At 39.1% G+C, this 111,794-nt stretch overlaps 2 protein-coding genes across 3 annotated transcripts; one reads left to right on the top strand and one right to left on the bottom strand.

The window, feature by feature from the left end:
* Window positions 1–20,367: 20,367 nt before the first annotated feature.
* fn3krp (fructosamine 3 kinase related protein) lies at window positions 20,368–49,117 on the bottom strand. Of its 2 annotated transcripts, none has more exons than XM_073025890.1 (6): window positions 48,951–49,117; window positions 33,813–33,964; window positions 29,099–29,190; window positions 25,357–25,439; window positions 21,551–21,673; window positions 20,368–21,168 (listed from the first exon to the last, which is right to left on the bottom strand). In XM_073025890.1, the coding sequence occupies exons 1-6, from the start codon at window positions 49,089–49,091 to the stop codon at window positions 20,830–20,832; spliced, it is 930 nt and encodes a 309-aa protein (XP_072881991.1). In that variant the 5' UTR covers window positions 49,092–49,117; the 3' UTR covers window positions 20,368–20,829. The 2 variants fall into 2 exon arrangements, with proteins under 2 accessions (XP_072881991.1, XP_072881992.1); XM_073025891.1 differs by having other exon boundaries at window positions 49,028–49,103.
* A 353-nt stretch (window positions 49,118–49,470) lies between these two features.
* LOC140714577 (ras-related protein Rab-40B) lies at window positions 49,471–110,379 on the top strand. The gene is made up of 6 exons (XM_073025889.1): window positions 49,471–49,986; window positions 81,217–81,277; window positions 96,333–96,393; window positions 96,834–96,911; window positions 100,812–101,034; window positions 107,650–110,379. The coding sequence occupies exons 1-6, from the start codon at window positions 49,773–49,775 to the stop codon at window positions 107,916–107,918; spliced, it is 906 nt and encodes a 301-aa protein (XP_072881990.1). The 5' UTR covers window positions 49,471–49,772; the 3' UTR covers window positions 107,919–110,379.
* Window positions 110,380–111,794: the final 1,415 nt, after the last annotated feature.

Genomic DNA, 111,794 nt, shown 5'->3' with positions numbered 1-111,794 from the left:
GTGGATGGAGACGACCCCTGCTGTCTCTGTGACCACGACCATATGGTAATGACATTCAGTATTTGATGTATTATGAACATAGTGTTTAAGAGCACACAGTGTTAATTCCGTCTCTTCCACCTTCCGCCTATTCTGACCTAATCAAGCCTCCCATCTAAATGGAAATCACAACAATTGACTACGGAAACCTCGAACATATAGATGGATATAATTTTTCATTCCACTCTATGGGGTAACACAAATATCATGTATACAGACAAGCATGGGAAACTTTCATAGCATACGTAATACTGTAGTGTAATCAATATTCCAGTAATATTTGAGTAATATTGTAAATACATTATTTGATTAAACATTCTTATTTACATATTTCATTATGGGTTATATGTAAGAAGTACATGAATGATATACATCGTTATGTCACCATTACTACGAGCACCTTACTACGAAAAGAAAGGATAAGTAAAGCAAAATAAACAAGTTCAACCTGGCTCCTGTGTTTTTCTTTCGATTAGTTTCTGGTGTAACAAAACATGAGAATGGTGATGAGGAAGTTTTAAAATGAACCTGAGACAACTACCTAACTGTTGAAACACAGCATTATTTTCTTCTAATGGGGAGAGAGACATTCAAGTAAAAAACATGTACAGCATGTTTTACTTCGGAAGGGGAGAGAGACATTCAAAAGAAAAGGTCAAAATTTATAATCAAGTATTGCCACAGGTACCAGGTGATAGTAATTTAAAAGCAGAAATGGTTGGCTATGTTGGAAAGACAGATGCATTCAATTGCCCAACAGATAACTGGATGATGTATACTGAACAAATTGAGCGGTATTTCGAAGCAAATGTAATAGCTGATGAAAAATGAGTGCCAGTATTGCTGAGTGCAATAAATGTAAAATCATACAGTTGTCCTATAAGTCTATTGCTCCAAAACGATTTTGCTGATATGATGAATGTAGTGTAGGAATATTTAGAAACAAAACCGTAATTGATTGCAATACACTTTAGGTTTCATGAGCTGAACCAAAATGAAGAGGAGTCCATTTCAGCTTATGAGGCTAAATAGAAGAAATTGTCCAAGCATTCTCAGTTCAGTCATGGGTTTAATAATACACTGAAAGATCATTTAGTTTGTGGAACCTTACAAGAAAGCATTCAAAAACGTCACCTAACTGAAGCTCACATTTATAAGACCAGTTGAAATTGCCATATCAATGGAAACAGCAGCCAGAGATGCAAGTGAGTTGCAGTCAGGAATAAAAGTTAAGATAAAGAAAATTGCAATGCCTAAACAGGAATCTGCCTGACTGAACAAATTCTTGATCTGGCAGGGTCTTACCTACACCACAAAAATTCAGGTTTAAAGGTGAAACTTCAGAAAATGCAACAAAGTAAAACACATACAAAGTGAATGTTTGGCAGACAGAAAATTTATGCATTGCACAGGGAAGAGAGAGAGAATTAAAAAGTCAATTTGCGGTTTCAAAGGGAGCACTAATATGCATGCATGCAGTTGATTAAAAAATCTGATAATGGTAAGTGGGACACAGGACTGGATAGCCTTGAGATTTATATGGTGAAAACTGACAAAAGGCAAGTAATATGGCTTACAGCAGAAGTTAATCAATTCAAATGAAATTGAGCACTGGCTCGGTTGTTTCAGTCATTCCACAACTGAGTTTCCATGTGTTTCAAAGATACTGATCTGGAGATATCCACTGGAGAAAATAACTCCTGTGGGATGACGTTCATAGCAGTGAAATATAGCATCCAACAAGCCACACTAAGCTTGTATGTGCTAAAAACAGGAGGGTCAGCATTGTCAGGCAGTGATTTGTTGAGAGAACTACAATTTGATTGGTGATCCATCCACCAATTGCATACCTACAATGGAATCAAATGAAACTGAATTTTAAAAAGTACTGGATGAGGCCACAGCAGTTTTCAAGGATGGCATTGGAAAACTCAAACGTATCCAGGGTAAAATAGTAAACACAAGAAGATCTGCAGATGCTGGAAATCCAAAGCAACACACAATATGCTGGTGGAACTCAGTAGGTCAGGCAGTATCTATGGAAATGAATAAATTGTCTAAATATTGGGCCAATATTTTTTTCAGGACTGATAAGAAAGGGGGAAGACACCAGAATAAAAAGATAGAGGAGGGAAAGGAGGCTAGCTAGAAGGTGATGGTTGTAGCCAGGTGGGCAGAAAAGAAGGAATCTGATAGGAGAAGAGAGTGGACCACAGAAGAAAGGGAAGGGGGAGGGGACCCAGAGGGAAGTGACAGACAGGTGAGAAGAGGTAAAAGGTCAGAGTGTGGAATAGAAGATGAGGGGAGGGGTAGGAAAAAATTACCAGAAGAAGAAATAGACATTCATGCCATCAGATTGGAGGCCACCCAGACAGAATATAAGGGGTTGCTCCTCTACCCTGAAGATGGACTCATCTTCTCACAAGAGGAGGCAAGCCAGACAAGCCAGACTGACAAGCCAGAAGAGAAATAAGAGTCAGAATTAAAATGTTTGGCCACGGGGAAGTTCTGCTTTTGGCAGATGGTGCAGGGGTGCACAGAGAAGCGGGCCCCCAGTTTATGATGGTCTCACCAATACAGAGGAGCCACATTAGGAGCACCGTACACATATTACAATGCAGCATGCTCCATAACTAACAACTCACCAGCTATGTGGTCTCCGGGTTGACCCCTCTACTCAGACTTGGATCTCCTCAAACACAGTCTCAGAATATGCATAACAACCAGCTGAGACAAACTGGGAGCTCCTCAGACAAGGAGGTTTGTTGTGTCACTAGCAGATGAGTGACTACAGGGATGATCAGAAGTGGGTACTTAGAAAGATTAAGGACAGAAACGGACCACTCTCTTACATGGTGGAGATTGAGTCTGTTGGCCTCTACAGATGAAACTCAATCAGTTGAGGAGAGCAGTTAATTGTTAGAGAGGAAATATGATCAGACCTGCCAAAACCACTTCTTGTAGTCCCAGAGTCAACTTCTAGGGCCACCATGGGGGCGTCCCCAGAACTGAAATTGTTTCATAGCCACAAATCTCGTAAGATGATTAGAGAGCAACACATTATCCCACAAGAGTAAGAAATCCTCCACAACAGTTAAATCTTTCGGCCCAAATGGGACAATTTAAAATTTACTATACTATAGATGTCTAGACAATATTTCTATAATATAGTATACTGTGTATATGGTTGAGATGCATTCTGTTTTGAGTTGGATTCTATAGCTAAGCAGGGAGGAATGTAATATATTCAATATTTAAGTAATATTTGATGAATATTGTAAATATATTGTTTGATTAAGTATTCTTTGTTTGTTTACGTGATTCATTATGGGTTATATGTACAGTACTGTGCAAAAGTCCTGGGCACCCTAGATTTTTTATAAGGTTTCAGATAGTACCTAGGTCTCATCATCATTAAGGCTGTCTGGGATTACCTGGACAGACAGAAGCAAGCGTGACAGCCAAAGTCTGCAGAAAAACTGTAGCTAATTCTCCAAGGTGTTGTGGATAGTGTGGAGGGCTGTCAGAGATTACAGTGGGACATCGATAGGATGCAAAACTGGGCTGTGAAGTGGCAGATGGAGTTCAACCCAGATAAGTGTCAAGTGGTTCATTTTGATAGGTCAAATATGATGGCAGAATATAGTATTAATGGTAAGACTCTTGGCAGTGTGGAGGATCAGAGGGATCTTGGGGTCTGAGTCCATAGGATGCTCAAAGCAGCGGCGCAGGTTGACTCTGTGGTTAAGAAGGCATACGGTGTATTGACCTTCATCAATCATGGAATTGAATTTAGGAGCCGAGAGGTAATGTTGCAGCTATATAGGACCCTGGTCAGACCCCACTTGGAATACTGTGCTCAGTTCTGGTTGCCTCACTACAGGAAGGATGTGGAAGCCATAGAAAGGGTGCAAAGGAGACCTACAATGATGTTGCCTGGATTGGGGAGCATGCCTTATGAGAATAGGTTGAGTGAACTCGGCCTTTTCTCCTTGGAGCGACAGTGTATAAGATAATGAGAGGCATTGGTGGTGTGGACAGTCAGAGGCTATTTCCCAGGGCTGAAATGGTTGCCACAAGAGTACACAGGTTTAAGGTGCTGGAGAGTAGGTACAGATGAGATGTCAGGGGTAAGTTTTTTTACTCAGAGTGGTGAGTGCGTAGAATGGGCTTCCGGCAATGGTGGTGGAAGCGGATACGATAGGGTCTTTTAAGAGACTTTTGGATAGGTACATGGAGCTGAGAAAAATAGAGGGTTATGGGTAAGCCTGGTAATTTCCAAGGTAGGGACATGTTTGGCACAGCTTTGTGGGCTGAAGGGCCTGTATTGTGCTGCAGGTTTTCTATGTTTCTATGTTTAAGATGTTTGGAACAACCTACCAACCAGTTTTCATACAAAACTGCATGACGGTATATCAAAGAAATTCGATACAGTTTTAAAGGCAAAGGTGGTCACACCAACTATTAATTTGATTTAGCTTTTTTGCTGTTCACTGCTCTTTATAGTTAATTTTTTGATATTTAGTAACTTTTTTACTTGATTATTTATGAAAGCATCTTTGCTTCAAATACGAGGAAATCTGCAGATGCTGGAAATTCAAGCAACACACACAAAATGCTGTTGGAACACAGCAGGCCAGGCAGCATCTATAGGGAGAAGCGCTGTTGACGTTTCGGGCCGAGACCCTTCGTCAGGACTAACTGAAAGGAAAGATAGTAAGAGAATTGAAAGTAGGAGGGGGAGGGGGAAATGTGAAATGATAGGAGAAGACCGGAGGGGTTGGGGTGAAGCTGAGAGCTGGAAAGGTGATTGGCAAAAGGGATGCAGAGCTAGAGACGGGAAAGGATCATGGGACGGGAGGCCTAGGGAGAAAGAAAGGGGGAGGGGAGCATCAGAGGGAGATGGAGAACAGGCAGAGTGATGGGCAGAGAGAGAGAAAAAAACTAAATATATAAATATATCAGGGATGGGGTAAGAAGGGGAGGGGCATTAACAGAAGTTAGAGAAGTCAATGTTAATGCCATCAGGTTGGAGGCTACCCAGCTGGTATATAAGGTGTTGTTCCTCCAACCTGAGTGTGGCTTCACCTTGACAGTAGAGGAGGCCATGGATAGACATATCAGAATGGTAATGGGACGTGGAATTAAAATGTGTGGCCACTGGGAGATCCTGCTTTCTCTGGCGGACAGAGTGTAGGTGTTCAGCGAAACGGTCTCTCAGGCTGCGTTGGGTCTCACCAATATATAAAAGGCCACACCGGGAGCACCGGACGCAGTATACCACACAAGCCGACTCACAGGTGAAGTGTCGCCTCACCTGGAAGGACTGTCTGGGGCCCTGAATGGTGGTGAGGGAGGAAGTGTAAGGGCAGGTGTAGCACTTGTTCCGCTTGCAAGGATAAGTGCCAGGAGGGAGATCGGTGGGAAGGGATGGGGGGGAATGAATGGACAAGGGAGTCGCGTAGGGAGTGATTCCTGTGGAAAGCAGAAGGGGGGGGGGGGGAGGGAAAGATATGCTTGGTAGTGGGATCCCGTTGGAGGTGGCAGAAGTTACGGAGAATTATACGTTGGATCCGGAGGCTGGTGGGGTGGTAGGTGAGGACAAGGGAAATCCTATCCCGAGTGGGGTGGGGGGCCGATGGGGTGAGGGCAGATGTGTGGGAAATGGGGGAGATGTGTTTGAGAGCAGAGTTGATGGTGGAAGAAGGGAAGCCCCTTTGTTTAAAAAAGGAAGACATCTCCTTCATCCTGGAATGAAAAGCCTCATTCTGAGAGCAGATGCGGCAGAGATGGAGGAATTGTGAGAAGGGGATAGCATTTTTGCAAGAGACAGGGTAGGAAAAGGAATAGTCCAGGTAGCTGTGAGAGTCTGTAGGCTTATAGGAGATATCAGTAGATAGGCCGTCTCCAGAGATGGAGACAGAAAGATCAAGAAAGGGGAGGGAGGTGTCAGAAATAGACCAGGTAAATTTGAGGGCAGGGTGAAAGTTGGAGGTAAAGTTAATGAAGTCAACGAGCTCAGCATGCGTGTAAGAGGCCGCGCCAATGCAGTCGTCGATGTAGCGAAGGAAAAGTGGGGGACGGGTACCCGTATAGGCTTGGAACATGGACTGTTCCACAAAGCCAACAAAAAGGCAGGCATAACTGGGACCCATGTGGGTGCCCATGGCTACACCTTTGGTTTGGAGGAAGTGGGAAGAGCCAAAGGAGAAATTATTGAGAGTAAGAACTAATTCTGCTAGACGGAGGAGAGTGGTGGTAGAGTGGAATTGGTTAGGTCTGGAATCCAAAAAGAAGCAGAGGGCTTTGAGACCTTCCTGGAGGGGTTGGAGGTATATAGGGACTGGACATCCATGGTGAAAATAAGGTGGTGGGGGCCAGGGAACTTAAAATTATTGAAAAAATTCAAAGCGTGATAAGTGTCACGAACATAGGTGGGGATTGAACAAGGGGGGATAAAACAGTGTCAAGGTATGCAGAAATGAGTTCAGTGGGGCAGGAGCAAGCTGAGACATTGGGTCTACCTGGACAGTCAGGTTTGTGGATCTTGGGTAGGAGGTAGCAAGTTCATTAAGGGCAAGTTCATCCCAGCACTGGTGAAAATGGAGAAATTGAGATTTCTGCTGCACATTCCAGCCATTTTGGGTTGCTATGTAGACTTGAAACAGTGTGGGGTCTTTTCTGGTTTCCCTTTGGATCATCTCTGCAGCAAAGGGAGACAGTCAAGCCTCAGTTAAGTTCACTTTGCTTAAGTGTTTTCCTCCTGAAAGGTCTGCAAAGATATCCTCTATCCTGGGCAGAGGGTATTGATCTACTTTCAGTACTTGGTTGATGGTGACTTTAAAATTACCAAAGATCCTGACAGACCCATTCATCTGAGCTACTGGGACCACTGGCATTGCCCATGGATTCCACTCAACTTTGGAACAAATTCCTTCAGCCTCCATGTGATCTAGCTCACTGACTACTTTATCACAGATGGTGTAAGAAATCAGATGGGCATTGTAAAACTTGGGTGTGGGATTTTTCAGTTAATTCAATTGTACGCTTCATACGTTTGAATTTTACAATCCCATCCTTGAACACTGCCTTGGCATCATCCAGTACCTTTCTAAATTTGCACTCAATTGACTCTATTGTAGGGGATGTGGCATGCAAATATTGGATGGATCTCCAATCAAGTTGTAGTTTTTTCAGCCAATCACAACATCACAATGCTGGCCCTTCTATTTTTACCAGATACAAGCCCAATGTGGCTTGCTGGTTGGTGTACTTCACTGTTACGAATATCATTCCCACCGGAGTTATCTTTGCTCCAGTATATGTTTAGTTGGGTATCTTTGAAATGCTGTTCAAAATCATTTTGTGGTATGACTGAAGGAGCTGAGCCAGCGTTCCATTTTATTTTCATTAAGTTGTCGTTCACTTCTAGTATAAGCCATATCACTAGTCTCTTGTTATTTTTCACATTGTAAATTTCAAGACTACCCATTCCTGTACCACCCTCATCATTTTTCATCAACATCTTGCAGATTACTGACCTTTTTGAAACTGCAAATTGACTTGTCATCTTTATCTCTTCCCTCTGCTGTCCATTTATTTTTGTCTGCCTGACATGCTCTTTGTATGTGCCCTACTTTGTTGCATTTTCTGCAAGTCTGGTGTACTGTATGTGAACCCCTGCCACAACAGTAACACAATTTATTTGGGCAGGCAGGTTTCTGTTCAGATGTTGCAATTTTGTTCACATTCACTTTCATTCTTGACTATAACTCAGTTTCATCTCTGGCTGTTGTTTCCATTGATACAGCAATTTCAACTGTGCTTTTAAGTGTGAGCTGTGCTTCAGTTAGGAGCTGTTTTTGAATGTTTTCTTGTAAGATTCCACAAATGAAACAATCTCTCAGCATATCATTAAGACCATCACTAAACTAGCAATATTCAGACAATTTCTTCAGTTTAACCTTGTACACTGAAATGGATTCACTGTCCTTTTGATTATGCTTATGAAACCTAAAGTGTTCCGCAATCAGCAGTGATTTTGGTTTTAAATGTTCCTGCATAACTTTAACGATATCAGCAAAGCTCATTATGGCTGGTTTGGTTGGAGCAGTCAAACACCTAAGCAAACTGGATGCTTTCCACCTAATGCATTCGGCATAACTTGCACACACTTTTCATTGGCTATCTCATTTACTTCAAAATACTGCTAATTCTTCAGTATATAAGATCCAGTTACATGTTGTGCAATTAAATGTCTGTCTTTCCAATGTAGCCAGCCATTTCTGCTTCTATTATTTATTATTGCTACTCAGTACCCACTGTTTATAAATCTATGAATTTTGCCTGTTTTCTGCCTCACTGCGGTTCTGAAGGAAAAAAACGCACTTCTTTTAACTGAAACATCTCCCCCCCCCCCCACAAGAAGAAAGAACGTGCTGTGCTTCAACCAGTAGGTAGTACTCTCAGATTTGTTGTAAAACTTACTCATTGCCACAGTTATGTTTTGTAACTCCAGAAATTAAAACATGGGAAACTGGGATAAACGTGTGTAGCTTAATCTTTAGTAAGGCGTGCACTTATGATGTACTGGCACAATGACACGTCATTCATGTACTTTTACATTTAACCATAATGAACGATGTAAACAAAAAAGAATGCTTAATCAAACAACATATTTACAATGTTAATCAAATATTATTGGAATGTTAATACACAACACTTTGTATTTTGTTTGTACTGATGCCCATTCCAAATAATGACAAAACATTGGTCAATAAGAGGAAAAACAAGATATTACCAAATTTGTTACAGTACATAGGTTTTGACCAAGGAAAAAAATGACTGGAATCATTATTCAGTGCAAACTTACGAAACGAGCAAAAAGAAAACTGCCAATATTTGCAAAAAGGTATCTACCAGAAAACACAATTATAGCTCCATACTATTTTGTCCAGTGTGAACCCTGGCAGCTGATCTCTCTCCCTCTGCTACCGAGAGCGATCAGCACTGTTTATTAGGTACCAGGACAGACCATCTCCAATTACCTTCAAAATTAACTTAAGACACAAGTGAATCAAGAATTCGATACACTTCACAACATAGTTACAATCATTTTACAAAATAAACAGAAATATCTGTCTTAAAAACAGGATAGAAACAAAACAAGCACATTTACACATCCCCATTGCTAACAAAATGGAATATTCCAAAGTTTATGGCAAAAAAGATAACACAAAGCTAGGCACTTAGGACCCATTATTAGAATGTACATGGGGGCGGTGGGGAAGACAATGAAGTGTGCAAACTCAGTGCAACAACAGCACAATAACAAGGCAATGTTTATGTGTGCTGTTACGCAACCAGCAGCGATAGATATGAAATTGAGTCAGGTTTTTATAAATAAACAACAAAATTTATTAACCTACTCAAAAACATCAAAAAGTAAACAAACAATTAACTTAAACAGAAGTTAATAGTGTTATGCATCTATAGTTATCTAACGGTTGAACTTAGAGTTAACTCTTAACAGAGCTTATTCAAGCACAGTCTTAAAGTGGTAGTTTAAGAAGTCCAAATGATTTATGAAATAAGTGAGAGGAAAGACTTCCCAAACCAGCGATGAGCCAAGCCTTGAAGAAAAGGCGAAACTACTGATGCAGATCCCAGCCGATAAATGCCTTTTCCGATGATCCTGAAGAATAAGATTTCTCAAAGTAACTGACCTTTTGCCGGAGGTGGTCAACACAGCCCAGGACCTAGCAGGGGTTAACCAAAAATGCGTGCCACACTTCTCGTTGATTTCTACCCAATTCTTTGGGTTTGCACGAAGCTGGTGTTTCTTCACTTTCTCTCTCCTTCTACGATTACGTAACCACTGACTGTGACTCCCAACAAAACAACTATGCAACAAATTATTGTCTCCCCTTTTATACCGGCAGGACATGCCATCACATCACTCCACTATCAGAAGACAATTACATCATACCAATATCACAAGACAATTGCATCATTCTCATGAGAAACTCGTGGGACAGGTAACACCCTCTCCCCCCCCAAAAGAAAAGAAAATTTTGATCTATTAAGAGCAAAATTTTTTAACTACAATATACAAAATATACAAATGTATAAAATTTACAAAATGCACAATATACATACAATTATCATACAGCACTCTACAAACTAATACAACATATGGCAGGAGTGTACATAAATATCAAAATTCCACTCCACAAATAATAATTACATTGCAAGTTCAACATCTGGACAGACAGTCGGCAATTACATTATCTTTGCCCTTAATATGAGTTATTAAGAGATTATATTCTTGTAAAATCAAACGTTGTTGTTTAATTGGAGTTTAATTTGTCTTTTTAACCATTTTCCTTAACCAAGCCCGGACCTACTATGTGATCAAGATATGTCACAGTGGCATGGCCAAATTCACTTTTAGCTAAATTAACAGTTAAATTTGCTTCTGAAAGCCTTTCAAACAGCTTTTCCACTGCAGAGATATGTGCCTCCCAAGTGTCATTCCCTGTGACTAAATCATCAATATAGGCATCTGTATGTGTTAACCCTTGAATAACAGAATTAATCATTCTCTGTAAAGTTACTGGAGCATTCTTCCTTCCAAATGGCAAAACATTGTATTCATATAACCCAGATGGCATTACAAATGCAGAAATTTATCCATCAGTGGAACACACCAATACGCTTTTAATAGATCGATCTTTGTAAGAAACCTACAAGCTTTTCCAACCTTGTCCACACAATCATCTACCCTAGGGATTGGATATGCATCAGTTTTCGTTACAGCATTCACGTTTCTGTAACCAGTACAAAATTGAATACTACCATCTGGTTTAGGCACCATGACACAAGGTGAAATCCAATCTGAATAAGAGGGTCTAATTATATCATTTTCCAACATATATTCTATCTCTTGTTCAGTGATTCTACATTTTTCCATGTCCATTCGATATGAATGTTGTTTTATGGGTTTGGCATTTCCAACATCTACATCAAGGCTACTGTGGTTCTTTTTGGAATGTCTGGAAATAAATCCCTAAATTTCATAATTAACTGTTCCATTTGTTGTTGCTGCTGTGGTTGTCGATGAGCCAATTTCTCATCAATATTTTCCAAAATTGTTGAATTTGTAAGTATGGCTAAATGATGTTCGGTTTAAAATACAGTAAGCTTCAGATGGATCAGCTACCAAGTTCCCAGGGAGATCAGATTCATTATTATTAACAACAGTCATAGTGGCAGACTGTTCTTCATAATACGGTTTTAGCATGTGTTGGCCTTCGCGATCTGGTGTTTTTACCACATAGTCCACATTAACTTTAGATATAATCTCATAAGGACCATGAAATTTGGCTTGTAAGGGGTTCATTTGCACAGGGAAAAGAACCAACACCTTATATCCGAGCTTAAATGACCTCATTCTAGCCTCCTTGTCATACCAAGTTTTCATCTTTTAATAGACTTTAAATTTTCCCTTGCTAAATTGCAAGCTTTTTGTAATTTTTCCTTAAATTTTAAGACACAATCCAACAAATTAGTATGTAGTTCTTTGTTAACCTACTGTTCTTTTAACAATGCCAAAGGTTCTCTAACTCTGTGCCCAAACACAAGTTCAAAGGGACTAAAGCCTAGGGACTCCTGCACTGACTCCCTTACTGCAAACAAAAGCAAATGAATTCCCTCATCCCAATCCTTCTCATTTTCAACACAAAACGTCTTAATCATAGTTTTGAGGGTAGAATGTAACCTTTCTAAGGCCTCTTGTGATTCTGGATGGTACGCAGATGATGTAATCTGTTTGGCTCCCAGTTTATGCGCTACCTGCTAGAATAATCCAGACATAAAATTACTTCCTTAATCAGACTGGATTTCTTAAGGCAACCCAAATAAAGTAAAGAATTTTATGAGCGCCTTCATCACAATTTTAGCTTTTATATTCCTGAGAGGGATTGCTTCTGGAAACCTAGATGCTGTACACATGATGGTCAGCAAATACTGATAGCCAGCTTTAGTTTTTAGCAATAGGCCAACACAACCTACAATAACTTTAGAAAACAGTTCACCAAATGCAGGAACAGGTTGCAAAGGGGCCACTAGGGTGACTTGATTAGGTTTTCCCACAACCTGACAAGTGTGACAAGTTCGGCAAAATGCAGCCACATCTTTTCTCAAAACAGGCCAGTAGAAGCGTTTATAAACCTTGTTCACTGTTTTCTTCACACCGAGATGACCACCCAAGGGCTGCCCATTTCTCACTTGCTGGAATCTCAGGTGGTCTCCACTTCCTCATTAACACCCCACTATTGAAATAATACCCTACAGGTACTTCCTCAATTTCACTATCTGGAAGAGCATTCTCTCTCAAGGTGGCAATTTCAGGATCTCTGCTCTGTTCCGCTATCTCCTTCCTAGACAGAGACAAGTCATTATGGTCAGATTTACTAATAGGATCTTAGTCAAAAAAGGAAGGTAGGAAAGTTCCTGACAAATCATCAAAATCTGAATCCTGATTTGAGCTGTCATGGGTATTAGACCCATGCTGCAGAGAACCATCTGCCTTGGCAGACTGTTTGGTCCTGGCTTGGGTTACTGCACAGGAGGGATACATGTTAGAATCCATCTTTGGAACATCAGTGATTGGCTTAGTTGCCAGCTGCACTACAGGAACAACTTTTTCACCTGCTAGGACATTCCCTAACAGTAAAGAAACACCATCCACAGGTAAACTGGGTCTTAGTCCGATTTCAACAGGTCCTGAAACTAACCGACTGTAAAACTACTTTGCGCAGAGGTACAGACATAAGGTTACCCTCAATACCTCGTATAGGATTTACTTCACACCAGGTCAGTCTCATCACTAAACTCTAGAACACTGTCTAACAAGGATGACTGAGAAGCCCCAGTATCCCTAAGAATTTTTACTGGTACTTGAGTGGACTCTTCCTTCATGGAAACAAATCCCTCTGACATAAAAGGATTGAATCCCTTCCTAACTCGGTCAGATCTTGACAGTACTTCCTTTGTACGTCCCAAACCCTGCGGGTTTCTAGGTTTTTCAAAGTGTTGCACACAGGCATCTGGAACTGCCTCCTTTTCTCTCTTCTTCAAACGGAAGCAGTTAGCCATCACATGACCAGATTTCCCACAATAGTGACAAGTAGGACCAAAATGTTTTTCCTTCAGTGGCTTCCCTTCATCCTTACTTTTATCACTAGCTTCCGATTTAGTTTCTGGTGTACCCTGACTATCCATGCTACTCCTTCGGAAAGTTTTACTCGGAGTAAACTTACTCTTCTGGGTTAGCGCATACTCATCTGCAAATTTAGCAGACTCTCGCAACGTGGCAGTGTTACATCCAAATATGCCTTTATATGATCAGGGATGCACCTTTTAAATTCCTCAATCAAAACCAACTCTTTCAAGTTGTCATAACCTTCATTCACATTGTTAGATGCACACCATCGCTCAAAACACACAGATTTGACATAGGCAAATTCCACATAAGTCTGGTTCACAGATTTCTAAATCCTTGTCTATAAGCTTCTGGAACCAATTCATAAGCTTTAAGTATAGCTTGCTTCATAATTAGCTGCCTGTTCACTGGTTAAGGCCATATAAACCTGTTGTGCTTTACCTCCAAAGACACTTTGTAAAAGGACAAGCCAGCCCTCTATCCGCCAATCTGAACTCAGAGCAACTTTTTCAGAATGCTGGAAGTATTTATCCAATTCTGTCTCATTAAATGGAGGGACCGGTTCAACTTCCTGGCTAGCAATAAACGGTACAACCAGTTTCCTAGAACTGTAAGCCGGATTCTTGAGCCTCATCTTCTGCATTTGTAACTCAAACTGCCTCTGTTTAGCTGCCTCTCTGGCATCAAACCGCCTCTGTCTTTCGTTATCCTCTAACCTCATTTGTTCCAGTCATAACTGGATCTCCTCTTTATTCACAGGAAACTCCTTTAACACCTTCTTATCAAAGTCCCCCTTAGATACATAGTACTCACCTATTTTCCTCTGAATCACTGGCTTTGACATAGCCGGCTTTATCTCCGTAAGCTCCAGCTCTCTAGCAATTTCCAGCGCCTCACCCTTTTTCGCTTTTGCAAATACCTCAGGAGTTGGCAATACCAGAAATTCCCCAATATCCATTGCTGCTGATATTTACTCACAAACCAATCACACAAAAGGAATCAGCTATTTCCCCCTTCCCAATCAGATCGATAATTAAACAATCAATTAAGCTCCAAATTTGTTCGTATCTGGAAGAGCCCCCAAATTTTGTCACACAACCAACAGCGATAGATATGAAATTGAGTCGGGTTTTTATAAATAAACAAAATTTATTAACCTCTACTCAAAAACTTTAAAAAATAAACAAACAACTTAAATGGAGGTTAACAGTGTTTTACGCCTAGTTATCAAACAGTCGAACTTATAGAGATAATTCTTAACAGAGCTTATTCAAGCAGTCTTAAAGTGGTAGCTTAAGAAGTCCAAATGATTTATGAAATAAGTGAGAGGAAAGACTTCCTGAACCAGCGATGAGCCAAGCCGTGAAGAAAAGACGAAACTGCTGATGCAGATCCCAGCTGATAAATGCCTTTTCCGAAGATCCTGAAGAATTAGATTTCTCTAAGTAACTGACCTTTTGCCAGAGGTGGTCAACACACACCCAAGACCTTGCAGGGGTTAACCAAAAGTGCATGACATACTTCATGTCAATCACTTCGATACACACAGAATGCCATTGGTTTCTACCCAATTCTTTGAGTTCGCACGAAGCTGGTATTTCTTCACTCTCTCTCTCCTTCTACGATTACGTAACCACCGACTGTGACTCCCAACAAAACTATGCAACAAATTATTGTCTCCCTTCATTTAGAAATTAATGACGCATTTAAAAATTTTTATTCTCGGCTTTATTCCTCTGAATCCCTGAATGACAATATCTCTGTGGATCAATTTTTACAGAATCTGAATATCCCCTCACTTTCATCTGATTTCAAAGCCAAACTTAATGCGCCTATATCACTAGAAGAAATATCTTTTGCAATTTCTGCACTGTCCTCAGGGAAATCTCCTGGACCTGATGGGTTCCCTGTGGAATTTTATAAATCATTCTCCTCACTTCTTTCTCCTCAGTTACTTTCAGTACTATCTGATTCGTTTAACTACGGCAAATTGCCACCCTCTTTCAATGAGGCATCTATTATTCTTCTTTTAAAAAAGGGCAAAGACCCAACAGAGTGTTCTTCGTACAGGCCGATCTCTCTGCTCGATGTTGATGTAAAGATCTTAGCTAAAGTGTTGGCTCATAGATTAGAAACCGTTATTCCCTCCATTATTTCTGATGACCAAACAGGCTTTATTAAAAACTGTCTCCCTTTTTTTAACATTCGGCGTCTATTTAATATTTTATACTCAGTTCCAACTGGGACTCCAGAATGTGTTATCTCCCTTGATGCGGAGAAAGCATTTGATCGTACAGAGTGGAACTACCTTTTTGCAGTCTTAGAAAAATTTGACCTCGGCCAAAGTTTCATCTCTTGGATCCAATTGCTGTACCTGTGTCCTACTGCTTCTGTTCTAACTAACTTTCAGCAATCCCAAGTATTCAATCTCAAACGTGGCACCCGTCAGGGATGCCCCTTAAGTCCCTTTCTCTTTGATTTGGCTATAGAACCTCTGGCGATAGCATTTCAAAACTGTCCTGAACTGACCGGGATTTGGAGAGGGGGTGTTGAACATAAAGTCTCTCTCTATGCTGATGACTTACTACTCTTTCTCTCATATCCGTCTACATCCTTACCTCTAATGTTTTCACTTCTTGACCAGTTTAGCCAGATCTCTGGCTATAAACTCAACTTTTCCCAATTAAGAAAGAAGCACAAGAACTAATATTTCGAGATCTCCCTTTTAAAGTAGTCCATAATCAATTTACTTATCTTGGAATTACAGTCACAAGGAAGTTTAAAGATCTCTTTCGTGAAAACTTTGTCAACCTTTCATATGCTACAAAACAGAGTCTGGTACAATGGTCACCTCTATCTATGTCCTTGGTAGGTCGTATCAATGTTGTCAAAATGTATGTTCTCCCCAAATTCTTATACTTATTTCAATCTATCCCAATTTTTATTCCTAAATCTTTTTTTGATTCCTTAGACTCTATTATTTTGTCATATCTGTGGCAGAATAAGCGCTCTAGAATTAATAAAATCCACCTCCAAAAATCTAAAAAAGAGGGTGGCATGGCTTTACCTAACTTTCGCTTATATTACTGGGCAGCTAATATACGTTGTGCTGCCTTCTGGTCTTTCTTCCACGGTCAACCTGAGTGCCCTAACTGGGTGGCAATGGAGTTGAGCTCCACTAAAGAATTATCTATATCTGCACTTCTTGGCTCTGCACTCCCTAGCAGTCTACCCAGATCAATAGCTAATCCTCTGGTTAGACACACTTTGCGTATATGGGCTCAGTTCAGGAAATGCTATGGTTTCCAGGGGTTTTCCATTTCTAGCCCTGTCGCAAATAATCACCTTTTTTTACCTACCACGTTCGATTCAGCATTCCATGTTTGGTACAGGAAGGGCATTAGACATTTTGAAGATCTCTTCATTGATAACCGCTTCGCTTCTTTTCATCAGCTCTCTGTTAAGTTCAACCTGCCTAACGCTCACTTTTTCAGATATCTCCAAATCCGACACTTTACTGCTCCTTTAATTCCTAACTTTCCTGAAATGCCTGCGAAAAATGCTATGGACCTATTTCTCTCCATTAATCCACTAGGTAAAGGTTTAATTTCAATTATCCAAGATAAACTAGCAGCCTTACGACGGGCCCCTGTGGATAAAATTAAAATGGCCTGGGAGCAGGATTTAAATATCTCCTTATCCGAGGAGAGCTGGGACTCAGTTCTCAAATCGGTTAACTCAACCTCTCTTTGTGCTCGCCATTGTCTCTTACAGTTTAAGATCGTTCATAGAGCCCATATGTCTAAATCTAAACTATCTCGATTCTACCCTGGCATTAGTCCGCTCTGTGATAAATGCAAGAGGGGCGTGGCCTCTCTCATCCATATGTACTGGCTCTGTCCTAGCTTGGAGAAATTCTGGAAAGATGTCTTCACTACACTATCGGGTATTCTGAATCAGCGCCTAGAACCTAACCCCTTAATTGCTCTGTTTGGTTTTTGGGGCGAGACAGATTTATGTCTGGGTCCGACCAAAGGCCGAATACTATCCTTTGCCTCTCTCCTGGCGAGACGCTTGATCCTCCTTAGATGGAGAGATGTTGCCCCGCCCACTCATGCACAATGGCTTAACGACATTATGGCCTGCTTGGACCTCGAAAAAATTCATTATTCAGTTCTCAATTCGGATTTAAAGTTCCATAAGATCTGGGGGCCTTTTATCGAGTACTTTCATAACCTTCCTCTTGACTAGGGTTTTTTTTTCTTTTCAGTCCCTTGCTTTCAGCTCCCTTTTTTTTTCTGGTAGTAGGCATTATTATCCTCTGTTGCTAAGTGTATTTACAGTCTGGGAGTTTGACTGTCCGGACTTATACTCTCTATATTGTGTGGTGGTTGGTCTGGAATTGTTTTTTTTTCTTGTGTTGTGGGGTTTGGGGAGGACACTAAGCTCACTTGTCTTTAATTTAGGTGCTTTTTTGTTAAATTCTCTTCCTGTGTAGCATATTGTTATTGTATGCTTAACCTTGCTCTGTATTAATGCTCCTCATTGGGATTTGGGGTTTTTAATTTTGTAAAATGTTTTGAAAAACTAATAAAAAAATTTAAAAAAAAATTATTGTCTCCCCTTTTATACCAGTGGGACATACCATCACGTGACATCATATCACCCCACTATCAGAAGACAATTACATCATACCAATATCACAAGACAATTGCATCATGCTCACGAGAAACTCATGGAACAGTTAACAGTGTGCATGTGTATGGAGTGTTTTTACAAAGTGCTCTCTGTCACAACATTCCATGCTGGCTCCATTTTGTCTTGAAACTTCCATTTTATTTTGGCATGTACCAAGAAGGAATCACAATTATCTCTTTCCTTACAGCAGTGCAGGGCCAAAATACGGAGTACACAGGCAAAATGTATTCAGAGAAAAGTAGATTTGAAGTAAATGCAGGAAAATGATTTTCATGACTATCAGAAATCATAAGAAACAATGTCAAAAATTTGTCATCTGAATCAGAGGAGTTGATTTCCATTTTATTCACTCTTTCATTCCCATTTACACAAAGGAATGAATCTGCTTTCGATTCTACCTGTTCAGCACTGACAGTGTGATAATGAGCCAATAATTTAGATAGCATTGCCTATTATTCCATTTCTGCTAGGGCTCCAGGTTCTGTTCACTGAGGAATATTTCGAAAACCCAGAACAAGCACCTGTTTGGGCTTTTTTAATATGCAAAACAGATAGAATATGCTGCTCATCCTTTTGCTGCAGGAAAACACAAAACTACATATAATTTTAACATGAACTTGCACATACCTGGAAAGCCTATTCTGTCCATTCACCAATCTCAAGTACAACCACAACAGAAAGATTGTTGTTTACAGTAAACAGAAAACAGTGAACAAAATAATATCAGTGGCTAAAAAAACAATCTCACTCTCGTGTCTCTGGCAAATAATCCAAACTGGAACTAAATATTTGGCTATTCAATGAAGTCTATGTGTTTATTCATTGAGATACAGCACAGAATAGGCCCTTCAAGCCACAGTTCTCAGCAATCCCCAATTTTACCCTAGCCTATTCAAAGGAAAGTTTACAATGACCAATTAACCTACCAACTTTTTGACTGTGGGAAGAAATTGGATCACCCAGAGGAAACCCATGTGTTCACAGTGAGAATGTACAAACTCTTTACAGATAGTGGTGATCTGATAGCAATACCCACATAACATATTGACACGAGTCTCTATGGGCTTAGAAACAAGGAACAGTCACCTAGGTAACATCACCCAGCCTTGAGTGGACATAAAACTGTAGCTCACCATGATAAATAATTTGAAGTATATTAGAAAAGTATTACAAATATGTTCCCTGGTTTAACTTTAAAAGTATAACATACACAATAATGAGAGAAATTATTTACTTTTTCTAATTTAACAGTCAAATTAAGCCAGAAAGTTATGCTCAGCCTATTGAAATTTGAATGTTGCAACACTTGCTCAAAGCAGACTAGAGAAATAATTTCAATTAGAAACATGCTGTGCACTTCAATTAGTTTGCATAAAAGGGCTACTTCTTTACAATAATACATTCAAAATTCATTAGTGCTTTATCACTTTACTCCAGGATATAAAAACATGTCTAAATTAAGAATAACTAATGAAGGAAGTGCTGTTTGAAATCCTGAAAACAGAGAAATCACAGTTAAATGGCTAAAAATAAAAACTTTGTTTCCTATAGCGGTAAGCAGATCACAGAAGAAAAACACAATTAATCGCAAAGAATGTATTTTGTCCAATCAGCCAAAAAGATTGAATGGCCAGGACTTGCAACTCTGAGACTAAAGATCAGGCTTTGAGTTACTTGCCAGAACATAGGGCATAACAACTCAGGCAGATGCTCCAGTAAAATAGGTACTGTCATATTCTATACAATACTCCAAATTGAGACCCTCATAAACTGCATCCTTATAATTTCTCTATTACCTTTTATTACTTAGATTAATTAAAGTCTAATTTCCTTTTCTGCTTAAATTTCCAATTTCTTTTATATTTGTTTTCTAATTTAAAGGTCTTACAGTTTTATAAATTTAATAACATAAGGTATTAAACACCGACACCAATCATCAAAAGTGGGAAAAAAAGCCAATTCAGGAAGATTGACAGGCAAACCAGTATTTGATCAGTGCTTGGGCCCCAGCTACTAACAATAACCATCAAATAACTTGTACAAGGGAACTGAAGCTTGCTGATAGCACAAGGAATTATGAGGACAATGCAAAGAGCCATTAAGGCAATTTGGGTAGTTGCATAAGTGGGCAAATACATACCTGATACAGAATAGCAATACAGAGGCAAAGTATAATTTAGTTTCTCATATGAGATTCCATAGTTTCATGCATTCCACTTTTTCCCCTCTGGAAGGTTATAAACTTAGAAAAACTATCTGAAAGCACTTGGAAATCAGGAGAAAACAATTCTCTTAATGAAAAGCTGAAGTGCGACTAAAATGCTGTTTTTGAAGTCTGTAAACAATATTTTAAAGTGTGCCACAGTGAAGCAGTTTAAGATACATTATACATAGAAAAAGAACTATTTGCATACAATTTTTGCTGTTTAATTGAGTCAACACCTGTTTTTTTTACAATAGAGTAAATTTTCTAACAGAAGTCCTCTAGATACACATATTTAATAGTATTTTGAATGCGAGTTCTCACATTTTGAATCTTTCAGTCATGTGTTTCATCTACTTTTGTTCATTGATTCAAACAATGTTAATGACTTAGTCTTTTTCTAAAATCTACAAGATGTCATTCATTTATCAGGGTATACAGGATAATACGGAAGATATTAAGACAAAAATGCAATAAATTACTGAAATTATCATCAATTGTTATGTTCTAATATCTGATGCAATAGCGGACAGTCAATTTTTAAATATTCAATATCTTCAAATATTAGTTTCTTCAAAGGTAGGCATTTAAAGATATTTTCAAGCAAAGATAATAGATTAATTCACTACCATTTGACACAACACTGGTATTGTCATTAATATCACTACTTAAGCAAAGCTTTCATCGTACTAATTGAAGACCCTCGATACCCTGTCCCAAAATGATTCCAATGATTCAGGTAATTGAAGAGCTGGTAAAGTTTATGTCGCTTCTCAAACCCAGGGGCTTTGGGAATTTTATTATGATATTCTTTATAGAAGGAAGAGTTAAACCCTCCAAATATTCCAGATATTCCAAGTTCATACTCAGAGTGGCCATAGAAAGATGAAGGATCAAAAATGACTGGCCCATCGTCTACTTGTCCAACATTTCCTCCCCAAAGGTCTCCATGAAGGAGAGCTGGTGTAATTTCTATGTCATGAAATAGAGCAGGTATCTTCAACTAGAAAGCAAAATGACAACAGTTAATGTAATACAAGAGGTATGAACTTTGTTCTGGCAATTGCAGATATTATGGTAAATTTGGCCATGCATTCTCTCAGCAAGTCCTCAACCAGAGTTGGAGAAAGGGAGTATAAGGGAAGGTATTGGATATGATTCTATCATATACTGGATTCACCAATATCTAATCCAGCTGATGTCCAACTGGGTTGGGTGAATGATGCAGTCAAACACCCAAGGAATTAATTAAATTTTGGAAATCAAAATTAGGCAGTATATATCAAAAATATAATCAGCTAAAAGTAATCCATTTATGTTTTTTATTTATCGTATTGTAAATGTTTGCTTTGAATTTAGTGTTAAAAGTTTTTGGAGAAATGTACCTGGAGCTTTGACCAGAGCTCCCTGGCTTCACGGTCTCCATATTCTTTTTCAATTAAATCCATCTGGAGCTGAAGACGTTGCTGAGTAAAGAAATTTACCCAGTCATTCTGCCAGTCATTATTCTGAGGGGGAAAAGAACAGAGAATTGCAAATGAGATGTCCAAATTATTTATTTCAGTTTTATACAAGTCTTATAAAAAGCTAATATACAGTATTGCAAATATTTGCAAGGAAAAGAAAAAATGCTCAATTCCATCTATAACCTCAGTGAATGAAACAGTCCATGCTTGTTTTCAACAAGACAAAGTCAGCATTCACTCATGCAATAAAATAGCAAACAACATTCAGACCGAAGTACTACACAGTAAGAGTCTGATGACCTATGCTCAACCTTCAATGGCATAACCATTGTCAATGTACTGGGAATCACCATTAGCAAAAATACAACAGGACCAACTATTATCTTGTGGCTCCCAAAAGTTGGTCAGAGACTCAGTATGTGCCAACATATGAAACCCAAAAGTCCTAATCTACAAAGAATGACTCAGGAGTGTATGTAGAGTGTAATCTCCACTTGCTCGGATGAGTGCAGCCTCAAGGATTCTTGAGAAGCTCAAGGCTATCCAGGGTAAAGTAGCATGCTCGATTGGTCCAAATATAAAAAAAGGTGTACAATACCATTCTGTAAACCCCTCCCAAACACATAACATCTATAATAGTGGTCGCCAACTCATCGATCATGATCGACTGATCGATCTTTGAGACTTTCCCAGTAGATCCCGAAAAAAAAAGAAAAATAAATACACAAATACTGTTGAGAGATTGTTTCCGGGTTGCGGGGTTTTTGTTCCGTTCTTTCTGCCCAATGCCCATGCGCATAGCTCCCCCGCACTACACAGTGTACTTCAGTGGTCTCCAAGGAAACAATATGAGTCAGTTGCACCTTTCCTCAGTCCCTGCCACGGCCACTGTTGAACTTGAACCCACGCAAAGTCATCAGTCGCCTAAACGCTGTGACACCCTCGCGCCAGTGTTCACATCGCATGGCTGGCGAGAACCGCTGATGCTACTGGCCCGGAGCTCGGCCAGCGGGAACCGCCGATGCTACTGGCCTGGAGTGCAGCTGGCGAGAAGTGCCAATGCTACTAGCCTGGAGCTCGACCGGCAAGAAGTGCCGATGCTAGTGGCCCAGAGCGTGGCCGGCGGGAACCGCTGATGGTACTGGCCCAGAGTGCGACTGGCAGGAAGTGCCAATGCTACTGGCCCGGTGCACGGACAGACGGGTGCCGCCTCTAAACCTGTTTACCACACCGAATGTTCATGGGGAACCCGGTGCTAAATTATTCGCAGACAACCTAATTCGGGCTCAAGGTTTTGTAAGTATCAGAGCAGCTACCTTGCTGCGATCTGCTGAAACAAACTTTTGTCCGCCGATAGATCCTGCGGGGGGGGGGGCGGGCGCAGGCCTGTCGCTCTCCTTGCTCGGTAACTCGCTCTCTCCGGACTGCGACCGCCGCGGCCCCGGTATGGCGACCTCCAGCCTTGACCTTGTCCTCTCACCCCATCCACGACCAGCCACACCTAGCCAGGGCATCTGGCGGCGGGTGGCCAGAGGATGGAGTTCAGGCCAGAGGCTGTCTAATGAGGCAATGAACCCTCAAAACTGCTTTGGTACCCTGAGTCCAAGCACGCTGCACTTAAAGACGAATCCGCTGAGTTTTTTCAGCGGAAAAAACATGAGCAGCACGGGACAGCAGCTAAGTGCCGAGAGTCATGAAAACTAAATTGCGGAATAGACTGGACATAAGGAACCTGCTTCAAGTATCGCTGTATTCCCGTCATATTTAACACCCCCACCCTCCCCATCGGCCAGTCTGCAAGAATATTGTCAATATTAAACCGGTCCGCGGTACAAAAAAGGGTGGGTACCCCCAGTGTTTATGCATTCTTTCTACTTCCGGGTTGCAGGGTTTTACTTCCGGTCTTTTCTGCCCCAGTGTGCATGCGTATAACTAATAAATTTGGAGTCAATCTCCCCTTTCACTAAGGCCGAGGTAGGGGATCTTGGGTTTAAAAAGGTTGGTGACCACTAATCTATAACAATAATGATCAAGGGTGACAGGAGACATAACTCCATTTAGAATTGCAATCTATCATGAATAGCATAAATTTGTATTCAATAGCCTCAGGTAATCCGTTTTCTCTATTTGTGTAAGAAAAAGCCAGTTAACCACTTATAATATTGGTTCAGTCATTTCTCTTAGGCTACGTCCACACTACACTGGATAAATCTGTAACTGAAGCTTTTTCTCTTCGTTTTGACCCTCCGTCCACATTAAAATGGCGTTTTAGTCCACCGAATACGGAGCTTTTCTAAAACGCTCTCCAGGGTGTGTAATTTTAAAAACGGCAGAGTGGCTGGAGCAGTGTGGATGGGGTAACCAGAGAAATCTAAAATCGCTGTCATGACGTGCCAGAACAGATGCTGGCGGCAGCGTGCCATTTCATTGTTTTCTTGAATGCAACCTAAAAATTTCAGAATAGACGGCAACAAGACTGAAGCCAGAAGAGTTAGAAATGTACTCACCAAATACTTTGACCCATAACTTACTGAATAAATAAGTATACTCACTTTGCCCTGTTTTCTGTCCTTGCTCGTATGAAAGTGGTTTACCTATTTATGCAAGTACTTCTCTGACAATAGATGTGTAACAGCCTAATGTAACATCGTATGGAAATACAAGATAATACTGATGCAGACATGTTTTATACATTTAACAAGGGGCTTTATTAATGCAACAGAGTTAGTCAGTTTTTCAATGTTCATCGTCAGCCGGGTCATACTGTCCTTGAACTCCCTGTCGATTGCCTCCATACGCTCTAGTATTTGTTTCTTTTTAGTTTTAATCCTTCCTGCGCCGAGAGCCAACAGCTGCAGTTTTTCTAGTCTGTAACTGAACCAGTTCTTTTGTTTTTATGCGAAACCGGGCGTTTTCAAAATTATCCGGTCTAGTGTGGGCGTAGCCTTAATTGATGCAGCCAAAACTGCGTTTCACACCTCTTACTATGTTGGTGACCTGCCTTTCACTCATTGGTTAATGAACAAAGACAGTAAAACTAAGAACTTTTACAGCTCATCACTAAAACCAGCAGAGCCTCCCCTTTTCTTTATCACTCCCTCGTCCTCTTTGCAATTTGAAGACAACTTGTTTTCTCTCTCTCTCTCCCCAGTTTCAAAAGAGGTCCTTGACCCAAAAAGTTAACTCTGTTTCTCTTTCCACAGATCTACATTTCTTTTATTTCTATGATCTGGCCCAACTCCATTTTGTTTATTTTCTGCCCACTGATGGAGAAGATAGCATGTGCAGGAATCCAGAAATATCAATAATTCTCCCTTCTGTTCAATAATTATTATAAGATAAAATTGAAGTCCCATACACACTGTCCGTTGGCTACAAAGGGTTCCACAGCAACGATGGAGCATGAGTAAGTTCCATCAAGATCCCAACCAACATTTATCTCACATGTAAATACGTCTCATTACCTAGCCATTGTTCTTGCTATCATTGTGGGGCCATATTGTACACAAATTATCTGCCACATTTTCCTACAAAGAAATACTGGAATGTCTCATCACCTTGTAGCCTACAAAGCTGCAAAAGGCACTATATAATTTAAAGTTCTTTGATATAATTTACATTTCCCATTTGTACATGCAAACCATTAGACAGCAATGCCAAAAAAATGACCTTAGCACACCAAAGTTCAAAATGTGTACAAGGAGAAAAAGAAAAGATCAGCTTACCTGTGGAATGTAACCACAACAAGTTACAGTATGAAATCCAAACTTGTCCATATACTGGATATCAGACTGACTTGGCCCCTTGCCTAGCTCAGATACAAATAATAAATATTTAAACCAATAGACATAGCACTTAAAAAAGTAAGAAAATATAATTCTGCACTAATACATTATCTTCTTAAATGTAACTATGCATCCTCTACCTCCAATGAACTGCTATAAGTCAACTGTTAACTGTGTTCCCTTAAATAGATTATATTCATTAAACTACTACAAATACAAAGTTAAGTGTCTTTCTTAACATATGTATCATGATAGCTCAAGCAATAAAGTTAAAACCTGCTCCTCCACGTTATTAAGAAATGGATGCAGTTCAGAATCAGATTTAATATCATCAGGATATCCTGGACTTTTTTTTTACAGCAGCAACATAAATATAAGTTAATCAAAAAGAGAGCCAAAAAATAGTGAGGCAATGTTCATGGGTTGGTTCATTGTGTGTTCAGAAATCTGGTGGGGGAACAGAGGATGTTGTTCTTAAGACGCTGCATGTGTGCCTTCAGGATCCTGTACCTACTCCCGGATGATAGCAATGTCCTGTATGATGGGGGGACCTTAAGGGAGAAGAGGTCCTGCACAATGAGTCTACAGAATCAGGAAAGAGGTTGAAGAGCAGGGCCTCCAAATATGTAATCCCTGGATCACTACTGGTGCCACATGCTAGTCAGGACAGCAATAGGATGACAGCATTGATGAATGAGTGGCTGAGGGACTGGTGCAGGGAGCAATGTTTCAGATTCTTGGACCAGTGCAACTTTTTCTGGAGTAGGGGGTGACCCGTAGAAGGGGGATGGTTTGCACCTAAACTAGAGAGGAACCAATATCCTGGCCAGAAGGTTGACTTGTGCTACTCAGGAAGGCTTAAACTAGTTTGATAGGGGGATGAGAACCAGAGCATCAGGTCAGAAAGTGGAGGGATGGAGAGGAAGGTAGATGTCAGGGCTAGTAAGAATAGGCAGGAGCAAAGTAATAGATATGATAAGGTGGATAGTTCGAAGTGTGTCTATTTTAATGCTAGGAGTTTTATGGATAAAGGTGATAAACTTCGAGCATGGATCAGTACATGGAATTACGATGTCGTAGCAGTAAGGGACATGAATGGGTGCTTAATGTATCAGGGTTTCGATGTTTTAAAAAAAATAGAAAGTAAAGGGGGGGGGGGGGCAGATCAAGCTGCACCACAAAGCAGGTACAACATCACTGCTTACTCAGTAGAGACATAATGGAGGGCTCAGCCACTGACTCCACATAGGTAAAATTCAAATATAAAAAAGGGTACAATCACTTTGATGGGATTGTACTACAAACCCCCTCCCCCAATAGCCACTGGGAGATTGAGGAACTGACATGCAAATAGATTAAGGAACTGTGTAAAAACAGTAACATAGTTGTTATTGGGGACTTCAACTTTTTGGCAAGGAGATGTGAGAGGCTTATTTTTTTTACACATACTGGTTGGCTCACGCAATGAACTGTCTGGGGTGGTAGTAGAGGCAGATACATTTAGGACTTCTACAAGATATTTAAATAGGTGTATGAATGAGATGAAATTCAAAGGAGATGAACATTGTGTAGGCAGAAGGGATCAGTTTAGTTGGCCATTTGATAACTAATTTAATTGGTTCAGCATAACATTGTGGACCTGATGGTCCTGTCCCTCTGCTGTACTGCTCTTTGTTCTATGGCCTATGTTCTTATGATGGATCCCACCATTCTGAGGCACCACCTATCGAGGATGTCTTTGACACTGGGAAGGTCAAAGCCCATAATAGAGCTGGCTGAGTTTGTAGCTCTCTGCAGATTCTTCTGATACTACGCAGTGGCCCCTCCATACCAGATGGTGATGCAAACAATTAAAATGCTTTCCACAGTACTTCCATAGAAATTTGTAGGAATCATTGGTGACCTACCAAATCTCCTCAAATTCCTGAGCAACACACACAAAATACTAGAGGAATTCAGTGGGTCAGGCAGCATCTATGGAAACGAATAAACAGTTGACGTTTCGGGCGGAGACCCTTCTTCAGGACTGCAAAGAAAGGGAAAAGATGCTAGCATAAGAAAGGTGGGGGTAGGGGAAGGAGCACTAGTTAGAAGGTGATAGGTGAAGCCAGGTGGGTGAGAAAGTTAAATGGCTGGAGAAGAAACAATCGATGGAGAGTTTCAGAAAACAGAAGGAGAAATCAATGTTCATGCTATCAGGTTGGAGGCTACCTAGACAGAATGAGGTGTTGCTCCTCTATCCTGAGAGTAGCCTCATCATGACAAATGAGGAGACTATAGACAGATACAGAGTAACGGGTATTGGGATAAGAATTAAAATAGTTGGCCACTATGAAATTCCACTTTTTGCAGATGGAGTAGAGGTGTTCAATAAAGCTGTCCCACAATTTACGTCGGGTCTCACCAATGTAAACAGGTCGCATTGGGAGCATCAGTACAATGGACAACCCCAACAGATTTGCAGGTGAAGTGCTGCCTCACCTGGAAGGACTATTTGGGGCCTAGAATAGAATTAAGGGACGAGGTGAATGGGCAGGTGTAGCATTTCTGACATTTGCAGGGCTATGTGCCAGGAGGGAGATTAGTGGGGAGGGACCAATGGACAAGGGAATCATGGAGGGACTGATCCCTGCAGAAAGTGGGGGGTGGGGGAGTAAAGATATGTTTGGCGGTAAGATCTCAATGAAGATGGCCAAAGTTTTGGAGAATGATCTGTTGGATGCTCAGACTCATGGGGTGGTGAGAACAAGAGGAACTCTATCCCTGTTCAAGCAGAGGGAAGATGTGGGTGACAGTGGATGTCCAAAAATGGAGGAGATGTCAGTGAGGGAAGTATTAATGGTGGAGGAAGGGAAACCCCATTCTTTGACTAAGGAGGACATCTCTGATATCCTGGAAAGGAAAGCCTCTTCGTGGGAACAGATGGAGCGGAGACGAAGGAACTGAGAAGAGAGAATAGCAATTTTACAGGAAACAGGGTGGGAAAGAGTATAGTCAAGATAGCTGTAGGAATCGGTAGGTTTATAAAAGATGTCAGTAGACTGTCTCAGAGATGGAGACTGAGAGATCAAGAAAGGGCAGAGGGGCATTAGAGGTGTCTCAAACTCCTAATGAAATATAGCCACTGGCGTGCCTTCTTTGTACGTAATTGCACCAATATGATGGAGCTGGAATAGAGCTTCAGAGAAGCTAACACCCAAGAGCTAGAAATTGCTCATCTTCAGTACTGCTCAGTTTCCGAAGGCAGCAAAAAGTAGCAACTTATATAAGACCATAAGATATAGGAGCAGAAGTAGGCCATTCGGCCCATTGAGTCTGCTCTGCAAAAGGTTCATAAGGTTTCATCTACCTTAATGCTTCATTACCAATTCCTTGACAGTTCAGTGGTAAATTGCAGTATTTCACAGTAAATTGCACTATTTTATCAGATAATTCCTCAGAGATGAATCAATAAATCCAATGTACTTAAAGGTACTGTGTGTACTATTTCATAGAGATCGGCATTTTTCAGGGCATCTGAATCCTTTACAACTAAAATTGTAATTCAAAAAGAGTAAGACTTCTCCAAAGTTTAACTGATTTAATCCCTAAATTCCTAAGATTTAGAATCCCAAGTTGCATAATTTATCGTTCTGAAGTCAATTACAAATGACCAAGTTTTGAGTAAACACTGGTATCTTACCAACAGTCTGTGCCTCTCTTTGTTGCTGCTCTTTAAGTTTTGCATTATGAAGATGCAGATCTGCCAGTTGCTCTCCTAGATTAGCCATGTATCTAGAGAAGAAACATCAGAACTGAACGCAGGCATCTTTTCCAACAGCTTTTGACATAAATAAACCAAGGAGTAATATTTAATTTCATCTTGGACCTACCATGTGGCAAATCAATTGGCATCCACATTGACTATCTTTTTGGTATAATTTACATGACTTGACAAATCATTTAAAAATATCTAAAATGATTTTAGAATATCCATTAACTGTTGTGTGTCCTTTATACTGCCACACAGAAACTTAGATTTTCAATTATAATCTCAAGAACTATGCATCCAATTCCAAGACAAGAGGAAAATGAACCAACTTTTTTGCTTTTACTTCCCAGTTTGTCCAACACAGAACTCCAGGCTTTACCTGCAACCTGATCCATAGATCCCCAATTGCATACCAAATTACCATTCCACAATCAAATCAAAACTTGCAGAAACTGAGAAATCTGAAATACAGGTTACTGTGTAAAAGCAGAAAATACTCAGGCAGTTTATGGTGAAGAGGCTTTGGTCTGAAAATTAAACACTGTTTTTCTTACAACAAATCTGCATGACCTGTTGAGCATTTTCTGATTTGACTGTTGCCCACGATGTATAATTAAGTCACCACAGACCAAATAAATTAATTCCATAATGCAATGGTTGAAATTTTTACCAGAAGATTGGAAAATAGTCAATGTGACTCCCTTGCTCAGAAGAAGGAGAAAGACAGAGGACAGAAACCTAAAGGCCAGTTTGTTTAAACTGTAAATGGTCAAGTAATAATCAAGTAAGAAAGAACTTGATCTTTTGGGAAAGCTGAATATAATTAAACCTCATCAACATAGTTTAAAAAAAGTAAATCAAGTTTGCTCCTAACTTTTGAGGGGAATCTACAGATGAAATGTATTTAGATTTCAAAAAGGCTTTGACAAGTATCAGAAGAAGGCTGTTTCAATGGAGTGGAAACTGCTTGTCTCAGAGAAAATATAAGCGTTATAATAAATGGGCCCTTTTCAGAATGTAAGGGTGTAACCATTGCAGGAATCAACTCTTGGCCCACAATTGTCCGCTATTTAAATTAATGACCTGGAGGAAGGAACAGTATGCAAGGTTTCCAAATTTGCTGGTAATATGAAAATAGCTGGAAGGGCATGTTGTGGTAAAGATAACAAAACTCTGCAACTGATTGAGGACAAATTGAGTCAGTGGGCAAAAAAGGCAAATTAAGTTTCCATAAGACATAGGAGCAGACAGGTGGGCCATTTGGCCCACCTGTTTGCTCCACCATTCAATCATAGGCTGATCCAATTCTTCCAGTCATTCACACTCCCCTGCCTTCTCCCCATACCCTTCGATGCCCTGGCTAATCAAGAACCTATCTATCTCCGCCTTAAATACACCCAATGACTTGGTCTCCACAACCACTCGTGGCAGCAAATTCCATAGATTTACCACCCATTGACTAATTTCTCCGCATCTCTGTTCTAAATGGACGCCCTTCAGTCCTGAAGTTGTGCCCTCTTGTCCTAGACTCCCACACCTTGGGAAATAACTTTGCCATCTCTACCATGGGAAATAACTTTCAAGCAGGAAAGTGGGAATCATGCACTTTGGTAAGATAATTCAAAAAGACAAATTATCGAAATAGAAAGATACTGACTGTGAGTGAAGTACAGAAGGATCAAGGTGTTCCAGTCATGGGTTTCTTGAGTCATAAAACCTAGTGTGCAGATCCAGCAAGTAGTTCTGAAGGTAAAGGGCATTTTGGCCTGTACTGCAAAGGAGTTGGAGTTTAAAGATGGGGAGGCTTTTCAGAAATTGTGCAGTGTTGGAGAGGCTTAAGCTGAAAGACTGTGTACTGATTTGATCTCCTTACTGAATGAAAGGATAACACTGGAATGAGTGCAAAAGAGATTAGAACTAGAGGGTAGCCCAACCAAGGGAGACTAGCAACACAAACAAAATGCTGGAGGATCTCAGCATCTTTTCCATAGATGCTGCCTGGTCTGCTGAGTTCCTCCAGCATTTTGTATGGGTTGCTTGGATTCCAGCATCTGCAGATTTTCTCGTTTGTCAGGAAGACAACATAGTTTGGGCCCATATTCCTTGAAGTTTAGAGGAATGAGGGGTGCTCTGTACATCTAATGGTTCAGGATAGTAATGTAGACACAGGTAGATAAAGTTGCATTCCACAGCTACACAAAATGAGAGAATATAAAAGCAGGAGTGAAATGTATTTCAGCTTCTTCTAAACAAGTAACCAGAAGCAAAGTTCCAACAGATAAGCTAAGAAGGGAACCTGACAGAGTAGCTGTTCTAATCTTTTCCGAAGTGGGACAGTGTCAAGCAAAGGGACATAATAAGAAAGGGCCAGTCGTTTTAAACTGAGACACACAGAAATTTGTTTTCACAAAGAATGGTAAATTTTTGGAATTCTCTTACTTAGATGGTGGTGGAAATTGGAACATCAGAAATATTTAAAGAGGAGTTGGATACATGAAGGAACAGAAGCTTATGGAAAAATGACATAGAGAGTCGATGCCAATTTAGATCATCAATGGTCATTTTAAATGGTGAGACAGGTTTGAAGGGCCAAATGACATATTTGTCCTATTTTCCCATAATCCTGTGTTCTAAATTTATAATACCATACATATATATTTTAGATATTTTTTCCATTCCTTTGAACATTTTTATGATGACTGATACAAAATTAAAACTTCATACAGAAAAATACAAACAAAAAATTCTGAAGATATTCAGCAAGGCAGCATCTAAGGAGAATGAAAAATAGGAAACATTTTAGGTTAAGAATCCTTCAGTGGAATTTAAGACTTGCACAAATGAAAGATCATTAGGTAAGCTGTAAAGAGCTGATCACTCAAAAACAGTTAATTTCCCCCAAGATGTCAGCTGATCAACACCTCCAACTATTACCAACCCCCACCATTACCCCATCCACATCAGCTACTCTTCTCCACAGCCCCTCAGCATCCCTCAAACCCCATGCACTGCCATGTTACGATTACTCTCCATGCCTAACACCTATACTGACACAGTCTCTGTCCTATATCTTCATATGCCCTCCTACCACCTAGAAGAGTTCCTCTTCCAAAGAGTCACATTATCATTTCTTGTCAGAGTCATCTTATATTTTGATACTCCTGCAGCTAACATCACTTGATGGACATGCATTCAGTCTATGTATATAAGCTAATCTTATGCAACACACACAAAATGCTGGAGTAACTCAGCAGTCCAGGCAGCATCTATGGAAAAGAGTAAACAGTCGACATTTCGAACCGAGACCCTTCATCAAGTCTGCCCAAAATGTCCACTCTTTTCCATAGATGTCGCCAGGCCTGCTGAGCACCTCCAGCATTTTGTGTGTGTTTCTTTGGATTTCCAGCAGATTTTCTCCTGTTTGAAACATAGAAACATAGAAAATAGGTGCAGGAGTAGGCCATTTGGCCCTTCGAGCTTGCACCGCCATTCAGTATGATCATGGCTGATCATCCAACTCAGAACCCTGTACCTGCTTTCTCTCCATACCCTCTGATCCCTTTAGCCACAAGGGCCATATCTAACTTCCTCTTAAATATAGCCAATGAACCGGCCTCAACTGTTTCCTGTGGCAGAGAATTCCACAGATTCACCACTCTTTGTGTAAAGAAGTTTTTGCTCATCTCGGTCCTAAAAGGCTTCCCCTTTTTTCCCCTTCCCCTTTATCCTTAAACTGTGACCCCTTGTTCTGGACTTCCCCAACATCGGAAACAATCTTCCTGCATCTAGCCTGTCCAATCCCTTTAGAATTTGATACATTTCAATAAGATCCCCCCTCAATCTTCTAAATTCCAGTGAGTATAAGCCTAGTCGATCCAGTCTTTCTTCATATGAAAGTCCTGCCATCCCAGAAATCAATCTGGTGAACCTTCTCTGTACTCCCTCTTTGGTTTGTGAAGCTAACCTTATGTATATATAACCACACTCACCAGTCACTTGAACATTGTGTTTTATAACATTGCTTTTATTGTCACATATATTGTGATATATATGCTTATTTTGTTTTTTAATGCTGCATTGGATCCAGAGTAACAATCATTTCATTCTCCTTCACACTCATGTGCGAAAGCCAATAAATAATCCTGAACTGAAATTCTAAAAACCACAATTCCATGTATTTGAAAGAAAATAGCTTAGCAGTATTACAGTTCATTAAAGTTATTAAAAGATTCAATTATATCATGAACTCATTCTGTGTAGCTCTGTACATCTAATGGTTCAGGATAGTAATGTAGACACAGGTAGATAAAGTTGCATTCCACAGCTACACAAAATGAGAGAATATAAAAGCAGGAGTGAAATGTATTTCAGCTTCTTCTAAACAAGTAACCAGAAGCAAAGTTCCAACAGATAAGCTAAGAAGGGAAAGTAGAAATATCTGAACCCATGATAAAGTCTGGGGAACATGCAGTAACATACAATAAAATAAATAATTGAAATTGTTTTTTTTTACTTGAAATCAATCACAAATTGGGAATGAAATTACTCTGAAACAGTTCTTTTGATTCTGATTAAGAAATTGCCTTGATCAGATTGCAATAATGTTAAGAAAAAATAAATTTAAGTTTCAATTTTTAAAGCCCACCTGTTTAAGCTGTGAATGTCCAAATGCTCCATAACAAACATCGACCCACCATCTGACAGACTGATCACTTTAATTGGCTGTGGCACTCTAACAGTGTTCGTTTTCAAAATGGCCTCCAGACTTGCCATTTCACCATCAAACATTTTTTTGGCCTGTTTAAAGCAACGTGGATAGTGAGACCATGGCCAACAACAATATCAGGAATCATGAAATTATCTATCAATCAAGCAAAACTCAAATATTGCAAAATTTCAAACATACTAATCTTTGCACCACATATTTAGTGTCACCTCCTGAAAGTCAGACTAATATATACCATTCAAGTGCAGAATCAATTGTTTGCCGGGGCATGGATAAAAACACAAATCTGTAATAAATATTTCTCATATGATATTATTTTTCTATCGTACAAATCTGAGATCCCTGCCATTTTGTTTTCATTGCGTATTCACATGGAATTAGTCAACTTTGCAATGTGGTTAATTGCCTATTCTCCTCAATGCAAGATACCTAATGTAACTCTCCTAGGCATGTTTAGTGCTCTTTTCCAAGTAACAATTCAAATCACTTCTGCACATTCATGTATTGTTTTTGTACAAAAATACTGTCTTTTATATTAACTAATTTTCTGAATTCCTTTTTAATTACAGATAATTTATAGCAGAAAAAAAGTTCCACTCATTCTACCACTGACCTTTTTTGTCCAGCAATTTATGAAGCAGGTGCACAACAAAAGTCAAGAAGATTAATTTATGTTGGTAGAAAAATTTCAGAAAAAAAATCTACAACTCATCTCAATTAACAGACTTAAGGACTTTTATAAAGTTTTTTAAAAGGGCAGTATTTTGTGGTGATACTCTTCCCTGCATGTCTCGTTCAAGGTGAATGTCACGTCCATTGTGCCGTCAGATCCAGAAAATACACAAAGTTATTCAGAGAGCGGTTTTTTAGGCAGTGGAAGATGGTGGCTGCCATTTTCTATAGCAAACAGAAAGGAGACTCGACTGTCAATACTATAAATTATCTCCTTTCTTGAAGAGGCGCATGATTACAAAATATCTGAGGTCCCTTGGCATTTCCTCCTCTTCCCAGACCAGGGTGAAAATCTGTGATCTATTTCTTTTCTATCAAATTTTAAAACTTCAATAGCAAGAATTCCCAACTCTTTTTATGCCATTAACCAAGGGGTCCGTGGACCCCAGATTTGGAACTCAATTCTAAAAGGGTATCCCAGGCCTTATTGATTTGCAATGGGCTGATGCATCTCCATTTAATCACTTAGGGGTGCTATATAATGGAGTCAAGAGAGCACGTCTTTACTCAGAGTAAAGGCTGATGAGTTCTTTGAAGTTATTCTTCTCATGGCTGATGACTGACTCCTTACTTTAGGCAAGTTCACCTCCTTGGCTGTCAGCGGGATGCAGCCTTGGGGATTTAATCTTCTGCCAACCATTCTCCATTCTATAGAACTGCAATTGGACAGTAACAGTTCATACCTAATCAGGGCCAAATTAAATTCACAATACAAGCTTTGATTCCAGTACTAATATACAAACAAGTAAATCAGAAAATACCTATGAATAACTGGCACTGTCATAGTAAGAATGTAGAAAATATTTATCAGTTCCCATATCTCAGGAGCTGCCTCTCAGCAAAAGCAGACTCAACAATGAACTTCACTTTTACCTTTAGTGTGCTAGCAGAGCCTTTCCTCTTTCGAGGAAGAAATTTTGAAGATCCATATCTCCTAGTCTCCTAGGCAGCTGGGATCCCTGCTTTCCTGTACACTTCCAAGATCTAACCATGCACCTCAAAAACAGTGGATAAATTCTGCCACGGTTGCATTCACAACCTTTTTCCTTAATCTATGAACAACATATACAAACCATCTTCACTGTGCTCTCCCAGGGCACCATCCCCAATTCTGATGACAATCAACAAGCTTCAAAAGATCGGCCACATCATTCACCAGATTTGTGAAATGGGGACTCTATATAAAAGTCTTTCAAAGGAACAGACTAACAGGTAAACAGTGGGAAAAAAATCATAGATGCTTCTCAGCATCCATGAAAATAATGTGACATTATATTGGAATCCCTGGCATGTAGATGTACAAGATGGAAGAGAATTAAGGATGGCACTGAGAACTAAGTTCTCAGATACAGGAATTGGAGTACAACCAAAAGTACAATGAAACCCAGTGTAAACAGAAGAAGGAGCACACCACTTCCTAAACTAAGCCACATATCCTGTCCAGCGCTTCCTCCAAACCCAAGGCAATGTTCTGCTCAGATAATGGCTTGTCAGCCACCTCAGAACTGGAGTGGAAGTTATCACTGATTTCAGGATACTATCTAAAGAGAGTAAACACTTGGCTTTGTATTTTACATAGCATGATAGAACCTAAATAAATTACACTAAATAGATCAGAGCAAAATTTAGTTTACTCATTAAAACATTACAACTCTGATGAATGACAAGCTAAAATTAACTAACATTAATTTACAAGTTAAACTGAGAAACATCATAAATGCAAATTCTCAGCTTACACAAGCACTTTTTCTGTTCACTTTCCACCCATGACAAAGTGAAAAATGTGTTTTGTTAAGCTCTCAGCGAAACACTTGTAAATCCAATTTTCACCTTAGCATAGGTTTGCTGATCCTGAAATAGTCTCTCCTTCAATGATGGCCCGTTGTTTCAAGAAAAGGCAATTAATAAACACAAATTCTCTTAGTTTAAAATCTACCAATCCCATAAGAAGTGTTGCACAACAATACAGAACTAGTTTATTTTCAGACAGAACAGAGATAATTTTCTGCACTATTTTGACGAAGATTTAATCATTTCTGCCAGCTGTTACAGTGAAGCATGATTCAAAAGGAAACCTTGGTTTCAAAGAATGATATCATCAAACCAGCTGAATAATTGATTACATTTTATGATCCACACAGACTATAAAGAAAAAAGAACTTTTTAAACTTAATTCACTGTGCCAAAATATAAACATACACTAGGTTAATGCTGAGGTATTATAAAGAACATTATAAAATCCCTTATGCTTTGAAGTATCAGAGGGAATTACACTCTATAAAAAAAATTAAATTAAAGGAGGTAGTAGTTTCCTAAATATTAATTTAGCATTAGTAACTCAGAGTATTTGTGCAATAAATCTTCAAAGTATTTTACAGAGGGACTAATTTGCAAAATGGTTTATGGCCATTCAAAACATTTCCCTTGATTGTGGGGGAGAAAGCTAGAAGTGGCAGAAGCTGCTCAATTGCACTAAATAACCAAGAGCAACTTCACAATTTCCACAAGCAGTGACACATAAATAGAAATTCCAGAAGTGCTCTATTTCCTGAAACTTTGAAGGCAAAACTATCAAAATGCTGACTTAAAATCCACACATATTTATATCTTGAGCCAACAATTAAGATTACGAATTAACATTGCAGATCTGTTACACATTAAAAAAAACTGTCATCTATTTCAGATTTTTAAATCATTGTGTTAACACTGTGATGAACATTTAAACAGTCAGACAAAATATATCTAATATGAATCATAAGGTGGATTAAATATGATACTGATATTGTGAAGATGAATTCAAAGCAGGTGATGTTGAAAGATCAGCTGGTGGTAAGGGCTACATTAGCTTAATAACAAATGATAGACACTATAGTCAAGTAAGAAGACTTTTTGATTAGAAGACTTCAGTTAAAATATATTTTCAAGAAAGCTGAAATGACAATTGATTCACATTAAATGTGTAATTAGAGGTCATGGCCCAAAGAAAATAAGTTATGTTTCTTCTCTAAAGGAATCGTAAGAAAATAAGTGTTTAGCACAATATTATTTCTGTTAGCAGCTAAACTGTGGTAAACTATCACTGCAAACAATGAAGAGGAGAGCAAAGAATGACTCAAGGTCAAGGCGTGTGGGTACGATGCAAAGTTGGAGTGTGGCTGAGGCATCGTCGAGTAGAAATGGTCAGAGTGAGGTTGACGCATTTCCGAGACAGAGTCAAAGTCAGAGTGAGCAGAATGGAGAATTGCTGGAGTGTTGGAGTTTTGGAGCCCACCTACCTAAACAGTGAGTGAGCTTGAATCAACCTAAACGTGAGGCCAATTTGGAAAGGTTGGGTATGGGCCAGAACATGGCGGTGGAGTCCAGACACAGTGTGTATCACTGAAGCGGAGCCTGGGTCCTAGTGCAGGGGAGGACCTGGTGCAAGGACAATTTAAATGACTGTTAAGAGAATCAAAAGCTCCTTAAGTACAATTTGCATAAGAAATTTTCTTGTAGGTCAAATGGGTTCCTCCTGCCCTACAAATTCTGTGACTCAACCATTTGAACTGGTTGTCAAGGCACACAGATTGTTACACCTGTGAAAGGCAAGTTGCCTTTAATGCTTTCCCTCATATTTATGGTGTTGACTCCAAGTCTAAAGCTACACAAATATTGGTCTTATGTACCCAAATAGCTATATTCTTGATAGTAAAGATTCTAAGAACTACATTTTAAGAAGGCATATGGCATGCTTGGCTTTAATTAGACAAGGTATTGAGTTCAACAGTCAGGAAGTTATGTTGCATCTTTATGAAAATCTAGGTTAGGCTGCATCTGGAGTATTGCACACAGTTCTGATCACCCCATTATAGGAAGGATGTCAAGGCTTTGGAGAGGGTGCAGAAGAGGTTTACCAGGATGTTGCAGGTTGGACAAACGGGTTGATTTATCTGGAGTGATGGAGGCTGAGGGGAAATCTAATAGAGGTTTATATTATGAGAGGCATAGATAGAGTCCCCAAGGGTTGGACTATCTAACATTGCATTTAAGGTGAGGGGGGACAAGGTAAAAAAAAATATAAGGGGCAAGTTTTTTTTTTACACAGGGAGTGGTGGGTGCCTGGAGTGGTTGAAGAGGCAGATACAGTAGGGATTTTTAAGGGAAGTTTAGATAGCCGCAAGAATATGAGTGAAATGGAAGGATAGGGACATTTCGTCGGCAGAAGGGATTAATTTAGTTGGCTATTTGATAACTAATTTCATTGATTCGACACACAATTGTGCCCAAACGGATCTGTTTCTGTGCAGTGCTGTTCCATGCTCTAAAAATTTTGTTTTATCTGAATTTGAGGTTAATAACTGTAAATTCCTTATCATATCTTTGTTATGTCAATGGATATGTCATGGGACCAGCACAAAAGTGCTATTTCAAAGAAAGCACAGTGCCTTTACTTTCTTAGATGTTTGTGTAGATTTGGCATGCCACCAAAAACTTTGACAAACTTCAACATTTCTACATTGGAGAGTATCTTAACTACAAACTTTTGTAGTTGCATCACAGCCTGATACGTAAATACCAATACCCAGAAACAAAATAATCTACAGAAAGTGGTGGATACAGCCTAGTCCATCACGGGCCTCTCTACAACTGTGCACATTTACAACAACTGCCATAAGAAAGCAGCATCCATCATCAAGGATCCCCACCATCCAGGCTATACTCTCTTTCTGCTCCTACCATTGGGCAGGAAGTACAGAAGCCTTTAGGTCCCACACCACCAGGTTCAGGAATAGTAACCCTACAATCTTCAGGTTCAGGAAGTGGTGTGGATAATTTCACTTACAACTTTGAACCGATTCTACAACCTACTGTACATACTCATTTTCAAGGCCTCTTTACAACTCAAGGTTTTCAGTATTCATTGTTGTATTTGCACTATGTCATCTTTTGAACATTGGTTGTTTGTCAATCTTTGTTTATGTGTAGTCTCTGGTAAATTCTATTGTCTTTCTTTATTTTCCTTTAAATGCCTGCAAGAAAATTAATCTTAAGGTAGAATATGGAAACACATACATATCTTGATAATAAATTTTAGTTTGACTAGGATCAAATTTTACACTCACTTAACACTGATTCATCACTGGAAAGCAAGGCAGCCACCAACACTAGCCCTGTTCTTCCTGTGAAATTAGCTTTAACAGAGAATAGCAACCAAATGTAGAGTTGTGGGTAGTGCAGAGGACTTTTAAAGGATATAATCAAACAATCAGTACCAATATGGCAGAAAAATGGCAAATGGGGTTTGATCTGAGCAAGTGTGAGGTGTTACACTTTGGGAGGTCTAATGTAAGGGGAAAGCATTGAAGAAATGATAGGACCCTTAAGTGTTAATGTGAAGGGTGATCTTTAAGCGCAAGTCCATAACTCCCTGAAGGTGGCTACAAAAGTTGATAGCATGGTAAAGGTGTATGGTACACTGGCTTCCTGTCCATCAGAGGATTGACTTTAAAATATTACTACTGTTTTATAAAGCACTGAATGGTCTAGGGCCAAAGTACATCTCAGATCTCTTGCTGCATTATGAACCTTTCCAAGCTCTCAGGTCATCTGGGGCAGGTCTGCTTACCGTCCTTAGGGTCAAAACTAAACATGGTGAAGCAGCTTTGTTATTCTGATCCACATATCTGGAATAATCTTCCAGAGGACCTGAAGTCTGCCCCAACTTTAAGCTCTTTTAAATCGAGGGTTAAAACTTTTCTTTTCGTTGCAGCTTTTAACTAGAATCCCCTGCACTGTAATATATCTATTTTCTTCGTGATTTTATTCTCTTATATATCGTCTGAAATTTGATGTTTGATTTTTATATCTTGTTCTATGTAGAGCACTTTGAACTGCCTTGTGTTTGAAAAGTGCTATACAAAGAAACTTGCTTGCTGGTCTTTTGTTGAGTTCAAGAATCTGGAAGATATGTTGCAACTTTATCAAACTCTGGTTATGCTACATCTGCAATAGAAACATAGAAAACCTACAGCACAATACAGGCCCTCCGGCCCACAAAGCTGTGCCGAACATGTCCTCACCTTAGAGATTACCTAGGGTTACCCATAACCCTCTATTTTGCTGAGCTCCATTCATTTCTGGTTGCACCATTACAAGGAGAATGTGGAGGCTTTGGAGAGAGTGCGGAAGAGGCTTACAAAACTGTTGACACAAGAGACTTCAAATGTTGTGGTCTGGAGCAACATAGTAGGTTAGATAGCATCATTGGAGAGAAACAGATTGTCAACATTTCAAGTTGAGACCCTTCATCTTGAGTGATGTTGGATGCTGTCTGGATTAGAGGGCATGTGCTATCAGGAGAAGTTACACAAACTAGGACTGTTTACTCTGGAACAGCTGAGACTGAAGGGAAACCTCACAGAAGTTTGTAATATTATGCAAGGCATAGAAAATAGGTGCAGGAGTAGGCCATTCGGCCCTTTGAGCCTGCACCGCCATTCAGTATGATCATGGCTGATCATCCAACTCAAAACCCTGTACCTGCTTTCTCTCCATACCCCCGATCCCTTTAGCCACAAGGGCCATATCTAACTTCCTCTTAAATATAGCCAATGAACCGGCCTCAACTGTTTCCTGTGGCAGAGAATTCCACAGATTCACCACTCTCTGTGTGAAGAAGTTTTTCCTCATCTCAGTCCTAAAAGGCTTCCCCTTTATCCTTAAACTGTGACCCCTCGTTCTGGACTTCCCCAACATCAGAAACAATCTTCCTGCATCTAGCCTGTCCAATCCCTTTAGAATTTGATACGTTTCAATAAGATCCCCCCTCAATCTTCTAAATTCCAGTGAGTATAAGCCTAGTCGATCCAGTCTTTCTTCATATGAAAGTCCTGCCATCCCAGGAATCAATCTGGTGAACCTTCTTTGTACTCCCTCTATGGCAAGAATGTCTTTCCTCAGGTTAGCGGACCAAAACTGCACACAATACTCTAGGTGCGGTCTCACCAAGGCCTTGTACAACTGCAGTAGAACCTCCCTGCTCCTGTACTCAAATCCTTTTGTTATGAATGCCAACATACCATTTGCCTTTTTCACCACCTGCTGTACCTGCATGCCCACCTTCAATGACTAGTGTACAATGTCACCCAGGTCTCATTGCACCTCCCCTTTTCCTAATCGGCCACCGTTCAGATAATAATCTGTTTTCCTGTTCTTGCAACCAAAGTGGATAACCTCACATTTATCCACATTAAATTGCATCTGCCATGAATTTGCCCACTCACCTAACCTATCCAAGTCACCCTGCATCCTCTTAGCATCCTCCTCACAGCTAACACCGCCGCCCAGCTTCGTGTCATCCGCAAACTTGGAGATGCTGCATTTAATTCCCTCGTCTAAATCATTTATATTGTAAACAACTGGGGTCCCAGCACTGAGCCTTGTGGTACCCCACTAGTCACTGCCTGTCATTCTGAAAAGGTCCAGTTTACTCCCACTCTTTGCTTCCTGTCTGCCAACCAATTCTCTATCCACATCAATACCATACCCCCAATACCGTGTGCTTTAAGTTTGCACACTAATCTCCTGTGTGGGACCTTGTCAAAAGCCTTTTGAAAATCTAAATATACCACATCCACTGGCTCTCCCCTATCCACTCTACTAGTTACATCTTCAAAAAATTCCATAGGATTCGTCAGACATGATTTTCCTTTCACAAATCCATGCTGACTTTGTCCGATGATTTCACCTCTTTCCAAAAGTGCTGTTATCACATCTTTGATAACCGACTCTAGCATTTTCCCCACCACCAATGTCAGACTAACTGGTCTGTAATTCCCCGGTTTCTCTCTCCCTCCTTTTTTAAAAAGTGGGGTTACATTAGCCACCCTCCAATCCTCAGGAACTAATCCAGAATCTAAGGAGTTTTGAAAAATTATCACTAATGCATCCACTATTTCTTGGGCTACTTCCTTAAGCACTCTGGGATGCAGACCATCTGGCCCTGGGGATTTATCTGCCTTTAATCCCTTCAATTTACCTAACACCACTTCCCTACTAACATGTATTTCCCTCAGTTCCTCCATCTCACTAGACCCTCGGTCCCTTACTATTTCCGGAAGATTATTTATGTCCTCCTTAGTGAAGACAGAACCAAAGTAGTTATTCAATTGGTCTGCCATGTCTTTGTTCCCTATGATCAATTCACCTGTTTCTGACTGTAAAGGACCTACATTTGTCTTGACCAAGCTTTTTCTTTTCATGTATCTATAAAAGCTTTTACAGTCCGTTTTTATGTTCCCTACCAGCCTTCTCTCATAATCTTTTTTCCCTTTCCTAATTAAGCCCTCTGTCCTCCTCTGCTGGTCTCTGAATTTCTCCCAGTCCTCAGGTGTGCCGCTTTTTTTGCTAATTTATGTTTCTTCTTTGGACTTGATACTATCCCTAATTTCCCTTATCAGCCACGGGTGCACTACCTTAGAGTAGGCATAGTTAGAGTAGACAGGCTATATCTTTTTCTCAATATTGAAATATCTAATACTAGAGGGAATACATTTAAGGTGAGAGGGGGGAGAAGTTCAATGAAAATGTGCAACTCTTACTTTAAAAAAAACCCAAAAAGAGTGGTGGGTGCCTGGGTAGTAGTGGAGGCAGATACAATAGAGGTATTTAAGAGGCTCTCAGACATGTGGATATGCAGAGAAAAACATGAACGATGTGCAGGCAAAAGAAATTAGTTTAATTAGCTCAGCACATCACAGGCTGAAGGGAATGTTGTCCGTGCTGTACCGTTTCATTTTCACTATACAGGCAGAAGATTACTTGTTCAGCACAAACAATGTGGGCAAAGGGCTTGTTCCTGTGCTATGCTGTTATATGTTCCAAAAACTTAGGATCTCCAATCATGACGTCTAGCAGCATAATCTCTTTATCAACTGACTTTTAATTCATTTTCCTCAAACTCTTTCGAGAGGGCGAATCCTAGCAAGGCATCAGGCTCCAATGGCGTACCGGGTAGGGAAATGGAAACTTGTGTCAACCAACCAGCAGGATGTTCAAGGGCTCTTCAATCCCTTACTACTGCAGTCTGAGATTCCCACCTGCTTCAAAAGGGCACCAATTATTCTAGTTCCCAAGAGCAGGGTGAGCTGCCTCAATGACTATTGCCCAATTGTTCTGGTATTTACTGTGCTGAAGTGCTTTGAGGGGTTAGTCATAGCCAGAACCAATTCCTGCCTGAACAAAGACCTGAACCCATTGCAATTTGCCTACCACCACAAAGGGTCTACAATGGATGCAATCTCACTGGCTCTCCACTCAGCCTTGGATCACCTGGACAACAGCAATATGTACACCAGGCTGCTGTTTATTGATTACAACTCAGCGTTCAACACCATCATACTCACAGTAAAAATCGAGCTTCAAATCCAGGGCCTCTGCACCTCTCTCTGCAACTGGATCCTTGTCTTCCTCATTGGACAATCAGTGTGCATCAGAAATGCCATCTCCTCCTTGCTAACAATCAAAACCGGCTCACCTCAAGGATATGTGTTGAGCCTACCGCTCTACTCTCTCTACACCCATGACAGTGTGGTTAGACACAGCCTAAACGCCATCTGTAAATTTGCAGATGACATAACTGTTGGTAGAATCTCAGATGGTGACAAGGAGTCATACAATAGTGTAATAGACTGGCTGGTTGAGTGGTGTCACAACAACAACCTTGTACTCAATAACTGTAAGACCAAGGAAATGATTGTGGACCTCATGAAGGGGAATTCGAGGGAACATACAGCAGTCCTTATTGAGGGATCAACGGTGGATAGGGTGAGCAGTTTCAAGTTGCTGGGTGTCAACTTGCCTGAAATCTATCCTGCCACAAACAAAGAAGGCACAACAGCAGCTATACTTCATTTGGAGTTTGAGGAGACTTGGTATGTCACCAAGAACTCTCACAAATTGCTAAAAATGTACCATCTAACTGATATGGAGGGGCCACTGCACAGGATCAGAAAAAGCTGCAGAAGGTTGTAAACTCGGCCAACTCCATCACGGGCATTAGGCTCCCCAGCATTGCGGATGTTTTCAAAAGACTATGCCTCAAAAAGGCGGACCCCCATCTCCCTGGACGTGCCCTCTTCTCATTGACACCATCAGATAGGAGGTATAGGAGCCTGAAGACATATATTCAATGTTTTAGGAGCAGAATCTTCCCCCCCCCCACCATCAGATTTCTGAATGGAAAATGAACCAACCTATGAAAACTGCCTCACAATTTTTTGTTCTCTTTTTTGCACCACTTATTTATATTTCTCATTGCAATTTATAATTTTTTAAATGTCTGCATTGTACCACTTCTATAAAACAGATTTCACAACATGATCCAGATATTAAACCTGATTTTGATTCCTGTTGACTTTTAAGCTCATCCCACTGACATGAATAAAGAAACAAGGTAGAGACAAGCATCCTAGCAACTCTTATAGAAGAAATACAAATAGATAATGCAGGTGCAGTTTTATAATTACTTATTCAATTTTTGTCATTATTTTCTAGTCTCTTTTAACTTAAAATTTCTTTTAACTGAAAATTTAAATTGGGCAACAAAAACAATGACTTACAAATATAACAGTTCAAGCTGCTGATGAGATCCATTTTTCTTAACTCCAAAACAACAAAAGTAGAAAATAAATTAAATGGAATTAGAATTTAAAAATCTTTCTTGATGGGCAAGTAAGTTGTTAAATAGCTATGGATTCACAAATCAGTTACACAAAGTTATAATGGTAGTTATGTGCACCAGTCACACATATTTAATGAGTGCAGCCTCTATATCACTCATAGGTGGTTAGGGTTAGATAGCTCACAGAAATGCTTTGGTTTAATATGGGCATACAAACATCAGTTCATGAAATTTAATTTTTGCACCTTATAAATGTCCACCTTAGAAGCAAGCAGGCATTATGTGCAGGGTAAGTTTGTAAAGAAGTTCTTTTGAGACCTGTTTAAATCCAGGCAGTGTGGCAATCAAGAGTAAGAACAATGATGATTTTTTTTCCTTCCTTGACCTACAGGTCAAAGGTAGTTCTGGGGTCAGCTCATCAATGAACCATTAAGCAACTCTCCTGGTCTGACAGTAACTGAAAAATATCAAAATGAAAGGAATAGAAAGAACAAATTATAGCCTCAAAGTAAATCATGTTTAAAATTTTTAAAACTGCAGTTATTGGAAACTTTAAAAAAATCATACATTTTGTTCATTTTCTCAATGACTATCCTCATTAATCCATCACACAAATGACCTCTATCTTATCCTCTTTGCAACACTGACTTCACTCGATCAAAGATATTCCCTTTGTCCAACCACTCCTTCCCTCACCACCTCTGCAATATCAAACCAATTTGTTTTCTCTTCGCCAGTTCTAACAAAGCATCTTCAACCTAAAATGTGTGTGTGACATGCAGACACGTCTTGTATAAGCTGTTAACTTTACGGTGATGCAAATATTTTTCCTTACTAAACCTATTCCCGAAACTGTAACAGAACAATGGACACTAGTTCCAGAACAAAAATAAGAATGATATATCAAAGAGGTACAGTACTTAAGCAAATAAAATCATATTCCTTGTACCTGTATGAAAAGAATGATCTACATCATTTTCTAGGGCCCTAACATTTACTGTTCAAGTCCTGCCCTGGTTTAACTTACCAAAGTGCAACACTTCACACTTGTCCAAGTTAAATTCCATTTGCTATTCACTGGCTCCTTTCCCAAGTTGGTCTAGATCCCTTGTAAACTTTGTAACCCTCTTCACCTCTACACCATCAACTTTGGCATTTTGGCTTAATCGACTAAACACATTAACAACCTTATTAACACAGCAACGCCTTACTGGCAGCAAACAAAACTACTAAGTACACTATTAATCACACTGTTTCTAGACAGTTATCACTGCAATCAATAGCCTGTAATTTCCCTTTCAGAGTTGAACTTCTGAACTGCCTGGACAACCTGACATTTTTGTTGTGTGAACTGAAATCATGAAGGTGCAGGATGGTTGTGGCATGGTGTGTACTGGCCAAACTGAGCTGGCGAGGCCTAGACCCAAGTCCGAGAAACCGGTAAGCCAATGTCTGGCCATTGATAAAACAGACTTGGAGCCAATCAAAAACAACAGATCCCAGGGGAGTTGAGGCAGACTCAATGCAGTGGGACCCAGACCTGAGAGTGAGGAATGAGCTGAGCCAGATTGAAAAGGTCAGGTATAAGGCATTGGGTCCGGGCCCTAGAGTATATCAAAGCATCAGGGCCCGGGTCCAAGAGAAAGGAAAAAGCCGATATTTCACTGGTCAAATTTAAAAGGTTAGGGTGTTGGAGCTGCAGGTGATGGATGGGCCAGTGTTCAGCTCGCTGCCCTGCAAGTTTTACTCATCTCTGCACTGAACTGAGGCTGTGGCCTGCAGTTAATGGGCTCCTGGACCGGCTGCAGTGATGACTGGCTTCGTGGCTGTGAAGTCACTTTCATGAGCTTTAGTTCTGAATGTAACTTGCTCACTTTTATTGTTTGCATAATTTTTTTTTGCACATCAGATGGCCTTTTTAATGGATTTGTATGTTTTGTGCCTGCCTGTAGGGAGATGAATCACAAGATTGCATATAGTATACATACTTTGATAATGAATGTACTTCGAATTTTAAAATATTGTGAAGATGAATTCAAAGCAGGTGATGTTGAAAGATCAGATGGTGGTAAGGGCTACATTAGCTTAATAACAAATGATAGAAACTATAGTCAAGTAAGAAGACTTTTTGATTAGAAGACTTCAGTTAAAATATATTTTCAAGAAAGCTGAAATGACAATTGATTCACATTAAATGTGTAATTAGAGGTCATGGCCCAAAGAAAATAAGTTATGTTTCTTCTCTAAAGGAATCGTAAGAAAATAAGTGTTTAGCACAATATTATTTCTGTTAGCAGCTAAACTGTGGTAAACTATCACTGCAAACAATGAAGAGGAGAGCAAAGAATGACTCAAGGTCAAGGCGTGTGGGTACGATGCAAAGTTGGAGTGTGGCTGAGGCATCGTCGAGTAGAAATGGTCAGAGTGAGGTTGACGCATTTCCAAGACAGAGTCGAAGTCAGAGTGAGCAGAATGGAGAACTGCTGGAGCAATTAATATTATTTATTGTTTCTAAACACAGATAAGAAACAACAATCCCAATGGCACACTACTGGTCAAAGTCCTCTCAATATGGAAGACAACTCTCCACAGCTGTCTTCTACCTCCTTTCACCAGGACAATTTTGTATCCAATATGCTAGTTGGATTTCATGTGCTCTCAGAGTCCAGACCAAATAAAAACCAATCAAATAATTTTTTATCAAGGTTATTCCTGGCTGCACAGAAAAAAAAGTGAAACAAGTTTATCAATGATGTTTTCAATGGGATTGGTATACCCTTCTTCTGAAGGAGAAATTATTTAATGTGGTGTAGCAGTATTATAATTTAGCTTCCTGCCTTTGGCTCAAAACCCTAACAATTCACAAGACTATTTTTACTATCATTAAAAATGTCATTAACAATTTCAATAGGCACCATATTTGTCTTAACATTAAATTTTAAACATACTGTAGTGAATAAAACCTTTTGCACCAATGAAAAGTACTATGGATTAAAGTGCTTTTTGCAATCTAATATTGCTTGGATCTTCAAGGGTTAACTTGGAGTCTTGAAAATTATATAGCTGTCTAGGCCCTTCAGCAAGTATCCAAATATTAAACAAACCATACTGACAATAGTTGGTCTTTTCCATTTTCTTGGATCAGTTCTTTTGTTAGCTATGGTAAAACTGTCAAAACACTCACCTTCCTACTTAACTATAACATCACCAGAGATAGGAAATGTGGTGAGAAAATTTCCCAGAATTATAACTATTCAGAAATGTCATTAATATTATTTATCTATTCATCAAAAGTCTAAGCAAGCCTCAAAAGTGATATTCACTAATGCTCTTTCAGAATTTGATCTATTCCTATTTGGAAGTTTAACCCATTCATACATCATTCCTGGATAAAAGACTTAATATACAGTAAATCCGTTTCACTCGTTTGAAGCTGTACTTCCATTACATTCAAGTTTACCTCCCCCCTTATTTTAGTGAACTCGTTCGCCTGCGTCTTTTTTTTTGTGTGGACTGTAACGCCAAACTAGATCCCATCCTTCCTTAGAGTTCAATTTTTCTGCCAGCGTCTGTAATGCCAAGAGAACAGTATAGGCCCTCCCCATCTCCCTCAAACACATAGGCCATGTCAACATTGATACAAACCATAAAGGAAATTCATTAACCTGGCTTTTGTGATTGACTTTGACAAACACTCTTCCTGAATCCGTTTCATAACTCTGCCCTTGGCTAATACACCCACCCCCTGAATATCCGAATCCCTTCAGACGAGCTGTGTTCAGCTCCCTCTTCAACACACTCTCCATCTTCAACACGCGACTACCAATCCCCTTCGCGGAGCTTCAACAGGAAGTGGTCAATTGACCGCCTGATTTTAATACTTATTAAAATGATATGCCTATCAGTGAGGAATTAAATATACAGAACTTAAAGCTGCAGTTATTTGGGGGTATTTTAGTTCACAATAGGAACAATTTAAACATGTTCGCTGACTTGTGAAAAGCGGGACATTGCCAAATAGGAACTACAATTCCCTTAATGCATCGCGCCCAGTGGTTGCCAAGACCCCTGGCGATACGATATGTAAACAACGGAGAGGGGCGGGTGTTATCTATGATTGATAGCCGAGACGTCCAATAGTGTAACGCAATAGGGGCCTCTGACCCGCCTATGTTTTATGATAACCAATAATGGAAGCACCATGGCACAGTGGATGGCAGTGGGGTGAGAGTCGTGTGTGTACAGGAGCGATGGAGTGTATTCATCCTACTTCTAAGGGGTTTAAAGTGGGAGCTGTCGGAAGCATTGAAGAGTACGGTACCTTTGGCAGCCTAAAATAGTTAGTAAGGAGTAAATTTGTGTGGCATGAGAGGAGACGACAGGTTTTCCTGTGTTTTTGGACGGCGAATGGTTGCAGCGCGAGCCACCCGAGGAATTTTCTCTGGAAAGTGAATGGTGGCGGTGTAGGGCGAGTTGAAACTTGTTTAATGAATTTTTACTTGTTTAACGAAATAAACTGTCGTCAGTCCGCTCCAGTATGGAGTGTTGTTTGTGAGAGGATGAGCAACAAGGGTAGCCCGGTGAAGGCTTACGACTTTCTCCTGAAATTCCTGCTGGTGGGTGACAGTGATGTTGGGAAGGGGGAGATCCTTGCCAGCCTGCAGGATGGAGCCAGTGAGTCACCGTATGGTTACAACATGGGTGAGTAGATACAACCCACCAAAAAGCAAACATCAAATAAGAATGCAAGTAAACATGATGTTTGCTGTTTTGCGTTGCAGGCTCCTTTTTACTTGTGTACGAAAAACGTAATATCTTTATGATTGTGAGAACGCCCTGTTTTTATTTACATTGTCTTCAACCCAAAGATCACATATTCTAGTTGTAAAAGATTAGGGTGGAAGATCACTCAAGTGTCTTAGTAGCTTAAGTTTTTAAAAAAATTACGACCACATTATTGTAAGAGATTACACCGAAAAGAAAGCTTGTTCTTTACGCCATTTAAATTTTATAGGAAAGGTAATTGCGGGACATAATGTCATTGTTGTAAGGAAAACTCAAGAATGCTATACATTCTTGATGCTTTGAAATTCTATTATTTTAATCTAAAACATCTACATTAGTCTCGTTGATTATTGCGTACAATGTAAAGATATTTCATCTTTTTGTGAAGGTATTGTATTTAGACCTGTGTTTTAGAAATCAATCTACATTAACAACTTTAGAATGGTATTGTAAAACTAAAGTGCTTCTTAAGGAACTGGTTTTTTTAACGGGGAATCATTTGGAATATGGCATTAAGTATCTAATAGTATTGTGTCTACAATTAGTATCAGTTGATTTACAGAATTATTGTACAGTTTTTTTTCTAAAACAGCTTTATTTTGGAGGATATCTTTCAATGCAATATATGTTAGTAAATTTTGAGTTTTATTGCTTTGGCATTTTGATGTTTATCAAGCATCAATGGCACTCCTGCCACTGAATCAGAAAATAAGCTCCAGAACAAAAAGGGATTTGAGTTGAAATTAGAAAATGCTCAGTAATTTGGATTGCTTTTGTTTCAGGTTAATGACCTTGCTGTGTGAAGATCAGAAATGTTATCCACTTGAAATAACTTTACTTGTCTCCCAACAAATGCTGTCTCCTCTGACTTTCCTGTAGTTTCTTATAATTCAGAGTTCCAGCATTGGCAACATTTTCCTTTGAGAGATTTGTACTCGTGATTTTGGCTGATATTGAAAGAATGCATTTCTCTTGGGCTGGTACTTTGGGATGAGACATTAGGCATGAATTGTGACAATCGCCTTATTGTTGTGCATAATCCAAAAACATCAATTTTGTTTCTTTAACTAACAGTTCAGATCACACACTTATTATCTGTTAATGGATTGCATCAGAATTTGTGAAACCTTGTTATGCACCTCCATTTCCCTACATTATAGCAGTGACTGTAATTCAAAGGTATTTTGTTGACTTGCTTCCTTTTGGATATGGTATATAGCAATGTGGGATGCATCTCTACCAAAGGAAGTATAGGGCTCTCCTTCCCTCTGCTAGCCTGCAGGAAAAGATTGACAGTCCTTGTAACTTTATTTATATTCTTGCAAGAAGGGGCAAAGTAGATGATAAAGAGAATATAGATAGTAAAAATAAGTTACTTTTTGTGGAACTTCGTCTCCAACAATAGTTTAAATTTGAAAAATGAGGTATTGTGTTTATTACTTTGTCAAAGAGGCCATTAGGCAATAATTAAGAGATGAAGTTGAAGTAAAAATGCAAGCTCTCGAATGAATAAGCTCTAGCTTTTTCTGAGGAATTTTTCTCTTGGTTGGTGATCATGTTGCTAGATGTCCCTTGTCTCCATAGTAAAATGAGGCAAATATTATGGAGGAGCAGAACAACCTGAACCGTAATTCTTCGGATCTGCATGTTTAAGTGCACATTTGTAAATGTTACAAATTACTATCCACAATATTCATTCTTAACAGTAAATGCTGATAACATCACCATAATTCATTCCTACCACATAAACGGTACAGTAGATCTTTCCCTCTCTTTCTTTGTTTTTCCCTCCTTTATTCATTTCTCCGTATCACTTCTCAACAAATCCCCTCTCCCTGTAACTACCTTTCTCCTTAGACCTGTTTCCATTTATGGAAAGAATAGGGAAATGAGACAAATGTGATTTCTCTACTAGGTGCTGGCGTAATTTTGATGTACAAAATGGCCTCCTTTCTGTGCCTTATTAATTATGTACCCTTAAGTCAGAATCTGATTATTAATGCTCTTGGGGAAACTGGATAAAATAATATATACTACAAGGCTTGCATTGCCCGAAATTCCTGAAAGTCCATTAACTCATTGTGGTTCAGAAACTTACAGCATTATATGTCGGTAGTCAACAAAAAGCCAGTCTATATTATGAAACTCTAATATTTTGTATTTTATAACAATTGATTTGTGTTACTGTGCCAGAAGCATGTAGTACAATGCATTTTGATGAACTGTAAATATCATTGGTTCTTGCCATGCATTTGAGACCTGGTTTTGATATTCAAATCTTGGAGAAATAGTCATTTGATTTTACACTGAGATAGGAAAAGCCCATTATAACAGAATCAAATGGAAAATACCATTTTCCATGTTGGAATGAATGCCAAGTTTGAAACATTGGAAGCAGTTGGAAGTTGGCTATTTTCTTGCAAAAGTTTCTGAATATTTAATGGAATCAAAGTTTTCAGAAATATCAAAGTGTGCTTAATATAGAATATTATTTGCAACATTGTTAACTGGTGAGGTAGAGTCAGGATACAGAGTATGTATAAGCTCTCAGTGAGCAAACTATTGTATAGCAAATCAAAGGAAGAGCATATCGTGGAACATAGAAGAAATTGCACCTCTTTAAAAGCTGCAATAACCATTCCAAATAAAATTAGGATATTTTTAAAGGTTTTTCTTTATTGGTTGGAGGTCAGTGCAGAAATATTGTGCAAAAAGCATTACAATTTACAAACACGCAGTGTAGTCACTAGTATTAATTAATAGATGAATTATTAAATCATCCATATGTGAGGGAAGCTCTCAGAAGAGTGAGTAGAGAGGCTCCGTGAAATACCTTGCATGTTATCTGTCCAGTCATGTACTAAGATGACCTGGAGGATGGAATCAGAATCAGAACCAGATTTATTGTCAATGATTTGTGTTGTGAAATGTAGCGTTTTGAGGTAGCAATACAGTGCAAGCATAAAAATGATTACAAGTTTCAAAACTAAGTAATGAAAAGGAGGAATAAAACTGTAGTGTTGGGGGACATGCATAAATCAGTTGATGGAAGAACCTGTTTCCAAAACATTGAGTATAGGTCTTCCGGCTCCTGTAACTCCTCGGTAGTAATGAGAAGTCCATCGCCACCAAAGAGATGCTCAGGTGGTGATGGTCCTTAATGATGAATGCTGCCTTCTTGAGGCAGCTTCCTCTGTCATGCCTGTGATGGATTTGGCTGGGTTTGCAATACTCTGCAGCCAGTCAGAATGTTTTCCAACATACATCTGTTGAGCTATTCCCTATGTTTCATCAGAGGCCATGCAGAATCATGCGATTATCAGTTCTGCCATGACGGTGATGAACATTTCAGTGCTATCCGCCACTAGCACTTTGGTACCATCACATTTCAGATTTGTGTCACCAAGGAGTTTTGGATTAATGCCATCAAAGCTCTATCACCTATGAGCCAGTAGCAGGTTAATCTCCATTATAAGAATATTGCTTTTCTGTGGAAATAGAGCCTTGCCCCACCATACAATGCTGTAACCATATGGAACAGACAGCTATATTGTGCCATTCATTGGATGAGATTAATATAGGCCAGCATGCTTTTACCACAAGAAGGTCAGCATAATGTTACCTAGTCACAGGACAGTGCCAGAGGTAACGCAGAGTTTAAAGTCTCATCCTCGGGAAGTCTCTGCACACATCACGTGCTCTCGGGTAGTATTCTCACTCGGGATCCTTAGCAGATTTCTAGACTGCAGCACTGTTAATGTGGCATTCATAAGCAGTCTTTTCTGGGGAAGAACTTTTTGGAAGACATCCAGCTTCAACATCTTCTTTACCCACTGTAATGTCCTGATTAAGATTTCTACTGCCATGCTATAGGTATTTCACTTCAGCATTTTTCTGCAAAAGCAGTGTGTGTCCTGCTGGTAGAATGTTTTGGTTTTGGCTAAAGATAAGGAGCCATGTTAGAAACATAGAAAACCTACAGCACAATACAGGTTCTTCGGCCCACAATGCTGTGCCGAATATGTACTTACTTTAGAAATTACCTAGGGTTACACATAGCAGTCTATTTTTCTAAGCTCTCTGTACCTATCCAGTCGTCTTTTAAAAGACCCTATTGTATCTCCCTCCACCACCATCGCTGGCAGTCCATTCCATGCACTCACCACTCTGCGTATATATATTTTTAAAAAACAAAACAACAACTTATCCCTGACATCTCCTCTGTACCTACTTCCAAGCACCTTAAAACTGTGCCCTTTCATGTTAGCCATTACAGCCCTGAGAAAAAGCTTCTGACTATCCACACAATCAATGCCTCTCATCATCTTATACACCTCTATCGGGTCACCTCTCATCCTCTGCCGCTCCAAGGAGAAAAGACCAAATTCACTCGCCTTTTAGGAAAGTTGTGTCAGCCAGTCAGGATGATGGGAGAAGGTTCTGGAGAGAGCAGGCTTGGGAGAGAATGGTGACGGACAATAGTCCGGTTTGTTATCTTTTGGCGGGAATTGTGGAGCGGTACGGAGGGAAAGATTCTGCAGAATGCTGTTGGAAGGAGAGTCCCTGTTGCAAGGCATGCTTTGTACAGATGAATGGCTCCAAAGAGGAAGGGCCAATATGAGAGTAAGAGACTGAGACCTTGAGGGGAGTTTAGAATGAGGTGGGTCCAGCAAGTAAGAATTACACCCCTGAATACTACAGTATGAGTGCCAATGCTTATGTGCACATTGAATTGGTTTAACTGTAATGGGTCCTTTTCTTCCTGTTAACTGATAAAGCTGAAATTATTAAATATACTTTCTTTATAATTTTATACACTGTACAATCTGTTACTTCTTGCCAACCAATAATTGTGTAAGGGCAGTGTTTACATGGCCTTTGCTCAAATCAGAACATCACATTGTTCCTGTTTGGTTGAACCCCAAATCATACAGACTGTAGGCATATATTGTTTATGAAAGGTGGCCTGAATCATGTGGCTGCTACCAGAGTTAGTTATCAAGCCAAGCTTGCATATGAGCCTGGTGGGAGGGTTCCACCACCGTAAGAATAGGGTTGACCTCAGCCTTCTGGTTGTCAATGTGCCACCACTGTGCAATGGTATTAGAACAGTTGATCATTCCTGAGGGGAAAGAAGTAGGGTTTTCAAGCCAGATAATTATTTTTCATCGATTATAATTTAATTAAAGTTATTCAAAAGGAAATGATTTCAAGACATTTTTGTCAATTTTTTTGCTAATGCAGCACTTTTTGTTTAAGCCTGAAGTTCTATGGGATCAAAAGAAATTGTGCAGACAAGTGAGCACATCTCCTTGATGGAGTTGGTCTAATACATTATTCAGCAGGTTGTTAATGTAATCTGAAGTACTATCTTCAGATTTTTCAACATAAATCATTGAAGCAAGGATGCTAACATATTTGTTTCCAGTTTTTGCAAGTTGCTGTGCTCCAGTTTTGAAAATAACTCTGACATCATCTCCACCATTCTCAGGATTGGTGGGAGGAACTGTTTAGACTGCAAGGGAACATGGAAGCTTCACTCCACACAAAATGATATGCAAAGTTTTGCACACTGACTCTGCTCGTTGGAGCTGCCTCTTTGTTCATTTTTCAAAGTTTGCCTTCTGGTTATGCAGTGCTTGCATATAAAGTTGCATTACAGCAATCTCTGTCCTTTATGAAAAAGTAATGGGTAACTAAATCTTGATAATTCCTATTTTAATCATCAACAAAATCCATTTCAGAACTGCACTACACTCCATTCGCAAATGCCTTGCTGTTGGAATAATGCATCGGGACTAAGGAATTGAAATTAATAGTTCCTGAGCCACTATTTCCAACACAATATCGTCATCAAGGTCTTTTCAGGAATTGGTCAGCTGCTAAAATAATCTGAAGTTTGAATTCATCCCAGCCTTGAACTGTAGCCTTGAAAAGCATGGTTGTGCTCTCAAGTTCCTTGTATAACTTACTTCTAAGCTGGCTTAGCAAATTTGTGGATGAAAGCAAGTGAACAGTAAGAAAGGCTATCAAAGCTTGCAGTGGACCAGCTGGAAAAAATGGGCTGAAAAGTAGCAGATGTAATTTTGTGCAGTTAAGTGTGAATTGTTGCACTTTGGGAGGATACTGAGGAATGCAGTGAATAGAGGGATCTGTTAATACAGATCCATAGTTCCATGAAAGTAGTGTCATGAGTAGATAAAGTGTCATAAAGAGAGCTTTTGGCACACTGGCCTTCATAAGTCAAAGTATTGAGTACAGGAATTGGGATGTTTTGTTGAAGTTATGTAAGATGTTGGTGAGGTCTAAATTGAAGTACTGTGTGCAGTCCTGGTCACTTATCTACAGGAAAGATATCAATAAAATTGAAAGAGCACTGAAAATACAAGGATGTTGCCAGAACCTGATGAAGTGAGTTACAGGTAAAGGGTGAATGGATTAGGATTTCATTCCTTGAAAGATAGGAAAATGAGGAGAGAATTGCAGTCAATGGAATGAGTTGCATTGTAAGAAGGGGACAAATTTGAAAAAGGTGATGAATACAGGATAAAGGTGATGCATTTAAATGCACACAGTATACGGAATAAGGTTGATTATCTTGTAGCACAGTTACAGATTAGCATGTATGGCATTGGGGGCGTCACTGAATCATGGCTGAAAGATGATTATATCTGGGACTTAATGTCCAAGAATACAGAGTGTGTCGAAAGGACTGGTAGGTAGGCCTATGGAGTGGGGTGGGGTTGGTTAAAAAATGAAACCAAATCATTAGAAAGAGGTGACGTAGGATCAGAAAATGTTGTATCATTGTGAGTAGAGCTAAGAAACTGCAAAGTAAAAAGATGCTGATGGGAGTTGTATACAGACTTTCAAACAGTAGCAAATATGTGGTCTACAAATTGCAATGTGAGATAGAAAGTACATGTCAAATGGGCAATTTTACCATAGTCATCGGAGAATTCAATATGTAGGTAGGTTGGGAAAATCGGATTGGTGCTGGATACCAAGAAGGGGGATTTTTTTTAGAATGTCTACAAGATGGGTTTTTAGAGCAGCTCATGGTTGAGCCCATTGGGGATCAGTGGTTCTGGTTTGGGCGTTGTGCAATCAACGGGAATTCATTAAAGGGCTTAAGGAAAAGGAACCTTTAGAAGACAGTGATCATATTATGATAGACTTCACCCTTCAATTTGAGAAGACTAAGCTAAAGTCAGATGTATCATTGGTATTACAATGGAGTAAAGGGAATTACAAAGGCATGAGAGAGGAGTTGGCCAAGGTTGATTGAATGGGGACACAAGCAGGGGTGACAGCCAAGCAGGATAATACAACTGTGGCTGACAAGTGAAGTCAAAGCCCCCATAAAAGCCAAGGAGAGGAAATGAAATAGAGTAAAAATTAGTGGGAAGGTAGAGGATTAGGAGACAACTAAAAAAGTTATAAAGAAGGAAAAAATGGAATACAAGGGTGAGCTAGCCAATAATATTAAAAGTTTCTTCAGCTATATCAAGTGTAAAAGTGAGGTGAGAACAGAGGACCACTACAAAATTATGCTGGAGAGGTAGTAATGGGAGATGAGGGACTAATCGAATAACTATTTTGCATCATTTTTCACTGTGGTAGACATGACCAGAATGCCAGAAGTTTGAGAGTGTTAGGGGGCAGAAGTGAGTGAAGTTGCCATTATGAGGGAGAAGATGCTTAGGAAACTGAAAGGTCTGAAGTTAGGTAAGCGCCTGTACCAGATGGTCTACAACCCAGATATCTGAAAGAGGTGGCTGTAGAGATAGTGGAGGCATAACTAATGATCTTTCAAGAAGCAATGGATTCTGGCATAGTTCTGGAGGACTGGAAAATTGCAAATATCACTCCATTCTTCAAGAATGGATAGAGGCAAAAGAAAGGAAATTATAGGCCAGTTAGTCTGATCTCAATGGTTGGGAAGTCATTGGAGTTGATTGTTAAGGCTGTGCTTCAGGGTACTTGAAGGCACATGATAAACTGGCCAAAGTCAGCTTGTTTTCCTGAAGAGAAAATCTTGCCTGACAAATCTGTTGAAATTTGAAGAAATAACAAGTGGGACCGACAAAAGAGAATCATAGATGTTGTATACTTAGATTTTCAGAAGGCCTTTGACAAGGTGCCACACATGAGACTGCTTAACAAGTTAAGAACCCAATGTATTACAGGAAAGATACCATTATGGACAGAGCAATGGCAGATTGGCAGGTGAGAAAGACTGTGAATAAAGTGAGCCTTTTCTGGTTGGTGTTCCCCAGGGGTCTATGTTGGGACTACTTCTTTTCACATTATATGTCCATGATTTGGATGACAGAATTGATGGTTTTGTGGATGATACGAAGATAGGTGGAGGGGCATGTAGTGTTGAGGAAGCAGGGAGGCTACAGAAGGACTTAGATTAGGAGAATCAGCAAAGAAGTGACAGATGGAATAGTGTCGGGAAGTGCACTTTGGCAGAAGAAATAAAAGAGTAGACTTTTTTTTTAAATGGAGAGAAAATTCAAAAATCTGAGGTACAAAGGGACTTAGGAGTCTTCATGCAGGATTCCCTAAGTGTTGAGTCTGTGGTGAGGAAGGCAAATGCAATTTTAGCATTTATTTCAAGAGGACTAGAATATAAAAGGAAGAATATAATGTTGAGACTTTATAAGGCACTGGTAAGGCCTAACTTGGAGTATTGTGAGCAGTTTTGGGCCCCTTATCTAAAAAGGATGTGCTGATGTTGGAGGGGGTTCAAAGGAGGTTCTGGGATTGAAAGGCTTATGATAGGACGAGCATTTGATGGCTTTGAGTTCATCTTGCTGGAATTAAGACAAATGTGGGGTAACATAATTGAAACCTATTGAATAGAGTGGATGTGGGGAGGATGTTTCCTTTGGTGGAGGAGTCTAAGACTAGAAGGCACAGCCTCTGAATAGAGAGATGTCCATTTAGAATGGAGGTAACGAATTACATTAGCCAAAGATTGGTGAATCTGTGGAATTTGCTGCCAGGGGCCAAGTTATTAGGCATATTTTAGACAGAGGTTGAGTGATTCTTGATTAATCATGGCATGAAGGGTTATCAAGAGAAAGCAGGAGATTGGGGCCGAGAGGGAAATGGATCAGCCAAGATGAAATGGTGGAGAAGACCTGATGGGCCAAATGGCCTAATTCTTCTGTACATCTTATGGTCTAATTGATAGAGATATACAAAATTATGATGGGTATAGAGAGTCATAGAAGAGTACAGCACAGAAACAGGCCCTTTGCCCCATCTAGTCCATGCTGAACCATTTAAACTACTTAATCCCATTTTCCTAAACCCAGATTATAGCTCTCCATACGTCTCTCATCCATGTACCTGTCCAAACTTCTCTTAAAACATCAAAATTGAACATACATGCACCACTTGTGCTGGCAGCTCATTTCACAGTCTCAGAATCCTCTAGGCGAAGAAGTTTAAGGGAACTTGACAATAAACATTTCACCTTTCATTTTTAAGCCATGACCTCCGGTTGTAGTCCCACCCAACCACAATGGTAAAAGCCTGCTTATATATACCCTTTCCATTCCCCTTAAAATTCTGTGCATCTCTGTCAAATCCCTCAGTCTTCTACTTTCCAAGGAACCAAGTCCTGACCTATTCAATCTTTCGTTATAGCTCAGGTCCTCCAATCCTGATAACACTCTTGCAAATTTTCTCTGTTCTCTTTCAAATGTATTTGCATCTTTCCTGTAGGTAGGTGACCAAAACTGCACAACAGTATTCCAACTAGGGCCTAACCAAAGTCTTATACAACTTCACCAAAATGTCCCAGCTCCTGTACTCAGTACTTTGATTTATGAAGGCCAATGTGCTAAAAGCTTTCTTTACGGTCCTATCTACCTGTATGCCACTTTCAATTAATTATGTACCTGAATTCCCAGATCCCTTTGTTCTTTTACATTCCTCAGTGCCCTACTGTTCACTCTGTAACACCTACCCTGGTTGGTCCTACCAAAGTGTAACACCTCACACTTGTCTGCCTTAAATTCCATCTGTAATTTTTCCAGCTGGTCCAGATCCTGCTGCCAGCCATGATAGCCTTCCTCGCTATCCACTGCACTCCCAATCTTGGTGTCATCCTCCATTTAACCACATTTTCATACAGGTTGTTGATATAGATGACAAACAACAAAGGACCCAGCACCGATCCCTGCAGCTCTCCACTAGTTGCAGACCTTCAGTCAGAGGCACAACCATCTACTACCTGCAAAGCCAATATCTAATCCAGTTTACTATCTCATCTTGAATGCCAATTGGCTAAACATTTTTGACCAACCTCCTATGCAGGACCTTGTCAAATGCCTTGCTGAAGTCCATGTGGACAACGTCCATTACCTTGTCTTCATCAACTTTCCTGGTACCCTCCACAAAAAAAAGCCATGAAAGATTGGTCTAGACATGATCTACCACTCACAAAGCTATGCTGACTATCTTTAATCAGTCCTTGTCAATCCACACACTCGTATATCCAGTCCTTTTGAAAACCTTCCAATAACTTTCCCACTATTGACATCAGGCTCACCGGACTATAATTTCCTGGTATATTCGAAGAGCCTTTCTTAAACAGTGGAACAATATTGGCTATCTTCCAATCCTCTTGTACCTCACCTATCGCTAAGGATGATTTAACTATCTGTGCTAGGGCCTCTGCAATTTATGACCATGGCTCCCACAGGGACCAAGGGAACACTTAGTCAGACCCTGGGGATTTGCCCAGCCTAATGTGCCTCAAGACAGCAAATACCACCTCTTCTGTAATCTGTATAGGGTTCATGACCTCACTGCTGCTTTGCCTCATTCTATAGACTGTCCATCTCCCAAGTAACTACAAATGCAAAAAATCCATTTAAGATTTCCTCCGTATCTTTTGGTTCCATGCAGACATTACCATTGTGATCTTCCAGAAGACCAATTTTGTCCCCTGCCATCCTTTTACTTTTAACATGCTGTAGAATCCCTTAGGATTTTCCTTCACCTTGTTTGCCAGGGCAGCCTCATGCCTTCTTTTGGCCTTCCTGATGTCTTTCTTAAGTGTTTTCTTGCATACTCCTCAAGTACTTTATTTGTTCCTACCTAACTATACCTGCTATGTAGCTTTTTTTTCTTTACCGTGGTCTCAATCTCTCTTGAAAACCAAGGTCCCCTAAACCTGTTAACCTTGCCTTTTATTCTGACAGGCACACACAAGCTTTGTACTCTCAAAATGTCATATTTGGAGGCCTCCAACTTACCATGTATACCTTTGCCAGAAAACGTCCTGTCCCAGTCCATACTTGCCAGATCTTTTCTGATACTATCAAAATTGGCCTTTCTCCAATTTAGAATCTTTTTCTGTGGACCACACCTATCTTTTTTCCATATTTATTTTGGAACCAGATGCAAAGTGTTCTCCTACATAAACTTCTGTCACTTGCCCTGTCTCATTCCATAATAGTTGATCAGATATCGCACATTCTCTCATTGGGACCTCTGTACTGATTAAGGAAACTTGCCTGAACACATTTGACGAACTGTATCCCATCTAGTCATTTTACAGTATGGGAGTCCCAGTCAGTGTGGAAAGTTAAAATCAGTTACTAACTCGTTCTTGTATTTCTTACAACAGTCTGAGATTTCTCTACAAATTTATTCCTCTAAATCCTGCAGACTATTGTGTAGTCTATAATGTAGCCCCATTAACGTGGTCGTACCTTTTCCTTCGGTGCTATCCATAAAGCCTCACTAGATGAGTTCTCCAGTCTGTCCTGACTGAGCACTTTTGTGACATTTTCCCAGACTAGTAAAAGCACCCCTCCCCTTTTAATCCCTCCTACTCTATCAAGTCTAAAACAACAGAACCTTGGGCTATTAAGTTTCCAGTCCTGCCCCTCTTACAACCAAGTGTCGCTGATGGCTACAATATCATAATTCTACATGTTGATGTGTTTGTCTGAGCTCATTTGCTTCCCCCCCCCCCCCCCCCCACCACCACCACCACCATCATGCAGGTGCAAATGGTGTCTTCTGTGTAGGTTGTACCTTCCTTGAAAGGGAGCCCAATGATCCAAAACTCCCTCCCTCCTACACCAACTCCTTAGCCACATGTAAAACTGTATGATCTTCTTACTTCTGGCCTCACTAACTGGCACAGGCAGCAGTCCTGAGATCACAACCCTGGAGCTCCAGCCCTTTAACTTAGCACCAACTCCCTGAACTCACTTTGCAGAACTTTGTCACTCTTCCTACCTATGCTATTGATACCTACATGGACCACGAATTATGGCTCCTCACCCTCCACTTATGAATGCTGAGTATTCAATCCAAAATGCCCTGGATGCCGGCACCTTGGAGGTAACATGCCATCTGAGAATCTCATTCCCATCCACAGAACCTCCCTTTTGCTCCCCTAACTAATAAGTCCCCAATCACCACAACTTGCCTCTTCCACCTCTCTTCCCTCAGTGCCAGAGACCTGACCTCTGTGACTTACCTCTGCTAGGCTATTTCCTTCCCCTCCCCCCCCCCCCCCCCCCGCCCCACCAGCAACAGCATTCAAAGTGTTATTGAGGAGGATGGCCTCAAGGGTATTCTATACAGGCTAGTTAAGCCCTTTCCCCTTCCATTCTCCTGTATCCTGCACCCTAGATTTAAATACCTCTCTATATATCCTATCTATCACCCCCTCGGCCTTCAAATGATCTGGAGTTCAACCAGTTCCAGCTCCAATTCCTTAACGTGTAGTGCAGCTGGATGCACTTCTTGCAGTTGAAGTCAACAGGGACACTGAGGTCTCCCTGCCTTCCCACATCCTGCAGTAAGAGCATTCAACTATCCTGCCTAGCATCTCTACTCTTCTAACTCTGCAAATATAAAGAAGGAAACAATAAATAAACTGGAGGGAAAAAATCTACCTATAGATTTTTCGCCTTCTCTCACTCAAGCCTCTTCTCACTGAAGCCTTAAAGAGCCTCAAATGACCACTCTAACATATCCACTCAAACAATGACCACTCCACTTGCCCCATGTTATTTTTTTTTGTTGTCACCAATCAATCCCAATCACTGATTGGCTGCTGTTCAAATGCCAAACTGCCAAATTGATGCCTTCTGTACTAAATTGGTGAGCCTGAGTGAGCTACGTCTTCTCATGCTCCCTGATTCTGATTGGCCGCTGTTCAAATGTAAGCAGGCTTTTTTCCACTGAGGCTGGATGAGACTAGAACTGGCAGTCATGGGTTAAGGGTTAGAGCTGAAATATTTAAGGGGAACATGAGAGAGATCTTCACTCAGAGGGTCGTGACAGAGTGGAACACATCGCCAGTGCAAGTGGTGAATGTAGGTTAAGTGTTGCATTTAAGAGAATTTTGGATGGGAGTGGTATGGAGGCCTATGGTCCAGGTGTAAGCTGATGGAACTAGGCAGATTAATAGTTCATCACAGGATAGATGTGTCAAATGGAAAAGCTATGAAATTAACTCATCCACTGTAGGTGATTGAGAATTAATAATTGAAAGGATTCAGAGTTTTCCCATTTTGCTTTAGAAAGGCAAGTTGAACAGGGTCACGTCATAACATTGACTGCCATTGAACCTGGCCATATTTGTTTTGAGCAAGTTGACTCTCGCATCTCCAAGTGTGTTCATAGTTAAGACGAAGATGCAAATATGTTTAAATGATAAAGCTGTTTGCCATGAGGAAGTTGATGCTGTCCGGAATGTAATAGTAAAAATAGCACAAACGTTTCAAAACGGATGCAACCATGCTGGGATTACATAACTGAGTTTAAAAATATTCAGAGCCAGTTGTTATTTTTGAGCCTGTTTCTGGTTGCTTCATCCAAGTAATTTTTGCATTCGTAGATAGAGAGTCTGGAGTAAGTAAGCAATATAAACTTTGGTTAATGAGCTCCTCCGCAGCTTTAAGTGTGCCTTTCAGCAGCTCATGGTAGGGTGGTCTCCACAAAAAGAAAGGAGGAATGCTATGAATTTTGTGGCCAAAAGATCATCGTAGTTTAGTAAATTAATTAACAGTTGTAAAAGTCAGTAATTGAGTAACTATTGTGTGTCATGAAAATCTTTGTGCTATTACAACTTCCTTTACTTTGAACTCTTATGCTGCCTGTTAATTTAATAAAGTGAAAATCATAGAACTGACATGGTCATTCTGTCAGAAGCCTCAAAGCAGGTGGTTGTAGTAGAACTAACAGATCCTTGAGAAGACAAGATTGAGGAGTCTTTGAATGTCAGATAACCAGAGCTGGTAGAGCACTGCCAGAGACAGGGATGGAAAGCCTGTAGAGGTGGGGTGTAGAGATTTTGCCGGATGCTCGCTGTGCAGAAACTAATCTCTCTTTGGCATTATGGGGATTGCTGTCAGCATCATCACAGCGGCTGCTGAATGAGCCTCCAGTTGGCTATGGATCAAGAGATGCGAGACACATCTGAGACCTGGGAACTTGCTGCAGAGACACAAGCCGGGACATGATCAACCCTGGCTGGGTCGCCTAGACGAGAGTATCTGATGTTGAAAGACCGGAAACATCAGATGGTAATGTGTCCCAGTGCATCCTGGGAAGTCTATCAGCATCAAACTCCATCGCACCATTGTATGTTTAAGTCATTATCTCTGCTAAAATTTGTTTTGCAAGGTCTAATTTTTTAATTATCAATGAATAATATTTCAAGTCATGTAGAATGAAATATTCGCACATCATGTGTAGTTTTGTGATGAAGGTTGTTAAATATTTAGGACTATCACATTTTCTCAAAACTCATGGCAGTCTTTTTTAAAAAAAAAATCTATTAGCTATTATACCTCAAAATAAAATGTCAAAATGCACATGCTCATACAGAACTATTTTGAATTTTTGGCATTTGTTTAAAAATGATTCAGCAAAGTTATCAGTAAGTAATTGAAAAATCTCATCAAATTCACTTTAGTTTTGAGGAGTATTTTAGTTTGTGCATGGATGTAATGGAAATACTCCCTACTCAGTATAACAATTTAATTTAAATATTCCTGTGGAAATTCTATGAGGATATCAAATTAGAAAATTGAAATGATCATTTTACATTCAGCAATAAAATTCCCAAATTAAAATTATTGCAAACTTCAAAGTAATCTCAATTTACAGGTCTTCCCCTAGTTATGGTGGCATTCCATTTCTTCAAACCTTTTTTAACCCAAACTGTTGCAAATCAGAAATGTGGCCAAGAACCAAGTTCCCAGTTAGCAGAAAACGCCTGCAGTCTGAAGGAGTTAACAAATGCATCCTGCCAGTCACCCAATGCAAGTTCATACAGGCTGTAGATAAGTTGCTCTTAATGCATGAAGGCCTCCAATGTATTTTAATTAGGGTCAGATTTAAGTTAAAACTTGGATACTATGCCTTCAGGGTCTGCAAATGTATCTCTGCAATTGAACAAGGTGGTAGCTTGAGAAACTATTTTCTTTTGCTGTAAACTTTGACCTTAGTTATGTGGTGCTGTGTGTTATTTCTCTTCTATTGCTACTTCCAGTACACTATCAGATGGTGACAATGTAAAGCAAAACATTTAGTCATTAGCACAAAATGCTAGAGGAAATCAGCAGGCCAGGCAGCATCTAGGAAAAGAGTATAGTTGCCATTTCAGGCTGAAACCCTTCAGCAGGACTCTTTTAGATGTTGCCTGGCCTGCTGAGTTCCACCTGCATTTTGTGTGTTTCTTGGATTTACAGCATCTGCAGATTTTCTCTTGTTTGCCTTGAGTCATTATTATTTCCTGGGGTGCCATTCAAGTTGTTTTATTTATCATTAAATTTAAGTAAACAAATGTTAAGTTTTTTAAAGCACTCCTAGATGCAATTTTGACTGCATTTGCCCAATAAGTTTGCTATTGATATTAATAAAGGCAGAAAATGTGTCATTGGAAATGACTATATTTCACTGAGAATTTAAGACTGATGAACAAATCAGTAATTTTATGTACTTTATTTTAAATTTAAATTTATTAATAGTAGTCTTTTAAATTAAAGTATAATATTGACTGTGCTAGATTAGCTGTGCACCAGTGGGATAACTATATAGAACCATTATGTGCACTTGGTTACAGATGGGAATATTTTTAAACGTAACCTGCCTACCACTTTTGAATACTTTATTTTTCTCCATTTGAATCCTCAACATTTCACAAACAAAACAAATACAATGCACCCATGTGTTGCATCAGTTCAGTCAGTAGGCACTCACCTGTACAGAAAATGCAAAAAAATTGAGGTACAGATTAAAAATCTGCTCTTGCTGATTTACTTAAGTGGGAAAAGAATTAAATAAACACAATATTTGGAGAATTGAACCAGTTGACCACGGATAGCAATCACAGGCTGCCTGCTGTCAGCATGGGGACATATAGGCTTAGAAAATGTCTAGGCAATTATACAATAATACTTGGTAAATAGTAGAATATGCATTTCTACTTAATTAAAACAACAACATTTCTCCTTTGTCTACATTACAATCTGGATTCATTGCCTGTAGACTGTATACCAATGATGTATTTCTATTCAGAGGAATCTTGTGGGAACGTATCTGCACTTGTAATATGGGATTTAATATGGGGAATATGAGTTTCTGAATGCACAACTCCTTGTACCTTGAAATGGATGGGCTAGAGCTGCAGAAGACCACAAACATATATTCAGTGGCCACCTTTTAGGCACAGGAGTGGCTAATGAATGTACTTGGATTTCAGTAAGGCTTTTGATGAGGTTCTTCATGTTATCCTAATTCAGAAAAGTTGGAAGAAATGGGATCCAGGGAAATTTGGCTGTGCGGATTTGGAACTGGCTTGCCCACAGAAGGCAGAGGGTGGTAGTAGGTGGAGTGTATTCTGCCTGGAGTTCAGTGTTCTGCTGGGATCTGTTCTGGGACCCCTGCTCTTTGATTTGTTTTTAATGATTTGGATGAGGAAGTGGAAGTGCTGGTTAGCAAGTTTGCAGATGAAATGAAGGTTTCAGTGAAGGTTTTTGTGGGTTACAATGTTACACTGATAGGATTAGCTGAGAAGTGGCAAATGGAGTTCAACTTGAAAAGTGTGAAGTGATACACTTTGGAAGGTCAAACTTTAAGGCAGAGAACAGGGTTAATAGCAGAATGCTTGTTAGTGAGAATGCACAGAGGGATCTTGGGTTCCATGTCTATAGATCCTTCAAAGTTGCTGTGAAATTTGAAAGGGTGGTTAAGAAGGCACATGCCTTTCATTAGTTAGAGGATTGAGTTTAAGAGCTGAAAGGTAAAATTGGTTGCCTCAATATAGGAAGTAGAAGCTTTAGAGAGGGTACAGAGGAGATTTACCAGGATGCTGCCTGAATTAGAGAGCATGTCTTATGAAGAAAGGGTGAGCAAGCTAGGCTTTTTTTCTTTGGCATGAAGGAGGATGAAAGTTGACTTGATAGAGTTGTACAAAGTGATATGAAACATAGATTGAGGGGACAGTAGCATCTTTTCCCAGGGTGCAAATAGCTAAAACAAGAGGACAACATTTTAAGGTGATTGAAGGAAAGTAATGGGTGGGTGTCAGAGGTAGTTGTTTTTTTAATTTACAGACAGAAAGAAGCGGGTGCGTGGAATGTGCTACCATGGCTGATTGTGTATATATATGTTAGGGATATTTAAGAGACTCTTAGGTAGCCATATGGATGAAAGAAAAATGGAGTGCTGTACGGGAGGGAAGCGTTAGTTTGATTTTGGAGTCGGCACAACATTGTGGGCTGAAAGGAGTTTACTGTGTTGCACTGTTCTATGTTGCAGTACTTTATAGATATCCAGAGGGTATATCTATTCCAAACCAATCACTTCGGACAAGTACCAGTACAACCTGATGAAATGTATCCTTAGCCACCACCATGCCTGACAACTCCAGATGACAGTAATGCCAGCTACCCACATTACATGATGAAATTCCTGTGTAATAAGGCATTTTTCTGCAATGGCATAACCACTTAGTGGGAGTCTGGCATCCTTGATTTACCGTTTCCTTTGTGTGGCTCTGAATTGGGTTTTTACAACAGTCATATCAGCACACAGTCACAGTTATAATATGGTTTCATTCTAGATTGTTTATTTTCTTAGCAAATGAAATTCCACAACTCCTCTGGTGGAATTCTAATTCCAGTCTCAGTTACTAATCCAGTAGCAAGTTTTAACTTTCATTACTATTTTAGTAAGGGCATTAATCCTCTTAATTATATTTATAGTCTCATTTGCAATCTAACCTCTGTCATCTAACCTGCTCTTCCAAAAGAAAAGTCATTAATTTTTCCTGTAGTTTCTTTACCCCAATTTATTGATGTTACAAGATTATACAGCTACTAATAAAACAATATTCATGCAGTACCAAAGTACTGGCAGCTCTAGAGCAGCAAAAAAAGTTATAAATACTTATGACATCACGTCAATAAAAGATATAAATAGAAAAGAATGCTTGACACCCTGGTGCAAAACTCCTTATGTTGTTTATTTCAGAGTCCATATCCAAACTGATAGCCAGAAAGCCTTCATTATAAAGTTACACAATTGTGTCACTCCATTTCATAAACAATTTATCTGCCAACCCATTTACAGACATTTCCTGAGCTCCTAATTCAGCTGGGTTTGCTCAGTTGATATCAGCCATGTGGAGTTGCAATAGAAAATGCGCAATTTGGCAGTTTGCTTTCTTTCCAGTACTAGCAGCTGAGAGATCATGTCTTAAGTGAGAACATTTAACCAAAATAGCAGCACTGAAAGTGAAAAAAAACACTGAATCAAAAAAAAAAATTTCTTCCATTTAAAAAAAATGGAACCTTTTAAGTTGTTTGGATATGCATCAACAATCTGTCATTAACTTGCCTCTGTACCTATTTTATTGCCAATGGTCAGAAGTGGACATGATAGTTAAGTCCTTATTGATCATTACATCCATGACTGACTATTTATTCAAGGCTATTTTAGCTGTATTCAATTAGTTAGCAAACATGACAATATAACAATTGCAAGCTTGGGTTCCAAAAGAATATTACAGCAGAAGGCAGCCTAATGCCTGAGCTTTCTGCACTCAGCATTGAGTGCTAGCATTTACTCTAGCTTGGCAGAATGGTGTTTCAAATATACAGTAAAAGAAATGTAGTGTACACATCTTGTTACAGAAAGGTTTCTTGTTCCTCACTGGGAAGGATTCTGCTCGTTCATAATTGTATACACTCAAAGGATCATTTCCAAAGTAAACTCAACTTGTGTGGAGGGCAGTAGCGAGCCAGCAGTGTATTGATGCAAAGTCCTATAATCTAGTATTTTTTTTGCTGACTTTTGGAGATAAAGAGACTTGAAGTCATTTAGCTCAGGGTGAGCTGAAGATTCAATTCTTAAGACATGGTTCCAGGACTGCAAAAGGGGTATCTGGTAATGATACTGCATAGAGCAAAAATATTTCCATTTCAGTAGCAAGTACTCAATTCAATTTTAGATTGTTAGTATTGATACTTTTCCTTCCTCCCTCTTTCCATGCTCAACTCCTCCCCCTCTCTCCTTTCCCTTTATCTGTTACACACCCTCTGTAGTATCTGAGCAGGTATGACCAGCTATTCCGAAAACCTTGACAGAACAATTACTGCTTGCAGAGTTTAAGTTTATTTTACAGTAATCAGAGAGTCTCAGTTTTCTTTTGATAGCTAACTATTGTCTATTTATTGTTTCTTTCGTGGCTTTGTCTTTTATCAGTTGGAGACGTGGATAAAGAAAATCAAGGAGTAAACAACATAAAAGTTTCTTAAACTTGGAGTTCCTTAAAATAAGGTGCTGATGCCAAAACTGAAATTCTGGGTTTCCTTGTAATTTTAGTTTAGTGTGCCCTCCAATTTACTGAGGGGTTGAATTCCTAGAAAATTGTCCACAACACAATTGAACCTGTTAGCCATGCTAGCATGTTTTTATGCATTGAATTGCACCACAGGGTTGGTTCATTAGATATTTGCATTAATGAGCAGGTATTTGGGTTTAGCTAATAAAGTGGCCACTGAGTGTACATCACAGTCACTGCTCTACCTTAATCAATCTGCATTGCCACTTCCTCAAAGAATGCAATCAAGCTTATGAGGCACGACCTGCCCCTCACAAAGCCATATTGACTATCCATAAGAAATTGTGCTTCTCCAAATGCTTGTAAATCCTGTCTCTAAGAGTCCTCTCCAATAGTTTGCCCACCACTGACAAGTCTTGCCGGTCTATAATTCCCAACATCCCTGTTACCTCTTTCGAACAAAGGAATAGCATTTGCCACCCTCCAATTTTTTAGTACTACTCCTGTGGCCAGTCAGCCACAAAGATCAGCAAAGGGGCAACATTTTCTTCCCTTACTTCCCATAGTAATCTGGAGTATATCCCATCTGGCCCTGGGGATTTGTCTATCCTAATCTCTTTCTTACAAAAGTTCCAAGCACAACATCTTGCTTAGTGTCACATGTTCCAGCGTGTTAACCTGTTCCATGCTGTTCTCTGATTCATCAAGGTCCCTTTTACTGACGAATACTGCAGCAAGGTATTCATTAAGGACCTCCTCTACCTCTACTGTCTCCAGATGCAAGTTTTCTCTTTTATCCCTGATTGGTCCTATCCTCACTCTAATCATCCTCCTATTTTTGATGTACATGTAGAACACCTTGGGATTTTCCTTAATCCTGTTTGCCAAGGCCTTGACAAGTCCCCTTCTAGCTAAGTCCCTTCTTATAACCTTCTTCCTCTCAAATGCCCTATCTGATCCTTCCTAAGTAAAGCTTAAGTAAACTTTCTTCCTTTTGACGAGATGTTTTATTCACCCTACCACCCTTTCCTTGCCTCAATGGCACAGACCTATCCAACCCTAAACAACCTCCACATTTCTCTGAGTGCATCTTTTCCCAATTTACACTCCCGGGTTCCTGCCAAGTAGATCATAATTTTCCCTCCCTTGATTAAATATTTTTCCATACCATCTGCTCCTTTCACTGTCCAAGCTTGTGCTGAAGGTCGAGGTGTTGTGGTAACTGTCCCTGAAAATCAGTAGACAATCCTTCCATGATGTCCTCCCTTCCAAGAGCTGTGATACTATCCCTGATTTAACAATCTCACTCCCGGACCTTGTTTACCTCCCTCCCTGTTACTTTTGAAATATTTATTCCCTGGAACATCCAGCTGCCATTCCTACCCTTGTAACAGCCATATCTCTGTAATGACAAAAACGTATGGAACCATATACTGAATCTGTTTTTTATCTTCCTACCTAGCTCCTTTTATTTGCTCTTCAGGACCTCATCCCTTTTCTTACTAATGTCATTGGTAAGAATGTGTACTATGTCTGTTGGTTGCTCACCCTTCCTCTTGAGGACCAATCTGCGATATTCTAGATCCTGGCAGTTGGGAAAGAACAGACCATCTCGGGATCTCTTTCACTGTAATGTATATGGAGCTGAATTTTGTTTAAAATTATAATTTTTGTAGTGAATTGAACCAGATGAACATCCACTTATAATTATGAAGAGTGTCTGCTTTAAGAAGGTGTGGGAAACTAATGAAGTTACAGCACCTGGTGTATGTATGGGATAACTCTTGTTGTAGCATAAAGGTTTTGCTAAGCAGCTCCTACCAAGAATACATCAGGCATAAGTTTATAAAGTATAATTATTATGTAAGTGAATAGATAATTTATTTTTAAAAGCTCTGTTAGCAAAATTGTACAAATCACAAATTAAATAACAAACTGAAGTGTAGATTTAATGCTTGATTAAAAAGGCATATTTTTTTGCATCCATAATCAGCAATAGCAAACTTGCCAATATTGTTTTAGTTAGATTTATCCGCAGAGTGAAGGGAAATTACAGTAGGTGTATGTTTAGCTTGATTTTCAGTTTTCAACAATAAAGGTTAATCTATAACAAAATTCTATTGTGCTAGAAAGGGTGCAGTCTTGCCATGGACTAATTTTGTGTACAGAATAACAATGATCTGACCTTATTTGTTGGAAATCTTTAAACTTCACTGGGTATATGACAATCCCATTCCAAGTTGGAATGACTTTTTAGTCACGTTATTTCTTGTACACCAATTTAATCTTTGAACAGTACTATATAAAAATCTTGGCCAATAGTTTACAATTAGAAAGGGATTGGCATCTTGATGTCAGGAGCATTATCACAATCTTATTTTTAGTATACCTTGTTTCTGAAATTTGAATCCTGACCAGTCTCCTTTCAAGTAAAAGATACAATTCAGTAGATCCTGTAAATTAGGGATGAGACTCAGAAAGTGATTGAAATAATCTGCAGTTCAGGCAGAAACAATAGACAGAGAAACGTGTGTTTAATGTTACAGGTCAATGATCTTTGTCAGAATTAATTTATGACAAATGCTGAGCTCCTTCAGCATTTTGTGTGTGTTGCTCAAGATTTCCAACATATGCAAAATCTCTTGTATCTGTGTAATAGTGATTAATATATTCCAAATAAATACTTCGTCTAAATCTTTTGAATTACCCAATATTGTTTCTGCTTATAATTTCTGAACTAGCTGGCATCCTTTCCCATGCTCTTGACTCATGTTGAAGCTATTAAAGCAAACAATTCCATTGGATGATCAAATATAAGGAACAATATCTGTGTAACAATGTAAAGGGTTAAAAGAACTAGTTGTGTATATTACAATTTACGTATACAACGTCATGTAATGAGACCAGAAGTTTGTAGTATTATGAGGTACAGGTGTCCTCCGCTTTACGAATGCTCGCTTTACGCTGCTTCGCCTTCACAAAAGATCTACATGAGTAACCTGTTTTCGCATTACAAAGAGGACTTTCACTTTTAAGAAAAATTTTCACATATAAATTAATGGTTCTTCCCTTTACACCATTTTGGCTTAAGAAAGGTTTCATAGGAATGCTCTACCTTTGTAAAGGGAGGGGGAACACCTGTATTACAAAATTAGGGTTCAGTCCAGCTTTATTATTCCATTCCATTGATATATGAATATCAAGCCTTGTGGTGACACACTTGAATTTTCCTAGATGCATGAAGGTAGGAGAATACGGGGGAGGGGGGGGGAATATGTGATGAATGCTCATTTACTTAGAAACCGATCATCAGCACTGTTGTAAGAGGCTACAGAGAGTGGTGTTCACTTGACTGATTCAACACTTACTCTATGTGATTTGGGAAATAAAATATGTGGAATTAACTGCTAAGTGAAAAGATGCTGTTCTACATCAGGAAAAAGTCTATACCAAATGTCAATAAAATATGCTGTGTGATGAGCAGCACTCACAGATTCATACTGTGGAAGGTTTATAAACATTACCTTCTTTTGAGGCTGTGTTTTGAAAAGGTTTACAAGCAATGTAAATTTCCATTATTTTAAGGGCACTCTTTCCTCGGGACACTATTAAAATTATGTTACTAACCTTCCACTTCACAGTACTAATTCCTTAATATTATGATCTAGAAATCCACTTTGTATGCGTTTCAGGGATTCATCCTCCATATTGTTAATATGACTTTGATTTATCCGATCTATATTAGATTAAAGTCTCCCATAGTTACCGCAATACACAGATTTAAGCACCTCTGATTTCCTCATTAATACCATACACTACATTTCTACTATTATTCAGGGGCCTGTAAACATTTCCTACCAAAGTTTCTGCACTTGCTGCTTCTGTGCTCCACCCAAACAGTTGCTAATTCTGTGGCATGACCTGCAGGGCTAACCTCCTTCCTAACAACTGGATTTGCACCATCCTTCTTGACAAAGTACATGTCTGCATTTCATAATGAGTCACAATAAGAAGCAAATAGAGCAAATATCACTCATTTTTCAGAATAAACACCAGATTCAGAAACAGTGAGGTCAATCCCTATGATTTTGCAAAGTTTTTCTCACAAATCCTCCAAGAAGACCACAACTTGTCGTGTTTTGGAGGCTTGCATGCCCCAGTGATGCGGAGGGCAATGCTGGCTGGGATTAGGGCTTTATACTTTGATTCTTACCACCTATGCCAAACAGGTTAAAAGGAAGAGGCCAAACTGAAGTGGTCCACTGGTCCTGTAGGGTTGGGGGTTCAGCTCAGGGCTGACGACCCTGACTGGTAAAACAAAACTATTATAAAAACCACAATGACAAATCCTTCTGCATCTCAATGAGATTGAGGAACCTTCATTGCTGCCCTAAGCACCAGCAGTGTAATGGGCAGTAAGTTCCTACAAATACAAGTGGACTGGTCTATAAAGTAAGAGAGTAGTACTTGGACAACCAGTTTTATAGCTTAGGGAGCTAATTCTGGTAAGTTGCCTTTAATTTCATCTTGGCTCATCTAAGTGTCTCGCACGAATCACTTCTTCATTTACACTACCCCTCTTTTCTTCCAGATGATGAGTCTCGTTTAATGCCACAACCCACCAATTACTCAATCACCCTGCACCTTACACCACCAGCCGTACCACACATCAATTCGACTGTCAAGGCCTGCATTCCCTCTTCTCAGTGAATGTCGCAGTAAAATTCCACATCCCCTTCAGAATGCCATCATTAAGAGAACAAGCTTCAGAAGTTTGTGAATTTTAACTTAAATGTTTAAATTTTTAAAAAGATTAAAAATCAAAATGTGTATTATTTTAATCCTGAATGCTAATTATACTGCTTAAGCACTATGGCAAACTATTCTGGATTTTCAAGCAAAATAAATCCCTACTTTTTGCTTTTATATCCTTAATTTTCATAGTAATTGATCTTAACTAAATCTGTCATTATTAAAAATCATGTTTTAAGTAAATAACAATACTGAGGAACGTGTCACCAACAGTGCTGTTATACCAAATGTTCCCCTTTTCTGGCTATCCTGCTGATGCAGTATTTCTTGCTGTGAAGTTAGACATGTTGTCTGTTGATGATCTCTGCCAGTGTAGCACTTAAACATATGCCAAATAAAAACAACAGAATAGCATAAGATGACTTTTATTGGAGCTAAGATTGTAAACTTGCCACTGTAATACAAAATATTAATATGCGTAATCATAATATTTCGATTGCATGAAACTAGCCCCATTTTCCATGAATTCTTATATTATGAACATGAAATATCCCTAAATAATGCTGGGGTTCCCCGAGATGATTGTTGTGACTATGAACAGAGTTGCTTGAGAGGCATTAAACTGGGTTGATATAAAGGGGTTTTAATTCATCATGACTGAACAGGAATTCTCCTGGAGATCTTATCTTCCCAGTAGAGTTTCAGAACCTAGGATTCTTCAGAAATAAGGAAACAGCAGGTGATTCAGTACAATTTCAATTCCTGTAATATCCTAAATTGTTTACTTCAATATTTGTATCTGATGAAAGGCTCCTGTAAGTTATGTATTTACTGTGGAGGGCATATTGTAACTGACAAGACACTGCTGAATGTTAAAACACCTTTACAAGAACAAAGTAGTTCGCAGGAATATTCTAAAGCTTTTTTTAAAAAAAAGAGAACTCAGGCCAAAAGATTGGTGTTGTGAGGGCTGACTTGCTGGTACATAAATATTCCAATTATTGATAAACAAAACAAGTAAGTATACCTATGGGATGTTTGATTTACTAAGTGACAATATCAATCTGGTCTGGAGGCTTCATTGATCTCAGTTACAACGGAGCAAAATAGTTTAACCAGTGTTGCCAGGCAACATCTACAGAAAAGAGTAAACAGTTGGCATTTCAAGTCTCATCCCGAAATGTCGACTGCTTACGCTTTTTCATAGATGCTGCCTGGCCTGCTGAGTTTCTCCAGCATTTTGTGGATTTCCAGAACCTGCAGATTTTCTCGTCTTTTAACCAGTGTTGTCTAGTTTAATGTAGGCCAATTAACATATCTCGAATGCTTTACATTTGGTTGCTGCGTATGCATCTCCTGAACGACCACCTGCTGTGGACCAGTACTCTGCAGACAGCACTGTTTGTTTACAAAGCTCTTTTAATTTTAAACTGATAACTGTTTGTAATTTACATTAAGAATTGAAGACTGGTTCTCATTTGAATTATGGCTGGTATATACTTAAGATTTAATAACTCCTGAATTCCAACACTTCTGTTCTTATTTCTGAACTTTGTTAGTAAATCAGATGATGATTCTTCAAATTCCTCACTTGCAGACCCCTGTCAGTTTGGATTGGCGACAGCATCTTCTCCACTATCTCCGTCAGCATAGTTGTACCGCAAGGCTGTGTGCTTAGCCCGCTACTCACTTTACACCAATGACTCTGTGGCTTAGCCCATCTCCAATGCCATATTCAAGTTTGCTGATGACACCACTGTCTTAGGCTGTATCAAAGCTGGTGATGAATCAGCATTTAGGAGAGAGATTGAAAATCTGGCTGAGTGATGCAATAGCAACAGCCTGTTATTTAATGTCAGTAAGACCAAGAAGCTGATTATTGACTTCAAGAGAAGGAAACCAGAATTCCATGAGCCAGTTCTCATTGGAGGATCAGACGTGGAGAGGGTCAACAACTTTAAATTCCTTGGTGTTATTATTTCAGGGGTCCCATCCTGTGCCCTGTAGTGGAGAGTATATTGACTGGCTGCTTCACAGCTTGCTTTGAAAACACAAATGCCCTTGAACAGAAAATCCAACAAAAGGTAGTGGATGCGGCCCAGTCTGTCACAGGTTAAGCCCTCCCCACCATTGAGTACATCTACATTAACACTGTTGCAGGAAAGCAGCATCCATCATCAGGACCTCTATCACTCAGGACATACTTTCTTCTCACTGCTGCCATCAGGAAGAAGGTACAGGAGCCTTGGGACTCTCACCAGCAGGTTCAGGAACAGTTATTACTTCTCAACCATCAGGCTCAAGGGGATCAAAGGAGATCACTTAACTTCACTTGCCCTATCATTGAAATGTACATTGGTTGTGGGAACACCTACCCACCTACCTACACGCAGCAGGCCAGGCAGCATCTATAGGAAGAAGCACAGTCGACATTTCGGGCCGAGACATCGACTGTGTTTCTTCCTATAGATGCTGCCTGGCCTGCTGCGTTCCACCAGCATTTTGTGTGTGTTGTTTCACACACACGCATGGTTTGGCTTCGCAAACGAAGATTTAGGAAGAGGGTTGCCCATGTCTGCTGCAGGCTCACTGGTGGCAGACGAGGCCAGTATGGGACAGGCAGACCCGGCCACAGCGGCTGCAAGGGAAAATTTGTTCTGGGGTTGACTAGCTTTCAAGGACCCCTTATTTGGTGTTCTCAATATTTATTGATTATTCATTTATTATGACCTATTAATATTTCTTACTTTTTGCATTTGCAGAGTTTGTTGTCTTTTGCACACTGATTGAATGTCCAAGTTGGTGTGGTCTTTCATTGATCTTTGATGATAGATGTTCCCTTCTTGAGGCAGTGCCTCATGTAGATAGTTTTTATTATGGGGAAGGATGTAATGTCTGTTGCCAGACCATGATATAAATAGTCAGGATACTTTTAATATTACGCCTGTAGAAGTTTGTTAGAGTGTTTGAATGACAAGCTGAACCACTTTTACCTTAAAATAAGTAAAACTCTGGTACACCTTCCACGTGATTGCATATACAGTGGCATGCAAAAGTTTGGGCACCCCAGTTAAAATTTATTTCCATCTTTTACAGTTTCTAAATAACAAAAAAGGAAAAGGGTCCGAAGCAAAAGTTTGGGCACCCTGCATGGTCAGTACTTAGTAACACCCCCTTTGGCAAGTAACACAGCATGTAAATGCTTTCTGTAGCCAGCTAAGAGTCTTTCAATTCTTGTTTGGGGGATTTTCGCCCATTCTTCCTTGCAAAAGGCTTCTAGTTCTGTGAGATTCTTGGGCTGTCTTGCATGCACTGCTCTTTTGAGGTCTATCCACAGATTTTCAATTATGTTTAAGTCGGGAGACTGTGAGGACTATGGCAAAACATTCAACTTGCGCCTCCTAAGGTAGTCCATTGTGTATTTTGAGGTGTGTTTAGGATCATTGTTCCTGTTGTAGAAGCCATCCTCTTTTCATCTTCAGCTTTTTTACAGATGGTGTAATGTTTGCTTCCAGAATTTGCTGGTACAGTTCGCCCTCCTTATCCGCGAGGGTTTGGTTCCGGGACCCCCTGCAGATACCAAAAAACGCGGATGCTCAAGTCCCTTATATAAAAAGACATAGTATTTACACGTCCTCCCATATACTTTAAATCATCTCTAGATTACTTATAATACCTAATACAATGTAAATGCTATGTAAATAGTTGTTATACTGTAATGTTTAGGAAATATTTTGACAAGAAAAAAAACTGTACATTTCCCTCGCTCAACATAAGCAGCGAACGAACGAGACGCGAGGCGAACAATGATCAAATGACGAGTAAAACTTGTAATACCTGTACAGTAGTTGTTACACTGTCTTTTTTAGGGAATAAGAACACTTTGGAGGAGGCTCAATAATGCTAAAGTCAGGAACTGTGGAGGTTGAGGGCTGAGGATCTTCAAGAGTTGAACATCAAGACTTCAGGATTGCAGATGCTTTAGTTAGAAACATTGTTACAGGAAACTGTCTCTTTTGCATCGTCAAACAAATCTTGTAGTGATTGGAGGCATGTTGTTATCCTTCGGGTGACATGGAGGCTTCGTTCCATTGAAGAATCGAACAACAAGCGTTGAAAGAGCACTTTCGGGTTTTCTCGATTCACGGTTGAATTCGCGCATGTGGAACTCGCAGATAAGGATGGCCGACTATTTAATTGAGTTCATTCTTCCCTCTACCCCAGTGAAATGTTCCCCGTGCCACTGGCTGCAACACAAGCCCAAAGCATGATCGATCCACCCCTGTGCTTAACAGTTGAAGAGGTGTTCTTTTCATGAAATTCTGCACCCTTTTTTCTCCAAACATACCTTTGCTCATTGTGACCAATAAGTTCTGTTTTAACTTCATCAGTCCACAGGACTTGTTTCCAAAATGCATTAGGCTTGTTTAGATGTTCCTTTGCAAACTTCTGGTGCTGAATTTTGTGGTGAGGACACAAGAAATGTTCTCTTCTGTTGTTGACTCTTCCATGAAGGTCATATTTGTGCAGGTGTCACTGCACAGTAGAACAGTACACCACCACTCCAGAGTCTGCTAGATCTTCCTGAAGGTCTTTTGCAGTCAAACAGGGGTTTTGATTTGCCTTTCTAGCAATCCTATGAACAGTTCTCTTGGAAAGTTTTCTTGGTCTTCCAGACTTCAACTTGAGCTCGACCGTTCCTGTTAACTGCCATTTCTTAATTACGTTACGAATTGAGGAAACGGCTACCTGAAAACGCTTTGCTATCTTCTTGTAGCCTTCTCCTGCTTTGTGGGCATCATTTAATTTAATTTTCAGAGTGCTAGGCAGCTGCTTGGAGGAAGGAGCCCATGGCTGTTGATTGTTGGGACATGTTTTGAGGAGTCAGGGTATTTATAAAGCTTTGAAATTTGCATCACTTTTTGGCCTTTAGCTCTCTTATACCTAGGAGGATGCTTTTGTTTAAATGAAAAGATGTTTTTCCTCCTACTCGTGCTCAATGGTTATGCAATGTTATGTCATGTTTAGATTTAGAGAAGATTGGTTGTTCAATTTCTGAATCTTGTCAAGACTTTAAAACATTGTGGGGACCTTTTTTGAATTATTTTCAAAACCTTCAATTTGTTTAAACTCAGATGTTGGCTATTATTAATTTTTATTATATGAGAAGGTATTTTACCACCTTTTCTCAATGAACAACTTCAGTCTTGGTAGGGGTTAGATTCTTTTTATTTGTAATAAATTAATATATTTCAATATAACTATTGATTATCTTGCATGAATACAGGGTAATGAGATTGTTATTATGAACAGATATAATGTAATTGGTAGTTTTAAAATCTCTTTTGACCCTTTGTATACATTTTCTTGTACTTTATTCTTCTAAGTAGAAACTAATAAAAATATTGGAAAAGAAATTTGCATCACCTGGCCTTTCCTAACGATGGTTGTGAACAAGCCATAGCCCTAACAAGCTAATTAAGGTCTGAGACCTTGGTAAAAGTTATCTGAGAGCTCAAATCTCTTGGGGTGCCCAAACTTTTGCGTGGTGCTCCTTTTTTTTTTACACATTCTAAAGTTGTACAAAACAAAGATAATACACTAATCTTGCTTAAAATGTTGAAAAGAATGTTTCATCTTTACTTTATGACGTTTGGAGATCAGTTCATCTTCTACTCACTTAGCTATTCACAGTAACAGAAGTTTTGAACAGAGGTGCCCAAACTTTTGCATGCCACTGTATCTGCTACACCCAGGACAGATCCTCTGACATGTTAACTTCCAGAAAATTAAAGCTGTTGACCTTCACCATTGTCGATCCATCAATGTGGACTGTGTATCTCCATCCTCCTCCTCCTTCCTGAAGTCATCAATCAGTTCTTTTTACTGATCTTGAATAAGAGGTTGTTGTTGTGGCACCACTCAACCAGGAGTCCTATCCTGCTCCTGACCGCAGACTCATCACTTGTGATTCATTCAACAATAACAGTGCTGACAGTGAATTTGCATTTATTGCATTGAGATTTGAGTTTGAAAGGGGCTCTCTCCTAAAATTGCTTGCACAGCAATTAAAATGCTGTGGAGATCTGATGCATTAGCGCTGTTCCAACCACAGATTACATACAAAAACACCGAAATATCAGCTGTGGGAAAAACTCTGATTTTGATTGACCGCTTTGGTCTTCGTACTGGCAGTACAATGAAAACAAGATCTGTACTCTAATAATGTGACATTTCTTATCCAAAAGGGAACCTCCACAGGGCTTTTGGGAACATGGAAACAAAGAAGCTTTCATGAAGCATTTATTAGACACTATCTAACCCTCTGTCCTTCAAGAAACAGCCACACTGATTGCTACACAGGTGTCCTTCCCCAATGTCACCTTCCCGTCTCCTCACTTCCAATCTTACAAAACAACCCTGACTGAAATTAGTGACTGGCAAAAAAAAATCCTAGCATGGTTATGCTTGTGGCAAAGAGCTCCTGTTTCTTTATTGATTAATTCATCTGAGTTAATTGTTCTTCTCATAACATTTGTATTTTTTTCTGACAGGCATTGATTACAAGACGACAACTATTCTCTTAGATGGACGGCGGGTGAAATTACAACTCTGGTAAGTGCATTTTAACTGTGAAGGACAGAAGCTAATTGTTGCATTTATCATCTTCAGTGAGCGAATCAATGCTCACATTCATTGATCGGTCCTATACTGTAGAAGTGTAAAGAAGAGGTTTCCAAACATTATAGAAAAAGTGACTGTTTTAGGAAGTGGCATTTTTAGCATAGAAAATCTTCCAGACCTCAAATATTGCCACATTGTAAAACTCTATAAACCAGAAAAGCCTTAAAGGTGGTGGAGCATTCTGCAGACCAGAATTTTATTTTTTTTTTAATTATTATTTATTTTTTTATTGAAGTTCATCATCAAACAACCATTTCCATAAGATGTATTTCAGACATTGTACATATATATCACAAATCTCCACAAAGTATTTATCTGAGGTATACACTTATAGAAAAGAGTGGAAAGGAAAAACAAAAGGAAAGAACTATGTACAAGTAGGGAGTGATTTTTTTTAACAACAGATTCATTGATTTGTGAGAATAAAATCAGGCCTATGAGGCATTATGTAGTTAAACCATTTTTCCCAGTATGAATCAAATTGTTCCAGCTTATGATTAACAGATGCTGTTATCTTCTCCATTTTGTAAATGTCCACTGTAATTTCCATCCATATATTTAAAGTTGGGCTCTCCTGTGATAACAATTTCCTAGTAAGAGTCTTTTTACCAGCCACCAACAGTATATTCATTAAATATTTATCTCTTTTCAACCATTCTTGAGGTACATATCCAAAATATATGGTCTTACTCTCCAAGGGTATTTCACATTTAAAGATGTCTTGTAGGGCATTGTGTATCCCTCTCCAATAGTTTTTGATAACAGGGCAGTCCCAAAAAATATGATAATGTTTTGCATTTTGATTTCCACAATTTCTCCAGCAAACAGGGAGGTTACTATCATAATGGGATTTCTGAGAGGGTGTAATAAAATATCTTATCAAGTTTTTCCATCCAAGCTCCCTCCATTTCTGTGAACTGGTACACTTCCATTGATATCTCCATATTGTTGTCCATTCTTCCTCAGATATAATTATCCCTCCTTCCTTCTCCCATTTTGTTTTAATGTATGAAGTCGAATGTGTTTTAAGATTTGACAACCCCTTATACATGCTTGAAATGATTCTACTACCATTATCTGAATTATATGCTTTTCTAAAGAGCTCTATCAAGCATGTATTTGCCTTGGTTACATTTTTAAGCATCTTATTAACATATTGTCATATCTGTAAATATCGATTTAAAAAGTCTTGTTTTTCTAATAAGTGTTTCTCTTTAAGCATTTCAAAACTGAACAATGTTCCTTCTTTCATTATGTTGCAAAGAACTGTTATTTCTTTAGCTGTCCAGTCCTTAAATCTAGCATCCAATTTATTTGGTGTAAAATCAGAGTCATATGCACACCATTTAAGAATTGCAATATCTCCCTCTAGATTATATTCTTTTATAGTAGTTTTCCATATTTTAAGAGTCAATTTCACCCATGGGTTATCAATAGTATTTATGTACCTTTGCACGTTGTTATCAGCCAAAATTGCTTGTATGGGGATGGGAAGTACCCGCTCCTCAATGTTTTTCCATTGAGTGTCATATGATGGGTTGCACCAACATATCACAGATCTCAACTGTGCTGCAAAATAATAATCTCTAAGAGAAGGCAAGCCCCATTCCGCCCCCCCCCCCCTTTTCCTTTGCTAATTGCAAAGTTTTGAAACAAACTCTAGGCCTTTTACCCTGCCAAATATACCTTGATAGCATCTTATTCCATTTATTGAATTGATTTTGATTAATCTCTATTGGTAGGGTCTGAAAGAGATATAACAGTCTGGGCAGTATATTCATTTTAATAGACTCAATCCTTGAACTGAGACTGAAAAAAGGAATCAGGCTCCATCTTGCCACATCTTCCTTAATTTTTTTATATAAAGGCTGATAATTACATTCTAATAATTTTGCCAAATCTTTTGGCATAATGATGCCCAAATATTTGAAAGACTCTGTGTGCCATGCCCAGGGGTATCGACTTTCAATTTCTCTTGGTGGGCTATAGTAATATGAAAGTAATTGGGTTTTATCTGTGTTGATCTTGTATCCTGATAATTGACCATATTGTTCAAAGGATTGCATCAATTTAGGTAAAGAGTATGTTGGTTGCCCTAGATAGATCAAAATGTCATCTGCATAACAAGCCAATTTATGCCCTGTCCCTTTAATAGTAATTCCCCTGATATCTTCATTTTGTCTGATGTATTGAGCTAATGGTTCCAGATATAACACGAAGAGTAGGTGACCATGCACAACCCTGTCTCGTGCCCCTTTCTAGGGTAAGACTATTTGATAAATATCCGTTGATTTTAATCCTAGCAGTAGGATTGTCATATAGTGTCTGTATAGTTTTAATAATTGTGTCTTGGAAACCAAATCTATGTAAAACTCTGTAAAGAGAATTCCAATTAACCAAAACACCAGAATTTTAATCACACAAACAGAGCAAAAAGTTGCAACATTCAGAATTAATGTCAAAATATCCCTTGATGTCACCATTAGGATCATTTGATTCACAGGATAGATATACAGCTCATTTTTATTCTCAAACTTTGAGCAAACCTTCTAAGTAATTTGAATTCCACTTGGAAAATGCCAAACATACACATCATATGACTTCCTTGGCATTAATGTTTTAAACCATTCAGAAAATTTTAATCTATGATCTTTCAATACACTAAAGTCTTCACTAATCCTTGCCCTAGCCTGTGTGTAAGTATAATCAAAATTAGATTTATCGTCACTGACTTAAATGAAGTGGAAACTTGTTGTCTGCAGCATCATTACAATTTACTATATATTGTGGAAAAAAGCAGAAGAAAATCTATAACAAGTGGCCTTCAAGGATTGTTCAAGAATGTTGATGGCGGAAGGGAAGAAGCTGTTTCTGAATTATTGATTATAGGTCTTCAGGTTTCTCCCTGAAATTCCAAAAAACATGAGATTTTTTGTAATCTTCCAGCCAGTAGCACCACTGTATAAATCATTCATCTGTCCTGGTTTTCTGCTGTGGTTGGAGGACTGTCCTGGTGTGTGCATGGTTACGAAGGAGGAAAGGAGCTTGTTTTGCAGTTGTTTTGTACCTTCTTGTGTTCTTTTGAGCATAGTGGCCATATTATGTCGGAACTGGAATGAGTGATAACACTAAAGGTTTGCCCCCGAGCACATCCTTGGGTGTGTTGGTTGTTGAGCAAACAACACATTTGGCTGTATATTTTGATGTACATGTGGTAAATAAATCGGATTTGGAATCTCTGCAATTTTAGGATTTGTTTTATTAAAACATATCCCAGTTCTGTTGAAACGAAACTCGTGTTTTCTTCTTCACAACGTACCTTGATCTGCTGAGTATTAAAGGCATTTTCTATTTGTATTTTCTGTACCTCTTGCAATTCCGGAAAGTACGTACACACTAAAGTGCTATCTAGCCATGTAAACAACACTTTCAAATTAATGGTCTCTAAAATGTGATCCTGAAAATCCTATTGCAACTTGATTAAGAGGTATCTATGAAAAACAGGATTCAATTCTACAATGAAATATCATAACTTTCAAATTTGCACTCCAAATCATGATGGGTAAATTCTCCAGACCTACAAGTAATCAGAAGTGTTCACAGCAGTAATCTCTCTTTTAAGATGCTGTTGATGTTTAACAACTCCAGAAGAAAAGCAAATGACAAGGCATTCTGGAATCAGTGAGAGGTTATTGCTGTCAACATCATGGCTATTGCAAAGCCTGATGTGCATATTCAATATACAGTTTAAAAGAACAGAAGGTAGTGAAATCTCCAGGTTTCCTTGGCTGCATAAATCTAGGGAAAACGCTCTCCGGTCCAACCAAACTCGTGAGACTTTGAGACAGCTCTTCTGCCCCACCCCCAGTTTGTGTGGATGCTGTGTAATTTGCTACTCTGTTACAAATTAGTGCCATAAAATAACTGACAGTACACTGCTTACGATTGAAGGAATATTTATGAATCTTAATTATAACTAAAGGCTTAGTGAAGAAAAAGAAAAGAGCCCATTTTAATTAAATAGTCAAATGTGCACAAGTTGAAGCTCATCTTGAACTTCACTGTTACTCGTGCGCTGGGCCCTCAGTCAGCATGAAAACACACACCCCTTTCCGAACATCACTTGCAATCTATCTCGAACAAGCGAATCTCTCACCGGGTTGTACCCTACAACCAGTTCTCCCCAGCATTCTTTCTCCATCTGCCGTCGAACCTGGGGAAGAAAATCCAACCTTAGTGTCCCTCACCAAGAAAACCTCTCCCTAATGCTACCATTCTAATTGGATGGCACACATTCCTCATCATTCCTTATCTTCACCAATAACCCAGACAGACTGATAGAACAGACAGCTCTTACAGAACTGCTAAACGAAATACATACAGCATAACAGTAAAAATATGAACCAGAGTATTACAGTAGTAATTCTGTTTGTTTTCTTCAGTACATGTATGCCCAAATGAATAAAGTGACTTGGTGTTTCCAGACCCTATTTCACGGAATCTTTGGCTAGCTTCCACAATTGGTTCCCTCAAGGTTTGTTGGTGGTTGACTAATAAATATTCTCTTGACAAATCTGAATCAACAAACGACTCTGAAGAACTCAGAGTTAAACAATATCTGTGGTGAGAAAGGAATTACCAACATTTCATGTTGAAACCCTGCATCAGGACAGGAATTCCTTCAAGTTATTTGCTGTTCCATATGACAGCATCTGCAGTCTGTTGTGTCTCCAGTAAGATTAATTTATCAGGCAGTTTGCCGTGTGGAAAAACAGTGACCATAGATTTTGGTGTGCTGGTCACTGCCTCCAATACTGGAAGTATTCATCCTTTGCTGTATATTATTCTCCAGATCCCTTGACATTTTTACCTCTGTTATCTGTGGCACATCTTAAGCAAAGACAAATTTTCTCAATATTTTGTTCTTAGTCTTTTTATCATGAAGATAGTGGCAATAATGCTTTGAATATCAAGCATTTTTATTGACTGTCACTCATTGTGTGTTATACTTTTGTTATGAAGGATGAACAACTCTGATGGGCAGAAGGGTGCAGAGTCACCCATGCCCCCTCCCCTTTTGGAGAATCGCAAATCGCTACTATTCCGATGCTGTTATCAAGGAAGTGAGAGAGACACAGGAAAGCTGCCAGGGCAGTTGTTATTGATAACAGCTCATGAAAGTTAATGAGGGAGAGAGACAGCTCAGAGATACACAAAGTGGAATGTCTCTTACTAACAAAAGCGGAGCAGAACCATTGATTACTGCTATTGTCTTTTGGAGAAGGATTGTTTACTTGGTATTGTTCTATTCATTGAAACCCCTCGGGGCAACCAGAGTGGGCTGGTTTGATGGGTTACATCATCCCAACCTGATTGACACCTGAGACCCCGTGAGTGGGGATAAAAGTGGGGTCTGGGGTAACACCCCTCAGACGCACCAGGAGAAACGCTAGTGAGCATCAGAACCCCCACGAGACAGGGTGGGAGACCGGAGACCGAACGAAGGGTCGGTAAATTTTAACACACAGTGTTTTGTAGCGAGACGGTGGGGGCTTGTGTGTGTGTCCACCCTTGCCTGGGTGACGAGTCCACCACGGAAGAATGGTCTAGCTAAAGAACGGAGGGGTCATACATGAATGACCACAACAACAACGCAGCGACGGATAAAAATCGTAAAGGAAGGTTGGCAAGATAATAGCTATCACTGTTCGCATGTTCTCTCTCTCCCCCTCTCACAATTGCAACACAGCAACCAACAACTACCGCAGCCTGCATGAACTGAACTGAACTTTATATTTCCATCTGACAATTCATTATCCCCTAGACAACGATAGAGCTTGTTTCATTAGTGATTATTATTATACCTGCACTTTTAGGTTTAGCATTGCTTACGGATATTCTCTGTATATTCGCATTGATATTATTTTGTATATTTTTGCTAATAAATATTGTTGAAAATAGTATCACCAGACTCCAACGGACACTTCTTTCTTTGCTGGTAAGACACCCAGTTACGGGGTTCGTAACACTTTACTTGCCATTTATTAATCGAGTCACCGTTATCATCATGTAGCTGAGCTATTTAATTCACTGAGTAATGGTAAGTTCAGCTCAATTCTGCATAATCTCACGTTACATCCTCACCCTTACCCTAATGATGGATGGATGGGTGGATGGTCACAGGCAAAGCACCTGAAGACATTGGACGCCAGGAGCCATTTTCTTTTCAGATGTGTAACTCCAGTGAGTTGAGGATTTTAGCACTTGATTCCCATTAATTTAATGTTAGTCAGGATCCTTGATGCCACATTTGTACATCTCATCTCACCTCTGGAATTTATTTCTTATGTCCACGTGTGGACCAGAACTGTAGTGTCTCATATAAAACAAAAAAAAAGCTGGAAGTATTCAGGTCAGCCAGCATCTTTGGAAAGCAAAATAGTTAAATAAGTTCAGTCATCAGTGCTGCCCTGTTGTATATGGTACTGAATGGTTCTTCAGAACTCAAATAGAGCTTTGAACAAGCTACTGATGCTTCATTAGTAACATCTATAACCACTTTGCAATGATTGAAAGTAGGTTGATGAAGCTGGATTGAATTTTTTCTGTTCTTTATAGATAGGACAAACCTAAATCATTTTCTTCATATTCAGATACTGTAGAGGGCGTTGCAGCCATTAAGAAGAATTTGTACAGTGATATGAGTTCTGTAGCACGAGTTCAGTGCCAAAGCTGTATGGTATTTGACTCAGTCTTTGTTCTATCCAGTGCAGTCAACCATTCCTTCATTTTACATGGAGCCAATCAACAAGGCTTGTGACTGTCTACAACAGGGGTTCCCAACCTTTTTATGTAACATAGATCAATACCATTAAGCAAGGGGATTATGGAAGCTAGAAATATTGTACCTTGTCATACCTATATCCTGTGCTTTTAAAAAAAAAAGCCTACTTTGACATGAAACCTGAGCCCAGTATTGGGTGGGCTCTAAGAACCTAGGTATGGTTTTGGGTAGACTGTAATCACCACCTGGCACAGAAGTTTGGGGAAATCAGGGATGGATGTCACTGCTTACTCCTTTCCAGGCGCTGTGCATGTCTTGGAGATTCCTGTCCTAAGGCATACATAATCTCTGTTGTTTTTACAGGAAAATTGGTACTGTGTATCTAAGGAACAGACAATGTTCCTTTCAGATACAGGTATCCTATATAATACGAGACTATTGGCAAACCTGCCTCTGGCTGAGAATAGTTGTAAACAATTTTTCCTGTAATGTGCAGTTCTTGTCTAAATATGCTGCCTCCAACCCTGTGAGTCCTCAATAATTGTAACAATTTTCTGCATGGCATCTCTGACCTGAGTCTCAAGGTAGGCAAGACAAAAAGCGATGATTGTGGACTTCAGGAAGGCACTGGTTGGCCACTCTTCATTGCGCGTCAGTGGCTTTGCTGTGGAGAGAGCAAAAAGCACAAAATTCCTTGGTATGTACATAATAATGGATGATTTAACCTGGATGCACATCAGCTGCTCATTAGTCAAGGAGGGACAGGAGCATCTACACTTTCTAAAAAGACTGAGGCATGTAAAGTTCCCTGCCCTCATTCCAACAACATTCTACAGGAGTACCATTGAGAGTGTCCTGTCTGGCTGCATCATTGTGTGGTACGGAAGCTGCAAGACATCTGATCACAAGTCCCGATAGAGAATGGTAAAACTGCTGAGAGGATCACCGCGGTCTCCCTCCCTCCATTTGTGAAATTTGCTAGGAACATTGTAGGCAAAGGGCCTGATGCATTGGTGAGGAACCCAATAATCTCTTGGACCCACTAATATCAGGCAGGAGGTACAGGAGCATCAGAGACTAGAACTGCCTGACTGGGTAACAGCTTCTTCCCTCAAGATGTGAGACTAATGAATACCCTGCCACCATCAAGTTCTGGACACTTGGCCAGGGAACTGTTTACCTTTGCTGTGCATTTCACATGCACTTTGAGTTGTATTTTGCTAAATTATTTGTAGTAATATTTTGTTTTGTGCTGTGTGTAATTATAAGTGTGATACCTTTGGAAAATCAGACATTTTATCTGTATGGGTTCCCCATTATATATCCTGTTTGTTAAATATGATTTCCTCTTAAAATTATTTTAAGTATACTTAATCGTATTATAATTTCTTTAAAGCATTTTATACTTTTATTAATCCTGCATTCTGGAGTCTTGTTACTCATTTACTGTTGTATCTGTCCTGCTTGTATGGCACTGCTTTGTTTATGATTACTGTTCTTACCAAACACAAAAGGTACATGTTTATCATATTCCCTATAGTTCTTTTAGATGCTAAGATTCATTTATTTTAACACACCTGACAAGTCTTCACAAAGTTAAGCTCATGAGTCAGCAATAGCACTTAACTTTCAGTTTTAAAGGTATTAAAAAGACTTATTCCCAATTCCCTTTATAAAGCTATACAATTAATGTTAAAGCATACACTGTCATTTTGTGTAGATATTAAACAAACTTTAAAAAGTGCAAGCTATTACTTTAGCAATGAACAATAGTTTGTATTTCAAAAATCAAGTCTTAGTCTTTTTACTTGTGACCTAAATTATGATTAAATCTTTAGACCTTTCAATAAGGTAAAATCTGTTTCTCATGAGCAACAAACCTTACTGTGGCTTCAGATCCAGTCACAGATGCAGGTTGGAGCATACACTGCTTCTTGGCTTACCATTTTTGGTGACTGGACAATCATTGCACCAGACATGACCTGGTATTCCCAAATGGAATAGTTTTAGGTAGGGTTCTCCAAATAGTCAGTGGGAATCCTGAATTCCTTATGGTTTTACTTGATTTTGGTGTTATAAACTTTGGCCTTCCCCTCTATGTGGGCACTTCTTGAGATGGTCAACTATAACACCCTTCGGTAGACAATCTTGAGCCATGTGAGTCACATTGACCAGTCTACAAAGCCTGCAAGCTTTAAACATAGTGTGCTTAGGCTGTAACCTGATTTTCTCTAAAAATGATCCAGTGGTGTCAAGTGCTTCAAAATATTTTTCCAAAATGTCAAGGTTGTTCAGTGTTTTCCATCAACTTCTAGTACATCACAAGTTTTTACTCCTATATTAAAAAAAAATACCATTGACAGAAACCTGATAAGCATGTATTTTTGTGTTTGGTGTCAGCAATGTGTTATTACTCGTGCACGAGATAAACTTGCCACTAAAACTTTAGCATTATTTTCAACTCTTAAGAATTCAGTTACTAAGATGACATCATCCAAAGCATCTTTATTCAGAATGCTTTGCTGTTTGGACAATAAACTAGAGGTTCCCTTACTGTTGGCGGGGGAGTCAGGATATCTGCTGTGGGCCCGAAGATCGCAAAGATCCCAGGTCTTCGGGCACAGAGCTCGAAAAAAATGATGTAACGGACTTTTTAACATCATAAACCAGCAAATTGTTATATCTCTCTGCTTGCTGGGAAAATGGAGACACCTTTTTCTCCTTTTTTGGGGAGAGGGAGAGAATCTGCAGTATGTCAAATGCTGGGTGTAATGTGAAGTCATTCGGGTAACTGCAAGTCTGTATCTCTGCTGTTGCTTTGCTCACACTTGAGTTCTTGGTGATGGTGCTGATGCTTGCTTTCTTTTTGCCGGTGGGGGGAGGGGGTATTGTTGCTCGCTGCCGCTTCTGCACAGGAGGGGGATAGCTGGGGGGGGGGGGGAACTTTGGGGTTCTTGTTTTTATCTGTCATTCATTCTTTGGGGCATTTCTCTGTTTTCATGGATGTTTGCAAAGGAAAAAGCATTTCAGGATGTATATTGTATACATTTCACTGACATTAAATTGGACATTTGAACCAAGCCACACTCCATTCTCATTTGTAAGTGTAAAACTGTTAATTTCTTGTCGCTGGATCCAAATCCTGGAACTCTCCAGCTATCACCGCTATGGGAGTCCATTCACTGGAAGGATTGTATTGACTGAAGAAGGCAACTCATTAATGCCTTCTGCTGGACAGTTAGAGATGGATAATAAATGCTGGTAATTGTTCAGATCTCAGAAAATGAATAAAGTAAAATGAAAATAATTTGTGCCCAGCTAACTTTAATTAGGATCTTATAGTTACTGTTCTGGCCAACTGTGTTGAAGGCCTTATATAGATCAAGAATGCCTGACTTAGAGACCTGTACATAAGAATGAGCTCACATAGTATTAATAAATTTAAAAGTACAATGTACTTTTGCATTTTCATTTCTACAATAGCAAAACTACTTTTACTTTTAGTAATTGTTTTCAGTCTGCTGTGCTTTGATTCTATGCATTATAATACAGTGGACACACGGTTACCATATTGAGTGATTTTTATGTTTCCTGCCTTAATTTGAATGAAATTGACTAAGTGCATCTATAAAATTGGAACCTGCTTATTATCTGCGATGGTCTGCTTCTGTTGGTCACAGCCTTCCTCTTTTAATAAACTTGCTTGTGAAAGGGATGTCATAATGAATTCCCTATCTGACTATCATATAAAAAGGAAAGATCTGTCATTGTCTCACTCAATTTATTTGCAATGTCCAAAGTTAAGAGAAGTGTAGTTAAAATTTAAAACAAAAACCTGTCTCTCTCAACTAAAAAGTCAATGAGTTATGGTAAATTGGTAATAGGAGTAGAGGAGATTTGAGTTGTTATTTTCAACTGCAGGGAGGTTTTCTGTCTGCAACTCATTGTCTGAAAAGTGATGGAGAAAGAAATGGTCATCAATACACACACAATACCTTGAGTGCATGAAATCTAGTAACCGGATTATGGACATGGGAGTAACCACTTTTGGCCAAGGAGCTATCTTCAATGCTATAATTATCTTTAATTCAGTGAGGGGAAAGCTTTAGAATATCTAGTGTATATAAAAGAAAAAACATCCTTCCTTCATAGTGATTTTCTGCTTTTTGGTGGGCTGTAATCCTCAAGAGTAGCCGCTTGATTTGGTGTAAGGTTTTAAAAAGAGCTCAGAACCTTCTAGTGAGCTGCAATCATATTCCCTTAAGCATTTGGTAAAGGCCAATTTATTTTTTTTAAAGAAGTGAGGTGTAAGTGCAGTGGATAGTGTTAGAATAATCAGACTTTGATTCACCGGCCTTTTGTAAGAACTATGCTTGGGCAAGTATAGTTTCTTGTAAGTTTATTTTCTCTTTTTCTATTAGTATATAGCTAGTGTGATGAGAATGGCAGAGTTAGAGGTAGATTCTTTATGTGAGATTTGGCAATTTTTGGGGGACCTGCCGCCACGCCCCCCCCCCCCCCCACCCCCAAAGAATAAGGAGATGATCGGAGCTACAGGGAGGTTGTCACTGCTAAATTGCAGGCAAGAGGTACTGTACTTGGGTGGCTGTCAAGAGAGGTAAGGGAACAGGCAGCTGGTACAGAGTACCCCTGTGGCCATTCCCCTCAATAATAGGTATACTGCTTTGGATTCTGTTAGTGAGGTTGACTGACCAGAAGACTTCAGTGACCTGGTCTCCAGCACTGAAGTCTGGCTCCATGGCTCAGAAGGAAAGTGGGGAAAGGGGAGTGCAATAGTGATTGGGGGGGGGGATTCCATAGTTATAGGAATGATTTGTGGTCAAGTTTGCAAATGATACAAAGATAGATGTAGGGGCAGGTAATGTTGAGGGAGCAGGGTGTCTGCAGAAGGACTTGGTCAGATTGGCAGAATGGGCAGATGGAATATATAGGGAAGTGCATGGTTATGCACTTTGGCAGAAGGAATAAGTACCGGTACTATTCTCTAAATGGGGAGAAAATTCAAAACTCAGAGGTGCAGAGGGACTTGGGAGTCCACGTGCAGGATTCCCTAAATGTTAATTTGTAGGTTGAGTCAGTGGTAAGCAAAGCAAATGCAATGTTAGCAATGATTTCGAGAGGACTAGAATACAATGCAAGCTGTAATGCGGAGGCTTTATAAAACACTGGTCAGACCACACTTGAGTATTGTGAGCAGGTTTGGGCCTTATCTTAAAAAAAAATATGATGGCATTGGAGTGTGTCCAGAGGAAGTTCATGAGAATGATCCCAGGATTAAAGTATGAGAAGCATTTGATAGCTCTGGGCCTGTGCTTGCTGGAGTTAAGATTGAAGGGAGATCTCATTGAAGCTGGTTGATTATTGAAGGGCCTTATAGAGTGGACTAGGTGAGCCTGCAACCAGAAATACAAAGGGGTCACTAGAGAAAGAATGATGAGTAATTTCTTTAACCAGAGGCTGGTGAATCTGTGGAATTTATTGCCACACATGGCTGTGCAGGCCAACTCATTGGGTGTATTTAAGGTTGGAGGTTGATAGATTTTTGATTCATCGGGGCATTAAAGATTACAGGGAGAAGGCAGGAGAATGGGCTTGAGAGGGATAATTAATAGGCCATGATGGCATGGCAGAGCAGATTCGATGGACTGAATGACCTAACACTGCTCCTATGTCTTATGATCTCATGAAGTAAAAGGTTTTCAGAGTTATAGATAATTGAGCCCTTTGTTTATATTTTCTCTATTAAAAATGGATTTAATTTGTCAACTATGGACTTCTAGAGGAAAAGGGTTACTGAATAATCTAATTATGCCAGTGGAATATTGCTCAAGCTATCCACTAAAAAATAATCCAACACTAAAGACGAGTAGAGGTGCGGCTAATTGATCTGAAAAAAATAATTAAGCAGCTCAATATTAAGGTGAAAACAGAATATAAAAAGTCAATGGAGTCTAACTCCAAGTATCTGAATGGTCAAAGCTGCAGGAATTTTAAAATTACAGATGAGAATAATAATGGGAATGTTAGTGAGCTGGACATAGTTTATGAATCTTCATAATTTACACAATGACCTATACTAAAACACAAGTTTGAGAAACTTTAATTATATTCACTTGAATTGGCATAATTGCTATTTTGTCAAAAAACTTTGCATTATTTTGTTCCTGCCAGTTGTGTTCTTGCTATAAGTATTAATATACTAATTATAGAATGTAAAAGCAGCTCCACTGGCCATATTCACAATAGGATCATCATTGGGTATATTAATTCCTTCAAGGAGATTGAAATAGCAGCTGTAAGTAACGCAAGGGGTAGGACAAGGAGGTATTACCTAATTATTTGTGATCCAGACTGACTGGTTTCAATTACATTTAACTCATTTGCCTTGTTTTCAAAGCACTGTCAAGTGTGGTTATCTTGCTTGCTACCCCTCCTCCAAGTCATTAATATAGATTGTAAATAATGGAGCTCAAGAACTGATCCTTGGGGAACTCAACTAGTTACATCCTGCCTGAAGAAGTGATTTATTCTTACTTTCAACCAACCTTCAATCTAAACTAACACACCTTCACCTGTTCTGTGAGCTCTTGTTTATCTGCCTTTTTTTTTTAAACACCTTGTTAAAAAGTGCCTTCTGGAAGGCGTGTGATAGCTGTGTTCTTTCCACTTAGTTTCTAGATACCCTCCTCATCTCTTCTAGCCCCTCAGATCATTCAGTTTATCTGGTACAGTCCAAAACTGAATCTGGATCTTTTTAAGTTAATACCACATCAGCATTGCTAATAAGCCATTAGTTTAAAGTGTCTTTACATCTTATCTTTCAAAAAACTATTGTTGTATACTAGTTATTATCGAAGTATGAATAATAATCCCTGAAAAACCATATACAGCAAAGACAGACAAACATCCAAAGTGCAAAAGAGAACAAATCATGCAAGTGAGTCCAAATATTGCAGAGTCAGTCCAAATATTGTGGAGGCAAGTAAAGCCATTCCAGGAGCCTGATAGCTGCAGGGCAATAACTGTTCCCAAACCTGGCAGAGTAGGACCCAAGACTCCTCTAGCTCCCACTGGATGGTAGCAATGGGTAGAAAGGGAGACGGGTCAAACCTAGGCATACGGTGCTGAACACAGTTCATTTACCCCTCTTAAGGCCTCGACCCTTTAATCTGGCTTGATGCTTTTTAAAATCGGTGCGGAATAATGGAGCTGAGAACAGCCTAAAGGTCTGTGGGGAGTTGGGCTTGCTGAAGCCTTCGGATCATAAAATTACTAATTTGTTTAGATACTTCAAAATTACATTCCTTAAAAGGAAATTACAGGCTGCAGATTGCAGTGTCCGTAGTCCCGAAGTATGTCTGGTAGTTTTGCTAGCTACCCACAAAATGTCATTGTATGTTGCCAGTGCCATTTTGCAAAAAAAAGGCACAAATATATCTTCCTGCACTATACTTACAGTCCATCATTAAAGGTGGTCTTGACACACAAACAGAATGTGAGTGGAACAGAGCAGAGGGGCTCCACCTCACAACAAAAATTGAAGCTTCTTTTGGTGCTTGGCGATCAGAGATTGGTAATGAGCAGAGAGTAAAGCAGCAGGAAAAGCTCTGTAAAGCTATATGCACAAGAACATCTAGATCCTTCTGTACCATGTTCATCTGCTGTCTTCCATTTGGGTCTACCTTTCCATTTCTTACACAAATGCACATCCTCACACTTAATTTCAGTATCAACCTAGAACTCTGATCGTGGGTCGAACTCCAGACTCACCAACCTGGGAAAGGTCTTGTGCCTCCTGCCCACTCAGATCTCCAATCCTGGGACTTGCTGACCTTGTGGGGTAGGAAATTAATAATTTGGGGTTCACCAACCCTCACCTGCAGGGGCCTCCTAACTTTGGTCATTGACTATGGGAATAGCTGGTCTTCTTCCACGGTGCTTGCTGACCTAACGTCCGTATTTGGTGATTGCTGGCCTTCGATGGCGAAGTGCTTCAACCATAAATACTTTCACAGTAGCAAAATGATGCTGAGCAAGCTTCCCCAAACCCACGTTCAACTTGTATTCTTGATCTAGTGCTTTCAAGCCCGTCATTGTACGTGAGATTCTCTTTTATAATATTGGGAATGCACGTTGTCTCAGCAAATTATTTCATGCTTTGCAATTTCTTTTTATCTTTAGGGATACATCTGGACAAGGCAGGTTCTGTACCATTTTTCGTTCCTACTCTCGAGGAGCACAGGTAAGAGAAACTCCTCATTAATTATTCAATTAAAGCATGAATTATTTAGCAATTTTTGTCTCCACAAGTAGGTCCAGAAGATGATTATTTTACCTGGTTTAAAAAAAACACTTTTTGACATCTACATCATTCATTAGTAATGCATTATTCAGCTGGGAGGTAGAAGAGTCATTTAAGAGTAAGAAGCCAATTCAAAAAAAGATGGTTATGCAAGTTCATAAAATAGCAAAGACCTGCTGTGCAAGCCTTCTGCTAATACAGAGAGGAATAATTGTTTTCTTAGGAGTGAGAGAGAATGTCAGCTGAATTGCTGTTCCTTACTCTCAGAGATTTGATTAACTGAATAGTCCTCTTCCATGTTGTAACCGCTCTGAAATTCTATTAGAATGTCTTTGTTTTTATTTCATTTAGTAATGTATTTTATTTATTCAACATTGCAGGGTGTAATTTTGGTTTATGATATTACAAATCGCTGGTCATTTGATGGTATCGACAGGTGGATCAAGGAAATAGATGAGGTAAAGTGGATTTGAAAATCGGTGAATCTTGAATGAGGATTATTAAGTTGATTGTTGAAGTGGTCAATTTCGTTGGAATCTCTGTTGTCTTGCACAGAAAAATCTGATTATTGTGTGTTACAGGCACATGTAAGTGCAATGCTGCCATTGAACTAATTCAGGGCTGTGTTAGTAAAATTATGCCACTGAAAGATTTGGAATTCATAAATTGAAAGATGAGCTAAAAATTAAGGAAGATGCTGAAAATTAAGATTTTGTAGTTGGTAATTCATAAATCGTGAAAGTCAAGTTCATTGTCGTATGCACAGGCACAATGCAAAACTTATGTCAGCAGCTCACAGCAGCATCACAGGCACAGCATTAATAAACAGCATTCACAACAAACTACAAATATAAATGAAAATTCCTTTTTGCCGGGCATCTCACAATGCGGCTCATTAGCCCCTTGCTAACGGCCACTGGACTCAGTGGTGAAAAAGCCACCTCTCTCAGACTCCGTGCATCTAGGTTCGATATGACTTGGGTCCCACCAAACCTGGGAAGTTGGGAGGTCTTGCCCACCCAAACCCCGATTTACTGTCCTTCATGCATTCGTCCATTGACAAGAAATAGGAGACCATACACTGCATGCAATTATAAAGAAAGTGTATTTACAAACTTCAGCTTTATCAAATAGTAGGAAAAAGAGCTCATTACAGTTAACCCACTCCAAATGTGCACGTACGTTGGAACTCATCTTGAAGTTGTCTTTAACATGCGCCGAGTGAAAGCCCACACCACCTTCCGAATGTTGCTGGAAATCCATCTCAAAAAAACAGGTTCCCCCGCAGGAGTATTGGTGTGAAGCCTTTCATCAGCACAAAGCACCTTGAGCAACAGGGATGACATCCTCAGCCACTTTCCCTCCTGTCTCCTCCCAGCTCCTGCCAAAAAGACCTCAACTCACACTAGTGAGTGTCACAAAAACCTGTCTGCCTGGTGTTCACTAGAACCCTTCCCTAATTCCACAAGCCTGATTGGCTAACACAACATTCCTAAGTTGATCAACATAGCTCCTTATCTTTAGCTCAAACCCAAACAAGCTGAAAGCAAAACAGACTGCTGTTACTGAAGAGACTGCTAAAGTCGAGTCAAGTCACTTTTATTCTCATTTCGACCATAACTGCTGGTACAATACATAGTAAAAATGAGACAACGTTTTTTCAGGACCACGGTGTTACTAGACTGAACTACGTAAAAAAACAGAAAAAAAACTATACTAGACTACAGACCTACCCAGGACTGCACAAAGTGCACAAAACAGTGCAGGCAATAAAATGCCTACAGCATAGCAGTCAAAATCTTAAGCCGGGCATTTTAAACAAGAAAACACAATTAGAACAAGAAGTAAAGTCCATTTTATTGTAAAGTGATCGAGGTAATCTGTTGCTAAATTATAGTTTATTTATTGTACTTATAAAATTGCCTTTAGTAGGTTACTGCACTGATTTTGTCAGGCAGGGGCAAAGTAGACTTCTTGCTGGTTCAGCATCATTAAGTTCTCAGCTTTGATACAGAAATCAGTGGGGAATAGGATCCTTTTACACAGAGGAACTAGCTTTGCTGATAATCTCTTTAGAAAGTAGTCACATTCATATTTCAAAGAGAATTATATTTGATAGTTAAGATTTAAAAACAACAAGTTTCCACTCTCAAGTGTGGTATGCCAAGACAGAACCTAATCGATCTTTACTTCTGATAGCCTTTGTTACACCAGATTAAAATGAATTGTCTGTGCTTGTCATGTAGTGTATTGACCTGCTGAATGACTGGAAAGAGCACTTTATGCTTGAAAGTGTTCCAACTGCATTTGTAAGTTTATATTTTGATGGAGGCATTAGGGGCCTTGTTAGCTTCACAAATTGCCAAAAGATTAATTGAAATTATTTATCCATAATCTATTCAATAGGATACAATGAATACCAACAAAGAGGTAAATAAAACAATGCACTGAATAGCTCCAACATCCATAATAAATAATAGTTTGCTTGTAGTTTTGTAATTCTTTATATTTGCAATTTCTGCATTTAATGTGTAGATGGTTTTCAAATTGTACAATGATAATAATTTAAAACATATAAGTAGAAAATCTATTACTCTTAAACCTGATTCTCCTACTTATAAAATTAAGAGTTAGAATAATCTTAAATGCTTGGATTCTGGACTGCAAATATTATTGCACATCTTTGAATCTTATTCTTAGTTCTTGCTTTCTGATACAATCCGGTTGGTTCACATATAGAGAAATTGTGTTATTCAACAGAAACATTTAAAAAAAGAATGTTACCATTCTGCTGCGTTGGATGGAAAATTCGCCATTCAGAAATGTGTATGGTTTTACACTTGCATGAACTTTTAATAGTTTAAGAATTGTTCCTGGATGAATCAATAATGACAAAAGTCCTGCATCTTAATCAAAGTACCCCTTCAGTATTTCTGTAACTACTGTCCAGTTGTTTTGCACTAACAAAGTTGCCGCTGTTCCACAAGCAATTGTGAGATCCTTATTATGGCCATGATTCTGATTAAAGGAGTCAGTGTAGTAAATAAATTGATAGATTTTCAACTGCTTATGAGGGAATGAAGGTACATAGAGATCATTCTGCATAGATGAATTGAAATGGCTTTGGTGTCCTTCCATAGACAGGCTAATTTGATCCATAAATATTGAATGAAAAATAATTAATTTTCTATGACTATATGTGAATTAGATTATTATACTGATGAGGCATAAGATTATCTGTATCTGGTGATATTAAAATTTGAGTAAAAGATTTTTCCCCCCGTATTACGTACAAGCATTCTTCACTCTGCCACCCGCAATAAATGATATACATAGATAAAAAGGTAATTAGTAAACATCAAAATGTATTAATTGTTTCCAGAGCTATTAATTCATTGATGTTATGGAAGAGTAGACACAAATAAATGATTGGGAAAGGTTTGGGGATTTCCAGATAAGCACTTTAAGATTTTAGCAGAAGAATAGATAGTATAATTTCAATTGGATTCCTAGTGCAAATGGACTCACTGTGGAAAACTGTCCCTAGTTTGTCACCAAAATTGACACATTTAACAGCTAATTGCAATTTAGAATCATGCTTCCAATGAACTAAACCCATGGGGAAATAACAGCAATATTTTGTGATGAACTTAGAACCTGCATCCCATCTTTACCAAACAATAAATTTCTCCATGTCTTTAGGATATAAAATACAATGTAATTAGACTTTGATTTGAATTTATTGACTGAGTGAGACAATAGTATTTCATGCTGTAGTGCACCAATATATATAAAACAGTACATTCAGATAACTATGAACAAAACCACAGATCTCCATTTCTTAAAATATCAGTCAAATTCTCCTATTGTGTCTTGATTATGTCAGCTTCCCATAAGTAAACGGTAATGTGAAGTTCAATTAGTTTACTTGAAATAAAATTACAAATTTCTTTTGTGTAACAAATTCCCTGATAATCTTAGTGTTTTCCACAGCTAATTTATTACATTATTATTTTAATCAAGTTAACATTTAATAAGCTTATCTATTTCAAGATCTGAAATAGAAACAAAAAATACTGGAAATGCCAAACAGGTTGAACATAAGAGAAAAATGTAATTGACACTTCAGGCCAATTTAAAAAAAAATCAAAACTTAGTTCACTTACCTGAAATTTTAAATCCTGTTTTCTTGCCATAGGTACTGACCTGCTTTACTGTATTTTCTGCTTTTATTTCAAATTCCGAACATTTTTGCACATTTTGATTTTAGCTCAAGATCTTATTATTCATTGAAAAAAGAAAGCAAATGCAAAAGCAGAGTATGTCCACTATAATTACTTTTCTCCTTTCTCACTCAGCATGCTCCAGGTGTGCCCAAGATCCTGGTTGGAAATCGCCTTCACTTGGCTTTTAAGCGACAGGTGTCGACAGATCAGGCTCAGGGTTATGCAGAACGGCAAGGCATGACATTCTTTGAAGTCAGCCCATTGTGCAATTTTAATATAATTGAATCATTCACAGAACTGGCTCGGATTGTGCTAATGAGGCATGGAATGGACAGACTTTGGAGACCAAACAGAGGTGAGATTTTTACTGCTTAAATGCTCTTAATATGGAGAAACGAATTTTTCTCACGAATTGCAAGGTCTGCAGGGATGGTTTTAAAACAGTGTTTTAAAATTACAAAAACGTTGTAATTTAAAGTTTTGTATTTCTGTGTATGGGCTCTCCTAGTGCAAAACAGGAAAGCAAGTACTTGTTTATGCTTGTCTTCCTATCATTGAGTCATTTTCCCTGATTTGTATTGAAGTAGAAATTGAATCCTATTGACTTGGATTAATTCTTTAAACCTTATTCCCATTACCAAAGATGATTATTTTCATTTCTGCAGTATCACTTGCTTTCTTCTTTCTTGATCCGACAGCCGCCTTCATTCCCTATAGACCTGAAATCTCCATTTTTGACTTGATTATTTGTCACCAAAATCTATTCAAAGCTCATCTACCCCCACCCTGCCCCTTATCTTCCCATGCCAAGTCCTGACTTGAAATTGCACCGAATCAATTGTATGTCAGAGAGCTTCTTTAGCCAGTGAAGCATTTTTAACAGTTAAGGTCTGCTGCATTGCACATTACTAAAACTGCAATACATCTCCCATCAAAAGCTTTACCCTGAAGCTTCCATTACCCTCTCAGTTGCTATTGCAGGATCATCTTAGAAAGCAAAGCTGCTTTTTTTCCACCATTCTCTCTTTTTATGTTGTTCCATTTATCAACAAATTGATGATTTTATGAAATTCCTTATCGCTAAAATCAAGATTATCTTTTCAGAGCCCCTTCACTACAGTATTATCACCCACTACTCCTAGTCCTCAAATTGTGCTGAATTGACCATGAACCAAAGTATTTTGCTGCCAATTAAGTGACTTCAGATCTAGGAATTGTTTTAATGACACCTTTGAGCATATCTGTTCCACAAGGTTAATCTTCAGTTATTTTGACCAAATGCCACACATTTGGGAAGCATAGAAACAACTTTATTTCCTTTAATCCTATCATAGTTTACCTTTGCAAACTATCTCCCATCCCATTTTCTGTCTGAAGTCATTGAATGTAATTGCTCCTCTAAAGCAAGTCCCAATTTTCTCTGCAGGATGAACAGTGATTCCCAAATCATTGTACTTCAGATTATGGTTTTGCCACAGCATTAAAATGAATTTAAGTTCATCCATAAATGACATAATCAAATGACGTGGTCATGGGGCATCTGCTTCTCACCCTGAGTTTTTCCAGCACTTTCCATTTTTAGCCCCGATTCTTAGTTCTGGTTTAATGTTTTCTTCACCTCATTGAAGGTGCTGTGTTGAATAGAAAAAGAATGCATTATTTTACATTTGTATGCTAGGTTGCCTGTCACAGCAGTTGCAAACGTCAGTGACTCCAGGGAGTGGGGCAGTGCACAGCCTGCTGTTTGCATCAGCAGCACTAAGGCCTACTGCCTTAAGAGGCTAAAAGAATTTGGCACAACCCCTTTGACCCTCACCAGTTTTAATCGCTGCTTGGTATGGAAACTGGTGTGCTTGAGACAGCAAGGAACTGATGAGAGTTCTGAACAAAATACATCATGGAACCTACCAGACCAGATGTTCGCTCTTCCCTCTCTCATTGGGCAAAAGATACAAAACCTGAAAGCACATTGATCAGGCTCCAGGATTGTAAGACGATTAATCTACCTTGTTAGACAAGATGGGCTCTAGACTTTGTTTGCCTCATTGGGGTCCTGCACCTTATTGTCTCCCTGTGCTTTCTTTGTAGCTGTAATAATTTATTCTGCATTTTGTTATTGCTTTTCCTTTGTACAAGCTAAATACACTGTTGTAATGAAATGTTCTGTATGGGTGGTATGCAGAAAAGTTTTTCACTTTACCATAAGACCCTAAGATATAAGAGCAGAAGTAGGCCATCCAGCCCATCCAGTCTGCTCTGCCATTCAATCATGGGCTGATCCAATTCTTCCAGTCATCCCCACTCCCCTGCTTTCACCCCTTTGGTGCCCTGGCTAATCAAGGACCCATCTTTCTCTGCCTTAAATACACCCAATGACTTGGCCTCCACAGCCACTTGTGGCAACAAATTCCACAGATTTACCACCCTCTGACTAAAGCAATTTCTCCACATCTCTGTTCTAAATGGACGTCCCTCAGTCCTGAAGTCATGCCCTCTTGTCCTAGACTCCCCTACCATGGGAAATAACTTTGCTATATCTAATCTGTTCAGGCCTTTTAGCATTTGGAATGGTTCTGAGATTCCCCCTCATTCTCCTGAACTCCAGGGAATACAACCCAAGAGCTGCCAGATGTTCCTCATACAGTAACCCTTTCATTCCTGGAATCATTCTCATGAATCTTCTCTGAATCTTCTTTGATATTAGTATATCCTTGCTAAAATAAAGGAGCCCAAAACTGCGTACAATACTGTGTGTGGTCTCATGAGTGCCTTATAGAACCTCAACATCACATCCCTGCTCTTATATTCTATACCTCTAGAAATGAATGCCAACTTTGCATTTGCCTTCTGCACCACCAGCTCAACCTGGAGGTTAACCTTTAAGGTAACCTGCACAAGGACTCCCAAGTCCCTTTGCATCTCTGCATTTTGAATTCTCTCTCCATCTAAATAGTAGTCTGCCCATTTATTTCTTCCACCAAAGTGCACCACAATACACTTTCTAATTTCATGAATTTCATTTGCCATTTCTTTGCCCATTCCCTTAAACTATCTAAGTCTCTCTTCAGGCTCTGTTTCCTCAACACTAGCCGCTCCTCCACCTATCTTTGTATCATCGGCAAACTTAGCCACAAATTCATTAATCCCATTGTCCAAATCATTGACAAACATCATAAAATGCTGCGGTCCCAACACCGACCCCTGTGGAACTCCACTGGTAACCAGCAGCCAGCTAAAATAGGATCCCTTATTCCCACTCTGTTTTCTGCCAATCAGCCAGTGCTCCACCCATGATACTAACTTCCCTGTAATTCCATGGGCTCTTGTGGTACCTTGTCAAAGGCCTTCTGAAAATCTAAGTACACCACATCTTCTGCATCTCCTTTGTCTACCCTGTTTGTAATTTCTTCAAAAAATTGCAGTAGGTTAGTCAGGCAGAATTTTCCTTTCAGGAAACCATGCTGGCATTGACACTCCACAAATTCTCTAGAGGTCCAGTACTGGCCTGGTTTTCCCAATCCACTTTCATGTTAAAATCCCCAACGATTATCTTGACATTGCCCTTCTGACACACCTTTTCTATCTCCTGCTGTAATTTGTAATCCACATCCTGACTGCTGTTTGGAGGCCTGTATACAGCTACCATTAGGGTTCTTTTACCCTTGCCATTTCTTAACTCAATCCATAGAGACTCTACACCTTCTGATCCTATGTCATCCCTTTCTAGTGATTTAATATTTCTTATACACGGGGCCACATCGCCCCCTCTGCCTATTAACCTATCTTTCTGCTACACCGTACATCCTTGGACATTCGGCCCCCAATGGCAGCCATCCTTTAGCCAAGTTTCAGAGATGGCTTACAATATCACACTTGCCAATCTGTAGCTGAATTTTAAGATGGTCCATTTTATTTCTTATGCTTTACCTTGGTACATGTGAAAATAATGGTGAAAGGCACAACTTCAAAATTATTGATACTTTCATAAACTTACAACGATAGATGCCATTATCTCCACCTTTCCCAGCTTTGTCAAGCGCATTCACCTCCTCCATGACACCGCACACCTACCCCCCGCCCCCACCAACTGCACTTGCTTCATTTGTATCTTTATGTTTGACGACTTCCATATATTGTGACCAGAGAGGACACTTTCTTTACATGAAAACTGTAGAAAATCTAAGTTATTACTTATGTTTGCAGGTTACTGTCTGTAGAATTGTAAATGAAGATCATGGCTATAAAAGAAATTTAGTAATTCATTCATATTTTAGTGAACCAGTATACAGGACCAATATCATAAAAACCTATTGTCAACAATTGCAGAGTTTTGTCCACATAATTAATTTCCAGGTGGTCTGTTCAAAATTGTTTAGCTGTGATAAATGTGATGGGAATATTGAAGAGATCAATGTACAATGCCCATAAAAAGTATTCACCCCCTGGAATGTTTTCATGTTTTATCATTTTACAACATTGAATCACAGTGGATTTGACTTGGCATTTTTTGACAACAATCAACAGAAGAAGACTTTTGTGTCAAAGTGAAAACAGAATCTCTACAAGTTATCTAAATTAATTATAAATATAAATCATAATAAATGCAAAATTACTCACCCCCTTCAAGACAGTGTTTAGTAGATGCACCTTTAGCAGCAATTACAGCCTTGAGTCTGTGTTGATGTTGACAGGTCTCTATCAGCTTTGCACTTCTGGATACTGCAATTTTCCCCATTCTTCTTTACAAAACTGCTCAGGCTCTGTCAGATTGCATGGGGATCATGAGTGAATAACCATTTTAAGTCCAGCCTCAAATTCTCAATTGGATTGTGGTCTGGACTCTGACTTGGCCACTTCAAGACATTAACTTTGTTGTTTTTAAGCCATTCCTATGTAGCTTTGGCTTTAGGCTCAGGGTCATTGTCTTGCTGGAAAACAATTCTTCTCCTAAGTTGCAGTTCTCCTGCATCAGGTTTTCCTCCAGGATTTCCATGTATTTTGCTGTATTTACTTTTCCCCTCCACCTTCACAAGACTTCCATGACCTGCTGCAGTGAAGCAGCCCCGCAGCATGATGCAGCCACCACCATGCTTCACTGTAGGGTTGGTTTGTTTTTGATGATGTGCAGTGTTTGGCTTATGCTAAGCATGGTGTTTAGCCTGATGACCAAAAAGCTCAACTTTGGTTTCATCAGATCATAGAACCACCTTGTCTTCCACATATGCCTTCTGGTAAACTCTAGCTGAGATTTTGAGTTTCCCCCCCCCCCCCCCTCCCCCCAACAGTGGCTTTCTCTTTGCCACTCTCCCATAAAGCTGGGACCGGTGAAGCACCCCGGCAACAGTTGTTGTATGTGCATTCTCTCCCATCGCAGCCACTGAAGCTTGTAACTCCTCTGGAGTTTTCATAGGTCTCTTGATGGGCTCCCCTGGTAGACCCCTTCTTGCGTGGTCACTCAGTTTTTGCGGACAGCCTCCCCAGGCAGATTTACAACTGTGCCATTTTCTTTGCATTTCTTGATGATTGACTTAACTAAAGGATATTCAGTGACTTGGAACTTCTCTTGTATCTATCTCCTGACTTGCGCTTTTCAATAACCTTTTCATAGAATAGCGTGGAATGTTGTTTTATCTTCATGGTGTAGGTTTTGCCAGAATGCTGACTCACCAGCAATTGGCCCTTCCAGCTACAGGTGTGTTTTTACTACAATCAATTGAAACACCTTGACTGCACACAGGTAATCTCTATTAAACTAATTACGTAACTTCTAAAAGTTAAATGTCCCACCCAGCCAACACACTTTTTGTCCCACTTCCCTCCAGGAGAAGGTTCAGGAGCATGAAGATATATATGGCCAGATTTGGGAACAGCTTCTTTCCAACTGTGATAAGACTGCTGAACAGATCCTGACCCAGATCTGGGCCGTCCCTTCCAAATATCCAGACCTGACTTGCACTACCTTACTTTCCCTTTTCTATTTTCTAATTATGATTTATAATTAAATTTTTTATTATATTTACTTTGATTTGTATTTCAGGGAGCGCGAAGTGCAGAAACAAGTATCACTGTGATGATTGTATGCTCTAGTATCAATTGTTTGGTGACAATAAAGTATTTGTATTTGTATAAAACCAATTGGCTGCACCAGTGATGATTTGGTATGTCATTATTAAAGTCAAGTGAATACTTATACAATCAATTATTGTGTTTTATATTTGTAATTAATTTCGATCACTTTGTAGAGATTTGTTTTCACTTTGACACAAAAAAGTATTTTTTTTTTGTTGATCAGTGTCAAAAAAGCCAAATTAAATCCACTGTGATTCAATGTTGTAAAACAATAAAACATGAAAACTTCTGGGGGGGGGGGGATACTTTTTTTAGGCACTGTATTGGATAAAGAATGTTGTGCCATTAGCTATGTTGTCAAACTTTCCAAATGACAGACTTAAAATCTGGCATACAAGAAGGGAAATATCACATAGAAACATACTTTGTAAACTGACACCATCAGTTTTATGTTAAGAAGATCTGCAGACTCTACTCCTACTTTTACAGTGATTTTGCATTTTACCCTTTGCAATTTTCCTCTCAGCTCTCTGTATGAGAATTATCCTCGTGATTTTTTTCTCCAATTGCACAGTAATTGTTGATATTTCTACAGAAATGCAGATTGAATCCATGTTCACGGGTTGCATTCTGCATTTGAAAAAACATAGCAGAGTTTGTGGGCCTATTACTTGAAGAATTTGTGTTAAACTGGAATTTAGAATAAGTGCTGCTGCAGCATAATACAATTATTAGCATTATCAGCTAATAATTTTCTTTGCTTTATTCCTTTATCAGCAATTATTTAATAAATATTTGTATTTCAATAATTTAGTAAAATTTGCTAATCAGCTCAGCAAATTATTCTAGAGGCTCCTTGTAACAATTCTTGAATAAATAATTTTGCATTATTTCTTTACAGTGTTAAGCCTGCAGGATCTGTGCTGCCGAGCCATTGTTTCGTGTACACCTGTGCATCTGGTGGACAAACTTCCCCTTCCTGTTGCCTTAAAGAGTCACCTTAAGTCTTTCTCAATGGCAAATGGACTGAATGCCAGGATGATGCATGGACGTTCCTACTCTCTCACTGCTAATGGCAGCAAACATAACAGCTTGAAGAAGTCTAAGATCATCCGTCCTTCCCACAGCCCAACACAGAGTTGCACTCGAAACAGCTGCAAAATATCTTAGTTTCAATGCTATAATCTGTCTATGAAAAAGAAAACTGAAATGTGATCACCATGTACAGTATGCAGCTTGATGAGCTGTCTGATGTTCCTGTTATTAAAAAAAAAACTGGTTCCAAACTGTATTTGTAAAGGGTCCGTCAGTTGTCGAGTTGGAGTTTGCACATGGGAAGAAATGATGCTGCTAGTTAAACTGTAATAGATTACAGGACCTCTGATTCTTGTGAGTGTTCAATTGAAGTAGAAATGATCATGTGGTTTACAACAGTTCGGTGTCAAAAAGAAAATAGTGTTTGTTCATTTCAGTGTGAACCAAGCAGTTCCAATTGTCTCAAATTGCAATAGACTATTTTGGAGGAATTAAGTATGTATAATGCTGATGTGTGCTGGAAATTGAATTACAATGTACACTATGTTGTTTAAAATATTTTTAAGTATCGCAGTCAGAATATAGATCTCAATGACAGTTTAAGGATCAGTTTGTACGAATATGGTTTGCCTTGACAACTTGCAGGCACCTATAAATGAACTGGCAAAAATGTAAAATTAATATGCTGATAAAACATTTGAAATTTGCTATGTTAATCCATTTCAATTGCTCTGGTGGTTGTTACTGTTGTAGGTTAATAATACTTCAATGGTTTGTAAATATAATTTTCCTTGTGGGACTATAGTTTGTTTTTGTACAGAAACAAAAATGTTTTGAAGTACAGTACAAAGGGAATAGAAGTGCCAAAGGTGTTCTTGGTAGAAATATTAAGTGTTGGTGTTGGAGAGATGGGATGTAGGTGCAATGGCAACAAAGATTTCAGCATTAATTATCCATAATGTTTTATAGTTAAAACACTCCAGATGGAGTAGGGTAAACAGGAAATATCTTTCTGGGCAGAAATGTACTTTGTAATTATTTTAAATGTGATAGTTTTGTAAAAGTAGACACATTTGCCTGGGACACCCTTTTTATTTCAATGGGCTCTTGGCTGTTTTACAGCTTGAGCTATTGTTGCATATAAGATTTCATGAAGACAATGCCTCATTGTAAAAGAGCATAGATACAGTTTCTTTAAATACCTATATCTTACAAAATGCAGGAAGATTTCAGGAATGAAATAACTGCCCACTAGTCATATCACTGTTCTTCAAACATAGCATCTACATTTACATTTCCATTCTGGGTCTTAACTGATACAGTGGATTTCGGCTAATCGGGGCAGCCACTTATTTGGAACAACTCTTAAAGAGCAAAAATGAATATAGAAAATAGACTGGATTCGTTTTCTTTCTTTGGGACACTATGCTGCTTAATTGGGATAAGAGACTGTTGCTAAATAGTTTCTAACTAGAGTCATCCCAATTGTGTGGTTGTTAGACACTACACAGTGCAGAGAGCGAAGTTTTTAAAATAGTGTCAGTAGCATGTGTTTGTGTTATCCATTTGGGCGAGCAAAAAGCAATAATATTTGATTTTCTTTTTCATTTATTTTGATTTGCTGTTTTGCTCCCACTGGTTTCAAGCATTCAGGCTTGGAAGTGCCAGAAACAACTGGGAGTAAAAATGAAACAATTTCACTATTTCGACAAGTTAGGAACTATGAAAAATTTGAAGGAATTGACAATCGTCTTGAAAGTCACAATGGAAAATTAAGATTTGACGGATGTAATTGTCCAAAGCATTGTGTCAAAACAGCAAGGCATAAAATTTAAAGACAAGGAAAATGATGAAGTTGACGCATTTGAACTTCAGCTAGTGACTACACAAAATGTCAGCAGATATATTGCTGGGTTATGACACTACTTCATGTAGGAGGGCATTGAAGGCCGTCCATTATCTGTACTTGTCTGCACTGATTTTATTCATTCAATCAAAAGAAAACAGCAGCATACATTGGATGAATTCCTTTGAACTAATTAGGAACTAATACAGTTTTATAGTTCTGTAGTGTTCTAATTTGTTCTGTATTTAATTCAAATATATAATTTGTTACTCAATTAAATGGTAGTTTGTCTCTTTTATACCTTTTTATTTATTTCCATGAAACTTCAGCTAATTGGAGCAGTTGCTTAATTGGGCCAAAATGTACTGGTCCCAATGTGTCTCAATTAACCAGAATCCACTGTATTTTTCCTCAATGGTCTCAGTAGACAAAATGTGTTTTTAATCAAGTGCCAAAACAGGAGGAAAGGGTTTGCTAGCATCAGTCACAGCTACAGAAGTGTGCTTGAAGTCAGTTTTTAGAAATATATTGATGTTGACAATAGTTGTGGAAAATCGCAATCATCCCATCTTCCACTCTGATGTCTGTTGCTGGTTGAAGGGAGGAATTATTTTTCGTGATTATCTGTACAAGGTAATTGTGTCAATTAAAGTGAAAATAATTCTTTTAAGTTAACACATTACTGCAACTTTTTTAATGTACAAGGTATTTTGCATTAATTTGAAATAAAGATGTATGTACTGATATGAATTTCTGTCCAAAGTCAGTTCTCTACCATTTTAGCAATTTAGCCACCAAATATAATCATTAAAGGCAATGATAGCAAAATGCATGCTTTTCAGCACTTACAATAATTAGTGTTGTATATAGCAACATATGGCTCATAAACTTTTGAATATAATACACATCTTTCTAAATTATATGATGTTGGAAATACAGCACTGAGACGGGTAAATTGGCTCACAGTTTTTGCTTTGGTGTACCACTTAAATCTCCTCTTCCCTTTGTCATGTGTATATCATTGTAACTTCCACAACTATTTTCTGCTTGTCCAAAAACTTCTAAAGCACATCAACTTCAGTCAGTTCAGCTTCCCCCTTTGGCAATGACTTTAACATTCTCACCACTCTTTCCATAAACTTGTTTCTTCTAAGTTTCCTGTTGGTTATATCATCTCTATTTATTGTCATTCCCATATGGAAATATCCTCTTTGAATCAACTTCATCCAAGCCTTACATAATTTTGAAGCTCTCTTTTAGATTACTTCAGCCTTATTTCCCAAGTGCAAAGAGATCTTGTATGCTTATCCTTACCTGATATGTATGCTTGTGCATTTTCGTATCTCCTTGCAAATCAGTATACTCATTGCCTCAAGTTCTTTTTACATTTCTGGTTACCATATTATAGGCTGTACTCTGAAGTTTCATTGCTCCAAGGTTCACTACAGGTTAAGCATACCTTCTTTACTTTTCATTTCTATCTCTTATTCGTTCCTACTGCTTCATTTGGCTCTGCTCCCCTGTGGAACCTATTTTATTGTCGGCAACATTGAACACAAGCAAAATATTTAGTGTGTACTTAAATCAGAAATCTGATGGTGGAGGGGAACCCGATTCTTTTTTTTAAATTGCTTTGCGGCAGATGGATATAGAAACGCCAACATGAATCTATAGATTTATGTCCAAAATCATTCCAAGCTCTGACCACATACTTACGAATGCATTTATACACCAGCAGTTTAAAAAATCAGACCACAATCATTTTTATTCTTACTAGCTTAATCAGCTGATGATCTTAAAATTCATGCCGTAAATGCTCGTTTAAATATGTTTAAATGCATTTGTTGCTATGTTTACTCAAATGAGTAACATTTTGTATCATTTAAGTTTCCCCCCCAATTTGGACTCTCCTTTTGGAAATTTTGTGGTAAAGCTTTCATGGCATTTCTCACAGGGTCTGGGAGTTTCACTGGGAGTTTTCATATTAGGTATTATCTTCGCTGAAGCTTAAATCTCAGTAGCTTGTACTATTTTAATGTCACAAATTTATTAAACGAAATATCAAATGACTGGTGAAGTAAAACTATTGCAAATATTGATACTGAAAGAAACATGCTCCATTGATTTTTAAAGTATGATTTCTTAACAATTTCACCTTATACACC

The sequence above is a fragment of the Hemitrygon akajei genome, chromosome 22, assembly GCF_048418815.1.
Source record: "Hemitrygon akajei chromosome 22, sHemAka1.3, whole genome shotgun sequence".
Lineage (NCBI taxonomy): Eukaryota > Metazoa > Chordata > Chondrichthyes > Myliobatiformes > Dasyatidae > Hemitrygon > Hemitrygon akajei.
The sequence above is the reverse complement of the archived record's forward strand: the minus strand, read 5'-3'. Positions and strand labels throughout refer to the sequence as shown.

Excerpts from the sequence above, each read along its gene's own strand:
- fn3krp (XM_073025890.1), bottom strand. The coding sequence starts at position 49,091 with ATGGAGAGTGTGTTGAAGAGGGAGCTGAACACAGCTCGTCTGAAGGGA. Across the intron at positions 33,965-48,950 it reads AAGTCAATCACAAAAGCCAG|GCCAAAAAAATGTTTGATGG; the intron begins GTTAATGAATTT and ends TGCTTTAAACAG. Across the intron at positions 25,440-29,098 it reads AAGAGAGGCACAGACTGTTG|GCAAGGGGCCAAGTCAGTCT; the intron begins GTAAGATACCAG and ends TATCTGAGCTAG.
- LOC140714577 (XM_073025889.1), top strand. The coding sequence starts at position 49,773 with ATGAATTTTTACTTGTTTAACGAAATAAACTGTCGTCAGTCCGCTCCA. Across the intron at positions 49,987-81,216 it reads ACCGTATGGTTACAACATGG|GCATTGATTACAAGACGACA; the intron begins GTGAGTAGATAC and ends TTTTTCTGACAG. Across the intron at positions 81,278-96,332 it reads CGGGTGAAATTACAACTCTG|GGATACATCTGGACAAGGCA; the intron begins GTAAGTGCATTT and ends TTTTATCTTTAG.